The sequence below is a fragment of the Anomaloglossus baeobatrachus genome, chromosome 9, assembly GCF_048569485.1.
Source record: "Anomaloglossus baeobatrachus isolate aAnoBae1 chromosome 9, aAnoBae1.hap1, whole genome shotgun sequence".
NCBI lineage: Eukaryota > Metazoa > Chordata > Amphibia > Anura > Aromobatidae > Anomaloglossus > Anomaloglossus baeobatrachus.
In genome coordinates, this window is record NC_134361.1 from 34931536 (window position 1) to 35075714 (window position 144179).

The 144179-nt window shown below is 45.1% G+C and overlaps 1 protein-coding gene across 3 annotated transcripts; it reads right to left on the reverse strand.

Moving 5' to 3' along the window:
• Nucleotides 1-34383: 34383 nt before the first annotated feature.
• MEIS3 (Meis homeobox 3) lies at nt 34384-97656 on the reverse strand. 3 transcript variants are annotated; one of them, XM_075323532.1, is made up of 13 exons: nt 97248-97656; nt 88344-88546; nt 85295-85442; nt 81624-81674; nt 72819-72869; nt 66763-66912; nt 62321-62432; nt 51448-51593; nt 41228-41304; nt 38756-38814; nt 38416-38505; nt 37406-37490; nt 35073-35163 (listed from the first exon to the last, which is right to left on the reverse strand). In XM_075323532.1, exons 1-12 carry the CDS (start codon nt 97257-97259, stop codon nt 37435-37437), a joined length of 1155 nt encoding a protein of 384 aa, XP_075179647.1. In that variant the 5' UTR covers nt 97260-97656; the 3' UTR covers nt 35073-35163; nt 37406-37434. The 3 variants fall into 3 exon arrangements, with proteins under 3 accessions (XP_075179645.1, XP_075179647.1, XP_075179646.1); XM_075323531.1 differs by having other exon boundaries at nt 37406-37493; nt 97248-97655; XM_075323530.1 differs by lacking the exon at nt 37406-37490 and having other exon boundaries at nt 34384-35163; nt 97248-97655.
• Nucleotides 97657-144179: the final 46523 nt, after the last annotated feature.

Here is a 144179-nt window from a genome sequence, read left to right on the forward strand (position 1 = left end):
CCCGCCCACAGCCATGACTCAGTCATGGGTACGGGATTGAAATAGACCAGGTGAGTGCTGCTGAGAGCAGTTCTACTATTCATATGTGAGGCCGTATGGCACATTTTATAAAAATATTTTAGTGTAGGACTGCTTCAAATGAGATTTGCCGTGACGTGGCGAAGCAGCTCAAGAAATTGCAATTTTTTGCCAAAAATCTCAAAAATTTTTAAAATAAGTACAGTTTGGAATGTTTTAGTGCTGTAGTGCACATTTGGTGCTGCTTTTTGTTTTTTCTTCATTGAATTGGTCGGTGGTTGACCTCCACCTTGCTTTGCACCCCAATTTGGGATGTATTCCATCTGTCTGGATTTTGGCGGTTGGTGACTGTTCACATTAAGTCATCAGGCTTTGTCCACAGGCTATTTACTTCATGCAGCATTTGCTTGGACCTGTCCCGCCCACAGCCATGACTCAGTCATGGGTACGGGATTGAAATAGACCAGGTGAGTGCTGCTGAGAGCAGTTCTACTATTCATATGTGAGGCCGTATGGCACATTTTATAAAAATATTTTAGTGTAGGACTGCTTCAAATGAGATTTGCCGTGACGTGGCGAAGCAGCTCAAGAAATTGCAATTTTTTGCCAAAAATCTCAAAAATTTTTAAAATAAGTACAGTTTGGAATGTTTTAGTGCTGTAGTGCACATTTGGTGCTGCTTTTTGTTTTTTCTTCATTGAATTGGTCGGTGGTTGACCTCCACCTTGCTTTGCACCCCAATTTGGGATGTATTCCATCTGTCTGGATTTTGGCGGTTGGTGACTGTTCACATTAAGTCATCAGGCTTTGTCCACAGGCTATTTACTTCATGCAGCATTTGCTTGGACCTGTCCCGCCCACAGCCATGACTCAGTCATGGGTACGGGATTGAAATAGACCAGGTGAGTGCTGCTGAGAGCAGTTCTACTATTCATATGTGAGGCCGTATGGCACATTTTATAAAAATATTTTAGTGTAGGACTGCTTCAAATGAGATTTGCCGTGACGTGGCGAAGCAGCTCAAGAAATTGCAAGTTTTTGCCAAAAATCTCAAAAATTTTTAAAATAAGTACAGTTTGGAATGTTTTAGTGCTGTTGTGCACATTTGGTGCTGCTTTTTGTTTTTTCTTCATTGAATTGGTCGGTGGTTGACCTCCACCTTGCTTTGCACCCCAATTTGGGATGTATTCCATCTGTCTGGATTTTGGCGGTTGGTGACTGTTCACATTAAGTCATCAGGCTTTGTCCACAGGCTATTTACTTCATGCAGCATTTGCTTGGACCTGTCCCGCCCACAGCCATGACTCAGTCATGGGTACGGGATTGAAATAGACCAGGTGAGTGCTGCTGAGAGCAGTTCTACTATTCATATGTGAGGCCGTATGGCACATTTTATAAAAATATTTTAGTGTAGGACTGCTTCAAATGAGATTTGCCGTGACGTGGCGAAGCAGCTCAAGAAATTGCAATTTTTTGCCAAAAATCTCAAAAATTTTTAAAATAAGTACAGTTTGGAATGTTTTAGTGCTGTAGTGCACATTTGGTGCTGCTTTTTGTTTTTTCTTCATTGAATTGGTCGGTGGTTGACCTCCACCTTGCTTTGCACCCCAATTTGGGATGTATTCCATCTGTCTGGATTTTGGCGGTTGGTGACTGTTCACATTAAGTCATCAGGCTTTGTCCACAGGCTATTTACTTCATGCAGCATTTGCTTGGACCTGTCCCGCCCACAGCCATGACTCAGTCATGGGTACGGGATTGAAATAGACCAGGTGAGTGCTGCTGAGAGCAGTTCTACTATTCATATGTGAGGCCGTATGGCACATTTTATAAAAATATTTTAGTGTAGGACTGCTTCAAATGAGATTTGCCGTGACGTGGCGAAGCAGCTCAAGAAATTGCAATTTTTTGCCAAAAATCTCAAAAATTTTTAAAATAAGTACAGTTTGGAATGTTTTAGTGCTGTAGTGCACATTTGGTGCTGCTTTTTGTTTTTTATTGCAGATGCTGTCTTACCGCTCGGGTAATATCTAAAATGTGCATGACCCCCACCTTCCAATAGAGCCCAATAGATTGGCTGCACATAGAATCCAATCATTCATAATTAGCCCATTGCTATTACTGATTGTTGGTGTCCACCATAAAAAAAAATAATTTTAACCAGTTTATCCTATAGGAACCCCAAAATGTAGTAAAAATTCATGGTTGCATAACAATATTTTAAAGAAGCTCAGGTGATCATTACTTCACCCTAAAGTCTGACTCTTCCCATGGACAATAGTTTGAGTCACAGGTTCTCGAAGACTTGGTAGCACAATAGTCCTGGCCAACGTTGGCCAAAGGTAAGGTAGACAATGTGGTACCGGGATAGGAAGCAAAACCAGACCAGTTTGTGTAGTCAGCAATGTTTAGTCTCTTTGGTCACAAGGAGAAGTGATACGAAAGGAGGTCAAGAATCAGGTTGGATCAATGTTAAAAACAAAGAGGTTAGATGTGCCAATAGGACACTGGCTATATTGTAATCCTCTACTGTCACTGCATCATCTTGGTCCTCTTTCAATCTGAGTACCTGCAAAATGAATAGTTGGATCATACAACGTGGTGGGTAGCACAATTTGTTAAGCCCACTTTACACGTTGCAATTAGTTGTACAATCGCATTTGCGATGTGACACGCCCAGGTTGCATACGGGATCTATCAGATTTCACGTTGGTCGTTCATTTGCTGTCACACGTGCGTTAGTAGTCTATGTTAAATTGATCAATGTTATGTGCGATCCTTTAGATCATGTGTTCTGTGACGTATGCATTGGGCACCTTTTTTTTTTTTTATTTATTGACTTGCCAAGCGTGTGTACTGTGTAGGGATGCGTTTTTACTATGTCATCTGCCATTCAGCTCTGCTACATGGCCGCTGACAGCAGACTCAGACAGCCATGTAGCAGAGCTGAATGGCTGATGACAGCAGACACAGACAGAGCCGCACGATCAGAATGAACTCGGGTGAACTTCACCCGACTTCATTGTCATGCTGCGGCTCTGTCTGTGTCGCGCCCTGATTAGCGGTCACCAGTGAAGGACTCACCGGTGACCGCTAATCTCCTAAATTACTGAAGTTAGCAGCCCTCTCTCATACTCACCAATTCCCGATCCCCGGCGCTGCACGGCGTTCACACTGCTCCGGCGGCTTTTACGGTTTTGAAAAAGCCGGCCGCCCATTAAACAATTTCGTATTCCCTGCTTTCCCCGCCCACCGGCGCCTATGATTGGTTACAGTGAGACACGCCCCCACGCTGAGTGACAGGTGTCACACTGCACCCAATCACAGCAGCCGGTGGGCGTGTCTATACTGTGTAGTGAAATAAATAATTAAATAATTAAAAAAAACGGCGTGCGGTTCCCCCCAATTTTAAAACCAGCCAGATAAAGCCATACGGCTGAAGGCTGGTATTCTCAGGATGGGGAGCTCCACGTTATGGGGAGCCCCCCAGCCTAACAATATCAGCCAACAGCCGCCCAGAATTGCCGCATACATTATATGCGACAGTTCTGGGACTGTACCCGGCTCTTCCCGATTTGCCCTGGTGCGTTGGCAAATCAGGGTAATAAGGAGTTATTGGCAGCCCATAGCTGCCAATAAGTCCTAGATTAATCATGTCAGGCGTCTATGAGACACCCTCCATGATTAATCTGTAAATTACAGTAAATAAACACACACACCCGAAAAAATCCTTTATTAGAAATAAAAACACAAACATATACCCTGGTTCACCACTTTAATCAGCCCCAAAAAGCCCTCCTTGTCCGGCGTACTCCAGGATGCTCCAGCGTCGCTTCCAGCGCTGCTGCATGGAGGTGACCGGAGCTGCAGCAGACACAGCCGCTCCGGTCACCTCCACGCAGGTAATGAAGAAGCTAAAGAAGCTAATGAAGACAGCCGCGCGATCAGCTGCTGTCACTGAGGTTACCCGCTGTCACTGGATCCAGCGGTGGCCGCGGGTAACCTCAGTGACAGCTCAGCTGATCGCGCTACTCACCTCAGTTGCTGCGTGGAGGTGATAGGAGCAGCGGTGAGTAGCGCGATCAGCTGAGCTGTCACTGAGGTTACCCGCGGCCACCGCTGGATCCAGTGACAGCGGGTAACCTCAGTGACAGCAGCTGATCGCACGGCTGTCTTCATTACCTGTGTGGAAGTGGCCGGAGCGGCTGTGTCTGCTGCAGCTCCGGTCACCTCCATGCAGCAGCGCTGGATGCGACGCTGGAGCATCCTGGAGTATGCCGGACAAGGAGGGCTTTTTGGGGCTGATTAAAGTGGTGAACCAGGGTATATGTTTGTGTTTTTATTTCTAATAAAGGATTTTTTCGGGTGTGTGTGTTTATTTACTGTAATTTACAGATTAATCATGGAGGGTGTCTCATAGACGCCTGACATGATTAATCTAGGACTTATTGGCAGCTATGGGCTGCCAATAACTCCTTATTACCCCGATTTGCCAACGCACCAGGGCAAATCGGGAAGAGCCGGGTACAGTCCCAGAACTGTCGCATATAATGTATGCGGCAATTCTGGGCGGCTGTTGGCTGATATTGTTAGGCTGGGGGGCTCCCCATAACGTGGAGCTCCCCATCCTGAGAATACCAGCCTTCAGCCGTATGGCTTTATCTGGCTGGTTTTAAAATTGGGGGGAACCGCACGCCGTTTTTTTTAATTATTTAATTATTTATTTCACTACACAGTATAGACACGCCCACCGGCTGCTGTGATTGGGTGCAGTGTGACACCTGTCACTCAGCGTGGGGGCATGTCTCACTGTAACCAATCATAGGCGCCGGTGGGCGGGGAAAGCAGGGAATACGAAATTGTTTAATGGGCGGCCGGCTTTTTCAAAACAGTAAAAGCCGCCGGAGCAGTGTGAACGCCGTGCAGCGCCGGGGATCGGGGATTGGTGAGTATGAGAGAGGGCTGCTAACTTCAGTAATTTAGGAGATTAGCGGTCACCGGTGAGTCCTTCACTGGTGACCGCTAATCAGGGCGCGACACAAACAGAGCCGCAGCATGACAATGAAGTCGGGTGAAGTTCACCCGAGTTCATTCTGACAGTGCGGCTCTGTCTGTGTCTGCTGTCATCTGCCATTCAGCTCTGCTATATGGCTGTCTGAGTCTGCTGTTAGCGGCCATGTAGCAGAGCTGAATGGCAGATGACATAGTAAAAACGCATCCCTACACAGTACACACGCTTGGCAAGTCAATAAATAAAAAAAAAAAAAAGGTGCCCAATGCATACGTCACAGAACACATGATCTAAAGGATCGCACATAACATTGATCAATTTAACATAGACTACTAACGCACGTGTGACAGCAAATGAACGACCAACGTGAAATCTCATAAGATCCCGTATGCAACCTGGGCGTGTCACATCGCAAATGCGATTGTACAACTAATTGCAACGTGTAAAGTGGGCTTAACAAATTGTGCTACCCACCACGTTGTATGATCCAACTATTCATTTTGCAGGTACTCAGATTGAAAGAGGACCAAGATGATGCAGTGACAGTAGAGGATTACAATATAGCCAGTGTCCTATTGGCACATCTAACCTCTTTGTTTTTAACATTGATCCAACCTGATTCTTGACCTCCTTTCGTATCACTTCTCCTTGTGACCAAAGAGACTAAACATTGCTGACTACACAAACTGGTCTGGTTTTGCTTCCTATCCCGGTACCACATTGTCTACCTTACCTTTGGCCAACGTTGGCCAGGACTATTGCGCTACCAAGTCTTCGAGAACCTGTGACTCAAACTATTGTCCATGGGAAGAGTCAGACTTTAGGGTGAAGTAATGATCACCTGAGCTTCTTTAAAATATTGTTATGCAACCATGAATTTTTACTACATTTTGGGGTTCCTATAGGATAAACTGGTTAAAATTATTTTTTTTTATGGTGGACACCAACAATCAGTAATAGCTGGCTGGCTAGTATGGCTTTATCTGGCTGGCTTTAAAATTGGGGGGAACCGCACGCCGTTTTTTTTAATTATTTAATTATTTATTTCACTACACAGTATAGACACGCCCACCGGCTGCTGTGATTGGGTGCAGTGTGACACCTGTCACTCAGCGTGGGGGCGTGTCTCACTGCAACCAATCATAGGCGCCGGTGGGCGGGTAAAGCAGGGAATACGAGATTGTTTAATGGGCGGCCGGCTTTTTCAAAACAGTAAAAGCCGCCGGAGCAGTGTGAACGCCGTGCAGCGCCGGGGATCGGGGATCGGTGAGTATATGAGAGAGGGGGATAGACTGACATGGACAGAGAGTGAGGGACAGAGATAGTGACCGACTGACAGAGATTAGTGACTGACAGACATTGTGAGGCGCTTCAGAACGCAGCTTTTCAGCTGCGCTCTGAAGCGGACCTTTTTTAAGCTGCGGTGCAGAGCGCACACCTGCGCACATAGCATCAGACATCAAAATCGTATGAGGGATGTCACACGTTACAATTGACTAGGTTCGTGCAACAAAACGCTCAATTCTAGAGAATGATACGATGTGTTTGCGATCAACGGTTTTGCGTTCAATCCTGATCGCAAGTAGATGTCACACGCAGATACCTCACAAACGATGCCGGATGTGCGTCACTTACAACTTGACCCCAACGACGGATTGTGAGATATATTGAAGCGTGTGTAGCGGGCTTTAGTCTTTGTCTTTATTTGTTCTTGACATTCCTTGACGATTTCTTCAGTTCTACCAATACCATTGCATTCCAAGCTCCCATTATGCATCCATACTGCCATAGAGATGATTCTACAGATTATCTTCCCTTTGTACAAATTAATTCTCCTCGAAGAGGAAGAAAGCTGGATGTCTAGGTGTCACCTACTGGAGAAGAACTTATTTACCCTTTTCCCGGGAAGCCCTGTGTGGTCTTTCAGTTTCTCATTAGTTTGGTGATGTTCCTATAAATCCCCATACACAAAAAGTCTAAAATCAGACAACTTCTACCCTATTGTGCACCGATGATGGGAAAAATCCTAAAACAGTTGTCTGAAGATGAGTCTTTTGCTTTAAAAATGACTCTGGTTTGGCTAAAGTCATGCGGCAAGGATTTGTCCAAGGTCCAAAATTGTTTTGTAGGGTAGCCACTGCCAATGGGTGGCACTAGAAAGGAGGAGGAGACCTGCTTTTTTCCCAGGGAGCATTACCTGTCCTATAAGCCGTCTTATACCAGCTTGGTGGTCTCCTCAAGGAGAAATAGTATCTCCAAAACTTACCCTTATGTACTTAAGGGGGCTTTACACGCTACGACATCGCTAATACGAACTCGTTGGGGTCACGGAATTGGTGATGCACATCCAGCCGCATTAGCGATGCCGTTGCGTGTGACACCGATGAGCGATTTTGCATCGTTGCAAAAACGTGCAAAATCGCTCATCGGTGACATGGGGGTCCATTCTCCAAAATCGTTGCTGCAGCAGTAACGAGGTTGTTCCTCGTTCCTGCGGCAGCACACATCGCTCCGTGTGACGCCGCAGGAACGAGGAAGCTCTGCTTACCTGCCTCCCGGCCGCTATGCGGAAGGAAGGAGGTGGGCGGGATGTTACGTCCCGCTCAGCTCCGCCCCTCCACTGCTATTGGGCGGCCGCTCAGTGACGTCGCTGTGACGCCGCACGGACCGCCCCCCCTTAGAAAGGAGGTGGTTCGCCGGTCACAGCGACGTCACCGGGCAGGTAAGTATGTGTGACGGGTCTGGGCGATGTTGTGCGGCACGGGCAGCGATTTGCCCATGTCGCACAACAGATGGGGGCGGGTACCCACGCTGGCGATATCGGGACCGATATCGCAGCGTGTAAAGCCCGCTTAAGTCTCATAGTCTCAGGAGTCGGCGGATAGAACAGGTAAATGTGTTTGTTTCCTATGCAATTGATTTCTTATTTTTATTTCGTATCTAGTTACCAAATGAAATTTTCCGTATATTTAATGGATTAGTATACCATTAAGGATTTTAAAGGGTGTACAATTATCGGGTCTTTATGTGACTGAGCTTGTGAGTGCAGCCTCTTGGGAATAAGGAGTTTAAATTCAGGGATCTTTAAAGGACTAAAGGATTTACTCTGCGAGAGATTGATGGCAGGGAAAGGATTAAGTGTAAAGAGTCTGGGTGTGAAGGGGTTAATAAGTGAGTCTTACTGGAGTTATGTTAAGAGAGTCTTGAGTTAAGGGTCTTGAGTTAATTCCCACCATTGTCCAACAGGTCACAGTATCAGAAGATAATCACGGTGACGTGTTGTCAAATCGCCAATGAACACTATCGGTCTAGTATAAGCTTATACCTTCCTCGTTTCCACAAGTCCTTGCCGGTATCTCCAAAATAAGATTGTTCAGCCCAGACGGTCACTTTGATTGATGGATATTGGTCGAGAAGGACAAGTAACTGTAAATAATCAATTTTGTGTCTGGAACACTCTGTTCTGTACAACACTTCACAACAAGTGACAAATTAGGTGGAAGTCGATGGGTCGGAGCTTTACTTGTGCATATAACTGACTGTAGACGTCCAAGAGTGACATGCTCAACCTATCTGTTCACGTCCTCCTGTCACACGGCCATAAAGATGAAGATGGACCTTCTGGAAGTTTGGCTTCACTCAAGTTTAGACACTTTTAATCACACAGTTGCTTTTGCAGTGTAGGAATGGATTATAGCATCTCATACACTATAGTCTAATATCTGCTAAACCAACAGTCTAATGTATATGTGGGCTTCCCGACTCTACCCCAACAGATGATGTTGCGGAGAGAAAAGAATCCGGATTTGTTGGACTTCCGATGGCTGTTCTTTTTTTTGTTCTCTGGGTGATAAGCCACCACTAGAGGAGTCTGGCAGTGGTTCTGTCATAGAGAACACAGGAGCAACATCTATGGTTTATGAGGGGTCTTTAGTATTTAGTGAATGAATGCCAGACCTGGAAGAACCACCCCACCCAAAAAGACTGGTAACTACCATTGCCTAGAGCCCTAACGACTGCCTTAGACACTGATTTTGTGAAAGTGAATAATATGTCTCATCTAGTGAGGTGGATATTCAAAGCCCTTGGTCCAGATGAGCAGATGGAGTTCAGCACAGACTGATGACGTTGATGTGGAGAGGTGAGCTAGTTGGAGCAATGGAGGCTGTAGAAGCTGGTGGTTGACGGAATGGAGGCTATAGTTGCTGAAAATTCATCAAAGAAGATTGATGGACAGAGTTGGGGAAATGGTACATAGATTCCTGGGGCGCCAAATGCTAGCCTCAGCATTGTCTCTCATTTCAAGTCTCAGTTAACACTCAAAGATCACGTTATCTTGACTCCGGTCTCCTCTCTCTTCCTCCACAAGTCACCCACTGCATGCGACCTTAACAAGCTACAGACTATCCATCCCTCTGTATCGCACACTAGATCTTCACTAACATTTTAGATGAAACTGTCTCTTTCTCTATCAGCTAACCCCTCCCATTGTGGGCTAGTGCCAACACTTAACTATTTCTTACCCTATAGTCTGGCAGCTACATATATGAGTGCTATGCAATATACACTATAACATACAGTATTTCTTGGCTCTGCATTATACAGGAACACATCACCATGCAATTCACATATTACAATATTCACAAAAGATGCAGGACACAATTCACATTACTCTACATGACAATACAACAACACGATTGGTGTCTTCAGGGAAAGGGATGCGACAACATTCAGTCCATCTCCCTACAGTGTCATCACCACCTCCTTAAACCCTACATTGACGATAATTGTAGATTGGGAGTCTTACATCCGCTAAGTGTTGTACAATAACCCCAAGGTCAACTTGGAATGCATTCAACTGGGTAGATTCCAGTTTTCTGATATTTTTTTGGTCTCCCCACACTGAATGAAAAAATCTTTAGGTAAGAATTTAATCGGAAGGATTTTTGTGGGGGAAAAAACTATTAAAAACAATGTCAATTAGTACAGAAATTCTTTTTGATGTTCCTGGTTGGGTAACAAAAACACTAAATTAATGTCCAAGTGGTAGGTGTAGGGTCGATATTGACTCGATGACCATGTCCAAGCTTCTTCTTGTCTGTAGATGCAAGGACAATCTCAAAAAGTTGCATATGTGTCCAGGTGTGGATGGACAGACAGAAGTACATATCGCTGACAGCCATGTGTGGAAGAAGGATCTCTAGCTGCCTCGGGAGAGTGGGAGTCATCAGACTTATCCTGTCTCCCCATAATGTAACCCTGACCCTTTCTTTGGAGGCATTCATCACCGAGTCTGCTGCCTCTGATCTGACACCAGGAATGAGGAGCCTGCACATCCCACCACATTCCAGCCGCCAAACATCCCAGACCTTCTCCAGAAATGAGACTACTGGGAAATGTAGGATGGTTAACCTATTTATTGCTTGATGAGATGATAAATAACTGGTAACAGAAAGGGTTTGAGGTTTCTATTATCTGTGAATTTTGCTTCTGGATGCGAAGGTCTTTCAAGAGTTAAACCCTGAACTTCATAGTAGGGCCCTGGTCGGAACGTGATGAGCTATATTTAAAGGAGGAGGGGGTAAAATTTGACTATGAACCATTGTACCGCTGTGGATACAGTCTAGGAGGTGCTGTTCCTGCACCAGTTCATGTCATGGTCATGTATTCCTTGCTGACATCTTCTTGTCTGCAGATTACTTATGACTTTCGAAGACGTTTTGAAGAAGTTTCGAAGAAGCGCCTTCTAGCGGTGGATGCCTATTTTTTATAAATTGAGGTTATACAAGGGGGTTTATGACTTTACATCAGAAAATTAAAACTTTAACCATGGGACATTTAAGGACTTTTCAGACCTTGAATGTCCAATGGTCAAAGTTTTATTTTTCTGATCTGAAGTCATAAACCCCCTTGTATAACCTTAATGTATAAAAACTAGGCAGTCACCACTAGAAGGCGCTTCGGAGTTTATTGCATACTGTTACCTAGTTCAGTGGTGCACAACCTGCGGTCCACGGGTCACAAACAGGGGCTTTGCCATTTTATGTGGCCCCTATCCATCCCTGACTCCTTTACGTTCAGGAACCCTCCTAAACTATGGGGATAGCTGCACTCATTGTACAGTCATCATGATTCTTTTTTTTGGAATACTAAATAGGGGAGTAGTGGACCCACTATTTCTACAATGTTGGAAGTTCCAAAAATGGAACCCCCATTTTACTATATTATGTCATATATAGTACTGTTGACATATACCACTGATCAGTATACTCCTTCAGATTTGATGTGGCCTCTGGGAGTGGTACAATCACAAAATTTGGCACTTGGACCAAAAAAGGTTGTGCACCTCTGGTTTAAAGTAGAATTGGACTTTAAAAATATATATTTTTATATGTCATGGAAACTTGTCAGACGTTTTGATCAATTGAGGTCTGGGTGCTGAGAGCCCCTAAAAAGGAGTAGCAGCAGCAATCACCTAAGCCACTGGCGGATGCAGACAGAAAAATGCCCCTGTGCAAGAACAATATATGGGACCTTTGTAGCCCAAGAGCTCATCACAATGCAAAATAGCGCCTTCTTTGGGGGTAGAAGTGGCCCTTACCTCTTGAGCTCCCGTAAGGCCACCAATGATATGTCCGCCCCTGAACTGAGCCCTGCACTCCAAGACTGATGACTTTCTCCATAGACTCTCTATTCAGCCTGTCTTCAGTCTTGGAGGAAAGCAATGTGCTATACTCATGGGGTGAGCACTGTATTAGTGAGTCCACTGGACCGAAGGTACCGTTGACTTGCCTTGGGAGCGAACTGGACTGACCGCCAAGTCTTCACTATTGCCACTGGAGGTGGTAGTAGGTACACACGCTGGTAAGCGGCCAGCAGAGGGCAGCCTCAGGGAATCTGTGGTACCTTGGCATCTGGGGCCATGGATACAGTACAGTCTCTGATTAAAGCAACAGCAGCAGGCAGAGTCATGCATTCATCCAGTTTGGATGGATATGGCAGCAGCGACCGGTGTGGAAATTGCAGTAGCGAGTATCGTGATAGCCAGCCAGCATGGATGATCGTAGCAGCAGCAGCTTAGGATAGCACTGAAACATAGACATGAGTCAGCAACAGAATGTAGCACAAAACAGCATCAGCGACAGAACTAAAAGGACCTAAAAACTAGCAATGTAACTAACTCGTTGCCCAGGCACCTGCCTTAAGGGGAAGGTACCTTAAATACCTGAAACCTCTCAGCTGACCGGTCTGTTTGTTACACACTACTTTGCTGAGTGCTTCTGATCCTTCGTTTTAGTGATCGGTGGAAGCCTCAGGACCAGTGATCAAAACTTTTGACACATCTCTCTATAATATATCAAAAGTTTTATATAAAAGTTCACTTATACTTTCCAGAGTATGCGATGAGCTCTAAAGCTCCCTCTAGTGGTGACTTTGATTTCTATAAAAATAAATTAAAGGTGTGTCCATAAAGATTATTATTATTTTTTTTTTTTTAAACCAGTGTAAACCTTTCACAATGTTTTGACTGGTTTAATAAATACATAAAATAATAAATAAAATACTCATAAAAAATACTCCAAACTAATAATAATAATAATAATAAAAAATTAATACTCACTCTTACAGTCTCTTGTCGTCACCCAGGAATTGCACATGATGAAGCAGATCGGACTTCAGCTTGCCCAGTTACAAGATCCCATGTCTATAACCATCTCTGGACATGAACCTTCCATGCTACTCGATGGGATAGACGATGACATCTCTTATTGAGGTGATGGCTCTCCAAGCACCTTTATTTCTTAAGGCCCCGTTACACGCAGCGACGTATCTAATGATATATCGCCGGGGTCACGGATTCCGTGACGCACATCCGGCATCGTTAGCGACATCGTTGCGTGTGACAGCAAGGAACGACCGTTAACGATGGAAAATACTCACCAAATCGTCCATCGTTGACACGTCGTTCCTTTTTAAAAAATCATTTATTGTTGCAGGACGCAGGATGTTTGTCGTTCCCGAGACAGCAGACATCGCTACGTGTGACACCCCGGGAACGACGAACTGCAGCTTACCTGCGGCCGCCGGCAATGAGGAAGGAAGGAGGTGGGCGGGATGTTACGTCCCGCTCATCTCCGACCCCCGCTTCTATTGGACGGGCGCTTAGTGACGCCACTGTGAAAGGAGGCGGTTCGCCGGCAACAGCGATGTCGCTAGGCAGGTAAGTCCGTGTGACGGCTCCTAACGATATTGTGCGCCACAGGCAACGATTTGCCCGTGATGCACAAACGACGGGGGCGGGTGCTTTCACCAGCGACATCATTAGCGATATCGCTGCGTGTAACACCCCCTTTACTCGCTCCTGAACAGATCTCTAATTTCCAGGGCTACCTGAACTCTAATACAATTATAAACACAAGCCTAAAGTAAAATAAACCATTATCCGAGCCGTTAGCTCTGGCTGCAGCGCTCACATAGAAATCACAATTATGTAAATAAACGGTGCTCAAAAATACTCTGATCTCATCTACGGCTATGGAAGTTAACCAAACTGTATAAGTCTATGTTCACACCATGCAATTTTTTTTCTGTGTTTCTTTATGCAAATTAAAATCTGTAGCATCAGCTAAAGCTATGAAAATTCTGAAATCTCATGCACACGCTTGCACTTTTTTCCTGACCGAATGGGAAAACTGCAGCGTTTTTTTCCCTCTTCGGCGTGTCGATTCTTTCTGTGTTTTTACAGTATTTTTTCACCCATCGAAAGTGATCAAAAAGTGAAAAAAATGCTGTAAAAAAATGCAAACGAGCGTTTTTGCTGCATTTTTTGCTTTTTTTGGGTGAATAAAACTATATTTTTAAACATGCACTGTAGATAAATGACACATATAATCCGCACTAAAAAAAGCAACAAAACCTGTAAGCAGCTTCTTTACTGCCAAGAGAGCAGCACAAAATGCAGCGTGTGAACACGGCCTAAAGATCAATGCACCCAGAATCTCATCGACAATTTTATTGCAACTTTTTGGTGAGATTATAAGGCTGTATGAGCATGTGTGCATTTTTCATGCGTTTCCACAGCGTTTTAAACTGCAGCGTAAACGCATGCATTCTGCGTCCCCAGCAAAGGCTATGAGAATTTTGCAAATTCCATGCGCACGTTGCGTTTTAGAACGCAGCGTTTTGGATGCTGACATTTTTTGCCAAAACGCTGTGTTCTAAAAAGCAACATGTCACTTCTTTTGTGTGTTTTGGATGCTTTTCCCACTGTCTATGGTAGAGCATCCATAACGCATGAATTCTGTATCCATTCTGCAATCCAAAACGCAGCTTTTCGGCTGCGTTTTGAAACGCACAGGCAGTGTCATTGTCAAGCCAGAACACAACGTGCGCACATACCCTAATGATCACGCCTCTGATTTTTGCCCTGAAATCACCGTTTTCTAATAATTGCCCATTTCCATATGGACCAAAGGAATCGAGTCAATAGGTGAAATGTAAGAAAATGCTACATGGGAGCGTGCACTTTTACAGCTAATTATATTTTTTGCCATATAATAATAATAATAATTTTATTCACTTATATAGCGCTATTAATTCCACAGCGCTTTACATACATCAGGAACACTGTCCCCATTGGGGCTCACAATCTAGAGTCCCTATCTGTATGTCTTTGGAGTGTGGGAGGAAACCGGAGACCCCGGAGGAAACCCACGCAAATACAGGGAGAACACACAAACTCCTTGCAGATGATGTCCTTGGTGGGATTTGAACCCAGGACCCCAGCGCTGCAAGACTGCAGTGCTAACCACTGAGCCACCACAAGACTGCAGTGCTAACCACTGAGCCACCACAAGACGGCAGTGCTAACCACTGAGCCACCGCAGGACTGCAGTGCTAACCACTGAGCCACCACAAGATGGCAGTGCTAACCACTGAGCCACCACAAGACTGCAGTGCTAACCACTGAGCCACCACAAGACTGCAGTGCTAACGAATGAACCACCACAAGACCGTAGTGCTAACCACTGAGCCACTGTGCCGCCCCATTGCAGCCAATATTAGCAAAAACATTGAAATCACATTGCAGCAATTTTTCTCGGTATTTTTTCCCATCTGTGTTTGCTTCTTCTTCCCAAAATAGGTAAAAAACTTTTATTCAACATTTTGATTCCATAATTTGTCCTAATTCTGTATGTAATGTGTAAATAAATATTTACAGATCGCAGTCTTTACTGGTTTCCAGCACCACTCCAGTCCTTTTCTGGCTTGTGCAACCTGTGAACCATGACAAGTAAACTTTTCTTAGCATGTCTTACAAATATGAATGTTAGAAGTGAAGCTGGTGGGTGTAAACTCTTCCAGAGATTCGGTGCAGCACAAGAGAAGTCTGAGAGGTTGTGAGTAGATCTGATCATGGACGATACGGAGTCCAATCGCAAATGAAATGATCGATTTTTTTGCAGGAATTGCAAAGGGCTCGTTCTAACAAGCAATTTTTTTTTCCAGGCAGATCATCGGTCCACATGGGAAAATTGGCCATGACTATAATGGGTTTGTGTGCTTTCTGTGGCCTAATTCTAGACTCATACAATGCTCATTTTAATATAAGGTATTATACAGCAATTTGTATGAGTTTTCAAAGTAAGTACACCAGTCTGGTCAGGTCTAAAGGCGACGTCTCACTAAGCGACATCGCTAGCGACATCGCTGCTGAGTCACGTTTTTTGTGACGCAACAGCGATCTTGCTAGCGATGTCGCTGGCCCCTGCTGTGAGGTCGCCGGTCGTTGCTGAATGTCCTGGACCATTTTTTAGTCGTTGCTCTCCCGCTGTGAAGCACACATCGCTGTGTGTGACAGCGAGAGAGCAACAATCTGAATGTGCAAGGAGCCGGCTTCTGCGGACGCTGGTAACCAAGGTACACATCGGGTAACCAAGGAAAGCGCTTTGCTTGGTTACCCGATATTTACCTTGGTTACCAGCGTCCGCAGCTTCTCGAAGCCAGCTCCCTGATCCCTACACACGTAGCCAAGGTACACATCGGGTAACTATAAGCAAAGCGCTTTGCTTAGTAACCCGATGTGTACCATGGTTACGAAGCACAGCATCATTACACGGGTCGCTGGTGACTGATCTCTGATCGCTGTGGAGATCTGCCTGGTTGACAGCTCGCCAGCGACCATGTAGCGACGCTCCAGCCATCCCTGTCAAGTCAGATCGCTGGTGAGATCACTGGAGCGTCGCTTAGTGACGGTACCTTAAGACATCCACTTAATAAAGTATGAAGTTTGTGAAATTTCATGACTGACCCTTTTTGATAGCTAAGCTATCATACCGCCTTTGCCAATTAGATGGTTGGTCTGTCCTGCTGAAGTGACCAGGCAGGGAGGCCTCTGGCTGTGTAGTCGTGGCAGCACTATGGTGCAGGCCCATCCCTGTCTTCATCACTTCTTTAGAGTTAAAACAGTGTGTGTCAGTGTCTTCGTTCTCCATTACACAAAAAGACTTCAGGCAGGAGTTGAATGCAATAAAAGAGAACATTTATTCAGCACAGTCCAATAATCCGAACAGCAGACAGTAAAGAAACAGGCAGTTGTAGACTTTCAGTGGAGCTGGGGACACCCTGACCAAACGCCACCTCGGGTGGGGATATGCCCTCCGTACTCTACTTCCTTCGGGCACCCACTATTCAGCCAAGCATACACCGGACCCACACCGGCAGAATAGGCTCTGAGGTTGCGTCCACCTCCTTATCTCCGGTGTCCCGTGCTGTTTCGCTCACACTCTGCCCAAGTGCACACACTGCTGTCCCGGATCTCACAGCTTGACAGACACTCCGGTAAAAAACCACTCCGGTCAGCGGATCACGGCAATATTAGTGGAGCTGGGGACACTCTGACCAAACGTCACCTCGGGTGGGGATATGCCCTCCGTACTCTACTTCCTTCGGGCACCCACTATTCAGCCAAGCATACACCGGACCCACACCGGCAGAATAGGCTCTGAGGTTACGTCCACCTCCTCCTCTCCGGTGTCCCTTGATGTTCCGCTCACACTATCGCACTTGCCGCTGCAGATGCTCGCACTCCGCTGACCCGGATCTCTCTCCCCCACACACATTCAGACCTCGCCTAGATATCCGGCCGACTCCTCCTCCCCGGTGGCAACAGCCGTCCCACCCGGCCACTAGGGGGTGCCCTTACACATCACATAAAAACATAAAATTCAACACTTTTAATAATCACAATGCCGGGTAACTATGTTAAACTAGTAGGGGGTAGGCCCACCCACTACATGCCTCCCCTCTTAAAATCCGAGCCTCCCGGCAAGGCTCTTAAACACATAAAAACATAAACACATAAAAACCTTTCGGTTCAGTCCTCAACAGCGGCACCAGTTCAGCGGCGCTCCCGGTCTTGAGGGGCGCTTGATGGCGCAACAGCGCTCCCGGTCTCTGGATAGCGCCCGGAGGCTCAACAGCGCTCCCGGTCTTAGATGTGTGCCCGGAGGCTTCAATAGCGCTCCCGGTCTTTGCTGAAGGGCAACAGGCCCGTAAAACTTTTCAACAAAAGCAACTTTCTGCCGGTTTACAACAATTCCGGTCTTCACGGGTGCTGGAGCGAACAGCTTACTCTGGGGGCCAGGCTCTCTTCCATTCTTCCGCTTGAGCCTGGATATAGGCCCCCAGAGTTTGTCCTGGCTGGCGGCGGATCCGCCTGAAAGACACCGGAGCGTAGCACGGCTCCTCCGGCACAGCTGCTGCAGCACCTCTTGGTGGTGATGGCGTCTCTGCCCGGGACGGTGGTGGTGCGGCGTTAAGCTGCGGGGTGTCCCAAGGGAAAACAGCAACCCCCGGACGGCTTGGCATGGGCGGGGTAGCATAGGTCGCCTTCACTTCCGTAATGGTGCTCCCGGTTTGAGCGTCCCATGAGGTCTTCCAAGAGACCTTGTCCGGTCTTGTAGAGCCTCCCGGTCCAATGGGGAGATCCGCTATCGCGGCCTCGTTAGCAGGGGCGAACCGGGGTCGGCCTCGGCCAAGGCTGATGAGGGCCATAGTCGTCGCCAACTCCGCAGGTTGCCCAAAGTTCTCCATCTCGGTTCTCAACGGAATCGCTGGTAATGGCGGTGGTGTCGACGCTGAGACTGGAGGAAGTGGAGGCGGGTCTTCGTTTCCCGCTCTTGAACAAACTCCACCCCCAGCCTTGCGCATCATCTCGACTCCTCCGCTGAGGTACTTCTTTTTCCTTTTCTTCGTCTTTAATGCCCTGGAGCTGGCGCCTCCCCTCTTTGGGCGGAGTACTCTGTCCTTTTTCTTCGGCGCCGGCCAGCCCCAGGCTCTTCTTTCGGCGCCAATTTTCCGCGCCTTTTCTTCCTCACAGATAACGGCCTCCTTGCCGCCATCTTGTGCCCGGTCCAACGCCTTGGGCACTTCTTCCTCCCACCATGGGACTGGAAATCTGTTCCCATAATCCGCATTCCGTACTTCAGGCACTACTTGGTCTTCAGTCTCCTGGTTCTCCGGCAAGGGACTTGGATCCTGCCGACTACGCCACATGAAGTGACCAGGCAGGGAGGCCTCTGGCTGTGTAGTCGTGGCAGCACTATGGTGCAGGCCCATCCCTGTCTTCATCACTTCTTTAGAGTTAAAACAGTGTGTGTCAGTGTCTTCGTTCTCCATTACACAAAAAGACTTCAGGCAGGAGTTGAATGCAATAAAAGAGAACATTTATTCAGCACAGTCCAATAATCCGAACAGCAGACAGTAAAGAAACAGGCAGTTGTAGACTTTCAGTGGAGCTGGGGACACCCTGACCAAACGCCACCTCGGGTGGGGATATGCCCTCCGTACTCTACTTCCTTCGGGCACCCACTATTCAGCCAAGCATACACCGGACCCACACCGGCAGAATAGGCTCTGAGGTTGCGTCCACCTCCTTATCTCCGGTGTCCCGTGCTGTTTCGCTCACACTCTGCCCAAGTGCACACACTGCTGTCCCGGATCTCACAGCTTGACAGACACTCCGGTAAAAAACCACTCCGGTCAGCGGATCACGGCAATATTAGTGGAGCTGGGGACACTCTGACCAAACGTCACCTCGGGTGGGGATATGCCCTCCGTACTCTACTTCCTTCGGGCACCCACTATTCAGCCAAGCATACACCGGACCCACACCGGCAGAATAGGCTCTGAGGTTACGTCCACCTCCTCCTCTCCGGTGTCCCTTGATGTTCCGCTCACACTATCGCACTTGCCGCTGCAGATGCTCGCACTCCGCTGACCCGGATCTCTCTCCCCCACACACATTCAGACCTCGCCTAGATATCCGGCCGACTCCTCCTCCCCGGTGGCAACAGCCGTCCCACCCGGCCACTAGGGGGTGCCCTTACACATCACATAAAAACATAAAATTCAACACTTTTAATAATCACAATGCCGGGTAACTATGTTAAACTAGTAGGGGGTAGGCCCACCCACTACACTGCTCAAATCGGTGGGTTCTTCCGTAATATGTTTGGGGTCTGATAAGCCTTATGCGCCAACACTGTACTTGGACGTAGAAAAAAAACATTAAAAAAAACTAGGACTAATTTGCCTTTAGGTCCATTTTTCCTACAATAACTCCTGTGACCTTATATATTTAGAAATTGCCCTAAGAGTGAAGTAAATCCCATAAAAATGACCGACGTGCCCCACTTTTACTAACAGACCAGTATATCATTAGCCATGTTTCTATATGGCCCCTCCATCCTACAATGTGGGTGTATACGGGGGGTGACAATGGGGGTACGCGTGGGGATTTACCGCTAATCCTCAGATCTTACCTGATGAGGATATAATCACTTCTCCGCTGCTCGCTAAATTCTCACCCTTCCCCAGTAATCACTGCTTTTCCCAGTCATAACAAAACACCCCTTACTCCTGGCCCTGTCTCTGGTAATTACCGGCTGCAAAGGCTTCTACCATACAGGCGCCTGGCAGTGTTTATACTGACCATATCCTGCTGGCTAAACTGACCCCCCATCACAGCGCGACATACACAAATACATCCCACACTGGCGAAATATGTATTATGGGGATGTGTTAATTCACATCATGTTAAAAATATATGTACATCTGTATGACCGAGCAAACGCATTATGGCTGATGCCATGTAAATGCTAGGCAGAAACGAGAATGTGATCATTACAGCCCATTGCATCTAAAAATAATCCCCACATTTTTGTTTATTGCCCCTGTACTGTGACATCACTGTGTGTATTACCCCTGTACTGTGACATCACTGTGTGTATTACCCCTGTACTGTGACATCACTGTGTGTATTATCCCTGTACTGTGACATCACTGTGTGTATTATCCCTGTACTGTGACATCACTGTGTGTACTATCCCTGTACTGTGACATCACTGTGTGTATTACCCCTGTACTGTGACATCACTGTGTGTATTACCCCTGTACTGTGACATCACTGTGTGTATTATCCCTGTACTGTGACATCACTGTGTATTATCCCTGTACTGTGACATCACTGTGTGTATTACCCCCGTACTGTGACATCACTGTGTGTATTATCCCTGTACTGTGACATCACTGTGTGTATTATCCCTGTACTGTGACATCACTGTGTGTATTATCCCTGTACTGTGACATCACTGTGTGTATTTTCCCTGTACTGTGACATCACTGTGTGTATTACCCCCGTACTGTGACATCACTGTGTGTATTATCCCTGTACTGTGACATCACTGTGTGTATTTTCCCTGTACTGTGACATCACTGTGTGTATTACCCCCGTACTGTGACATCACTGTGTGCATTACCCCTGTACTGTGACATCACTGTGTGTATTGTCCCTGTACTGTGACATCACTGTGTGTATTACCCCTGTACTGTGACATCACTGTGTGTATTACCCCTGCACTGTGACATCACTGTGTGTATTATCCCTGTACTGTGACATCACTGTGTGTATTACCCCTGTACTGGGACATCACTGTGTGTATTACCCCTGTACTGTGACATCACTGTGTGTATTACCCCTGCACTGTGACATCACTGTGTGTATTACCCCTGTACTGTGACATCACTGTGTGTATTATCCCTGTACTGTGACATCACTGTGTGTATTATCCCTGTACTGTGACATCACTGTGTGTATTTTCCCTGTACTGTGACATCACTGTGTGTATTATCCCTGTACTGGGACATCACTGTGTGCATTACCCCTGTACTGTGACATCACTGTGTGTATTGTCCCTGTACTGTGACATCACTGTGTGTATTACCCCTGTACTGTGACATCACTGTGTGTATTACCCCTGCACTGTGACATCACTGTGTGTATTATCCCTGTACTGTGACATCACTGTGTGTATTACCCCTGTACTGGGACATCACTGTGTGTATTACCCCTGTACTGTGACATCACTGTGTGTATTACCCCTGCACTGTGACATCACTGTGTGTATTATCCCTGTACTGTGACATCACTGTGTGTATTATCCCTGTACTGTGACATCACTGTGTGTATTACCCCTGCACTGTGACATCACTGTGTGTATTATCCCTGTACTGTGACATCACTGTGTGTATTATCCCTGTACTGGGACATCACTGTGTGTATTACCCCTGTACTGTGACATCACTGTGTGTATTGTCCCTGTACTGTGACATCACTGTGTGTATTACCCCTGTACTGTGACATCACTGTGTGTATTAAACAATAGGATAAAGAGTTGCACACCAGTCACAATGTATAGGGGAATAATGAAAAGCATAACTGCTATATAAATACTAGACTGAAAAGTACAATGGACTATCTGAAATAAGTGAAAAACATGAAAATGGTATCTGCATAACTGCTATGAAAAATAGAAATGAGAGATATTTAGCCATTGTATTGATCAATGCAAAGGAGCCCCAAAACCAAACGCCATTGATCAATACAATGGCTAAATATCTCTCATTTGTATTATTCCCCTATACATTGTGACTGGTGTGCAACTCTTTATCCTATTGTTTAGTTGTATATTTTTGAGTCCTGCACCCTGTTCACACCATTGGTGTTCCAGACATACATTCTTTAGTTAATCACTGTGTGTATTGTCCCTGTACTGTGACATCACTGTGTGTATTACCCCTGTACTGTGACATCACTGTGTGCATTATCCCTTTACTGTGACATCACTGTGTGTATTATCCCTGTACTGTGACATCACTGTGTGTATTATCTCTGTACTGTGACATAACTGTGTGTATTATCCCTGTACTGTGACATCACTGTGTATTATCCCTGTACTGTGACATCACTGTGTGTATTACCCCTGTACTGTAACATCACTGTGTGTATTATCCCTGTACTGTGACATCACTGTGTGTATTATCCCTGTACTGTGACATCACTGTGTGTATTATCCCTGTACTGTAACATCACTGTGTATTCCCCTGTACTGTGACATCGCTGTGTGTATTATCCCTGTACTGTGACATCACTGTGTGTATTACCCCTGTACTGTGACATCACTGTGTATTATCCCTGTGCTGTGACATCACTGTGTGTATTATCCCCATACTGTTACATCACTGTGTGTATTATCCCTGTACTGTAACATCACTGTGTGTATTATCCCTGTACTGTTACATCACTGTGTGTATTATCCCTGTACTGTAACATCACTGTGTGTATTATCCCTGTACTGTGACATCACTGTGTGTATTATCCCTGTACTGTAACATCACTGTGTATTCCCCTGTACTGTGACATCACTGTGTGTATTATCCCTGTACTGTGACATCACTGTGTGTATTACCCCTGTACTGTGACATCACTGTGTATTATCCCTGTACTGTGACATCACTGTGTGTATTATCCCCATACTGTTACATCACTGTGTGTATTATCCCTGTACTGTAACATCACTGTGTGTATTATCCCTGTACTGTTACATCACTGTGTGTATTATCCCTGTACTGTAACATCACTGTGTGTATTATCCCTGTACTGTGACATCACTGTGTGTATTATCCCTGTACTGTAACATCACTGTGTATTCCCCTGTACTGTGACATCACTGTGTGTATTATCCCTGTACTGTGACATCACTGTGTGTATTACCCCTGTACTGTGACATCACTGTGTATTATCCCTGTGCTGTGACATCACTGTGTGTATTATCCCCATACTGTTACATCACTGTGTGTATTATCCCTGTACTGTAACATCACTGTGTGTATTATCCCTGTACTGTTACATCACTGTGTGTATTATCCCTGTACTGTAACATCACTGTGTGTATTATCCCTGTACTGTGACATCACTGTGTGTATTATCCCTGTACTGTAACATCACTGTGTATTCCCCTGTACTGTGACATCACTGTGTGTATTATCCCTGTACTGTGACATCACTGTGTGTATTACCCCTGTACTGTGACATCACTGTGTATTATCCCTGTACTGTGACATCACTGTGTGTATTATCCCCATACTGTTACATCACTGTGTGTATTATCCCTGTACTGTAACATCACTGTGTGTATTATCCCTGTACTGTAACATCACTGTGTGTATTATCCCTGTACTGTAACATCACTGTGTGTATTAACTCTTAAAGTTAAAATTCTGATTCTAAATTCATATAAAATGTAGTCCCGAGAATGGTTCCTTTCTACAGTGCAGCCACCGCTGGGGAGAATGTGGGGATGTATGCCGCTCTTCTGAAGAAAGCCTGGCTTGCAGTTGTGGTGGGTATGATGAACTCTTCCCTGTCATCCCTCTTCTGTGCAGTTGACCCAGCACATCTGCTCCTTTCTTCCTCTCAGATATATTTAGACTCAGGTTCTGCTCTGCCGGGTCTTTCTGACCGTTTTATCTTCCCTCTCTGTCTGGCATCTGTCCCAGAAATATCAGTTTATTATGAATGCTACAGCCCTGTGTGTGTATACCAAATATCCCAGCGAGGACCATGTAATAAGATGCACTCAGAGATGTCTGCACTCCGAACAGTCAAAGCCACAGGTCAGATTGTGGTTGAGGATGTGAAGTATGGATCCCAGGGTCGGTCATTGGAAATACTTCCCTTTCCTCCAATTGCTCCATCATCCCTGATGTGTCTAAGGCCATACCAGTTACCTGAATGTTTCATTCTCGGACTCACCACTAAAAGAAGCTTTTAGTCTATTAGCAGCTTTGTCTTCAGAATTAAGGTTGTGCCCACAACATCATTTTCAGGCGGATTCTGCTCCGAAAACCACCTGAAAAAGCATTAACCAAACGCTCAACAGATTGAACATAAGTATCTCCATTGTTAAAACCAGAGGTTTCCCTCCGTTCTCTATAAAGACACATCTGCAGGTGTTCCCCTTCGCACACTATAAAGACACATCTGCAGGTGTTCCCCTCCACTCTCTATAAAGACACATCTGCAGGTTTTCCCCTCCGCATGCTATAAAGACACATCTGCAGGTTTTTCCCCTCCGCTCTCTATAAAGACACATCTGCAGGTTTTTCCCCTCCGCTCTCAATAAAGACACATCTGCAGGTTTTTCCCTCCGCTTTCTATACAGACACATCTGCAGGTTTTCCCCTCCACTCTCTATAAAGACACATCTGCAGGTTTTCCCCTCCGCTCTCTATAAAGACACATATGCAGGTTTTCCCCCTCCGCTCTCTGTAAAGACACATCTGCAGGTTTTTCCCTCCACTCTCTATAAAGACACATCTGCAGGTTTTTCCCCTCCACTCTCTATAAAGACACATCTACAGGTTTTTTCCTCCACTCTCTATACAGTATAGACACATCTGCAGGTTTTCCCCTCCGCACACTATAAAGACACATCTGCAGGTTTTTCCCCTCCGCTCTCTATGAAGACACATCTACAGGTTTTCCCCCTCCGCTCGCTATAAAGAAACATTTGCAGGTTTTTCCTCTCTGCTCTCTATTAAGACACATCTGCAGGTTTTTCCCCTCCGCTCGCTATAAAGACACATATGCAAGTTTTTCTCACTATCTGACATGAAATCAGAATAAACCTTTCCCGTTTTAGGTCAATTTGGAACCAAAATTATTTATATTTACCAAATGCCAGAATAACGAGAGAGATGTTTTAAGACATTTGTATCACTTTCTGGAAAGTCAAACGTTTACATACACAAAGAGTACTATGCCTTTAAACAATATGGGACAGCCCATATGATGATGTCATGTCTTTGGAAGCTCCTGATAGGTTTATTGGCAACATCTGAGTTAATTAGAGACACACCTGTGGATGTTTTTTAATGTACACCTGATACACACTGCTTCTTTGTGTAGCATCATGGGAAAGTCAAAAGAAATCAGCCAAGATCTCAGGAAGAAAATTGTGGACTTGCACAAGTCTGGTTCATCCTTGGGTGCAATTTCCAGATACCAGAAGGTGCGTGATTCATCTGTACAAACAATTATACGCAGGTACTCACAAGATGGGAATGTCCATCCATCATACCAATCAGGAAGGAGACGGTTTCTGTTTACCAGAGAAGAACATACGTTAGTTAGACATGTGCATATCAACCCAAGAACAAGAGCAAAAGACCTTGTGAAGATGCTGGCGGAAGCTGGTAAGACTGTGTCATTATCCACAGTGAAACGAGTACTGTATCAACAGGAGCTGAAAGGCCACTCTGCCAGGAAGAAGCCATTAATTACTCCAAAAGAAACAGAAAAAGAACAGAATGCACACAGGAACAAAGACCTTAATTTTTGGAGACGTGTCCTGTGGTCTGACAAAACTAAAATTGAACTGTTTGGCCAAAATGACCATTGTTATGTTTGGAGGAAAAAGTGAGAAGCTTTGAAGCCTAAGAACACCATCCCAACTGTGCAACACAGGTGTGCAGCATCATGTTGTGGCGTTGTTTGGCTGCAGGAGGGACTGGTGCACTTCACAAAATGAGGAAAGAAGATTATGTGGTAATAACATCTCAAGACATCAGCCAGAAACTTAAAGCTTGGGCGGAAATGGGTCTTAGAAATGGACAATGACCTTAGGCATACTGCCAAACTGGTAAAATAAAATTGGCTTAAGGAGAGCAAAGACAATGTTTTGGAGTGGCCATCACCAAGCCCTGATCTCAATCTTATAGAAAATTTATGGGCAAAGCTGAAAAGGCTAATGCGAGCGGCGACCTACAAACATGGCTCAGCTACACCAGTTCTGTCAGGAGGAATGGGCCCAAATTCCTACCAACTATTGAGACAAGCTTGTGGAAGGATGTCCAAAATTTTTCACCCGTCATACAGTGTAAGGGCAATGGTACCAAACACTAATGAAATGGAGGGAAACTTCTGAATTTGCAGAAAGTGATACAAATGCCTTAAAACATTCTCTCCCTCATTATTCTGGCATTTGGCAAATAGAAATAATTTTGGTTCTTAATTGACCTAAAACGGGAAAGGTTTATTCTGATTACATGTCAGATAGTGAGAAAAACCTGCAGATGTGTCTTTATAGAGAGCGGAGAGAAAAACCTGCAGAGCTGTCTGTATAGAGAGCGGAGGGGAAAACCTGCAGATGTGTCTTTATAGAGAGTGGAGGGAAAAACCTGCAGATGTGTCTTTATAGAGAGAGGAGGGAAAAACCTGCAGATGTGTCTTTATAGAGAGTGGAGGGAAAAACCTGCAGATGTGTCTTTATAGAGAGTGGAGGGAAAAACCTGCAGAGGTGTATGTATAGAGGGTGGAGGGAAAAACCTGCAGAGGTGTCTGTATAGTGAGCGGAGGGAAAAACCTGCAGATGTGTCTTTATAGAGAGTGGAGGGAAAAACCTGCAGAGGTGTCTGTATAGAGAGCGGAGGGAAAAACCTGCAGATGTGTCTTTATAGAGAGTGTATGTAAACTTCTGCTTTCAACTGTATGTAAAATGAGCTGCTGTGCACATGTTCATTCTTCTAAGTGTCTTTTATCTGTTGCAGGTTTTCCAAGACGCCAAGTAGTTATTAGAAGTGACCTGATAATGCTTCAGACGTTTTCTGCTCTTAAGATGCTTTATACTTTATAATAGAAGTCAATAAGGAAGATCAGAAGGTGCCAAGGCATCTTTTTAAGCCTTTTTGCTTAAAGCACGGTGGCTCAGTGGTTAGTACTGTATGGTGGCTCAGTGGTTAGTACTACAGTCTTGCAGAGCTGGAGTCCTGGTTTCAAATCCCACCAAGGACAACATCTGAAAGGAGTTTGTAGGTTCTCACCGTGTTTGCGTGGTTCTCTGATTTCCTTTCACACTCCAAGGACCATTCCGATAGGGACCTTAGATTTTGAGCCCCAATGGGGACAGCGATGATCACGAATGTAAAGCGATGTGGAATTAATAGTGCTATATAAGTGAAGAATAAATAAAAAGTACCACGCGAGCAGTTTTTTATTTCACCACTGGAGTGTTATCACTAATGTCTATTTTCTCCCCCTATTAAAATACCAGCTGCCGTCTTCTGCTCTTCCCAGCACCGCTCCAGCCCCGTTTCACCATCTTGTGACCGCAACTCCTGACTGATCAGAAGTTACAGGTATCTGTCACAAGCTATCAATATGAGTCTATGAGAGCATCATTCTGGCTCTTATAGACCTACATTGACACGTGATTTCCTGGTCTACCCAGCCAAGACTGGAGAAATTCTGCTAGTCATAACTAGCAGAAGACGACCGGAGCAGCGCAACTGCAGACAACGGTGGCTGATAAGTATTATACTTAAGGGCAGGTATGATGCTCGACACTATGTGGAGTACTGTGATGCTAGTCACTAAGTAGTGCTAGATACTACTTGTGTGCAGTATGAAAGGAGAAGTAGTCAAACAAACTGGGATCAGGAACCAGGAGGACACTACAAGACACAGGGAGCAGGCAGAGATGAGATCAAGATACAAACCGAGGGTCAAGATTCCAGGAGAGTACGTATAAGATACAGGGAGCAGGAGGAGCTGAGATCAGGAGAAGGTCTGAGGTCAGAAGCCAGGAGGTAACGACGTAGTCAGGGGGGCGGGCAGAGAAGAGTCAACTACAGTCCAGGGTCGAGAAGCCAAGATCAGATAACTGTACACAAACGGGAGCCAAGAGCACTTACTGCAGAACCAGGAAATACGACTGGCGACGTTCTAGGGGAGCATGAACCCTAATGAAGCAGAGCAATCACTCGGAACGAGGAGCATCTGGGAAAGCCCCTCTCACAACCAAGTGCTGAGAAACAACCCGTCCACAGGAGCTCAAGACAAATTGCAGAGCACCTAAACCTGCAAAACGCTCTGCGCGACGGAACAGGCAAGTATCAGCACTGCAGGACAGCATGGCAGAACATAACAGAGCACAAGATGCTCCGCATATCAGAACCATGACAGTAGGAAACATGCATTAGTGATACCACTCCGGTGGTGAAATAAAATAAAAAAAATGACATAGTGGTGGTTTAAAAAGTTGTTGGTGATTTCATCAAAACATTCAGAAAACACCAGTAAAAAAGATGCTCCAAAAATGATGGAAAAATGCTGAAAAAAGTCCAGCAGTCAAAAACTTTGAAAAAGCGCGTAAGAAACAACAACAAAAAAAAGTTAAAAAAGCCACTTCTGAAAAAAAACACTTGAGTCAGTAGAGGAGACCCCATGAGATAATTCTTTCATGACCTAGAGTGAGAGCTATCTGCCACTAATTGACATATCTACTTTACGTTTACTCTACAATAAGGCCAGGGCTAGATCAGTGTCTGAAGGCTCAGCAGCTAAAAGGTGCTCAGGTGCATCCTCCATAACCATAGATCAGTGCCTGAAGGCTCCGCAGCTAAAGGTGCTCAGATGCATCCTCCATAACCATAGTTCAGTGCCTGACGGCTCCTCAGCTAAAGGTGCTCAGATGCATCCTCCATAACCATAGATCAGTGCCTGAAGTCTCAGCCGCTAAAGGTGCTCAGATAAATCCTCCATAACCATAGATCAGTGCCTGAAGTCTCAGCCGCTAAAGGTGCTCATATACATCCTCCATAACCATATATCAGTGCCTGAAGTCTCAGCCGCTAAAGGTGCTCAGATGCATCCTCCATAACCATAGATCAGTGCCTGAAGGCTCAGCAGCTAAAAAGGTGCTCAGATGCATCCTCCATAACCATAGATCAGTGCCTGAAGGTTCAGCAGCTAAAAGGTGCTCAGATGCATCCTCCATAACCATTGATCAGTGCCTGAAGGCTCCGCAGCTAAAAGGTGCTCAGATGCATCCTCCATAACCATTGATCAGTGCCTGAAGGCTCCGCAGCTAAAGGTGCTCAGATGCATCCTCCATAACTAATCTGTAGATTGCATTAATTTGTGAACTAAAATACTTTAGTTTTGGTTCTTCCTTACTATAGGTTTTTCTACACAAAAAGGGTCATGTAGACAGGTACAGCCATGATTGCAATGTGGACTCTGCAACACTGGCCACCTCTCCATTGAAACCAATGAAAACTGATATGTGTGCTCGAATTGAAATTGATGGCACACTTATTACAGGTCGGATTAATGAGTTATAAAGTTTTGGGGGAAAAAATACCCTTTAGAATTACGAGAAAGTAACCGGTATGTCCTGCTCTTCCTCCATTTTCACGTACTTCTGAAGACTGATGCAAATTGGTGTTTATTATGCTAATTACTGCTAATTACTATCTACCATGATGGTCAAAGGCAACATGATTCCCCTTATGTGATAATGCCTGCTATGAATTTGGCAGGAATTGGTATGGTCTCTTTCAGGGACTCAACATATTGAGTGTATTGTCTGTCCTGGTCCAGGGTATGGAGAGTTCCCATATATAGAGGAGCTCTACGGCATAGGCATGGCAGCCTAAATATTCAATGTCTATAATGAGAGTATAATTCCTCAGCATTGTTTTATAAGGCACCTCTATATTTTTGTTTTTGGGTCTTTTTGGAAGTCGTTTTTTGTATATAGTGGTAAATAGTAGAGATGAGCTAATCGAGTCACAGGACCCTGGTCCATCAGACATCTCAGTTGTCCTTGGCCACCAGACAGGAGCTGTGGTGGAATTCCTGGAGCCTCTTTGGATTTGAAGGTCCAGCATGAAGCCATTGTTGCGGCGTGGTTCAGACGTCGTGTTGTGCCAGGCTGGCTATTCCCAGATGTTTGCAGGATTCCTGCCTGGTGGCTCTGGACGACTGAGGAGGCCACTGGACCTAGGTGCTATAAATTGACTCACTCATCTCTAGTATGTAGAGTTCTGGTGGAAGGTATGCTTTGGTGGCAGTCTAGACAAATACTGGTGCACATGGTCTCCCTAAACTTCACAATTCTTTCATGGTCTTCTAGCTCGAGAACATCTGCCACATTTTTGGAGAGGGCTTGTGAGCACCTTTTTGTGGCACTTGGGTGAAATAAGCACAATCTTGGGTTCTCAAAAACCTGGCATGGGATGGTAATGATGGCTGGTGGCCTCCAAGATTTCAAAAATATGATGGATTAAGAAAGTTGTACTCTCTATACCTGAAAAGTTGGTAGGCGACCCCTTGGAGTGCAGGGTACAATGAGTGTTCACTATAGTCCCAATCAGTATATAGGATGTGAGAACATCACTCTCCTGGATCCATTTTCTCTTTATAACACAAGGACTAGTTCGGCAGAATCTACGCTCTCTACGCCTGATTTAGGACTACAAAAACTTGGTGAGAGGAATAAGAAAAAACCTCTTGTCCCTAGTTCCACAGGAAGACAAGTCATGCAAGTCCCTCCAGACCAAACAGGAGATTGATTCATCAAAACACTAATGTTGTAAGGCCACCCATAATTAGTGGCTGCAGACTGACCTCGAGGTCAGCAAAGTGGGAGGAACTAGACGGGCTGTCACCATCCATGTCCCTGCGGGCAAATAAGATTACATTGTTGGTACTGTCATTGGCAGGTGCAAAAGATGAAGAGGGGCAGAGGGTGAGGAGCAGGCCGGCTGTCAAGACTATGGTGGTCACATCCTTGTTTCATAGAGATAGCTTTGGAAGATGGAGGGGGTTGGAAGAAATATTTCTGTATCCCAGTTTTGATTTGTTTTTTTGTACAGTAGGGAACGTACATCAATAGTAACAAGAACAGAAAAAGGGAAAACTGCACCAAAAAAAAAGATGGAACAACTCCACACATAAAAGCCTCTTCTCAACCTTGTGTTCAACATTATAAGATGCCAATTAATCGCTCATCCATAAGAAATGAGGAACAACCATGGTGTGGTTAAACCATGTCATATTCATTGACATCTATTACCAACCTCAATGTTTTATATAAATATGGTGCCAATCGTTTTTCGGCCACATGTGCCTCTACGAGCAACAAGTCATGCCACCGCTTCGCCCTAGATCTCTTGGCCTGCATCTTGGCTACTTTGGGGAGATGGCATCTAAGACACTCATCCTCAACTTTATGAGCATGGAGAAACTTCAGAATAATGTTTACACTCCAGAAGAACCCTACTCTGTGGAATAATAGATCTGACAAAAATATATCCAACATTCGCAAAGATTTTTTTTCCCACCATTTCTTAGACACTACACCAATTGAAAACCCCCAGGAATAATCTAATGGCTATCTGTTGGGTGTCATGTTGGGAAGCAGGTAAGCAGGTATATAGGTGACCAGATCAGGAAATATGGAAACCAAGGGAGAACTTCAATCAAAGGAAATGTAATGTGCTTGAAGCGCTGCCAAAGTTTTTTCTAAATAGGGACCCAAAGGACCAAATCTTAAGAAATGTGTACCATAGTCAAATATATGGCTGCTACTTTGCTTTATTGGACAAGGTGACCAAAACCATGTTCTCCACATCCAAGTAATGGGGCACTGTCAGTGGAAAGTTGGCAGCAGTTATAAAGGGGGCTTTACACGCTACGATATCGTTAATGTTTGGTCGTCGGGGTCAAGTTGTTAGTGACGCACATCCAGCGTCATTAACGATATTGCAGCGTGTGACAGTGGGCAGCAACCTTAAGCGACCTCAAAAATGGTGAAAATCGTTAACCATTGAGAGGTCGTCCCAAACTCAAAAATCGGTAAGGGTTGTTTATCCAGGTGGTTCATCGCTCATGCGGCAGCACACATCGCTATGTGTGTGGAGCGAGGAACGTCTCCTTATCTGCCGCCGGCCACAATGCGGAAGGAAGGAGGTGGGCGGGATGTTACGTCCTGCTCATCTCCGCCCCTCCGCTTTGATTGGCCGGCCGCTTAGTGACGTTGCGGTGACGTCGTTGTGATGCCGAACGTCCCTCCCCCTTGAAGGAGGGATTGTTCGGCAGTCACAGCGACGACGCCAACCAGGTAAGTATGTGTGACGCTGCCGTAGCGATAATGTTCGCTACGGCAGCGATCACAAACAAATCGCATGCACGACGGGGGCGGGTACTTACACGCTCGCTATCGCTACAAATTGCTAGCGATATCGCTACCGTGTAAAGCCCCCTTAAGAGTTAACACATACCGGCTTGGCTCTATCCACTCAATCTAGCAGCTCTCAGGGAGACCCTAGCGTTCACCCTTTAAACTCTGTACATGGATCTGGACATACACAGGAGCCTCTGGGTTGAGTCCACAAAGTGGTTGCTGGCTGGTGGAGCAGTCTGGAAGAGGATGGTCAGAAGGCCAGGTCAATTCAAAGTTGTCAGGATAGGAACAAAGTCATCAGGAAGTAGAATAGTCAAAACAAGAGCGGAGGTTGGTAACGATAAACAAACCAGATGAGCAAGAGTGAACCAGGATAAGTAGAACTGATAATTGGCACTCGAAGCAGAGATCTAGGGGATTAAATAGTGAAAGGCAGTAAATTGTGACCAAAGCTTGGAGTTAACAAGACAACAAGATGAGTATTTGACCCATCTAATACCTTCCTGGACAGTACCACAAGTCCCAGATTGCTAAACAGAAGCAGAAGAAGCAGAACAGCCCAGGAATGGACGTTACAAGTGCACCAAGAAATTTAACCAATGAGATTTTTATGAACCTCCTTGCCAGGACATTATTTAGAAGGGTCAGGAATAAGGAGGAGGTCATCTATTTTCCCATGGTTCTACAAGGATTCCTGAATGGAGACACAAGATTCCGCATCTGGCTCAATGAAGACCACCAAAAATCAGCCAGGCCGTCTGAGCAAAAGCCAAATGTCGGAGACTGATCTAAATCTATAGGATCTCTCGCTTGATTAAACCTTGAACAGTCTTCTCATATACCTTATAGACATTTCAGATGGTGACATTGCATGCTCAGGTCTTATAAGAGTCGCTACTATTGGCAACAGGGTTGACTTTGCAGAAACTGTCCTGTGTTTTTGGAAACAATCCTGGCTAATTTAGGCATATCTTGAACCAGAAAGGGGTGGGATGTACCTACACCCCACTCAAAGTGTGGGTGGATTCCTGAAGGCAGGACTTAAAGGGAACTTATCACCAGATTTGGTGACTATAAGCTGTGGCCACCACCAGTGGGCTCTTATATACAGCATTCTAACATGCTGTATATAAGAGCCCAGGCTGCTGTGTAGAACAGAAAAATCTCTTTATAATACTCACCTAAACCGGTCGCTGTGGTGGATGTGGCTCAAATGGGCGTCTTCGTTGCCGGCGCCTCCTTTTTTGGCCATCTTCATCCTCCTTCTGAAGCCTGTGTGCATGATGCATCCTACGTCATACACACTCGCTGGTCCCGCGCAGGCGCACTACAATACTTTGATCTGCCCTACTCAGGGCAGATCAAAGTGCGCCTGCGCAGGACCTCAATGTCGGCGAGTGTGGATGACGTAGGACTCATCATGCACCCTGGTTTCAGAAGCAGGACGGCAAAGATGGCCGAAAGAGGAGGCGCCGATACCGGAGAACGGAGACACCCATCTGACCAGTCTGCACCGCACCGACCGTTTAGGTACGTATTATAAAGTGTTTTTTTACGTTCTACACAGCGGCCTGGGCTTTTATATACAGCATGTTAGAATGCTGTATATAACAGCCCACTGGTGGTGGTCGCAGCTTATAGGCCCCAAAACTGGTGACAGGTTCTCTTTAATTGTCCCAGTTTTACCAATATTGCTAAGTGTACAAAGGTGGTTTCTCTTATGTTCAATATGGAGGGGTATTGGCATTTGGTTGTTGCCTATAAAACCCGATACGACCTGAAGTTGCCCTTTAAATAACCAGTGAAGTCTGGATTTGGAGACTAAAATAAATAAAAAAAAAATCCACTGAAAGCATTCCTCTACAGACCCTGCAGTTTATGAGTGCTATAAATATTTATACAATTATATATACATCCACAGTGGAATTTTTTTTTTTCAAGTTCTTTTTCTTTATCATAAAAAAACAAGTAAAACAATACACGTATCAACCCAAATAATTATAATATTAATTAAAAAATGTACAAGTTTAACTTAGTCCCTGCTGCAAGTGATGGCGTAGAAAAAAAAAACAAAAACAAAGAAACAAAAAAAGAAAAAAGTTTCAATGATCGCGAGCTTTAGTTCACATCTGTCCGTAGACTCAAGTTTCATGTTGGTCCATCCAAGGAATAGGGAAATTGTGGGGCAGGAGGGTGTGCGTGAAAAAAAAAAAAAGAAAACCCAGAACTATGAGTGTTATCCTCACACCCGAGTGTCAGCTCTTCAGTCCACTCTGCGACATATTTAGGAAGACGGTAGAAAGAGTTTTGTTTTTCTTTCCTTTTGCTTTTCTGTGGCAGTCACTCCTCGGCTGGAGGTGATTTATTTTTTTTCCTCCTTCTGACGGGGCAACAAGCCCAACTAGAACTGAGGATTTGTTCAAAGGCTTTTGTTATTTTGGAAGCTGGAGGAAAAAGATAAAAAAAAAGTAATGACCCTGACACCCGGTATGGCTGAATGTTAGTGAGCGTGAATGTCTATGTTTTGACCGTTCAGAAGTGCGTCTGCCGGGCTCTGCGCTGACACCAAGTGGTGAGGAGAGGTGCCGGTGGGCAGGATCATGGAGGCGTGATGTGGGTGCCCGGGGAGGTAGGAGTGTAAAGACGGTCCGTGACGGAGGCCGGCAGGGTGCGGGGGCATTGCGGGCGTGTAACCGGCCGGGGGGAATCCCATGGTCATAGAGCTTGGGGCCGCACTGTAATCCCCTGGGATCCCTTGGAAGCCTGGAGGCAGAAAGGAACAAAAAAAAAATGTTAGCTTTTCAGCCATATTTGCGGAAATACCATCACTGTAAGTAGTCCAATATATCTATTCCCCTCCCAGGCTAGAGGTTTTACATTCATTCAAAAAGTTCAGAAATGTTTGGAAGTTTTTGAAACTTTTTCTTGATTTTTGATGGCTAAGGAGAAATTATGTACATTCAAAATGTTCTTTCCAAATTCTTAAAGCGAAAAAGGGTCCATGGGAAAGTACCAAGATTGGTCCCAGGTTATAAAAAAAAAAAAATTCCAACTAAGTGATCTTTAGCCCATAGCAACAAATCCGAGACTACTTTTTAAAGAGGACTTATCAGTGGATTTTTTTTTATTTAAACTGAGGCCTTCCTTTAATTGTCACCGATCCACTGATTCTGGAACAGTTTTTCTTTTTCTTCTGTGCCCCTCCGTTCAAAAGTTATGCCCTTCAGTAATAATGGTACAAACCTTCCTGTTAAGTAACTGGGCGTGTACCATAGAACTTCTCTGTTTTTCGATTGGCCAGCATCAGAGGATAAAAAAGAAACGCCCACAGAGAAGCTCTGTAGCACACGCCCAGATTGTTTAATGGAAAATTTGCACCATTACCAACGGGTATAACTTTGGAACAGAGGGGCTCAGAAGAAAAAGAAAAGCTGTTCCGGAATCAGTGGAGCAGTGGTAATTGGAGGAAGTACTTAGTTTATATTAAAAAAAATGTGAAAAATCCTCTTTAAATCCTAGTGTTAAGATAAAAGTTGCCTCTAATTACAGGTCACAAGGCCACTGTTGATGGGACATTCTTTGATATGCGCGGTACAATGTGTTTTCATTCACATCATGCAGTCACACAGCTCGGCCTGGGTCGGGTCATGCATTGCCTCGCACAAAAAGGAATGAATGGTGCCAATGTCAGCCCTGCTGCCCCCTTTTCTAAGCATGTATAAGGATAAGGCTCACACACTCAATTATACGAGTGGCCCATAATGAGGTCATCAATACATTTTTTTTTTTTTTTTTAACGGTATACATGGAGCTACTATGGATTAAATCCCGTTTGGCGGTGCATTGCCTTCTTGGCCGATTCCTGAATGCTGAAGCTAGTACAATGGAGATTTTCCCTGCAGCTGTCGGAGAGGGTTAATGTTATCCCTCATTTATAAAATGAAATACTTCCCGCTGCAGCGTAGTGCGCCCTCCGCTGACCCATGATAAAGCGACGCTCGGAAGCAGAGAAATCTACATACCTGCGCAGTCACTACAATTCGACACGCCGCCACAGACGGACTATTTAGTTTGCTGCCTATCAATTAGCTCCTGCTGGGGTCCTGTGTCCTCATCTTCTGTAGCTAATTCTTCCTCGCAGCCCAACGCCCCCTCCTACTTGCTGCACGGAGACACAGGGAAGACCCCCAGCCCCTTCTCCGCTGCTTCTCCGCTGCTTCTCCAGCTACGGTAAAGTGATCCTTATGCTTCTATGGTGCCATATTTCATTTATGGGGTCTAACCGCCCCTTATTTTTCACACCTGATGACTGCTGGTGACTACAGATGTGGCGGGTCCCGGACATGCCCCAAGCCCTTTACATTACGGTGAACAGGTAGACATTGAAGGGTCTTATCTAACATATAGGGGGCATCCTCTAAAAATAGAGAAAGACGAGAACCAGATAAAATTTACAACTGGTATCCGAAAAAGCTGGGTGAAAACCAATATGGCCTCCTCTTACCAGTCAGTCTGGCGGTTGGGTGACTACTTCTGTACATGGCGGCCATAATAGTGGTCACGAACTTTGTAATATTTGGACTTTCACGACAGAGATTCAAGGCTGTAGGCCGCATATTTATTTCCGCGTCAGATTTATTTTTTCAGATGGAAGAATTTTCTGATGCATGTGAGCCGGGTTGCAGAAACTTCATTCACATGCATGGATTTTGCCCCAAAATTTGCAGTTTTCCAAAAATTAAAAATGTTAAAATTCCTCACAGATAGAAAAAAAAAAAGGTGGTGGTTGCTATTTTCCATAGAAATGGGGTCTCACCTCACCCTCCCGGTTACACGCATGCAGCGGTGGTCATGCATGTGACGTGTTATCATTCACTCATTACATGACAGGGGGTGACGTTCTCACGATGATAAGAGTGGGTTGGGAAATTGTGATTGACAGGCACCCGGCCCACCCCCCCCCTTTCAAGTCAAAAGACAAATATATATATAAATATTTACTTACATCCCTAGTACCAGAAAGATGGCAGAGGGTTACATGTAGTGCCACTGCCCTTCCATACCTACGGCCATGCCTAATCCTCCCATCGCTCCTAGGGGAAGACAGGCAACTAAGACCACAAGAAGTCCACTGTGGTCCCACCAGCGCCCACATGCAGTGTGTCTCCTGGCCTACCCCATGTACAGACTCATCGTCTACTATAACAGTCTTTAGTTTGACCTAAGGGAACTACAACTCCCAGCCCACCCTGATGGGGGCTGTGGTTACACAGCAGCCAGAGAAGCTCAGGTTCATATCTTATGTTCTATATGTTAGCAATCTACATTCTTGTAGTCTGGAAAGACGAAAAAACCCATCCCTGTAAGGCTAGGTTCACACTTCCGTTGTTTTGCATAAGTCACAATCCGTCGCCTTGAGGAATTATGATATCCTGAAAAATATTTTGCAGGAATCCGTTTTTCCCCCATAGACTTCTATTAGCGACGGCCCTGCGTTGCATCCGCCGCGTGACGAATCAGTCGTTTATTGACTGAACGCTGAATGTAACGTTTTTTGGAGAAGCAATAAAACGCACTCCGCAGATGTCCGTCGCCATCCGTCAAGAGCTATAATGGCTATAATGGCTGCCTATGGTGCTGGATTCCGCCGTAATCCGTCACACGACGGAATCCAGTGCTGGATTCCGTCATGCTCTATTGAGCATGCCCAGCATGTTTGGAGCACCCAATGGGCTGTCCCAACCACAAACGGATCACGACGGATCTGTAAAAAAAACGGAAGCACAACGGATGTAACGGACGCGACGGATCAGGTTTTACACAGGATTCCCGTGAACAGAATCCAGTGAAATAACACATCCGTTGCGTCAGTTGATATCTAAAAAATGACGGACCTCACGGATTTAAAACAACGGAAGTGTGACCTTAGCCTAAGAAAACAGCCCTCCTTATGTGCTCCCCACTAACTAGAATGATCCCCATCATTGTACCCAGTTTAATTGGGTCGGTGCTCACCTGGCGGGCGAATTCCCATGTGTTGTTGACCATCCATAACATATCCCCCAATGTTTTGGCCATCTGGACTATAGGGGGCGCCACCTTGACCTGTTTGGACAAAAAGAAGACCAAAGCTCTAATGTAAAATATTTGTGAAGCTTTTTACTCCTCTCGACATTTTTCAGGTAAAGGGCTGAAACGTGGCAGCCGGCAACGATGGCCTGACAGCTTTCTTATAATTAACAGCTCCGGTTTTCGGCGTCTCATTGTAGGTGTAAACGTCAAATTCTGGCGCATTGATTGAAGATGTGCCACGGTTATTAATTGATAATTCCCTTCCCCCCCACATTCTGTTTACCTGTTCGATTTGATTGGTCAATCATCGGCTGAACGATTCGTCTTCTTGCATTTATAAACCTGGATTAAAATCGAGACAAGGGTTTCGTTATCAGACGTAGGCCTAGAGAAAAACTGTCTGTTAATAAAACCTAACGGTGTCCAGAAGTAGAAAAACATGGCGGCTTTCACCCAAAAATAACAACACACCTGTCCATGGATTGAGTTTGATAATGCAGCTCAGATCCATTAAAGTGAAAGTCGGAGCTGAAATACCGGAGACAGCCTGTATACAGGTGTGGTGCTGTTTTTAAGGCCCCCTTCACACGTCCGATTCTCCGGTACGTGCTAGGTTCGTGCCCGTATGTACCGGAGACACGGGCACACGTATACCCATTAAAATCAATGGGTATATCTGCACGCACGTGTTCTGCCAGTGGCCCGTGCCTCCGTGTGGAGCAGACGTGTGCCGTGTGCTCCACACGGATGCATGTCCGTGTCTCTCCGGCAGCACTGGCCCGCACACGTACCACACGGATGCAGTGTGGATGCGGGTGCACGTGACACGCGCCGGAGAAACACACGTGTCATTGTAAAAAATAAAAAAAACACATACTCACCTCCACCATACCTGCAGTCTCTGCCGCGGCTGTCCCCTGCATCCGTCCCCCAGTGAATTTTAACAACGCATCTTCTTCACTGGGGGCCAGAAGCAGCGTCAGCGGGGCGTGGCCTGTGCCGGACGCTGTCATTCAGCACCACAGACAGCTCCGGAAGAAACAGGTAAGGCGGAGCTTTCCGTTCTCCGTGTGTTATTACGTATAACACACGGTGAACAGGAATGTGCCACAAACACGGCACACGGAGAGCAAACTGCCCCTTTAACATGTACGTGAAAAAACGGATCGTTTTTTTCACGGACATGTGAAGGGGGCCTAAAAGAAAGCAGTCATGTCTTTCTAAGCGTGTTCATTTTATCACATCCCCATTACTAAATATTTCTTGAGGTTACAGGGTTCCCCTTTTCTCTAAATTCTTTTAGGGCTTATGAACGTTAAGAGGTGTCCCCCTTTCTCCAAACAATGTGACAAGCAGCTTTGGCATGTACTAGGTGGACGGCTCATAGGTTTCAAGAATAGTCGTCCTCTTCTCCCCCCACCGATAACACTAGATAGTTAGATGCTCTCTGACAGTGCTGTGTACTGGGAACCAATTTTTATGGCCGGCTTAAAGGGGTTGACCAGAGCCCCTCACTTCTGCATTGGAGGTGATCGGTGCCGACGATGTTATGACCCCACATATCTGTTGAGGCTTATGTATGTAAGGATGAGTGCATGATGCCTGCCGATTGATGGCACCCATGTCTTGGGAGTAGTGATGAGCGGATAGAGTCCAGTAGTCGTCAGTATTCTGTGGCCACTGGTTGGGAGCCCTGAGAAATGCCTCCTACCCAACGGTGTCTTTTGATTAGCAGGGCTATGGACTAATGGGTTTTGCCCCGAAAAATGAGCTAGGGATTATTTTCGGGGTAGTGCTTGCTTGCTTGCTATTCTTGCGGAAACACAGTTGGGGGTAAGTTTACCCCCCAAACAAGCAGACCCCCCTTCCTATGAGAGTCATACTTATCAGACCCTGGATGTCTGCATCATTCCCAAGTCCTCCGGGGATCTTTGGTGGGCATTACCAGCAGTTATGCTCCACACGGTCCTCCCCTGCTTCTGGTCGACATTCTCATACATCGCACAACATATCAGATACTACACACAATCAAACATCAGATCGCACACACACTCACCACATCCGGCGGTACCGATTGCTTCCGGCCTGCAAGTAAACCTGGGATGCAGTGCAGTGGAGCGTGAGTAGTGGACCTGCGGTGGAATGCAAAGAGTATGTGCTGTGCAGGTCCTCCATGCGTTCCACTGAATTTCCTCGCACTTCAATGCACTGTCTCCCGGGTTCCTCTGCCGGCCAGGAGCAATCGTTATCACCGGATGCGGTGAGTGTGTGTGCGATCTGATGTGTGTGAGTGTTCCACCGCAGCTCCTTGATGCGTTCCACTGCAGGTCCTCCCATTCGGCATCTGGTGACTATGATTGAGGGGTCTGTCTTCTTCCTTTTTGGGGTGTCTGCTTTCTATAATGAAGCGTCCTGTGTTCATTTCTTAGATGAATGGACACTTCATTATTGAACTGCGACTAGGGCTTATGTTTGGGATAGGCCTTATACTTAAGCTTTACGTTGAAAATTCCTACTAGGGCTTATTTTCGGGGAAACACGGTAGATGCCGCTGTTGCCGACAGGTTCGATGCTTCTCTCAGGGACAAAATACTAACCTGGCCACTGTGGCAGGGTCCTGCCAATTGTTTCACTCATCTCTACCTGGCACATATGTGAGGTCATAACGTCCTCTGCACGAAGTGAACAACCCCTTTAAAACTGGGCTCACCCCTCCAACATGGCAGCTTACTGCGTGTTTCATACAGCGCCTTACCAATTATTGACCTGTAGTATCGTGAGCCCGGTGTCCTGCGCTAGCTGTTTTTTCTGTTCTTCTGAGGGATACGGATGCTTGATAAGGAAAAGAGAAAAAAAAAATATTTAAAGGATTTGGATAAATGATAAAATAAATAATACAAGTAAAATATATCTTTGTACCGTGTTAGCCAGTAGAGATAAAAAAATTGTTTAAAAGAACAGAGAGTCCTCTAGGTATCAACCACTGAGGACTCTCTGTTCTTTTAAACAATTTTTTTAAAATAAATAATAAAAATTCGGTTACCAATTAAAAAAATTAAACTGATTAATGAACAATATATTTTTCACCTAAATGTGACGGAGCTGACATGATTCGGAGACGCTCTTCTGTTGCCCCGACTTTGGGTATAAAGGCCAACGCCCTAATTAGTTTTATTTCTATACCTTTTGTGTGCAAAAAAGGCAAATTTATTAGTTTATTAAAGCAGCGGTCGTCCATTAGACCCGTCCACTGATGAACTGAAGATAATCCGAGAATCTTCTAATAAAACCTAGGACCATCTGGTTTGTTAAGGGTTGAGGTGGGGGAGGATTTGGCCCTTTTTTTTTTTCTTCATGGTATCCTTCCTAGATCTAGGACAGATGGGACTCACACAAGCACAGCTTTCTTTTTATCAGGGACCCAGGAAATGTGCAACTGGCCCCCTGCTTGATTAGGAGGCCTTAAAATGACAAAAAAAAGCTCCATGGACCTGTCAAGGTCGGCAATGATGGATGAGGTTGGGGGTCTTAGGTTGCAGTCAAACACAGACCTTCGCTTGACAGCTTAGTGACAGATGAAGGGCCTAAGTTCAGGCCTAGACAGACGCTTAGGCCAAAAAAAAAAAAAGCTTGGCCGGGAGAACACACTGATCTAAACGGTCGTTAAGGGTTACCGGGCCGAGGCCTTGATAATTCACAGATATTTGTTGTGTAACCAACTTTTGGCTGTGAATCGGCCTCGTTTATTTACATCTCCGGTAAACGATGGGTAACACAACACATTTCTCCCATCGATCCTACATGTGCAGCGAAAACGTGAAAAATGTTTACTTTTTTTATATAATTGACATGAACTATTTCTTTTCCCATAGAGATAGATTGGGAAAATATTTATTTTTTTACAACATTTTTCAATTATTTTTTTACTATATATAGATATAGATATATATATATAGATATATATATATATATATATATATATATATAGATATAGATATATACACCAACATACACATATATAAATTTATTTTTTATTATTCATAAATATATTACATATATATATATATATGCATATATATATATATATATATCATTTTTATGTATATGTAAATATATAATTTATAGATATATATATATATAGATATATATATATATATATATCTATATATATATATATATATGCACAGTATGTATATGTATATATAAATAATAATAATAATAAAGTTTTATTTCTATAGCGCTAACATATTTCGCAGCCCTTTAAAAAAAAAAAAAAAAAAATAATGATATATATAAAATATATTTATATATATATATATATATATAAAAAACTTATATATTTATTTGTTTTTATTATTAATATAAAACTATACATATATATATTATTTTAATATAATTTATATATATATATATATATATATATATATATATATATATATATATATATATATATATATATATATATATTTTATTATTATTTTGGATTTTTCACAATTTTTTCTCAAGGTAACAAAAAAACCCAAAACGGTAGGAATCACACAAACTGGTGCGTATACTCTTGCAATAGAGGTACAGCGGAAGCGAAGTGACCGTAAACTGCACCCATTTTCCCGCAATTTTTCAGCCATTTTCAAGTTAATGGCTACATGAATTATGGAGGTAAGCTGAGGTTTTAAAAATATATATAATTATGGTATAACGGCATCTTGGAGCTTTTTTCGTCAACAGGGAGGATATTCTGGGTCACCGAACCCCTAAACAAATATAATCTACCCTGAAAAAAATAGATATATTGGATATTAGTCATCTTCTGTACACTTCAAAATATCTAAACTAAAGGGCGCTTTACACACAACAACATATCTAACGATATGTCGTCGGGGTCACGGAATTCGTGACGCACATCCGGAGTCATTAGTGACGTCGTTGTTGCGTGTAACACATACGAGCCACTGCTAACTATCAAAAATACTCACCTAATCGTTGATCGTTGACACGTCGTTCATTTTGAAAAGATTGTTGCTCATTCTGGACGCAGGTTGTTCGTCGTTCCTGAGGCAGCACACATCGCTACGTGTGACGCCCCGGGAACGACGAACAACAGTGTACCTGCGTCATCCGGCAACAAGGTGGGCGTGTCATTAATGCGGCTGCTCTCCGCCCCTCCGCTTCTATTGGTCGCTGGCTGTGTGACGTCGCTGTGACGCTGCACGAACCTCCCCCTTAAGAAAGAGATTGTTCGCCGGCCAGAGCGACGTCGTTAGGAAGGTAAGTGCTTGTGACTCCTACTACCGATATTGTGCGCCACGGGCAGCGATTTGCCCGTGATGCACAAACGACGGGACGGGTGCGATCGCTAGCGATGTCGCTGCGTATAAAGCAGCCTTAAGTCTTAATTGGTCCACCAGAGGAACCTCCAGTGAGTCCAGGCTCTGAAAATGGCCACATTAGATAGATGTCAAAACCTTCATTCACCAGGCAGCTCCTGATTCCCCCGTACATGTGGGCTCTCGGCTTATTTGATCCAGACAGGAGAAGGCCCCTGTGCAAGAACAATAAATGGGCCCTTAACTTATCATACTGCCCAAATCCACCTCTTGGTTGGGACCAGATGCGTCTGCACAGGTTACACTAATGATATGTCCACCCCTGAATATTGACTGTTCGTCTGTTTTCAATGGGGAGAGAGGAAAACATTGATGCCAGATTCTTCTGGCAGTGGCTTATTTAGACCAGTCATCCCCCATACACATCAGGGGATCACTAGCATTTCATCAAATGTGTATGAGTGCTTTGACTCGTTACAAGACATAGAGTGACTGACAACCCCGTGTGATGCTGACAACACTTGATGAGGATGGGTCATGTCTTCCATTATATAAGCAGCTGATGGAATGAAAGGGTTGAAAACCGCGCTACCATCGTAAGAAGATTGAAGTCAAATCCTAGGAAGGTGATTTATTTGACAAGTTTCGCAGTGGATGCTGCTTCTTCAGGACACACATATGAAAGAGTATCCACTCCGAAACGCGTGAAATAAATTCTTTAATCAGAATGCGACTTTGATCTTCTTACAATGGCAGCGCAGTTTTTAACCCTTTCATTCCATCATCTAGATTTTTACGGCCTTGGGGTTGCTTCAGCCGTTATCTTGGCATTTCAGCAGTTGCGTCTCACACAACGCCTCCAGGTGAGCAAGTCTTCGTCTGGATCACTTTTCACTAATTTCACAGATAAGACCCTACTGCGCTTGTGTCTCTTTTATATTTAATATATAAGTGGCGCATGAGGCAACCCAATCTGGTGTGATGTTACATACAGCGGCAGGCAACCGGTAGCGCAGCGTATGAGGCGACCCACCCTAGTGTGATGTGACATACAGTGGCGGGCAATCTGTAGCCCAGCGTTTGAGGAAACCCACCCTGGTGATATGTTACATACAGCGTCAGGCAACCGGTAGCCCAGCGTATGAGGCGACCCACTCTGGTGATATGTTACATACAGCGTCAGGCAACCGGTAGCCCAGCGTATGAGGCGACCCACCCTAGTGTGATGTTACATACAGTGGCGGGCAATCTGTAACGTATGAGGCGACCCACTCTGGTGTGATGTTACATACAGCGGCAGGCAACCGGTAGCCCAGCGTATGAGGCGACCCACCCTGGTATTATGTTACATACAGCGGCGGGCAACCGGTAACCCAGCGTATGAGGTGACCCACCCTGGCCTGATGTTACATACAGCGGCGGGCAACCGGTAGCCCAGCATATGAGGCGAGCCACACTGGTATTATGTTACATATAGTGGCGGGCAACCGGTAGCCCAGCGTATGAGGCGACCCACCCTGGTATTATGTTACATACAGCGGCGGGCAACCGGTAGCCCAGCGTATGAGGCGACCAACTCTGGTGTGATGTTACATACAGCAGCAGGAACCGGTAGCCCAGCGTATGAGGCGACCCATCCTGGTGTGATGTTACATACAGCGGCAGGCAACCGGTAGTCCAGCGTATGAGGCGACCCATTCTGGTGTGATGTTACATACAGCAGCAGGAACCAGTAGCCCAGCGTATGAGGCGACCCATCCTGGTGTGATGTTACATACAGCGGCAGGCAACCGGTAGTCCAGCGTATGAGGCGAACCACCCTGGTGTGATGTTACATACAGCAGCAGGAACCAGTAGCCCAGCGTATGAGGCGACCCATCCTGGTGTGATGTTACATACAGCGGCAGGCAACCGGTAGTCCAGCGTATGAGGCGAACCACCCTGGTGTGATGTTACATACAGTGGCGGGCAACCGGTAGCCCAGCGTATGAGGCGACCCACTCTGGTGTGATGTTACATACAGCGGCAGGCAACCGGTAGCCCAGCGTATGAGGCGACCCATCCTGGTGTGATGTTACATACAGCGGCAGGCAACCGGTAGTCCAGCGTATGAGGCGACCCACTCTGGTGTGATGTTACATACAGCAGCAGGAACCAGTAGCCCAGCATATGAGGCGAACCACCCTGGTGTGATGTTACATACAGCGGCAGGCAACCGGTAGTCCAGCGTATGAGGCGACCCACTCTGGTGTGATGTTACATACAGCAGCAGGAACCGGTAGCCCAGCGTATGAGGCGACCCATCCTGGTGTGATGTTACATACAGTGGCGGGCAACCGGTAGCCCAGCGTATGAGGCGACCCACTCTGGTGTGATGTTACATACAGCGGCGGGCAACCGGTAGCCCAGAACATAACACATTGGCGTTAAACAGTCTTGATGTAGGTGACATATTGCAAGTTTTTGGATGCCGAAATAATAACCTTATTATAACCGCTTTACACAGGCATCATCAGCCCCGAAATTAAGCCACCATTTCTATGCGTTTTGACAATTTTTGAAGAGCAGCCAATGAAAACATGTATAAAAGCTGAGCGATGCCCGATCCGGAGATATTCAGCAGCTGACTCGCCGTCTCTCCCCGGTGCCTGCCTGCCGCTAAGCAGGTTCAGGGTAATTACCTAGAATTGATTACCCGTTTACCAGCTTCTAATAGGTTTATAGCTTCGTCAATTAGTAACTAATTGGTCAGCGTTCATTAACTCTGCTTTGTTTAACTAGGCAAGGACAGGCCCTGTTCTGACTAATTGTTTCTGTGCACTCCGCTAGCTGAGATTGTGCCCGGGGCCGACTTCATGGGTAGTTACAGCGGAGATTCGGAGCTTTTATGCTGCACTTTAGTAATTTTTAATTGGGTCTGCATTGTTAATATCTCCTATGAAGGAGCCGGGAGGGGAGGTCTTGCTTGAAAAATCAATCACACAGCGGCGGATCGCAAACAGGGAGAGAGGATGTAAACAAGTCGTCTTACACAATTTTGCAAAATAGATAAAAATATATATATATTTTTTTTATTGTAAAAAAACATTGATTGATGGATGCCATGTCTGATGAAATATATGACATTGAAGAGCTTGTGTTTTTGTTTTTTTTTTCTGTTCCCACGGTTTACAAAAAAAATAATAATCCTATATTTTTATATATATATATATATATTATTTATATATATATTTTATATATATATAATTTTTATATATGTATTATCTATATATATATCTATATATATAATTGCCTTACTCTGTCTGTCTGTCTGTCTGTCTGTCTGTCTTGCTCCAAAATTGTGTCCTTACGGTGACACAAAGCTGATTGGCCGCTGCCCTCGCCATGGCCCCGCCCCCCCGCACGGATTGGCTGCTCGCCCAGGCTGCGCCCCCACACGTATTGGCCGGCCGCTCGCCCAGGCTCCGCCCCCCCACAGATTGGCCTCTCGCCCCGGCACCCTGCAGGCATTGGCAACTCGGCCACGCCCCGCCCCCCTCACGCAATGCACGCTAGCTCTGGCCCCGCCCCCCCACGCATTCCCCGAACGGACACGGTCACGGAGCCACGACTCACAGGTGAGTACTGTACCCCCGGGAGCCCACATCAGCGTACGCCGCAAACCCAGCCGACACATACCCTCGCATTGCTGGGGCTGGCCGGCGTATGCTGGTGTGGGCTCCCGTGCGAGCGGGGGACGAGATACGCTGGTAACCATGCTAGCATAGTTACCAGCGCATCAAGGTCCTGCAGCGGCGTAACATACACACACACACGCACGCACATAACAGCACACACACATCAGATCACACTCACTCTCACACACACCTCACACACACATCACATCGCATCCACATACTCACAACATCCTGGGATATCGCTTGATTCTCGGCGGCGATACTGTGCTGTGAGCTTCCAGGACCTGCCGGAGGATCACATGGCCAGAAGCATGTGGTATCTCCGGATGTTGTGAGTGTGAGCGCGTATGTGTAATATCGTCAATGTGTGTGTGCGTGAGTGTATGCGATCGGATGTGTGTGAGTGTATGCGATCGGGTGTGTGTGAGTGTATGCGATCGGGTGTGTGTGACTGTATGCGATCGGGTGTGTGTGGGTGTGTGTGAGTGTATGCGATCGGATCTGTGAGTGTCGGCAGAGGAGCACGGCGTGCTGGAGGAGGCTGGGAGGAGAGAGGCTGATCCTGGGGAAGGCTGAGGCTGGGGTAGGCTGGGAGGAGAGAGGCTGATGCTGGGGACCGAAAAGGCTGATGCTGGGAGGAGAGAGGCTGATGCTGGGGGAGGCTGAGGCTGGGAGGAGAGAGGCTGATGCTGGGAGGAGAGAGGCTGATGCTGGGGGAGGCTGAGGCTGGGGTAGGCTGGGAGGAGAGAGGCTGATGCTGGGAAGAGAGAGGCTGATGCTGGGAGGAGAGAGGCTGATGCTGGGGGAGGCTGAGGCTGGGGGAGGCTGAGGCTGGGGTAGGCTGGGAGGAGAGAGGCTGATGCTGGGGACAGAAAAGGCTGATGCTGGGAGGAGAGAGGCTGATGCTGGGAGAGAGGCTGATGCTGGGGGAGGCTGAGGCTGGGGTAGGCTGGGAGGAGAGAGGCTGATGCTGGGAGGAGAGAGGCTGATGCTGGGAGGAGAGAGGCTGATGCTAGGGACAGAAAAGGCTGATGCTGGGAGGAGAGAGGCTGATGCTGGGGACAGAAAAGGCTGATGCTGGGAGGAGAGAGGCTGATGCTGGGAGGAGAGAGCATGGCGGATGGAGCACGTTTGGGAGTGCGCAGCATGGGGGATGGAGCACGTTTGGGAGTGCGCAGCATGGGAGATGGAGCACGATGGGGGGTGCGCAGCATAGGGGATGGAGCACGATGGGGAGTGCGGAGTATGGCGGATGGAGCACATTTGGGAGTGCGCAGCATGGCGGATGGACCACGTTTGGGAGTGCGCAGCATGGCGGATGGAGCACGTTTGGGAGTGCGCAGCATGGGAGATGGAGCACGATGGGGGGTGCGCAGCATAGGGGATGGAGCACGATGGGGAGTACGCTGCATGGGGGATGGAGCACGATGGGGAGTGCGCTGCATGGGGGATGGAGCACGATGGGGACTGCGCTGCATGGGGGATGGAGCACGATGGGGAGTGCGCTGCATGGGGGATGGAGCACGATGGGGACTGCGCTGCATGGGGGTTGGAGCACGATGGGAAGTGCACACCTCCCCCCAACACACACACACACACGCGCGCGCACTGCACAACACACCACACACACACACTGGGAACCACAAACAACTGCCCTACACAGACACCCACATACACAGACAACGCTGCACACACACAACACCCAACACACAAACACCACGGCACACACAAATATTCGCACATACCGCACAACACACACATTGCACAAAACATACCTCCCCCCAAAACACACCACACACACACAAACCGCGCAACACACACACACAACGCTACAGACACACAGCTCTCCACAAACAACGCAACACACGCAACACACATACAACACCGCTCTCACCCCCCGCCACACCCAGACAACACCCAGAACATGTACAGCGCCCTACACAAACACTTAGTAACTACACACAACAACATATATATATATATATATATATATATATATATAACAAAAATCATACATGAACTACACAATATGTAAATTCTAGAATACCCGATGCGTAGAATCGGGCCACCTTCTAGTATATATATATATATATATATATATAAAAAAAATAATATATATATATATATATATTATTTTTTTATATATATATATATATATATATATATATATATATATATATATATATATCTCTATCTCAATAGGCTGGTAGACCATAGCTGGATATAAAGTATAGTGGGAACCTTTAAAAATGACACAAGGACAAGTTAATCACCTTTAAAGGGAACCTGTCAGGTGCAATATGTACCCAGAGCCACGAGCAGTTCTGGGTGTATATTACTAATCCCTGCCTACCCGTCCCTGTATCTAGTAGTATAGATAAAGAGATCTTTAGAAAACGTATTTCTAAATATCCTTTATGATATGCTAATGAGCGCAGGGACTAGTCACAAGGGCGTTACTTCCTGTGCTCATTCCGCCCTCTTAGCATGTTAGCACTCCCACAGGGGTTTGCTAACATGCTATTCAATGCCAATTGCCTTGTGTCATCAGTAGTGACGCGCGTACCTATGTCTGTCGTCACCGCTTCAGAACACAGGGCTTAGGGCCAGTGCGCATGATCAAAATGCCGGGCACTTCCGGTTATGCGCACTATGAAGCCGGGTATATGTGTCCCAGCTTCAGAGAGGTCTAGTGTGCATTACCAGAATTGTCGAGGCTCCTGATCACGCGCACTGACCCTAAACCCGGCGTTCTGAAGTGGTGACAACGGACAAAGGTACGCACGTCACTACTGATGAAAACTGTGCAATGGGATTGAATAGCATGTTAGCACGCCTGTGTGGGCCAGCCAACTTGCTAAGAGGGCGGCATGAGGGCAGGAACTAACGCCCTTGCAACTAATGCCTGCGCTCACTAGCATATCATAAAGGATCTTTAAAAATACTTTATATAAAGATCTCTTTATCTATGCTACTAGATACCGGGAGTGTTAGGCAGGGATAAGCAATATATACCCAGAACTGCTCGTGGTTCAGGATGCATATTGCACTTGAGATTCCCTTTAGGCTATGTGCGCACGGTGCATTTTTCGGGTACGTTTTTGGTCTAAAAACTGAATGACTTTGCTTCCCCAGCAAATTCTATGAGTTTTCATTTTTGCTGTCCGCACAGTGCAGTTTTGTTTTAGTAATGAAAAAAGGTTTTAACCAGCTGAACTGTATACAGTTTTGTTTTAGGTGCGTTTTTGTGGTAACATGTCAATTCTTTCTGCGTTTTTGCCAGCGTTTTTCACCCATGCAATGCACTGGAAAAAAAAATGCAGCAACAATCGCAGCAAAAACGCATGCGTTTTTTTATGCATTTTTTACCGCAATTTTTTTTGTTAGCGGCCAAAAACGCTGCATCTTTGTGGTCACACAAAAACACAGCGTGCGTACATACATAGCCTTAAAGGGGTTTTGTCATCATCACAAAAGGATAGGATTAAACTAGGTTTGTAAAATCAATTGCAACTTACCGCTTATTAAAAATTCTTAATAAAGACAGGGTTTTTAATTCTATTGTTTATGGCTCATTGCCTAGGTTACCAGCCACTGCTGCAGTCTTATCAGAGGTGGCTACGAGCACGGGGTGCGCTATACAGTTTTCAAGTTCTGCTCTGAAGATGGGCAGATAGATGGATCCGGCCTACTTCAAGGCCATCTATAGAAGCAAAGCAACCTCTACTTGGAACAACTGGAGAACGCACAATTTGGACAGATGGCACAACAATGCTACTGGTCCAAACCAATCAGGAACACACTGCTCCCAAGCAATCAGGAAGGGTAGCGGAGTGCTCCTGATTAAGAACTTGGGACAACTACGTTAAAGTCGTCTACGGTAAGACCACAGCTTTGGTCTGGTAACCCAACTCCCCAAATTCTTCTACCTTATTTCCCTGGAAGTTGGAGAGTATCACCAATGTACTTACCGAAAGGTGCTGGAACAGCCACGCCCTCATTATGTTTGTGGCCACTTTAGGAAAAATGCCCCGTTTCTTGTTCCTCTTTTTGTCCCTGTCTAACTCATCGTCGTCCCCCGTGCTGGGTGAGGCAACGCTGTTGTCTAGACAGTCACCTAAAGGGCAAAAAAAACCCATAAAATGGAGATTATTATAAAGGATATTAAAGTGTTCAATAAATTCTGTAACAAGATTCTAACCACGAGAGCCTGCGATATTCCATAGGCCGATTCGCTAATCTTTTGCCAATGGAAGAAGCAATGATTTCCAGTCTTCAGAATATGCAGCGGCGGTGTATATTTACTTCTCATCATGCTTAAAGTTACATAAAAATAATGGTCGGCTGAGTATGTCAGTATTGGCGGCAGCGTCAACCCAACGTCACCGTGGGCTCAAGAGTTCACAGAAGTCCTCAAACAGGTGAGATGATAGCCAACCACGTAAAATAAGCCTTATATGAGGTTGATGCACAAATCTAATATACATGTAAGATGTGATACGTAAGGAACATGTACAAATACACTGATGAGCAAAAGGGTAACAATGATTTGAACCTTTGACTTTCAGGCTCCATATCTCACCATCCTCTACAGCTTTGAGCGTGAGACAATCTTCATTTTATAGGCAATCATCTTGGCTATCTCATACATAAACTTGACTTGTAGCTATTTAGCATGTGATTAGTTACATAGATTTTGGCCATGCTACTGCATTGTTACTGTTGTGCTCCTGGTGGTGGAAAAATCTTTTTCTTTCTGTATACTATAAATTACAACCTGTTCTCACATTCCCTAATAGCTCAGTGTGTTATTAGGTTAATTCCCAAATGAAAAGGACATTGGTTCTAATCAAGGAGCAGCCATGAAGAAGATTTCCCAAGAAAAGATAAATGGCATCATCCAGCTAATCGATAGTGGTCTCTTGGCCAAGAAAATTGCCAAACGGCATCATGTGAGGCCATGAGAGTTGGAAGAATAGAAAATGAAGTCCGTCCATCCATTCCAAAGCCAAGAGGTAGACGTCCAGGAAACATATAAAAGTCGGCCCATCAGAAGCTCTATCAGTTCTGGAGACAAACCCGGCAGTGGAGGCGGCTCGTCTGCTTCATAATAGTGAGATCATAGACGTCCATTCAAGCACCGAACAGTACACAAGTCTGGAATGGTTGCCCGAAAAAAAGGTGAAGACGCCTCAACTTCAATATCATCAAAGAAGCGTTGGCTTGAGTTTGTAAAAAAGTGCAAAATATGGACAGAAGATTGGAAACAGGTAACTTGTAGCGATGAGACGAAAGTCAATAGACGGCTCTGATGGGGACAAAGGGGTCTGGAAGAAACAAGGAAAAAAATGGGCTAGCAGATCGAGGAATTGAAGGACATGTCAAGTTTGGTGGAGGAAGCCTGATGATATGGGGGTGTTTCACAGCCAAAGGCGTTAGATACTTGACCAGGATCGATGATAGTCTCAATGCTGAGCTATATGTGAGGGTCCTACAAGACGAGTTACTTCATACACTCGAGTACTATGGGTATGAAAAGGACGACATAGTGTTCCAGCAGGACAACGACCCGAAGCATATGCAGAGATTCGAGAAGAAATGGTTCAATGACAATGAAGTAGAGGTGCTGGATTGTCCCCACAGTCCCCAGACCCCAACCCAATCCAACACTTGTGGGTCGAGTTGAAGAAAAAAACTGTATACATCCCCAAGTAAGCGACCAGTATACACCAATATTGGGAACAAGTAGACCTGGGATCAGAATCGGTAGAGACATACTTGAATCGGAACCAAAGCCAAGAAGGATTCAGGCAGTGCTGAAAGCCAAAGGTAGATTTACAAAATACTAACAAAATAATAGAAATTTTAATTTCGATTTTTAGGAGCAAAACAGTAACAATACAGTGACCTGACAAGAATCTGCAGAACTAATCATATGCTACATAGCTGCAAGTGAAATTTATGTATGAGATAGCCAAGATGATTGTCTGTAAAATGAAGGTCGTCTCACACTCAAAGCTGTATTTGAAGGGGAGATTTGGAACCTGAAAGTCAAAAGTTCAGAACGATTGTTACCCTTTTGCTTGTCAGTGTAAATTGTGATTCTAGTTTTTTCATTTACACCAATTAGTTATTTCTAATTAAAAAGTCTTATAAAGTGACTCTAAGGATGGATATATATGTGTCGGGTGATCTCTATTCTTTACAGGACAGTCTTGGATGGTCAGTGATGAGTGGGAAGATGTCTGGATACTTTATTACTTTATTATAAGGCTTCTGCCCATGTTCCTGTCCAGCATACAGAAATCTTCCACCATCAATGTACGGCTAAGTACTAACGTGCGTATAAAAAGCATCCGATTTTCATCCTTAAAAAAATAGCTGATTTTTCATGTGTACAGTCAGTTTTAGACATTAGTAAAAAATGGTGGATCTCCTGATGAAGGAGAGGGGTTATCTCCGAAACGCGTAGAATAAACAACCCTGCATTGCTCTTATTTGGAATTAACTCTTTATTGGCACGGCAGTGCGCATGTTTTTCAACTTTTTATCCTTGTTTTTTTCTTAGTTTTAGACATTAGCAGTTATTAAAATTTACAAGACCAAATATAGATTCCAATTGAAAGAATTGCAATGTATCGGTAAAAATGGACGCTATACGGTTGATCTGATTTTTTTTTGCGCTCCCATAGACTTGAATTGACCAGTTTGATCTGAGAAAGACTAGAGTATGATGCCATTTTTTTGTTCACGAACAGCCCATTGATTAACCTTGGTCTGAGGGTTGTCCATTTTTTTCATAAAGAGCACTCGGACCAGAAATTCGCTCATGTGAAGGTAATTACCATGACCGTTAATGAGCGATGTCCATATTCCAGGAGGAGAGTGTGCATTTGTAGAAATGTGTCCAAAAGAAATTCAACTGAGCTTTTGGACTGGTTCAGTTTTCATCCATTTCTCCCGGAACGGATGACGCTTTCTGGACCGGTGCGCGCTCTCCTTCGGCCCGGCCCTGCGCACACAATCTCTCCTGTCTTCTAAACATAAATCAGAGAGGAGGAGGACAGGGGGGACCATATAACAGCTGCTCAGCTCCTATAACCTGCGGCAAAAGAGAGGCTTAAAAGCTTGCCTGGAGGGGAAGTAAATTATGCATCAGAGCCTGCGTCTGCTCGGCCCCGTGTTACACAGTATTGCTTCCCTCCCCTCACCTCCACGACGCCCCGTTATCCTTTCTGATCCTATATGCAAAATCAGAGCTGGCTGATGAATTTTCATAAAGTTATGAAGACCCGAGAACAAAGGCTTCTTATACAGGGGAGGACGCTCCAACGTGTTCTGGGGTCACATGAGGTAGGGCAGAAGCAGGGGTGCGGGGTGCTCATTAGATCATCTCCCGGGTAGATGACCTGGAGGTCCTCCTGAGTATGTAGGCACATCAGAATTGGGGGGGAAAGGGATGTGCCTCCTATTTTCAGTGGCCACCAGTAATAAAAAATTAAGTCCTGGGGGTCTTTGAACATTTTATTTTTTGCTTTTGTTGGTCAGGGGAATTTTCTGTATTATTCCGAAATAATGTCACCTTATAGCCCTCCATGTCTCCTATTCCGAGTTGGGACAGTAATCTGCTGTAGTAGGCCACATGAGAAACCAAGACACAAGTGGAGGGCCGATCCAATAGGCAAAGCTTAATTCTGCTCAATCAGCGGCGAACTTTGGCTGTGAACAGATCGTGTGGCCAAAAATCATGGGGCGATTCAAAACCTTGTAAACCTCCAGCCTTTCCGAAAGGATGCCGTAGGCCGTTGCCCAGTGGCAAATGTCATTTAAAAAAAAGTATACCGTATCTATGTCTCCTATTCCAGGGTGGGCCAGTAATTTGCTCTAGTAGGCTACATGAGAAACCAAGACCGTAGCAGAGGGCTTAATTCTGCTCAGTCATTAAGATGGGGCTACTGGGCAACTTTGGCTGTGAACGGGGCGACACAAAACCTTGTAAACCTCCAGCCTTTCCGAGAGGGTGCCGTAGGCCGTTGCCCAGTGGCAAATGTCATTTAAAAAAAAGTATACCGTATCTATGTCTCCTATTCCAGGGTGGGCCAGTAATTCGCTCTAGTAGGCTACATGAGAAACCAAGACCGTAGCGGAGGGCTTAATTCTGCTCAGTCATTAAGATGGGGCTACTGGGCAACTTTGGCTGTGAACGGAGCGACACAAAACTTTGTAAGCCTCCAGCCTTTCCTAGAGAGTACCATAGGTTGTGCACATATATACAGTATGAACACCATGGACGAGGTACAACAGGTCATTTTTTTGCTTTTGTTGGTCTGAACAACTTTCCGTTGAGTTCCGAAAGATGCCACCTTATAGCCATCCACTGGCAAATGTCATTTAACAAAAAAAGTATAACTATGTCTCCTATTCCGGGGTGGGCCAGTAATTTGCTCTAGTAAGCCACATGAGAAACCAAGACCGTAGCGGAGGGCTTAATTCTGCTCAGTCAGTAAGCCGGGGCTACCGGGCAACTTTGGCTGTGAACAGACCGTGTGACCTGGGCGACACAAAACGTTGTAAGCCTCCAATCTTTCCAAGAGGATACCATAGGCATGCACGTATATATATGAACACCATGGACGAGGTACAACAGGTAATTTTTTTGCTTTTGTTGGTCTGGGGAACTTTCTGTATTATTCCGAAAGATGCCACCTTATAGCCGTCCAGTGGCAAATGTCATTTAACAAAAAAAGTATAACTATGTCTCCTATTCCAGGGTGGGCCAGTAATTTGCTCTAGTAGGCCACATGACAAACCGGGACCATAGCGGAGGGCCAATCCAATAGGCTTAATCCTGCTCAATCACCGGTCAACTTTGGCTGTGAACAGATCGTGTGGCTAAAAATCACAAAGCTGTGAACGAGGGAGACACAAAACCTTGTAAACCTCCAGCTTTTCCAAAAAGGTACTGTAGGCATACGCGTATATATGAACATCATGGACGAAATACAACAGGTCATTTTGGAGGCGAATGCTTTTTTTGTTTGTCAGGGGAATTTTCTGTATTATTCCGAAATAATGCCACCTTATAGCCCTCCATGTTTCCTATTCCGGGTTGGGCCAGTAATCTGTTCCAGTAGACCACATGAGAAACCAAGACACAAGCAAAGGGCCGATCCAATAGGCAGAGCTTAATTCTGCTCAATTAGCGATCAACTTTGAACTGTGAACAGATCGTGTGGCCAAAAATCATGGGGGCGACACAAAATCTTGTAAACCTCCAACCTTTCCGAGAGCGTGCAGTGGGCATGCACGCATATATGAACACCATGGACAAGGTACAACAGGTAATTTTTTCACTTTTGTTGGTCTGGGGAATTTTCTGTATTATTACGAAAGATGTCACCTTATAGCCGTCCAGTGGCAAATGTCATTTAAAAAAAACTTATAACAATGTCTCCTATTCCGGGGTGGGTCAGTGATTTGTTCTAGTAGGCCACATGAGAAACTGGGACCATGGCGGAGGGCCAATCCAATAGGCTTAATTTTGTTCCATCACCGGTCAACTTTGGCTATGAACAGATCGTGTGGCCAAAAATCACAATGCTGTGAACGGGGCGACACAAAACCTTGTAAACCTCCAGCTTTTCCAAAAATGTACTGTAGGCATACGCGTATATATGAACACCATGGTCGAAATACAACAGGTCATTTTGGAGGCGATTGCTTTTTTTTGTTGGTCTGGGGAATTTTATGTATAATTCCGGTCAGGGGAATTCTGAAATAATGCCACCTTATAGCCGTCCATGTCTGCTATTCCGGGTTGAGCCAGTAATCTGCTCTAGTAGGCCACATGAGAAACCAAGACACAAGCTGAGGGCCGATCCAATAGGCAGAGCTTAAAGGGAACCTGTCACTGGATGTTTATAAATATTCACCTAACGGTTGGTACGGAGCAGACTGGCCGGATGGGCATCTCCATTCTCCGGGTCCACGCCTCCTCTTTCGGCCATCTTTGTCCTCCTTCTGAAGCTAGTGTGGATGACGCGTTCTACGTCATCTACACTAGCCGACATTGAGGTCCTGCACAGGCGCACTTTGATGTGCCCTGAGTAGGGCACATCAAAGTATTGTAGTGCGGCTGCGCGGGACCTCAAACATCTACACTAGCTGACTTTGAGGTCCCACGCAGGCGCACTAGAATACTTTGATCTGCCCTACTCAGGGCAGATCAAAGTGCGCCTGCGCAGGACCTCAATGTCGGCTTGTGTGTATGACGTAAAACGTGTCCTCCACATTAGCTTCAGAAGGGGGACAAAGATCGCCGATGGAGGAGGCGCAAACACGGAGAACGGAGACACCCATCCGACCAGTCTGCTCCGCACCGACCGTTAGGTGAGTATTATAAACATCCGGTGACAGGTTCCTGTTAATTCTGCTCAATCAGTGGTCAACTTTGGCTGTGAACTGATGGTGTGGCCAAAAATTATGGGCGCGACACAAAACCTTGTAAACCTCCAGCCCTTCTGAGAGGGTGCCGTAGGCATGCACGTATATATATATATGAACACCATGAACGAGGTACAACAGGTCATTTTGGAGGCGACTGCTTTTTTTGACAACTTACGTATGTCTGTGCAGCTTCACATACGTAAATTGAAAGAAAAAAGTTATTCTTATTTCTGATTCATCACACGATCCCGAAAAGTTAGATGTGGCCCATCAGAAGGCCTGTCCTATAATGGAAAAAAAATCAGTATAAGGACACACTTTGTTGCATGGCGTCTTATAGATCTGTTCATTGCTTGTGTGTTCCCGCCAAGATGAAAGGTGAACAGATCTCTAACCAGCAGATGATTATCCAGATCTGTGCCCGTCCAGAGATCTGTCAGCATTGCCTATAATCTAATCAGCTCCTATCTTAGGTTTATAGAAAGCCATCCTGCCTCCCACCTCATTGAATAGAGGACTCGAGATAACTCAATCTGTCCTGATCAACAGATAATTGGAACCATTACTACCCTATAATTATATAGTACACAACCCGAGATAATCCGGCGTGTCCGCACGATTATGGGAGTCATTACTGTCCGTCATTACAGAGCGAAGATGAAGACCAGGGGGACAAGGCTTGGGGTCAGCCAGCCCCCCTGTTTTGGTATAAGATGGGTTATAAGTTTCTTTTAATATGGATGTGCCGAGGTCAGAGCGAGAGCGGCGTCTCGTGGAACAGCCAGCGCACGTCTGCTCCACTTGTTTATTTTACACTAATCCAGTTTACATACTGCAAGGAGCGACTGGAAGAGGGAGAGGGTGGTGCTGTTACGGGGAGCGAGTGCAGATCTGGGGGCTGCATGGAGGGCCCCCCCTTAGGATTATTCTGTGATTAACCAACACTCCCTGTGGCTTTATAGCAACCCTCGCTGTGAGTCAATGAAGCAGACACACAGTGCAGCAGCATGAAGAAGAAGAAGGCGGAAGAGGGGGGGGGGGTAGAATTGGGCAATAGAAGGGGGTGGGGGTGCGGAGATTTATGAATGAGATGGAGCACACAGATGGAAGGAGGAAAAAAAAAAATAAAAACTTCTTCAGCAGCTCGATTGAGGCACAGAACTAGCTCTCTGCACAGTTATCTGATGACCTTGAAGTTTGAGAGCGAAAAAGGGGTGGGTGGTGCAACGAGAGACGGGGCCTGCATATAGCACAAGAAGCTAGCCGTGATTTCTGGATATGTCCAATAATGGAGACTGAATTAAATGGACCGTCAGCAGGACCGATGCGGCGACGAGGGGAGCGAGCGCTGATCATTTTCTCACCACGATCCCTCAGGGTCACCCTATACTATAGGGCCTATAGGGTGCACAATCCACCTCTCTGTGGCCCCTCACTCCCAGCACTTCCCAGCAAAGCATTCTGCTCCATCCAGGCCGAGTGCTGGAATCCCGCTCCTAATTACCATATCAGTCATCCTGATCTATAAGGCTATGTGTCCACAGTAAAAGGTCCCTGCGGATTTTTTTGCCTGAAAATCCGCAACTTTCGCGGCAAATCCGCACCCGCGGATTTGCCGCGGATTTACCGCGGATTTACCGCGGATTTGCCGCGGATTTTGATGCGGATTTTATTTTTTTTTTTTTCCCCATTCAAAACAGAAAATCCGCACCAAATCCGCACCAAACAATTGACATGCTGCAGTTTGTTCCGCATCAAAATCCGCGGCAAAATCCGCAGCGGAAAAATCCGCAGCATGGGCACAGCATTTCCAAAATGCCATTGAAATGGCTGGGGAGTAGCTGTGCTGCAGATTTTCGGCAAATCCGCGCTAAATCCGCGTCAAAATCCGCGTCAAATCCGCGATAAATCCTGTAGCGTGGGCACATAGCCTAAGTAAACACTGAAATGCCTTCATGACCAACTCAAAATGCAGCTGGCTTTCCCCAATTGTCCCTGGCGAGGCCTGGTGCCCACCCCCAACTCCAGGATCTCTGGCAGCTCCTTAAGCCCCTCTTCTTCTTACTCTACAAAATGAACAGTTCGTCCTTTTTTCATCCCTCTAATGAACATTGTTCAAGAAGACGTCATGAAATTACGATTCCTAAGATGCTACAATCCGTAGTCCATGAGAACCGAATGGAAAAGTCGGAAATTAGAATTATTTATTATTATTAATTATTATTATTATTATTTTTAATGCCCCTACTGTTTGTTAAAGGCCTAAAAAGGGAGCAGGATCCCGATATAACATTGGCAAAAAATACTCAAGGTATGAAAAAGTCTACACGGCATTTTGTCGTCTTTTTTTTTAATAAAATAATGTTCTATCCGTACAGTGTTTTTTTCATAGGTTTGTATAAACCTTAAAACCCATTACTAAAAATAATACTAATAAAAAATATACCCCAAAAAATTGGTGCGTGTCGCCATTTTCCGAGACCGGTAACTTTTTTATTTACCCGTCGATGCAGCAGTGTGACAGATCGCTATCCGCACGCCGCGGTGTAGTTTGTATTAATACCATTTTGTGGGAAATATAATATTTTGATTGATTTTTATTGCATTTTTTTTAGGAGGAGGGAAAGTGCTGTAATAAAAAATTGGCAATTCTAGGGTTTTGATTTTTCTTTTGCATTATGGCATTTACCGTACTATTTAAATAATTTTATACTGTCACAGATCGGGCTTTGGAGGATGAAAAAGTCCAACAAATCTTTACTTTTTATTTTATTTTTCTTTAATCTTAAAAGGGGATGATTTGAATTTTTAAGTTTTTTGGTTTTTAATATTTTTACTATTTTTTTCATTATTATTACTTTTTTTTTAAGGGTTATGAATCTGAGATTGTTTGATCGCTTGCACTATAATGTAACACTTTATGATATATATGAGAAAACACGTTCTCCTATGAAGCAAAGCCTGTCAAAACGGCCACAATGGGGACCTCAGTAAGTCCTCAACTAAACTGGTAACCTATCAGCACCCCCCGACCATGTCACAAGGGAGCCGATGGGTGCCCAAATAGATGCCCCAGGCAGAAGCACAGCTTACACACTGCTGCCAGTGATAAACAGCAGCATTTCGAGTATTAAGCCCGCTTTACACGCTACAATATATCTTACGATGTGTCGGCGGGGTCACGTCGTAAGTGACGCACATCCGGCATCGTAAGTTACATTGTAGCATGTAACAGCTACGTGCGATTGCGATTGAACGGTAAATCGTTCATCGCATGCATGTCGTTCAATTCCTAAAAATCTACCTGCGTCCTGCGTCTCCCGGCCAGCAATGCGGAAGGAAGGAGGTGGGCGGGATGTTTACGTCCCGCTCATCTCCGCCCCTATTGGCCGGCTGCCGCGTGAAGTCGCTGTGACGCCGAACGTCCCTCCCACTCCAGGAAGTGGATGTTCGCTGCCCACATCGAGGACGTATGGAAGGGTAAGTACGTGTGACGGGGGTTATTCGTTTGTGCGACACGTTCAACAAATTGAACGTGCCGCACATACGATGGGGGCGGGTACGATCGCATACGATATCGTATGCTGGATCGTATGGTGTAAAGCAGGCTTTAAGTAGCAGCTGTCGGAGCTAGCTTCAATCGCTGCTGTTAAGGACAGATGCCGGTTGTAAAGCACAGCCGGTACCTGCCTTGTCTGGAGCTTCCTGCTCATCCCCTTTCCCACTCCATGACAGATATATACATCATGGGTCATGAAGTGGTTGTTGTTAGGCACAGATGCCGGTTGTAAAGCACAGCCGGTAACTGCCTTGTCTGGAGCTTGCTGCTCATACTCTTTCCCACTCCATGACAGATGTATACATCATGGTTCATGAAAGGGTTGCTGTTAGGCACCAATGCCCACTGTAAAGCACACCCGATACCTGCCTTGTCTGGAGCTTTCTGCTCATACCCTTTCCCACTCCATAACAGATATATACATCATGGGACATGAAGGGGTTGCTGTTAGGCACCAATGCCGACTGTAAAGCAAAGCTGGTACCTGCCTTGTCTGGAGCTTCCTGCCCATACCCTTTCCCACTCCATGACAGATATATACATCATGGGTCATGAAGGGCTTTTTGTTAGGGACAGATACCGGCTGTAAAGCACAGCTGGTACCTGCCTTGTCTGGAGCTTCCTGCTCATACCTTTTACCACTCCACGACAGATATATACATCATGGGTCATGAAGGGGTTGCTATTGGTGACAGATTCCGGCTGTAAAGCACAGCCGGTAACTGCCTTGAGTGGAACTTCCTGCTGATACAGTATCCTACTCCATGACAGATATATACATCATGGGTCGGCAGTAATTATAATAGACAGATTGCTGACATGAGTGATATCGCCCTTACCCTGTTCGCTGGAGTTATCCCCGCTCTGTGATGCCAGCCCTCCGCTGGATGGACCCGGCGTTCCTGAGTGGGTAGAACCCGTTTCATCGTGATCCCGGATCCATGAGTTATTCTGCGTAAAAGTCATAAAAGTGCAAAGGTTCAGTAAATGAACGAGTCTCACGGATTAAATTGATTTATTTTATTTTTTTTTTAATGAAGAGCCCAATATAAGTGGCTCGTTTCCGGCAGTACCTGGTATCGGAGAGGGCTCAACGCCAAGCAGAGCCATAAAGGAACTTGCCCGCGTTCTAGGGAGAACTCAATTTTCTATGGTCTCTTTTGTAAAGAGCTTTTAGAAAACTCAACACCGGGGAGATAAGAGTAGGATGAAAGGAAATCTGCTGCTTGGGATGTGAGGGGTCGTTTTCATTTGTACATACACCCCCTCTGGGAGCTGAACTGACCCTTATTGACCCTTTAATCCCACATTCAAAGAGCTGGCTGCCTTTAGGCTCCCCGGTCCGGCTCGCTCGCTCCCTTGCCCTGTGTAGTTAGCCGTTACTTCCAGGTGATCACAGAGTTTTAGGTTCCAGCTGTGAAGATTTGGATATAGAGCGAAGAAGAAAAAAAAGCCCCGACCTTTTACCCCTGTCCTGATTAACCTGAAGGGTATGGGGGGGGCCACAAGGGTTAAAGAGGGAGGCAGGCGGGCGCTGTGACCCCAAGGGATCACAAGGCAGGGAGAGTTTTGTTTAGGGTCTGCAGGAGGCCGGGATTCAGACACAAGATGCAAATGAAATACAGGCGGTCGAGCCTTTACATGCTAATTCCTCCCATTCTCTTCATCTGCGAAAATTAAGAAAATACTCCCGTATTCTTACATGGCGGCAGAAACGCTACCTAAGGATCCGAGGGTCACTCCGCGCATATTTTATGGGTCAGTCCCCCCTAACATTAACACGCGCTAATGACAGTGACATGAATAGGTCAGCGCTTCCGACGGCGAGGTACAAATGTCAACGACGTATTTCCTGGATCGATCCCTACACCGAATCTACTGTTGTATAGAAAGGAAGGTCAGCCGTGATGCACAATATAGCCCCTGGTGTCTGCAAAAAAAATGTCACATTTGCATTTATTTTGCTTGGCGCAATAATGTATCATGAACACCAGGGGCGCTGGTGGGAGCGGGCGTAACGCCCGACTCCATCCAACGGGCAAGATGGCCTCCAGCGTTCTGGTATGAAATCAAAGCAGATTCACAACATCATCAAATGCCACCGCTTAGAGACCCTCACATTTATATTATAATAATGCAGTATCAATATCTAATGAGTGGTAATAAGGGGGCATATAATATTTAAAGGGATGTCACCTGTTATTACTGAGGTATAACCTCTTTATAGCATATTCTTCCAGGTCACAGAAAATCCTAGCTATCATACAGTAAGTGTGCATCAACCCACAAAGCCAGGGGCTAGAAACAGGAGAATAGGTAATTTGCAATGTAATACCCATCACTACCAATAGGTGGTAGTGTAACAACCTAACAAATAAATCATAGCATTGCATCAAAGTGATGTAAGGGATTATGATAAATCAGGAATTAGCATTTACTGTTTTTTTTTTCTTAGTCACCTAATGAACGAGCAAAACATTTGTTCTTCGGGTGAGATGATTTAGGTATTGTTCACATGCTGTATTTTTAAAGGGTTATCATTTGTTCTTCGGGTGAGATGATTTAGAGATTGTTCACATGCTGCATTTTTCAAGGATTATCATTTGTTCTTCGGGTGAGATGATATTTTTTCAAGAATTATCATTTGTTCTTCGGGTGAGATGATTTAGGGATTGTTCACATGCTGTATTTTTAAAGGGTTATCATTTGTTCTTCGGGTGAGATGATTTAGGGATTGTTCACATGCTGCATTTTTCAAGAATTATCATTTGTTCTTCGGGTGAGATGATTTAGGGATTGTTCACATGCTGCATTTTTCAAGGAGTCTCATTTGTTCTTCAGGTGAGATGATTTAGGGATTGTTCACATGCTGCATTTTTCAAGGATTATCATTTGTTCTTCGGGTGAGATGATTTAGGGATTGTTCACATGCTGCATTTTTCAAGGATTATCATTTGTTCTTCGGGTGAGATGACTTTGGGATTGTTCACATGCTGCACTTTTTAAAGATTATATCATTTGTTCTTCGGATGAGATGATTTATGGATTGTTCACATGCTGCATTTTTCAAGGATTATCATTTGTTCTTCGGGTGAGATGAATTAGGGATCGTTCACATGCTGCATTTTTCAAGCATTTTCATTTGTTCTTCGGGTGAGATGATTTAGGGATTGTTCACATGCTGCATTTTTCAAGGATTATCATTTGTTCTTCGGGTGAGATGCCTTTGGGATTGTTCACATGCTGCACTTTTTAAAGATTATCATTTATTCTTCAGGTGAGATGATTTAGGGATTGTTCAAATGCTGCATTTTTCAAGGTTTATCATTTGTTCTTCGGATGAGATGATTTATGGATTGTTCACATGCTGCATTTTTCAAGGATTATCATTTGTTCTTCGGGTGAGGTGATTTAGGGATTGTTCACATGCTGCATTTTTCAAGGATTATCATTCGTTCTTCGGGTGAGATGATTTAGGGATTGTTCACATGCTGCATTTTTCAAGGGTTATCATTTGTTCTTCGGGTGAGATGAATTAGGGATCGTTCACATGCTGCATTTTTCAAGGGTTATCATTTTTTCTTCGGATGAGATGATTTATGGATTGTTCACATGCTGCATTTTTCAAGGATTATCATTTGTTCTTCGGGTGAGATGATTTAGGGATTGTTCACATAATGCATTTTTCAAGGATTATCATTTGTTCTTCGGGTGAGATGATTTAGGGATTGTTCACATACTATATTTTTTAAATATTATCATTTGTTCTTCGGGTGAGATGATTTAAGGATTGTTCACATGCTGCATTTTTCAAGGGTTATCATTTGTTTTGCGGGTGAGATGATTTAGGGATTGTTCACATGCTGCATTTTTCAAGGGTTATCATTTGTTCTTCAGGTGAGCTGATTTAGGGATTGTTCACATGCTGCATTTTTCAAGGGTTATTATTTGTTCTTTGGGTGAGATGATTTAGGGCTTGTTCACATGCTGCGTTTTTTTAAGGATTAAAACCATTGTACCAGCTAAGTGAATCAGATTTCTGAAGTCTCCTGCACACGCTGCTTCTTTTCTTTGCTTTTTTTTCAAATCTGCAGGGTGTCAATTCTTGCAGCGTTTCAAACAAAAAACGCGCGTAAAAAAAACAAAATGGTTTTACGCACCATTTTTCCTACCAACAGTATTTTCCTGCATCAAAAACTAAGCGTGTGCACTTGCCCTTATATTTATTGTTCTCGGCAGCACACTGCCCTGTAGGTGATGTGCTGCCGAGAAAAAGAATATTACACGCACACAATGGATCATATTAACATATGGAGGTCACCTGTCTGTAAAAGCTACTAACCAGCGGTCATTTTATGGCTACTGTTGGACCTGATGGTGCAATTCCGCTTCCGGCAAACCCTTTGCCCCCTATATGAGTAGCAGCGAATCTGATTTAATTCTGCGATGAATGCCGGTGAAGGTGATAAATACGGAAACGTTGAGCGCCCACTAGAGACGGGAGGTATAATGAGCCCTTGCACTGTGCAGACTGTGGTGAGGAAGGGGTTAGTCGAGGATGGCGGGCGGGCGGACGGGGGGTGACAAGCACACAATAGGCCGCTGCTTGGAATTTGGAATTAGTGCACTCAGTGCGAGGCCTCGCTCTGTACCCTGCCTGCTCTGTAGCCTGAAGGAATATTAAAAATGCATCAGTCCAGCTATAGGCAAATGCATCGCCTGCATTAGTTTGTAAAGAAGGAGGCGAGAGAACGCCGGGTGTTATCTAGAGGGAAGCGTAACCCACAATTAACAGTCCTGGGATGTGCCTCATTAAAGATGCAGCGGAGGGGGTCTACACCCCCGCCTTAACATACAGGCGCTAGAACAACAGGGGCGCATATAGTGACATAATAAAGTGACGGGAATACGGATGAGACTATAATCACGTGGCTTTATATTCCGCCCCTGATATATTTCTTCCCAAAACATGATTGGATCCCATTTAGGCTGGGGCCATACGCCGATACGTTGCGAGTTGGCAATTCTTCTACGCAACTTGTCTATTTTAGAGCTGGTATGTTGTTGTAAAAAAAAACAACAAAAAGCAAAATTGCACACGTGTCTAGCATTGAAGTCTATGGCAAGTGAGATTTGGAACCAGAGACCAAGAAAGTTGGAAATGTTTGGCGGTTCTCGCGACAATATACAAAAATTACTGGATATGATACTGTTGTGTAACCCAAGACTAAAAACCCCCGGAATTCCCTGTTTTTTCGTAGACCCCTCAAGATATCCTCACCTGATCCGATAAACTCGTGCAGGATCCTGTGAAATCTTCCAAGTCTGATTTGGAGGAGCCGTCGCGGTCGTCTATCACCAGGTCAATGGGCATCTTGCCTTTCAAACAGGTGATATATCGGTGGCAGAAGTTGTCGCACAGGTCATGAACCTATAAGGAGGCACAAGATGGTTTCAAGAAGTGATAATCAGTCGCAAGTGCTCTCAGGATTTCTTGACAGTCAGGGTTAAACACTATGATCACATTCTTCACCTAATCAGCTAATCCCTCACTTAGCGGCCTTCTGTGGGATCGCACGGGTAGCATTTCACCACTCCAGAAACACTACGGGCAGACAGAGACCGGCTGGGCCAGGAGGAAACACGCCATGATCTGCCCCGGCCTAATATGTCCCATCCCGAGGGGTAAGGTGGGACCAGATAGAAGGTGATGCTTTCAGGTAGACCTGATACAGGTCACGAAACATGATGGCTCACTTCTACATTCACTCTTTTTTAGTTGAGTTTTTGGAGCAGAAACTCTCCATATCCACCTCAAAAACTCAAAACTTTGAATTTCCTCTCCAAAAACTCAGCTAAAAAAACCCCACATCTTAATGCAGGGTTCACATGGGATTTTTAGGAGCGAATCTGTGTCAACATTCTCTTGCAAAACTACTTCAAAAATTCTTCGAAAACTCTTCTTATTCCTTTCTGTGGGATTTTTATGGAAAATAAACTTTTGCAGTGCATATAAGGAGATTTATTTAGCATTTTTTTTCCCCTTAAGTAAAAAAGGAAAAACTCTCACCAAATACTGAGGTAAAAAGCTCACCAAATACTGGGTTAAAAAACTCACCAAATACTGAGGTAAAAAAGATCACAAAATACAGAGGTAAAAAACTCCCCACATACTAAGGTAAAAAACTCACCAAATACTGAGGTAAAAAACTCACCAAATACTGAGGTAAGAAGCTCACCAAATACTGAGGTAAGAAGCTCACCAAATACTGAGGTAAAAAGATCACCAAATACTGAGGTAAAAAAACTCTCCAAATACTGAGGTAAAAAACCATACCAATACCAAGGTAATAAACTCACCAAATACCGAGGTAAAACACTCACTCAATACTGAGGTAAAAAAAGTCACCAAATACTGAGGTAAATAACTCACCAAATACTGAGGTAAAAAGGACACCAAATACTGAGGTAAAAAAGCTCACCAAATACTGAGGTAAAAACTCACCAAATACTGAGGTAAAAACTCACCAAATACTGAGGTAAAAACTCACCAAATACTGAGGTAAAAAGGACACCAAATACTGAGGTAAAAAGGACACCAAATACTGAGGTAAAAAAGGACAGCAAATACTGAGGTAAAAAAGCTCACCAAATACTGAGGTAAAAGCTCACCAATACTGAGGTAAAAACTCACCAAATACTGAGGTAAAAAATCTCACCAAATACTAAAATAAAAAGTTCACCAAATACTGAACGTCTGCGGCTACATTTTAGGCTATAAGCACATACTGTCGTTTTCAGGCAGATTCTGCGATTGCCAATTTTGTACCTTAGCGTTATATTTGCTTTTTCGCCATTGAATTTTATTAGAAGCGGAAAATTTGCAGGTAAAAACGGATGTAATCCACACAGGACTATATCAATATGTATCAAAAATAAAGCAGCTGAAATAAAAATATGTCATATTAAAAAGAGGCAAAAACCACAGCCTCAAAAAAGCGCAAGTGACCTAATTTAACTGACAGGTGCATAAATATCGCAAAAAATATCCAACATGAATACTCCTGGTGGGACCATAGCCTTACAAACCCTTCAAAACAACTTCAAGAAATAAAAAAAACTCATTTTGCTAGTGTCTCCTTGATTGTTTTGTTAACGTTTTTCTTAGAAATGGAGTCTTACGAGCATTTTTTAGCAACTTTTCAGGCATCTTTTGGTGCAGACTTGCTATAAAACATTCCTCAAAATGCTTTGTGCACATACAGTAAAAAAGAAGCTTCTGCTAGAAAAACCTTTGACAGCCTAAAAAACCCGTGTGAACACAATCTAACAGCGTAGCTACACAATAGTGGGTAGCCCTGACACCTCCAACTTTAGAAGCCGATGATGGCGTGAAACTGCTGCTCGGACTACGTCCATATCTAATACAGTCTGACATAGGCTCCGATTCATTATTGTATTTGTACTTGTCTTTGTCCAGTTTTTGGCAATTTTTTTTTTATGTCCTTTAAATGGCTGTCGGCGGTTTCCCCTGACCCCGTCATACACATACACTCTTGTCTAGGCCAAGCGTGCATGAGTTCCCAATAGGGAAAGGGAAGTTAAGGTGCCCATATACATCAGTCTATAAAAAGTTTATAAAAATGGAAGACTTCAACCATAACAAAAGATATAGTGAAGTGAAATATAACAGCAATTGTTTTAACTGAGACATTGTCACCTTTTGGGGGGAAAAAAAGTCTTGAATTTTTATACAATGGTCACTAGTAGACGTCTGTGGGTCACAAGGCCATAACACATATACTAGTCCGTGATCATACACAGGAGACAGGTTTAAGGAACAATCGTTTAAACCATGCCTGGTTGGATCGAACATGTGTGACCATAGTAATGGGTAATATCAACCAATGCGTCCGGGTACAACCATCATTATATCCAATGGCCCTAGAAAACAAAAGTATCGTCCACGTTGGAATCTATTAGCCAAATCCTTCCTTCTCACTTGTTTGATGGAGAGTCGGGATACCGCTTTCCATAGTAGATGGTGATTCAATTCAGGTTCGATAGACATTATTGGACTGGTGAGACATCAGTCTGCCTCAAAACCTCTGGGGTGACCATAGTTTCTGTCTCGGTTTGGCTTGGTTCTGTGGCCAATAAAGAGGCATAAGCCAACTTGGGCTCATCTAGTTGTGGTTCGAAGGACATTATTCCATTGGTGAGATATCAATCTGCTCAAATCCTCTGTGCTGGCCAAGTTTCTGGCTCAGTTCTGTGGCCAATAAAGAGACATAAGCCAATAGGGACTCATCCTGTTCTGGTTCGATGGACATTATCCCATTGGTGAGACATCAGTGCGCCCCAAAACCTCTGGGGTGACCATAGTTTCTGGCTTGATTTGGCTTGGTTCTGTGGCCAATAAAGAGACATAAGCCAACTGGGGCTCATCCAGTTCTGGTTCGATGGACATTATTCCACTGGTGACCCATCAGTCTGCCCCAAAAACTCTAGGGTGACCATAGTTTCTGGCTCGGTTTGGCTTGGTTCTGTGGCCAATAAAAACATATGCCAACTGGGGCTCATCCAGTTCTGGTTCGATGGACATTATTCCATTGGTGAGATATCAGTTGGCCCGAAACCTCTGGACTGGCTACAGTTTCTGGCTCGGTTCTGTAGCCAATAAAGAGGTATAATCCAACTGGGGCTCATCCAGTTCTGGTTTGATGGATATTATTCATTGGTGAGATGTCAGTTTGCCCCAAAACCTTTGGGCTGACCACAGTTTCTGGCTTGGTTTAGCTCGGTTCCGTGGCCAAAAAAAGAGTCATAGGCCAACTGGGGTCTGACTAATCGGCAAAGCCTCAGTCAGTATGTATGGATGGTCTGCCCTCTGAAGACGCTAAGGACTTGAAAATGAGCAAAGCACCCAATGTGGCTTGGTATTGACGAGTTGTCGGTCTGCTATTACTCTTCATAAGTGGTCATTGTCTTTTGGCCATGAAATCGAGCCTGAAATGATAATTTCTCAAACTGTGGAGGAAACTAAGTGAGCAGCAAGAAGAAAACCCTGAAAGCAATTCCAGCGTCTGCAGAATACCCAGGCCATGGCCTCCTAGAATAAACACGGCTTCCTGACTGCAAAAGACCCACTGCGATTTATTAAAGAAGCAGTCAGTTGCCAACAGGTAACCCCGCCGAAAAGGTGAACCTAAAAGGAGGGGGGACTGTCCTTTTCTTTTTAAAGGCACAGCACTTACCTCCCGCGTCTACAACCCCCCAGGCCTGTTTCTTTAATCCTTCTTGATTCCCAGCAGGCCAGCAAAGGGAATCAAAGGGTTAATTACCACATTAACAAGAGGATTATCTGGTTACAAACCACCAGCGCCTCTTGTATCCTTTAATGAGCTCATTAGCTTATCAAACCAGAGGGGCAGTTCTGAAGTAGCGCCTTTCATCTCTCGCCCCCTCCCCTGCTTCTTAAAGTGGTATGTGCCAAAGGTGCTCATCCAAAGGCTGATGGGATTCTCCATACGGGAGGAGGGGAGGAGTGGAGAATGTTTTTTTTTTTTACTGTACAATTAACCTTTTCCTGCCTGCAGGCATGCACAGCACGGCCTGGTGTGTCTCCTCATCTATACATGCACAGCTCATTACTGCACCTTGCATCCATCCGTGTAAAATAGACAGAAAACTACATGCACTGTTTAGCAGTTGACCTAAATATCCAATGGACCTTAATGTGTTTATGTACAACCCTTGCAGTATACACTGAACGAGTGAGGGTTGAGCAGGTGCTATACTGTAGTCTAACCTGCAGAGCTCACAATCTGGAGTGCACATTTTACCGTATTTGATGCCATGGATATGGGTGATATAACCAGAAATATCCAACCAAAGACAATTAGCTCAATGGTAAAAAAGTCACTAAACGCATTGCCGTGCATATCTACCAAAGATGAGCATATTTTTTGGAAATTCGATTTTGCCATCTTCGTCAACTTGGAAAACGGCAAAGCCTCCAATTCCACTGAATGGGTGTATGCAACACTCTGAGGTCCCCTAGGGCTGTTCCAACTTATTCTAAGCTATCAGTAATATCAAAGTGGCCTTCACATATCTGGCTGGGTGTTCACCGTTACTACCTGTACAGTTTATTCAGTGTTTAAAGACGACCAACCAACAGGATTTTCCTATATAAACTAAAGCCAGTGCTATACTGGCGTTATCATGCTGATTCTATACATACCTTTAGTTGTGAAATCGGATGTATACTTTCTGAAATACAGGCAAGTAAAGTTTGTGAAAAGCACTGTTATTTGATTGATAGCAGCTACAGAATATCTAATAGATGGGTAAGGTTTTGCTAGTTATTCCCGCCCCTGTATGCCTGTCTGTCCTTCCTCCCCCTGTCCTTCCTCCCTTCTTCCTCCACCTATAATAACAGGAACGACAGGTAGACAGGGGCGGGAATATCTAGCAAAACCCGACCCACCTATTAGATATTCTGTAGCTGCTATCAATCAAATAACAGTGCATTTCACAAACTTTAGTTGCCTGTATTTCAGAAAGTATACATCCGATCTCACAACTAAAGGTATGTATAGAATCAGCATGATAACGCCAGTATAGAACTGGTTTTAGTTTACATATAAAAATCCTGTTGGTTGGTCCTCTTTAAGGCTTTCTACCCCTATCTCTACAGCTAAGAGCTATGACATCTTATCACTATCCAGTTTCACCACAAAGTGGCTGCTGCATTCCCCGCCTTGGCTTTTATACAGGCTAAGATAGTCCCTACTGATTGCTCTTTACCAGGTGATGTAATAGCTGCAAGGAACTATGAGATTTGATCTAATCTTCTGTTCTGTATAAAACGATGGCGGGCATTGCTTTTTATTTATTTTTTTGCAAATCAAACCACAAATTCTTCCAATTTGCAAAGTCCAGCCAATTTCCTAAAATACGACATTAATTCGATTTGCAAGAAATTTGCAATTTCCAATATCTATCTACACAAACAGTGGAAAGTATTTTAAAGGGGGTGCTTTCAGGTAGAAGTAAAAATGGGTCTTTTTGCACCCGTTTTACAGATGCAACACTCGGCCCTTATAGAGGACCATAGAAGACTATAGTTCTCTAAAGGAGTCCTACATGGGAAGGGTCACATGAATCGTCAGCGCCAAAGTCTTCAAAATCGAGTCAATGTGCCCCTAATCCGATCAGCAATCTTATGTTTTTCACTTTTGGGGTTCTTAAAGGGGCACAAACTGTAAAACAATTATTAAAAGTCACACATAGACAAAAAAATTGCACAAAAACTTGCATTGTGGGACTTACCTTTTCTAATTCTAGTAGGTGAAATCTTAAAACCTGGATTGCCTGGATCATCTAGAAATAAAAAAAATGAATGAGAATTGAAACAGTCTCTACATACAGTCTACATCAGTGGATGCCAAACTGTGGCTCTTCTGCCATTATAGAACTACAACTCCCAGCAAGCTGCACATCACTGATATAGATTAGACTCTATGCATGTATAGGTCAAGAAGCTGTATACTCAAAAGTACAGGTCAAAGAAAGGTGTATACTCAAAAGTATGTAATATAATAACCCTTATTTTTATATAGCACCAACATATTCCGCAACGCCTTACATACATCAGCAACACTGTCCCCATCCGGGCTCACAATTTAAATTCCCCATCTGTCTTTGCAGTGTGGAAGGAAATCCACGTAAACACGGGCAGAACATATAAATTCCTTGCACATATTGTCCTTGGTGGGATTTGAACCCAGAACCCCAGTGCTAACCACTGAGCCACCATGCTGCACATAGTATAGGTCAAAGGAAGGTGTGTAGTCAGAATAGGTCAGGAATGTGTGTACTCAGAAAAATAGGCCAGGAAGGTGTGTACTCAGAAGAATAGGTCAGGAAGGTGTGTACTCAGAAGAATAGGTGAGGGAGGTGCGTAGTCAGAAGAATAGGTCAAGAAGGTGTGTAGTCAGAAGAATAGGTCAAGAAGGTGTGTACTCAGAAGAATAGGTCAGGAAGGTGTGTAGTCAGAAGAATAGGTCAGGAATGTGTGTACTCAGAAGACTAGGTCAGGAAGGTGTGTACTCAGAAGAATAGGTCAGGAAGGTGTGTATTCAGAAGAATAGATCCGGTTAGGTGTGTACTCAGAAGAATAGGTCAGGAAGGAGTATACTCAGAAGAATAGGTCAGGAAGGTGTGTAGTCAGAATAGGTCAGGAAGGTGTGTAGTCAGAAGAATAGGTCAGGAAGGTGTGTAGTCAGAAGAATAGGTCAGGAAGGTGTGTAGTCAGAAGAATAGGTCAGGAAGGTGTGTAGTCAGAAGAATAGGTCAGGAAGGTGTGTACTCAGAAGAATAGGTCAGGAAGGTGTGTACTCAGAAGAATAGGTCAGGAAGGTGTGTACTCAGAGGAATAGGTCAGGAGTGTGTGTACTCAGAAGAATAGGTCAGGAAGGTGTGTAGTCAGAAGAATAGGTCAGGAAGGTGTGTAGTCAGAATAGGTCAGGAATGTGTGTACTCAGAAGAATAGGTCAGGAAGGTGTGTACTCAGAGGAATAGGTCAGGAGTGTGTGTACTCAGAAGAATAGGTCAGGAAGGTGTGTAGTCAGAAGAATAGGTCAGGAAGGTGTGTACTCAGAGGAATAGGTCAGGAGTGTGTGTACTCAGAAGAATAGGTCAGGAAGGTGTGTAGTCAGAAGAATAGGTCAGGAAGGTGTGTAGTCAGAATAGGTCAGGAATGTGTGTACTCAGAAGAATAGGTCAGGAATGTGTGTACTCAGAAGAATAGGTCAGGAAGGTGTGTAGTCCGAATAGGTCAGGAATGTGTGTACTCAGAAGAATAGGTCAGGAATGTGTGTACTCAGAAGAATAGGTCAGGAAGGTGTGTACTTAGAATAGGTCAGAAAGGGTGTACTCAGAAGTATAAGTCAGAGGAATGTGTGTAGTCAGAAGAATAGGTCAGGAAGGTATGTACTCAGAAGAATAGGTCAGGAAGGTGTGTACTCAGAAGAATAGGTCAGGAAGGTGTGTACTCAGAATAGGTCAGAAAGGGTGTACTCAGAAGTATAGGTCAGAGGAAAGTGTGTACTCAGAAGAATAGGTTAGGAAGGTGTGTACTCAGAAGTATAGGTCAGGAAGGTATGTACACAGAAGTATAGGTCAGGAAGGTATGTACTCAGAAGTATAGGTCAGGAAGGTATGTACACAGAAGTATAGGTCAGTTAGATATATTCTCAGAATTATAGGTCAGGAAGGTGTATACTCGGAAGTATTAGTCAGAGGAAGGTGAGCACATTGAAGTATAAGTCAGGAAGGTGTATTCTTAGAAGTATAGGTTAGAGAAAGGAGTATACACGGAAGTATAGGTCAGGAAGGTGTATACACAGGAGTAGAGATGAGTGACCCCAAGGTTCAGTATTCGTACCAAACACAGGCTTTAAAAAAAACAAACAGTTTGGGTGCTTTACCTAAGCAAACCACTCGCGCAAGCATCACTGTGCTCGGGTACCCACGGTGCGCGACCCAGTGCGAGCCGCTTGCAGTGTTTGATCGGCCCACACTGGGGGTAACAACAGCGGGATTGGATCTAGTGTGCACCAAACATAAAACATGGAAAACCTTGCCCACCCTCTCGTAGAAGTGCTCTGTGTATGGCTGGCTGCATGTGGACAGAGACCCGAACTGCCCAATTAGTGACTTCCACTGGGGTTCAGGTCAAGTCCTGGTCACGAAGCGAACTATATCTAAAGTCAGGCTGAACCTGAAATAATAAGAGCGCTGGGAGTCAAATAAGAAAAGAAAATCCCACAAAGAGGTATAACTAACTTGTTCCAAGAGCTTACACTTTCTTTCTGTGGGATGATTATGTATTATTTGAAGTATTTTTCCCATATTTTCATTCAAAGAGGTTTTTCATGTTTGTTCTTCAGGAGCGCACCACTACTTGCCTCCGGGTTGTCGGGGAGCAGTGCGCTCCTGAAGATTGACAGTTTGGGGTAGCGACATTGCTGGACCACAGACCAAAACGTCCCTCTGGAACTGAAGCTGGCTGGATTGTACAGTTCGGCAGGCTTCACAGCAAGCAGTTTGCAAGTGCTCTCCACTGCAGAGGTGGCCGGTAACCTAGGCAACAAGCTGTAAACTGTATTGATCTCTCCATTCTTGAGAATGGAGAGGATTTTTAATAAGAAGAAAATGGCAAAGATACCGTATATACTCGAGTATAACCCAAGTTTTTCGAATGAGGGTCCCACAAAAAATTATTCGCACCTGTCCTCCGTTCCTGCGGTTTCCTCTTACCTGCTTCTTGTGGACCGCAAGCACACCCTCGGTGATCACGACCGATGCAGTGGCCGCCGCTGTTGTTGTCAGTGCTTTACTTCACTTTAATGATTTGCAGCGCCACAAGACATTCAAGTGAAGTAAAGCGCTGACGACAAAAGCAGCGGCCCCTGCACCGGCTGACATCATTGAGGGGTCTATGTGCCCGCGGTCCACAAGAAGCAGGTAAGAGGACACCACGGGAACGGAGGACAGGTGAGAATAATTTTTTGTGTGTGTGTATGTGAACAACGGCATAATAGGGGACAAGAAGGAGACCAGAATGAGGACATTACTAAAGGATGGGCACATTACTACAGGGGACAGTATGGGCACATTACTACAGGGGACAATATGGACACATTACTACAGAGGACAATATGGGCACATTACTACAGAGGACAATATGGGCACATAATTACAGGGGACATTATGGGCACATTACTACAGGGGACAATATGGACACATTACTACAGGGGACAATATGGGCACATTACTACAGGGAATAATATGGGCACATTACTACAGGGGACAATATAGACACATTACTACAGGGGACAATATGGCCACATTACTACAGGGGACAATATGGGCACATTACTACAGGGGACAATATGGGCACATTACTACAGGGAATAATATGGGCACATTACTACAGGGGACAATATGGGCACATTACTACAGGGGACAATATGGGCACATTACTACAGGGAATAATATGGGCATATTACTACAGGGGACAATATAGACACATTACTACAGGGGACAATATGGGCACATTACTACAGGGAATAATATGGGCACATTACTACAGGGGACAATATGGACACATTACTACAGGAAACAACATGAGCACATTACTACAGTAGACAATATGGGCACATTAATACAGGGGACAATATGAGCACATTACTACAGGGGACAATATGGACACATTACTACAGGGAATAATATGGGCACATTACTACAGGGGACAATATGAGCACATTACTACAGTGGACAATATGGGCACATTACTACAGGGGACAATATGGACACATTACTACAGGGGACAATATGGACACATTACTACAGTGGACAGTATGGGCACATTACTACAGGGGACAATATGGACACATTACTACAGGGGACAATATGGGCACATTACTACAGGGGACAATATGGACACATTACTACAGGGGACAATATGGGCACATTACTACAGGGGATAATATGGGCACATTACTACAGTGGACAATATGGGCACATTACTACAGGGGATAATATGGCCACATTACTACAGGGGACAATATGAGCACATTACTACATGGGACAGTATGGGCACATTACTACAGGGGACAGTATGGGCACATTACTACAGGGGACAATATGGACACATTACTACAGAGGACAATATGGGCACATAATTACAGGGGACATTATGGGCACATTACTACAGGGGACAATATGGACACATTACTACAGGGGACAATATGGGCACATTACTACAGGGAATAATATGGGCACATTACTACAGGGGACAATATAGACACATTACTACAGGGGACAATATGGCCACATTACTACAGGGGACAATATGGGCACATTACTACAGGGGACAATATGGGCACATTACTACAGGGAATAATATGGGCACATTACTACAGGGGACAATATGGGCACATTACTACAGGGGACAATATGGGCACATTACTACAGGGAATAATATGGGCATATTACTACAGGGGACAATATAGACACATTACTACAGGGGACAATATGGGCACATTACTACAGGGGACAGTATGGGCATATTACCACAAGGGACAATATGGACACATTACTACAGGAAACAACATGAGCACATTACTACAGGAAACAACATGAGCACATTACTACAGTAGACCATATGGGCACATTAATACAGGGGACAATATGGACACATTACTACAGTGGACAATATGGGCACATTACTAAAGGGGACAATATGGGCACATTACTACAGGGGACAATATGGGCACATTAATACAGGGGACAATATGGACACATTACTACAGTGGACAATATGGGCACATTACTACAGGGGACAATATGGTCACATTACTACAGGGGACAATATGAGCACATTACTACAGTGGACAATATGGGCACATTACTACAGGGGACAATATGGACACATTACTACAGGGGACAATATGAGCACATTACTACAGTGGACAATATGGACACATTACTACAGGGGACAATATGGGCACATTACTACAGGAAACAACATGAGCACATTACTACAGGGGACAATATGAGCACATTACTACAGGGGACAATATGAGCACATTACTACAGTGGACAATATGGGCACATTACTACAGGGGACAATATGGGCACATTACTACAGGAAACAACATGAGCACATTACTACAGTAGACAATATGGGCACATTAATACAGGGGACAATATGGACACATTACTACAGTGGACAATATGGGCACATTACTACAGTGGACAATATGGGCACATTACTACAGGGGACAATATGAGCACATTAATACAGGGGATAATATGAGCACATTACTACAGTGGACAATATGGGCACATTACTACAGGGGACAATATGGACACATTACTACAGGGGACAATATGAGCACATTACTACAGGGGACAATATGAGCACATTACTACAGGGGACAATATGAGCACATTACTACAGGGGACAGTATGGGCACATTACTACAGGGGACAATATGGACACATTACTACAGGGGACAATATGGGCACATTACTACAGGGGACAATATGGGCACATTACTACAGGGGACAATATGGACACATTACTACAGGGGACAATATGAGCACATTACTACAGGGGACAGTATGGGCACATTACTACAGGGGACAATATGGACACATTACTACAGGGGACAATATGGGCACATTACTACAGGGGACAGTATGGGCACATTACTACAGGGGACAATATGAGCACATTACTACAGGGGACAGTATGGCCACATTACTACAGGGGACAATATGAGCACATTACTACAGTGGACAATATGGGCACATTACTACAGGGGACAATATGGGCATATTACCACAAGGGACAATATGGACACATTACTACAGGAAACAACATGAGCACATTACTACAGTAGACAATATGGGCACATTAATACAGGGGACAATATGAGCACATTACTACAGGGGACAATATGGACACATTACTACAGGGAATAATATGGGCACATTACTACAGGGGACAATATGTGCACATTACTACAGGGGACAATATGAGCAAATTACTACAGTGGACAATATGGGCACATTACTACAGGGGACAATATGGACACATTACTACAGGGGACAATATGGACACAATATACTACAGTGGACAATATGGACACATTACTACAGGGGACAATATGGACACATTACTACAGTGGACAGTATGGGCACATTACTACAGGGGACAATATGGACACATTACTACAGGGGACAATATGGACACATTACTACAGGGGACAATATGGGCACATTACTACAGGGGACAGTATGGGCACATTACTACAGTGGACAATATGGGCACATTACTACAGGGGACAATATGGGCACATTACTACAGGGGACAATATGGGCATATTACCACAAGGGACAATATGGACACATTACTACAGGAAACAACATGAGCACATTACTACAGGGGACAATATGGGCACATTAATACAGGGGACAATATGAGCACATTACTACAGGGGACAATATGGACACATTACTACAGGGAATAATATGGGCACATTACTACAGGGAATAATATGGGCACATTACTACAGGGGACAATATGGACACAATATACTACAGTGGACAATATGGACACATTACTACAGGGGACAATATGGACACATTACTACAGTGGACAGTATGGGCACATTACTACAGGGGACAATATGGACACATTACTACAGGGGACAATATGGACACATTACTACAGGGGACAATATGGGCACATTACTACAGGGGACAGTATGGGCACATTACTACAGTGGACAATATGGGCACATTACTACAGGGGACAATATGGGCACATTACTACAGGGGACAATATGGGCATATTACCACAAGGGACAATATGGACACATTACTACAGGAAACAACATGAGCACATTACTACAGGGGACAATATGGGCACATTAATACAGGGGACAATATGAGCACATTACTACAGGGGACAATATGGACACATTACTACAGGGAATAATATGGGCACATTACTACAGGGAATAATATGGGCACATTACTACAGGGGACAATATGGGCACATTACTACAGGGAATAATATGGACACATTACTACAGGGGGACAATATGGACACATTACTACAGGGGACAATATGGGGAACAATATGGGCACATTACTACAGAGGACAATATGGACACATTACTACCAGTAGCTGCTGCATTTCCCACCCTTGGCTTATACTCGAGTCAATAAGTCTTCCCAGTTTTTTTTTAGGTAAAATAAAGGCCCCGTCACACTAAGCAACATCGCTGCTAACTAACAACTTTTGTGACGTTGCTAGCGATGTTGCTGTGTGTGACATCCAGCAACAACCTGGCCCCTGCTGTGAGGTCGTTGGTTGTTGCTGAATGTCCTGGGCCATTTTTTAGTTGTTGCTGTCCCGCTGTGAAGCACAGATTGCTGTGTGTGACAGCGAGACAGCAACAACTAAATGTGCAGTGAGCAGGAGCCGGCTTCTGCAGAGGCTGGTAACCAATGTAAACATTGGGTAACCAAGAAGCCCTGTCTTTGGTTACCCGATATTTACCTTCGATACCAGCCTCCTCCGCTCTCACTGCCTGTGCTGCCGGCTCCTGCTCTGTGCACATGTAGCTAGCTGCAGGACACATCGGGTTAATTAACCTGATGTGTGCTGTAAGTAGGAGAGCAGGGAGCCAGCGCTCAGTGTGCGCTGCTCCCTGCTCTGTGCACATTTAGCTGCAGCATACATCGGGTAATTAACCCGATGTGTGCTGTAGCTAGGAGAGCAAGGAGCCAGCGCTAAGCGGTGTGTGCTGCTCCCTGCTCTCTGCACGTGTAGCTCCGTGCAGTGGTAACCAAGGTAAATATCGGGTTGGTTACCGATATTTACCTTAGTTACCAAGTGCAGCATCTTCCACGCGGCGCTGGGGGCTGGTCACTGGTTGCTGGTGAGATCTGCCTGTGTGACAGCTCACCAGCAACTCGTGTAGCCACGCTCCAGCGATCCCTGCCAGGTCAGGTTGCTGGTGGGATCGCTGGAGCGTCGCAGTGTGACAGCTCACCAGCAACTTCCTAGCAACTTACCAGCGATCCCTATCGTTGTTGGGATCGCTGGTAAGTTGCTTAGTGTGACGGTACCTTTAGGTGCCTCGGCTTATACTTGAGTATATACAGTATTAATTTTAACAAGCCCTTTGCTTTTCGTTGAGTAACATCTTGAGATAAGATAGACTTTGAAGTAAAGGATGTGTCTCGCATTTCCTCCCTCACTCAAAAGACATAGTGATGGAGAGTTTAGATCGTGAGCCCCAATGGGGATAGAGGTAATCAGGCCTGTAAATAAATAAAATCTATTGCTCGCTGTTATCAGCCATTTAAGGTTAGGTTCGGTCATACTGTAATATTATAATAAGTCTTGCATCCTCTGGGGAGACGCGTGCACAGGCATTAGTAGTATCAGCAGCTTTGTACTTGTGGGGGGGGGAGGTGATCCTTTAAAATCCATATTGCGACAGATCAATATGATTAAAAAAAAAAACAACTAATATTCGCCCAACTTACCAGATTGTCCAGCTCCGGGTTGGATGAGAATAGAGGTTTTTCTGTTCTGACCTGGAGACATGAAGGGGAGAACACGTTATAGTCAGATGTCAGGTCGGTGCCAGGCCCACCCTCCCCTCCGGTCTCCCATCAGTCCTATTCCAGATAAACTTTTGCGTTTTAATCTCCAATAATCTATTAAACTGTTGATCTTCCTGCCTGGTGCTTCCCGGGAGAAGCCTCCGCCGCGGCCTCCTGACAGCAGCCTCGCTTTTATGTCCTAAACCTTTTCGGTTTCACCATCCATAAAACATCAGCGCTCAGATAGCGAGATTTTACCCTAATGCCCGACTTCAAAAAAACAGCATCATCTGTAGCGGGTGCAGCCGGTGATTGGGGCTTTTTAAGTGTTTCCCATTGATTTTTTTTTTCCCCAACGCATTTCTTTTTTTTTTTTTTTTATTATTGCATAAAAGGAGATTCACAGATTAACCCTTCGCATCCTCGTTAGAAGCAGGAAGCACGGCCCAGAACGCTGAACACATCACACGCGCCGCCTGCATCAATCTTCTTCTTTTTTTTTTTTACAGTCTCCCAGGCTGTATCGACAGCCAGGCTCATTATTAGTCATTACGCTCACACTTTTAATTATGATGCCGTCGCACATATGCCGACTGCCGGCAGAGGTCCGATAGCGATGGTTCGTCTTATCGTACACATATGTGCCCTTTTTTTTGGGAGGGTTTTGCAGGCATCTACTTTCAGGATCCATTTAAAGACAGAATTTTTCTTGCTATGTCCTTACGTCGTGCTCTTTGGTGAAGCTTTTACAATCTTTCTAAGAAGTTTGAAAAGGCTTTTTTTTTTTATTTATTTTTTTTTATAAACAGCGCCACTCTTGACAAGTGATTAAGGCTGATATTGCAGCACATTTAGGTGCAAAATGAATTTTTTGTATTTTTTTTTTTTTTACCACTCTTGACAAGTGGTTAAGGCTGGTACTGCAGCACATTTAGGTGCAATAAGCATTTTTTTAATGTTATTTATTTTTTTTTTACGAACAGCGCCACTCCCGACAAGTGGTTCAAGTGGTTAAGGCTGGTATTGCAGCATATTTAGGTGCAAAATGCATTTTTTTTATTTTTTTTTACCACTCTTGACAAGTGGTTAATGCTGGTATTGCAGCACATTTAGGTGCAAAAGGCATTTTTTTAATTTATTATTTTTTTTTTACAAACAGCGCCACTCCGGACAAGTGGTTAAGGCTGGTATTGCAGCACATTTAGGTGCAAAATGTATTTTTTTTATTTTTTTTTTTACCACTCTTGACAAGTGGTTAAGGCTGGTATTGCATTACATTTAGGTGCAAAAGGCATTTTTTTTATTTATTTTTTTTTTTTTAAAAAAAACAGCGCCACTCTGGACAAGTGGTTAAGGCTGGTATTGCAGCACATTTAGGTGCAAATGTATTTTTTTTATTTATTTATTTATTTTTTTTACCACTCTTGACAAGTGGTTAAGACTAGTATTGCAGCAAATTTAGGTGCAAAAGGCATTTTTTTATTTATTTATTTTTTTTTACAAACAGCGCCACTTTTGACAAGTGGGTAAGGCTGGTATTGCAGTACATTTAGGTGCAAAATGTATTTTTTTATTTATTATTTTTTTACAAACAGCGCCACTCCGGACAAGTGGTTAAGGCTGGTATTGCAGCACATTTAGGTGCAAAAGGCATTTTTTAATTTCTTTTTTACCAACAGTGGCACTCATGACATGGCACTCATGACAGGTGGTTAAGACTGGTATTGCAGCACATTTAGTTGCAAAAGGAATTTTATTTATTTATTTTTTACAAACAGCGCCACTCTTGACAGGTGGTTGAGGCTAGTATTGCAGCTCATCATCATTTAGGTGACCTGTAATACCAGACGTACTATGGACAAAACTAGACCCTAATAACAACCACTTTTATGACTCAACAGCCTAAGTCTTTATCAGTGGATTGAAAACTACAAGTCCCAGTATGTCATAAAGTAACCTGCCCGCTTTTTTTTTCCGGTATTGAGACCAATTTTCCAAAATATGACCGGCTTATACAGGAAATGCATTCGCAATCTAAAGCTTTCCAACTCTTCGGGAGTTTCACTGCACGTCATGCTGGTACTTTCAGTTCTCCTTGCTGGAACACTACTAGTTGCTGACATACATCTTATATTATCATGACATTCTAAGGCTATATTAATACAATGCATCTTTTCTTGATGCAGCGTTTTTGGCTCTAAAAAACGCACCCGTGGCAAAAATGCATCAAAAAAACGCATGCGTTTTCGATGCGTTTTTACCACATTTTGCCCTATTCATTTTTTGGGGGTGGGGGGCTTTTGCTTAACGAGGTTGGCGTAGTTTTCTTTATCCAGATTTTTGGGATAAGTCACTATTTGTGACTTTCTAAACTGTTGCAACACTTTTGCCCAATTTGGTACCACAGTGGGGTACTAGATATGTGTGTGTGTGTGTGTATATATATATATATATATATATATATATATATATACACACACACACACACACATATATGTATATATATACATTTATGTATACACACACAAATATATATATATATACATATGTATACACACACATATATAAATATATATATATATATATATATTTAGATACGGTACATACACACACACATACCTATATATACTTACAGTATATATATATCCACACACACGTATATACATACACACTGATATATATATATATATATACATACACACACACATATATATAATATATAGCCACATACACACACATATATATATATATATATATAATATATGTGTGTATGTGGCTATATATTATATATATGTGTGTGTGTATATATATATATATATATATCAGTGTGTATGTATATTCGTGTGTGTGTGTGTGTATATATATACTGTAAGTATATATAGGCATGTGTGTGTATGTATCGTGTATATATATATATATATATTCATATGTGTGTGTATACATATGTATATATATATATATTTGTGTGTGTATACATAAATGTATATATATACATACATGTGTGTGTTTGTGCGTCTATATATATGTATATATATGTGTGTGTGGGTGTGTGTATATATATATGTGTGTGTGTGTATACTGTATATGTGTATACATATATGTATGCATATATATACATACATATATACACACACACTTTTCTATGTATATATTTTTTTATTTTTGCGCAGTTGAAGACTGAAAAAGTGACATTTTTGAAGCTTACTTACTCACAAAAAAGGAGCAAAGACAAAAAAAGCATTAAATTTGCACCAAATTCATCAGTTTTGGTTAATTTGGCGCAAACTGTACCAGTGCAAAATGAAAGATGGATCTGGGCCTTTGTATTTTAACTGCATTTAAAGAACCCCCGCCGCTCCAAAAAAAAAAAAAAAAAAAGCGGAGCTTTTTCCAAAATGTGGGGCTCCTCTGAGACCCCCACGTAGATGAAGATGCATGGATCACGCGGGCACCTGGTCTTTGTACGCTGTCAGCGTCCGGGGGCTTCTAAGGGAGCCGTTTTGCTTTGTGTTAATTAAATCCACCTTCCTCGCAGATCGAGCCTCTTGATAAAACCCGCCACATCTAAAAGGAACCGTCGGCGGCTCTCGCCTTCCGCAAATCACACTGACCTGTTTGGCAAATACAGCGATGTCTTCGTTGAATGAATCCGAGGAGCACACGTCCCCCCCTGGGAAGGAGCCGGAATTATCCCGTGGCGAACAAGTAGCCAGCTCACACTTCTCAAACACCAGCGCCAGCAGGGGAAACAGGGGGTGTCTGTGCGGGAGGGGGAGATGTCACAGTTACACGTCAGGTCGTCACGTGGGGTACAGTGATATCACACAATACACGGAGCGCGGCCGGCCACACGCTGCCTCAAGAGCTCGCAATCGCTTCACAACCTCTGATTTTTATCCAAAATTTCTCCCTCATCCCGTACCATAGAAATGCCGCCAACCCAAGACTTCACCATTGCCGATGTCTGGCGCTCCGGCTGCACGAGTACAGATATGTACTTGTATATGCACTGTATATCAGGCCCGGATATGAAGACGTCTGTATTTTTAGCCGCGCGCTCACACGTGTCTGTATATTTATAGGCGGCTGTGGGTGGTATTTTGTTACATACCCGCTCTTTTTCACTACTTTTAATGAGAGAAATCTCCATCTACGAATTGTGACTTTTTAAAATAAATAATTCAGGTTCGTGTTTAGATTGCAAGCTCCTGGAATCAGAAAACTGATATAGGTACAGACATAATACCACATACAGTATATATACACACATATGGAGAGGGGGCTCAGCCACTACAATGGGGCATCGCAGGAGCGAGAGATTATATTGTGCCGACCCCCAGATCATAGGTAAAAGCTGGGGATCTATGGAGCTCAGGACGGTGCAGGACATGTGGAAAATCAGACACACAGGAGCGCGGCACACACGTATATATGTAGTCACATTACACTATGCTCAGCGCCAATATATCTACATAATCCACAAATATGAGCGGCAACGCCAGCAGCAAAAGGGTCATTATACAACCTGTACACAGGAATACAGTCATATATATATATATACATACAGATCATATGAGTATAGAGTGTATATATATATATATATATACACAGGTAGATATGAAATGGATAAACAGAACAATAGATAGACAGGTATATGGAAAGATAAAACAACAGATACATAAACAGATAGATGATGAATATGAGAGAGAGATAGAGGGATAAATATATAGATAGATAGATAAATATGGGATAGATAGATAGAGGGATAGAGAAATAGAGAGATGGATGGATAGATAGATAGATAGAGGGATAGATTGATGGATAGATAGATGGATAGATAGATAGAGGAAGGAAGGATGGATAGATAGATAGATAGATAGATAGATAGATAGATGGTGGAAGGATGGATAGATAGATAGAGGGATAGATAGAGGGATAGATAGAGGGATAAATAGATGGATAGATAGATAGAGGAAGGAAGGATGGATAGATAGATAGATGGTGGAAGGATGGATAGATAGATAGAGGGATAGATAGAGGGATAGATAGATAAAGAGATAGATAGAGGGATAAATAGATGGATAGATAGAGGAAGGAAGGATGGATAGATAGAGGGATAGATAGATAGATGGTGGAAGGATGGATAGATAGATAGAGGGATAGATAGAGGGATAGATAGATAAAGAGATAGATAGAGGGATAAATAGATGGATAGATAGATAGAGGAAGGAAGGATGGATAGATGGATAGATAGATAGATGGCTAGAAAGAGGGATAGATAGATAGATGGATAGAAAGATAGATAGATAGATAGATACAGGGATAAATAGATGGATAGATAGAGAGATAGATAGAGGGATAAATAGATGGATAGATAGATAGAGGAAGGAAGGATGGATAGATAGATAGATGGCTAGAAAGAGGGATAGATAGATGGATAGATAGAGGGATAGATAGATAGATGGAGGAAGGATGGATAGATAGATAGAGGGATAGATTGATGGATAGATTGATGGATAGATAGATGGATAGATAGATAGATAGAGGGATAGATAGAGGGATAGATAGATAGAGAGAGAGATAGAAGGGATAAATAGATGGATAGATAGATAGAGGAAGGAAGGATGGATAGATAGATGGCTAGAAAGAGGGATAGATAGATGGATAGATAGATAGATAGATAGATAGATAGAGGGATAGATAGAGGGATAGATAGATAGATAGATAGAGGGATAGATAGATAGAGGAAGGAAGGATAGATAGATAGATGGCTAGAAAGAGGGATAGATAGATAGATAGATAGATAGATAGAGGGATAGATAGAGGGATAGATAGATAGATAGATAGATAGATAGATAGAGGGATAGATAGATAGATAGAGGGATAGATAGATAGCTAGAGGGATAGATACATAGATGGATAGATAGAGGGATAGATAGATATCTATCTATCTATCTTTCCCATTATTTCTCTATCCATCCATCTATCCCATATCTATGATAGATAAATAGATAGACAGATAGATAGATCGATCCCATATCTATGTAACTTCAACCAATGTGAATATCCAGATGAGATTTCCATGTACAACATACGCTGCTGGAAATTACACCGTAAATGTATATATATATATACACACATCCATACACGTGCACAATGTGGGGATGTAATCAAATCTTTCCACACATATAATTGGACACACATATATACTGTATATACTATATATATAAGTATTATAACCAGTAAATGTTATGACTGGAAAAACAACAACTAATTTGGCACAAATACACTAGAAAGTGACTGTTTCAGTCCCATACATCGCTCTGTATGTCGGGGCCCCACACCGTGGTGTAGATGAGCCCCTTCCTGCTCACTGTCACACTATAGGCCATCCCCAGCAGTAGACTAGGCCTTGGTGAGGTCTGTGGAGCACAGATCTGGCGATCCCACTACATACTCGGGTCCATATTATATGTAGATGTGAGGGCCACTTAGGAGAAGGCATAAATGTAAATTTGTGTAACACATAACTGAACACCATGGACATATCGTTTAAGCAGCTGTGATCCTGTAAGATTTGCAAATGTTATATTACGCCAAGGGGTCAGCAGCACTAATGTGCAGCCAGCAGTGAGCTCATGAGGCGCCAGCCTCGCTTACCCATAAATCTCATCCTTCTCCCTCTTCAGGCTGTCGTTGCTGCCCATCCCGGGGGGCATCGGGACCCGGTGAGGTGCCCCAGCAGTTCCATAGGGTGAGCTTTGGCTTAAGGAGTGATGCTGCATGGCTCTTCCTGTGTGTGCGTCCCCAAATCCTGTTAGGGGGATCCCGTCTAACCCCGGGTAATGCACCATCTCGTCGTACTGCAAGCACAGGACAGGAGAGGTTACTCAGTGCACCCATACACATATATGTCACATGCATAACATGTAGAATGTACAAACGCACCATGTGCATCACATGTAGCATAGCTGAATCTGTCATTTTAGGGTTACTTTTTTTAATATCTCCATAATTAAGTAGTCTTATGGAAATCCACAACTCAGCTCTGCTACATGTGGGATTAAAATATTATCATTACAGCTATACATACAATATACATCATATATGCACATACAATGTGTGAGCTAGGCTTCTATACCATAAATACATGTATAATATCCTCTATAAAATTATTTATATTTTTTATATATATATATATATATATATATATATATATATATATATATATATATATATAAAAAACTATATATATAAATACTGTTTTTTTTTATATATATATATATATATATATATGTAATTTTTTTTCAGCAACTTCTTATTTTTCCACTACTAAAAAACAAAAATTTCATAAATGAATAAGATTCAATTTCCATAATAAAAAAAAAAATCACATAAAAATGCAATTAACATTTTCTTTATAAATATACAATTGCAAAAAAAAACCCTAATTAAAACCTCACGAACTCATCATTTATTACATCTCACCCCCCAAACGTCTGCACCCTAGAATACTTTGCAGTTTTTTTTCTTTAACATAACATTATTTACATAGATTATTACATCCCAAAAAAACCATCCTGTCACGTAAAACAATATTTTTTTGTATTTTTCCTTAGAAACAGACATTTTCTGAAAGGCAGTAACCAAAAACAGCAAAATGAAATAAACCATAACCTTATATTCTACATTACAATTTTAGTTTGGATCTGAGTTTTAATTATTTTGGTGAAGGATCTTTTTTTTTATTATTATTATTTATTATTCTGAATAATTCTACGGAAATTGTCTAAAAATTACACTCATTGTATTAAATTATATTCTTTATTTATTTATTTTTTTTACATAGTTTAATAGTTTTACAAGTGCCAAGTTTGGAGAGGGCAAAGAAAAAAAGCTCCGGTTTTATTCGCCTTTTTGGTTTAGCCTCGCTGTATTATAGTAATTTATGCAAATCATTCGAGGTGCGTACATCAAGCAGAGTACATGATCCTCCCTAACACCACACACAATATATTGTATTATTTTTATTTAGTACTTTTCTTCCCACACTTCTCACACTCAGTTCTTTCCATTCCCAAACAGCAATCAGTCAACTGTAAAGAAACTTTTGTAAAATGCAAATCTCCGTCCAGAAGCTCCCGCTCCCTTCTCTCTCTCCTTACATTTTCCTGCCTTGGCCCTGGAGATTTGGGAAAGTTTGAAGCAGTGTGTGAATGTCTACTGGGCACTTCTACATGGTGCAACCCTACAGGAAGCTAAGAGACTATAATACACAGTCAAGAACTATATAAATTATATATATATATATATATATATATATATATATATATATATATATATATATATATATATCCACACACGATATATAGCTAGATAGATAGATAAAGATAGAGGGATAGATAGAGGGATAGATAGATAGATAGATAGATAGATAGAGGGATAGATAGATACATGATATATTGAGGGATAGATAGATAGATAGATAGATAGAGGGATAGATAGATAGATAGACAGACAGAGGGATAGATAGAGGGATAGATAGAGGGATAGATAGAGGGATAGATATAGGGATAGATAGATAGATAGATAGATAGATAGATAGATAGATAGATAGATAGATAGATATAGGGATACATAGAGGGATAGATATAGGGATAGATATAGGGATAGATAGATAGATAGATAGATAGATAGAGGGATAGATAGATAGATAGATAGAGGGATAGATAGATAGATAGATAGATAGATAGATAGATAGAGGGATAGATAGATAGATAGTTATAGGGATAGATAGAGGGATAGATAGAGGGATGGATGGATGGATGGATGGATAGATAGATAGAGGGATAGATAGATAGATGATAGATAGAGGGATAGATAGATAGATAGATAGATAGAGGGATAGATAGATAGATAGATAGATATAGGGATAGATAGATAGATAGATAGATATAGGGATAGATAGATAGATAGATATATAGATAGAGGGATAGATAGAGGGATGGATGGATAGATAGATAGATAGAGGGATAGATAGATAGAGGGATAGATAGAGGGATAGATAGATAGATAGAGGGATAGATGGATGGATGGATGGATAGATAGATAGAGGGATAGATAGAGGGATAGATAGATAGATAGATAGATAGATAGATAGATAGATAGAGCGATAGATAGATAGATAGATAGATAGAGCGATAGATAGATAGATAGATAGATAGATAGATAGATAGAGGGATAGATAGATAGAGGGATAGATAGATAGATAGATAGATAGGTAGAGGGATAGATAGATAGTTATAGGGATAGATAGAGGGATAGATAGAGGGATGGATGGATGGATGGATAGATAGATAGATAGAGGGATAGATAGATAGATGATAGATAGAGGGATAGATAGATAGATAGATAGATAGAGGGATAGATAGATAGATAGATATAGGGATAGATAGATAGATATATAGATAGAGGGATAGATAGAGGGATGGATGGATAGATAGATAGATAGAGGGATAGATAGATAGAGGGATAGATAGAGGGATAGATAGATAGATAGAGGGATAGATGGATGGATGGATGGATAGATAGATAGAGGGAGAGATAGAGGGATAGATAGATAGATATAGGGATAGATAGATAGATAGATAGATAGATAGATATAGGGATAGATAGATAGATAGATATATAGATAGAGGGATAGATAGAGGGATGGATGGATAGATAGATAGATAGAGGGATAGATAGATAGAGGGATAGATAGAGGGATAGATAGATAGATAGATAGATAGAGGGATAGATGGATGGATGGATGGATAGATAGATAGAGGGATAGATAGAGGGATAGATAGATAGATAGATAGAGGGATAGATAGAGGGATAGATAGATAGATAGATAGATAGATAGATAGATAGAGCGATAGATAGATAGATAGAGCGATAGATAGATAGATAGATAGATAGATAGATAGATAGAGCGATAGATAGATAGATAGATAGATAGATAGATAGATAGATAGATAGATAGATAGATAGATAGAGGGATAGATAGATAGAGGGATAGATAGATAGATAGATAGATAGATAGATAGATAGATAGGTAGAGGGATAGATAGATGGATAGACAGAAGAGCTAGATAATAGATAAATAGAAGAGATGAATAGATAGAAGATATAGATAATAGATGGATTGTTGGATAGAAGAGAAAGATAGAAAAAATATATAACTAGCTAGATAGAAGAGAAAAGATGAGATGATAGATAGATAGAGGGATGACCAGCTAGACATATAGAAGAGAGATAATAGATATATAAAAGAAGAGATAGATAATAGATAGAAGAGATGAATAGATAGATAGATTAAAAGATAGAAGAGATAGAAAAATAGATAGATGGATGGATGGATAAATAGATAGATTATAGAGAGGAATAGATAGATAAATAGATAGATGAAAGATAGATAGATAAAGAGAGATAGGTAATAGAGGGATGAAGAGATAGCTAATAAATAGTTAAATAGAAGAGATAGATAATAGATAAAAGAGATTAATAGATAGATGATAGATTGAAGAAATAGATGGATAGATAATAGATAGACAGATTGATAGAACGATAATGTATGTTTTACACATTGTTACAAAAGTATACACACACGTGACTTTGCATATATAACTACAAGCATCTCATTTTATATATATATATATATATATATATGTATATACTGTTTTCTTTTTACTGTTTACACACACAGATAAATACTTATATGCATCCATAAAAACGTTGGCCGATCATCTGTTAATCTACTTACACAAAGAACAATCTGTTATCAAGTATATCCTATACATGCCAGCCAAAATATATTGAAAAAAAATATATATATATATATATATATATATATATATATATATATATATATATACATATATGGTATGGAAACTATTATGGGGAGCTGAGGCAGTAAACACATTCATCTCTCTAAGTTCACACATTTAATGAGGATGACATTCCAATGTTAACTTGTGCAGAACTAATTAGAGCAATTGTGTTATTTGCATAGTGATCAGTGCGCTTCAGGATTGTGTTGCATATATATATATATATATATATATATATATATATATATATATATATATGTATTTACAAACCACAGGTCATGCTACAAGTATGGGCAGTAAACAGTGAGTATATAAGGACACAGAATTGTGTATAATGTGTATATTATTCAGCCAGGAAATAAGGTTGCAAAACTATATACAATTACATAGGGAGGTATCAATAAATAAATATTAATATATATATATATATATATATATATATATACACATACACACACACACACACACACACACAGTATCAGGCAGCCAGGACTGTTCTCAGGCTGGAGATAAGATCTCTGCGGCTTTATAGAGACAAGAAAAGTTCAGTTGCTTGGAACAGAAAGTTTTCTGAAAGTGAAGGAGTGATGTGGAGCCTGGAGGAGGCTGTGCACGGTGCAGGGAGCTGCCTGCACAATATATATACTCTCACTGTATACTCTACTTGTGTATATCTGCAGACATTGTGCATAATAAATTGGAATATCATCTCCATTTTCTAACAGTATTGAGATTTTATCAGAAATGAGCTGTTATTAGAGATTCTTCCAATGTTTTATAGGTCCAGGCTGGCTGTATCCAGAAGAAGCAGCACAGAAATATCCTATAGAAGTAAACATTAAAAAAGTAGTAAAGTGATACAATCTCCCTGACCTCAGGGCAGATATCCTGTGTATATTCCATGATGTTTCCAGTTTATTATCTGATGTGTCTGTAGTATATTGTGTGTGTATTTTACGTGTCTAGTGTATATTATTTGTTTACAGAAGGGTATATTGTGTATTTTATGTTTCTAGTGGAGAATTATACATCTGGTATATTATATGTACACAGTATATTTTAGTCCACTGTGTGCCTATTACATTACATATGTACTGTACTTTATACTATATCTGTCTAGTCTGTTATATGGTATGTCCAGGAGGTGATATTATATATTGTCTGCTATACGTTTAGTGTTTTATTACATCTAGAATCCATTGTGCTGTTGTTACATATGGGTGTAGTATTAGCCTAGTATATCATAGTATATATCGGTCCAGTATAGTTTAAGTGTTAATTATCTAGTATCCAGAGTATTATGTTACATATAATCTCAGTATATTATAGTATATATTGGTCTTGTACATTTTAAAATATATATTGGTGTATTATATCAAGATTTTGAGTGTTTATTATCTAGCATCCACAATATCATACATATGGGACCAGTATATTATAGTATATATAGTATATTATATATATATTTATTTATATATATAGTATATAGTATATTTTAATATATATTGCTCTATTATCCCATATTATATACTGGTTTATTAGAGTTTGAGTGTTTATTATCCAGTATCCAATGTATTATGTTATATATGGGTCCATTATATTACAGTATATACTGGTCTAGTATATGTTATTACAGTATATACTGGTTTTTTAGAGTTTGAGTGTTTATTATCCAGTATCCAATGTATTACGTTATATATGGGTCTATTATATTACAGTATATACTGGTCTAGTATATGTTATTACAGTATATACTGGTTTATTAGAGATTTTAAGTGTTTACTGTTTTTGTATACAGAGTACTATGTTACATATGAGTCTAGTATATATTATTAATCTATTATATGTTGGTGTAGTATATTATATTGTTAGATTTTGGTCTTGTATAGTTTGAGAGTATATTATATAGTATCCAGTGTATTATCTTACATATGGGTCCATTACATTATAGTATTATGTATTTTTATTATAGTATATAGTGGTTTATAAGAGTTTTGAGTGTTTACTATGTAGTATCCAGTGTATTATGTCACATATAGGTCTTGTATATTATCATATATGTTGTTTTAGTGTGTTTTATTAAAGTATATACTGGTTTATAAGAGTTTGAGTGTTTATTATCTAACATTCAGTATACGATGTTACATATGGGTCCAGTATATTATAGCATATGTTGTGCTAGTGTGTTGTATTATAGTATATAGTGGTTTATTGAAGTTTGAGTGTTTATTATGTAGTGTCACATATAGGTCCAGTATATTTTGGTCTTGTATAGTTTAAGTGTTTATTATGTAGTATCCAGTGTATTGTTACATCTAGCTCCATTATATTATAGTATATGTTGTTCTAGTGTATTTTATTATATTATATACTGATTTATTAGACTATGAGTGCTTAATATCTATGATAGTGTATTATTTAAGGTATGGGTCCAGTATATTATAGTATATTTTAGTCTTGTATAGTTTGAGTGTTTATCATCTAGTATCCTGTGTATTATGTTACATATGGGTCCAGTATACTATAGTACACATTGATCTAGTGTGTTTTATTATAGTATATACTGGTTTATTAGAGTTTGAGTGATTATGTTGTGTCTAGTGTATTATATTACATACGGGTCCATTATATTATAGTAGATTTTGGTTTTGTAGAGTTTGTGTGATTATTATGTAGTATCCAGTGTATTAGTCACATATGGATCCATTATATTCTAGTATATATTGGTCTAGGGCATTTTATAATAGTATATATTGGTCCAGTATAGTTTAAGTGTTTACGTAGTGTTTAGTGTATTAGTCACATATAGGTCCAGTATATTCTAGTATATGTTGTTCTAGTGTGTTTATTCTACTATATTTTGGTTGTGTGTTTTATTATAGTATATTCTGGTTTATTAGCGTTTGAGTGATTATTATGTAGTGTCCAGTGTATTATATTACATATGGATCCATTATATTGTAGTATATGTTGGTTTTGTATAGTTTGAGTGATTATTATGCAGTGTCCAGTGTATTATATTACATATAGGTCCATTATATTGTAGTATATTTTGTTTTTGTATAGTTTGAGTGATTATTATGTAGAGTCCAGTGTATATTACATATGGGTCCAGTATATAATAGTATATGTTGGTTTTGTATAGTTTGAGTGATTATTATATAGTGTCCAGTGTATAATATTACATATAGGTCCTTTATATTCTAGTATATGTTGGTTTTGTATAGTTTGAGTGATTATTATGTATTATCCAGTGTACTATATTACATATAGGTCCATTATATTATACTATATACTCGTTTTGTATAGTTTGAGTGATTATGTAGTGTCCAGTGTATTATGGTACATATGGATCCATTATATTATAGTATATACTGGTTTTGTACAGTTTGAGTGATTATTATGTAGTGTCCAGTGTATTTTTTTACATATAGGTCCATTATATAATAATATATGTTGGTTTTGTATAGTTTGAGTGATTATTATGTAGTGTCCAGTGTATTATATTACATATGGGTCCATTATATTATAGTATATACTGGTTTTGTATAGTTTGAGTGATTATTATGTAGTGTCCAGTGTATTCTATTACATATAGGTCCATTATATTATAGTATATACTGGTTTTGTACAGTTTGAGTGATTATTATGTAGTGTCCAGTGTATTTTTTTACATATAGGTCCATTATATAATAATATATGTTGGTTTTGTATAGTTTGAGTGATTATTATGTAGTGTCCAGTGTATTATATTACATATGGGTCCATTATATTATAGTATATACTGGTTTTGTATAGTTTGAGTGATTATTATGTAGTGTCCAGTGTATTATATTACATATAGGTCCATTATATTGTAGTATATACTGGTTTTGTATAGTTTGAGTGATTATTATGTAGTGTCCAGTGTATTCTATTACATATAGGTCCATTATATTATAGTATATACTGGTTTTGTATAGTTTGAGTGATTATTATGTAGTGTCCAGTGTATTCTTTTACATATGGGTCCATTATATTATAGTATATACTGGTTTTGTATAGTTTGAGTGATTATTATGTAGTGTCCAGTGTATTTTATTACATATAGGTCCATTATATTATAGTATATACTGGTTTTGTATAGTTTGAGTGATTATTATGTAGTGTCCAGTGCATTCTATTACATATAGGTCCATTATATTATATATACTGGTTTTGTACAGTTTGAGTGATTATTATGTAGTGTCCAGTGTATTATATTACATATAGGTCCATTATATTATAGTATATACTGGTTTTGTATAGTTTGAGTGATTATTATGTAGTGTCCAGTGTATTATATTACATATAGGTCCATTATATTATAGTATATACTGGTTTTGTATAGTTTGAGTGATTATTATGTATTAGTCACATATGGGTCCAGTATATTGCAGTATATGTTGGTCTCGTCTTTATGACACATTTAGTGTCCAGTGTGTCTATATGTGACCAGTATATTATTGCACATGGCTGTAATGTGTGTATACAGGAGTGCAGTGTCCCCTATGAAGTGTCATGTGAGTGCCCCCCACCCAGGCTAAATCACTGCCCACCCTGCAGAGCCCCAGGCTGCTCTCTGCCCATGTAGCCGGCCTAGGGGACATGCCAGCCGGCTGCAGCTGCCTGCCCGCCCCGGTCACAATGGTAGAAGAAGGAGGGCACCTACCCTTTGTGCCATTCCGCCCGTGCTCGTCCTTGTGGCTGCAGACAATGGGAGGTGAGGGCGCTAGCAGCGGCAGCTCCTGGCTGGAGGGGAGCACAGGGCTGGGGGACCAGGTGCTGGGAGCTGGAGGGCTGCGGGCTGGAGCATGGAGGGGCGCAGAGCGGAGAGGAGCTGCTCTCACAGCCGCCCGTCCATCAATGTGTCAGGGAGCAGATGAGTGATGAGTCCGGCTGTCTGAGGCTGGAAGAAGCCCCTGCTCCGCTCACACAGCAGACATGCCGGCTTCCTGCAGGAGGATGATGCTGGGCAGCGGCGGCTCTGGCTGTGATGTGTGCTGTGCTGTGTACAGGGGGGTGATGATGATGATGATGATGATGATGATGATGCTCCTCTCTCCCTCCCTCCTTCTTCTCTCTCCAAACCCTGAGCAATGAGCAAACCCGGAAATAGAAGAGCCTTTAACTCCTGCACTGCCTGCCCTGACCAGTCCTCAAGTGCTCTGCCCCCTCCTAGCATCATGCCAGCACAGAGGAGGGCACACACCATCACCCCCTGCACAGAGGAGGGCACACACCATCACCCCCTGCACAGAGGAGGGCACACACCATCACCCCCTGCACAGAGAAGGGCACACACCAGCCACCGACCCCCTGCACAGAGGAGGGCACACACCATCACCCCCTGCACAGAGGAGGGCACACACCATCACCCCCTGCACAGAGGAGGGCACACACCATCACCCCCTGCACAGAGGAGGGCACACACCAGTCACTGACCCCCTGCACAGAGGAGGGCACACACCAGACACTGACCCCCTGCACAGAGGAGGGCACACACCAGACACTGACCCCCTGCACAGAAGAGGACACACACCAGACACTGACCCCCTGCACAGAGGAGGGCACACACCAGACACTGACCCCCTGCACAGAGGAGGGCACACACCAGACACTGACCCCCTGCACAGAGGAGGGCACACACCAGTCACTGACCCCCTGCACAGAGGAGGGCACACAGCATCACCCCCTGCACAGAGGAGGGCACACACCATCACCCCCTGCACAGAGGAGGGCACACACCATCACCCCCTGCACAGAGAAGGGCACACACCAGCCACCGACCCCCTGCACAGAGGAGGGCACACACCAGCCACCGACCCCCTGCACAGAGGAGGGCACACACCAGACACTGACCCCCTGCACAGAGGAGGGCACACACCATCACCCCCTGCACAGAGGAGGGCACACACCATCACCCCCTGCACAGAGGAGGGCACACACCAGTCACTAACCCCCTGCACAGAGGAGGGCACACACCAGACACTGACCCCCTGCACAGAGGAGGGCACACACCATCACCCCCTGCACAGAGGAGGGCACACACCATCACCCCCTGCACAGAGGAGGGCACACACCATCACCCCCTGCACAGAGGAGGGCACACACCAGACACTGACCCCTGCACAGAGGAGGACACACACCAGACACTGACCCCCTGCACAGAGGAGGGCACACACCAGACACTGACCCCCTGCACAGAGGAGGGCACACACCAGACACTGACCCCTGCACAGAGGAGGACACACACCAGACACTGACCCCCTGCACAGAGGAGGGCACACACCAGACACTGACCCCCTGCACAGAGGAGGGCACACACCAGACACTGACCCCCTGCACAGAGGAGGGCACACACCAGACACTGACCCCCTGCACAGAGGAGGACACACACCAGACACTGACCCCCTGCACAGAGGAGGGCACACACCAGTCACTGACCCCCTGCCTAGAGGAGGGCACACACCAGACACTGACCCCTGCACAGAGGAGGACACACACCAGACACTGACCCCCTGCACAGAGGAGGGCACACACCAGACACTGACCCCCTGCACAGAGGAGGGCACACACCAGACACTGACCCCCTGCACAGAGGAGGGCACACACCAGTCACTGACCCCCTGCACAGAGGAGGGCACACACCAGTCACTGACCCCCTGCACAGAGGAGGGCACACACCAGTCACTGACCCCCTGCACAGAGGAGGGCACACACCAGACACTGACCCCCTGCACAGAGGAGGGCACACACCATCACCCCCTGCACAGAGGAGGGCACACACCAGACACTGACCCCCTGCACAGAGGAGGGCACACACCAGTCACTGACCCCCTGCACAGAGGAGGGCACACACCAGTCACTGACCCCCTGCACAGAGGAGGGCACACACCAGTCACTGACCCCCTGCACAGAGGAGGGCACACACCAGTCACTGACCCCCTGCACAGAGGAGGGCACACACCATACACTGACCCCCTGCACAGAGGAGGGCACACACCATCACCCCCTGCACAGAGGAGGACACACACCAGACACTGACCCCCTGCACAGAGGAGGGCACACACCAGTCACTGACCCCCTGCACAGAGGAGGGCACACACCAGTCACTGACCCCCTGCACAGAGGAGGGCACACACCATCACCCCCTGCACAGAGGAGGGCCCACACCAGACACTGACCCCCTGCACAGAGGAGGGCTCACACCAGACACTGACCCCCTGCACAGAGGAGGGCACACACCAGTCACTGACCCCCTGCACAGAGGAGGGCACACACCAGACACTGACCCCCTGCACAGAGGAGGGCACACACCATCACCCCCTGCACAGAGGAGGACACACACCAGACACTGACCCCCTGCACAGAGGAGGGCACACACCAGTCACTGACCCCCTGCACAGAAGAGGGCACACACCAGTCACTGACCCCCTGCCTAGAGGAGGGCCCACACCAGACACTGACCCCCTGCACAGAGGAGGGCACACACCATCACCCCCTGCACAGAGGAGGGCACACACCAGACACTGACCCCCTGCACAGAGGAGGGCACACACCAGACACTGACCCCCTGCACAGAGGAGGGCACACACCAGACACTGACCCCCTGCACAGAGGAGGGCACACACCAGTCACTGACCCCCTGCACAGAGGAGGGCACACACCAGTCACTGACCCCCTGCACAGAGGAGGGCACACACCAGTCACTGACCCCCTGCACAGAGGAGGGCACACACCAGACACTGACCCCCTGCACAGAGGAGGGCACACACCAGACACTGACCCCCTGCACAGAGGAGGGCACACACCATCACCCCCTGCACAGAGGAGGGCACACACCATCACCCCCTGCACAGAGGAGGGCACACACCATCACCCCCTGCACAGAGGAGGGCACACACCAGTCACTGACCCCCTGCACAGAGGAGGGCACACACCAGACACTGACCCCTGCACAGAGGAGGACACACACCAGACACTGACCCCCTGCACAGAGGAGGGCACACACCAGACACTGACCCCCTGCACAGAGGAGGGCACACACCAGACACTGACCCCCTGCACAGAGGAGGGCACACACCAGTCACTGACCCCCTGCACAGAGGAGGGCACACACCAGTCACTGACCCCCTGCACAGAGGAGGGCACACACCAGTCACTGACCCCCTGCACAGAGGAGGGCACACACCAGACACTGACCCCCTGCACAGAGGAGGGCACACACCATACACTGACCCCCTGCACAGAGGAGGGCACACACCAGACACTGACCCCCTGCACAGAGGAGGGCACACACCAGTCACTGACCCCCTGCACAGAGGAGGGCACACACCAGTCACTGACCCCCTGCACAGAGGAGGGCACACACCAGTCACTGACCCCCTGCACAGAGGAGGGCACACACCAGTCACTGACCCCCTGCACAGAGGAGGGCACACACCAGACACTGACCCCCTGCACAGAGGAGGGCACACACCAGACACTGACCCCCTGCACAGAGGAGGGCACACACCAGTCACTGACCCCCTGCACAGAGGAGGGCACACACCAGACACTGACCCCCTGCACAGAAGAGGACACACACCAGACACTGACCCCCTGCACAGAAGAGGGCACACACCAGACACTGACCCCCTGCACAGAGGAGGGCACACACCAGACACTGACCCCCTGCACAGAGGAGGGCACACACCATCACCCCCTGCACAGAAGAGGACACACACCAGACACTGACCCCCTGCACAGAGGAGGGCACACACCAGTCACTGACCCCCTGCACAGAGGAGGGCACACACCAGTCACTGACCCCCTGCACAGAGGAGGGCACACACCAGACACTGACCCCCTGCACAGAGGAGGGCACACACCAGTCACTGACCCCCTGCACAGAGGAGGGCACACACCATCACCCCCTGCACAGAGGAGGGCACACACCAGACACTGACCCCCTGCACAGAAGAGGACACACACCATCACCCCCTGCACAGAGGAGGGCACACACCAGACACTGACCCCCTGCACAGAGGAGGGCACACACCAGACACTGACCCCCTGCACAGAAGAGGACACACACCAGACACTGACCCCCTGCACAGAGGAGGGCACACACCATATACTGACCCCCTGCACAGAGGAGGGCACACACCAGACACTGACCCCCTGCACAGAGGAGGGCACACACCAGACACTGACCCCCTGCACAGAAGAGGACACACACCAGACACTGACCCCCTGCACAGAGGAGGGCACACACCAGACACTGACCCCCTGCACAGAAGAGGACACACACCAGACACTGACCCCCTGCACAGAGGAGGGCACACACCAGACACTGACCCCCTGCACAGAGGAGGGCACACACCAGACACTGACCCCCTGCACAGAAGAGGACACACACCAGACACTGACCCCCTGCACAGAGGAGGGCACACACCAGTCACTGACCCCCTGCACAGAGGAGGTCACACACCAGACACTGACCCCCTGCACAGAAGAGGACACACACCAGACACTGACCCCCTGCACAGAGGAGGGCACACACCAGACACTGACCCCCTGCACAGAGGAGGGCACACACCAGACACTGACCCCCTGCACAGAGGAGGGCACACACCAGACACTGACCCCCTGCACAGAGGAGGGCACACACCAGACACTGACCCCCTGCACAGAGGAGGACACACACCATCACCCCCTGCACAGAAGAGGACACACACCAGACACTGACCCTCTGCACAGAAGAGGACACACACCAGACACTGACCCTCTGCACAGAGGAGGGCACACACCAGACACTGACCCCCTGCACAGAGGAGGGCACACACCAGTCACTGACCCCCTGCACAGAGGAGGGCACACACCAGACACTGACCCCCTGCACAGAGGAGGGCACACACCAGACACTGACCCCCTGCACAGAAGAGGACACACACCAGACACTGACCCCCTGCACAGAAGAGGACACACACCAGACACTGACCCCCTGCACAGAAGAGGACACACACCAGACACTGACCCTCTGCACAGAGGAGGGCACACACCATCACCCCCTGCACAGAGGAGGGCACACACCATCACCCCCTGCACAGAGGAGGGCACACACCAGACACTGACCCCCTGCACAGAGGAGGGCACACACCAGACACTGACCCCCTGCACAGAGGAGGGCTCACACCAGACACTGACCCCCTGCACAGAGGAGGGCACACACCAGTCACTGACCCCCTGCACAGAGGAGGGCACACACCAGACACTGACCCCCTGCACAGAGGAGGGCACACACCATCACCCCCTGCACAGAGGAGGACACACACCAGACACTGACCCCCTGCACAGAGGAGGGCACACACCAGTCACTGACCCCCTGCACAGAAGAGGGCACACACCAGTCACTGACCCCCTGCCTAGAGGAGGGCCCACACCAGACACTGACCCCCTGCACAGAGGAGGGCACACACCATCACCCCCTGCACAGAGGAGGGCACACACCAGACACTGACCCCCTGCACAGAGGAGGGCACACACCAGTCACTGACCCCCTGCACAGAAGAGGGCACACACCAGTCACTGACCCCCTGCACAGAGGAGGGCACACACCAGTCACTGACCCCCTGCACAGAGGAGGGCACACACCAGACACTGACCCCCTGCACAGAGGAGGGCACACACCAGACACTGACCCCCTGCACAGAGGAGGACACACACCAGTCACTGACCTCTGCACAGAGGAGGGCACACACCAGACACTGACCTCTGCACAGAGGAGGGCACACACCAGACACTGACCCCCTGCACAGAGGAGGACACACACCAGTCACTGACCCCCTGCACAGAGGAGGACACACACCAGTCACTGACCCCCTGCACAGAGGAGGGCACACACCAGACACTGACCCCCTGCACAGAAGAGGGCACACACCAGACACTGACCCCCTGCAAAGAGGAGGGCACACACCAGTCACTGACCCACTGCACAGAGGAGGGCACACACCATCACCCCCTGCACAGAGGAGGGCACACACCAGTCACTGACCCCCTGCACAGAGGAGGGCACACACCAGACACTGACCCCCTGCACAGAAGAGGGCACACACCAGACACTGACCCCCTGCAAAGAGGAGGACACACACCAGTCACTGACCCCCTGCACAGAGGAGGGCACACACCAGACACTGACCCCCTGCACAGAGGAGGGCACACACCAGTCACTGAACCCCTGCACAGAGGAGGGCACACACCAGTCACTGACCCCCTGCCTAGAGGAGGGCACACACCAGACACTGACCCCCTGCACAGAGGAGGGCACACACCAGACACTGACCCCCTGCACAGAGGAGGGCACACACCAGACACTGACCTCTGCACAGAGGAGGGCACACACCAGTCACTGACCCCCTGCACAGAGGAGGGCACACACCAGTCACTGACCCCCTGCACAGAGGAGGGCACACACCAGACACTGACCTCTGCACAGAGGAGGGCACACACCAGTCACTGACCCCCTGCACAGAGGAGGGCACACACCAGTCACTGACCCTCTGCACAGAGGAGGGCACACACCAGTCACTGACCCCCTGCACAGAGAAGGGCACACACTAGACACTGACCCCCTGCACAGAGGAGGGCACACACCATACACTGACCCCCTGCACAGAGGAGGACACACACCAGTCACTGACCCCCTGCACAGAGGAGGGCACACACCGACACTGACCCCCTGCACAGAGGAGGGCACACACCATCACCCCCTGCACAGAGGAGGACACACACCAGTCACTGACCCCCTGCACAGAGGAGGGCACACACCAGTCACTGACCCCTGCACAGAGGAGGGCACACACCAGACACTGACCCTCTGCACAGAGGAGGGCACACACCATCACCCCCTGCACAGAGGAGGGCACACACCAGACACTGACCCCCTGCACAGAGGAGGGCACACACCAGTCACTGACCTCTGCACAGAGGAGGGCACACACCAGTCACTGACCCCTGCACAGAGGAGGGCACACACCAGACACTGACCCTCTGCACAGAGGAGGGCACACACCATCACCCCCTGCACAGAGGAGGGCACACACCAGACACTGACCCCCTGCACAGAGGAGGGCACACACCAGTCACTGACCCCCTGCACAGAGGAGGGCACACACCAGTCACTGACCCCCTGCACAGAGGAGGGCACACACCAGTCACTGACCCCCTGCACAGAGGAGGGCACACACCAGACACTGACCCCCTGCACAGAGGAGGGCACACACCAGACACTGACCCCCTGCACAGAGGAGGGCACACACCAGACACTGACCCCCTGCACAGAGGAGGGCACACACCAGACACTGACCCCCTGCACAGAGGAGGGCACACACCAGACACTGACCCCCTGCACAGAGGAGGGCACACACCAGACACTGACCCCCTGCACAGAGGAGGGCACACACCAGACACTGACCCCCTGCACAGAGGAGGGCACACACCAGACACTGACTACTGAAGGATCCAATGAGCAATCTTGGGGCCATAATCTGGAAATAAAAGAACATAATTTCACCATAATCCGTCCACGACCAGGAGCTCCCTGCAAGATTTCAGCCAGAGGAGTGAAAGGAATTATAAAAAGAGTGGTCCAAGAGCCAAGGACCACCTGTCGAGAACTAGAATCAGCAGGTATAATTGTTTCAAAGAAAATAAGCAATGCTCTCAACCTCCATGGCCTGTATGGACGCTCCTGTATGCACGCTCCTGTATGCATGCTCCGGTATGCACGCTCCTGTATGCACGCTCCTGTATGCACGCTCCTGTATGCACGCTCCTGTATGCACGCTCCGGTATGCACGCTCCTGTATGCACGCTCCTGTATGCACGCTCACCACACAAAACTCCATTGCTGAACAGAAAGCATGTTAAAGTGCTTTTAAAGTTTCCTCAACAACATTTAGACAATCCTGTGAAATACTGGTAGATTATAATCTGGTCAGATGACACCAAATCTTTGGATGCCAAAATACACACCATGTTTGTAGGCCAAAAGGCATCATTGCATATCACCCGAAAAACACCATATCAACAGCGAAATTTAGAGGGCTGTACATCATGGTGGGGGGCTGGTTTTAAGCATATTGCATAATTGAGGGAAGGATGAATGGATAAATATACAGAGACATTATTGATAAAAATCTGCTGCCATCTTCTAGGGTAATGATAAAATGAGGGAGGACATTTCAGCAAGACAATGATCCCAAACACACAGCCAAGGAAACTCTCAACTGGTTCCAGAGAAAGATAATAAAGCTGCTAGAATGGCCGAGCCGATCACTGGAAATGAATCCAATAGAAAATTTATGGAAGAAACTAAAGCTCATAGTCCATAGAAGGAGCCGGGACCTGCAGGATGTGAAGAGTGTTTGTGTGGATGAAAGGGCAAAAATCCCACCTGGGTAATGCATGCAACTAGTTTCAGTTTCTCCATACAGAAGGCGTGTTGAACAGTGATGAGCAGACTCGCAGATAAACAGGATCAGCAGGTACAACCGGGTTTTAAAAAAAATCCTATTTCAGGCACGGAATTCATCCTGGTATCTGCCTTGACACTGGTCCCCATATAAGTCTATGAGGACCCCAATCAGGCACTTAAAAATGGTGGTAGAAGTATTAGGGGGATTGGAGCAAGCGCTTTATACTTACCAGTCTCTGTGCAGCTGTAACACAACTTCCAAGGTCCGCTCATTAACCTCATACATATTCACTGCTTCCCCCGCCCACTGGCCGTCCCCATGTTTCTGATTTGGTTGGAATCAGAAGCAACCACATCCTGTGTGACAGCGTGTCTGACTGCTTTCAATCAGAGTCTATGTGTGCATCTCTATTGGTGTAGAAATAAATTGGCGTAGGGTCCCCCCAAATTATGATACCCAGCACAGATAAAGCATACAGGTACAGGCTGCAGCCCCCAGCCTTGTGCTTATCTTGGCTGTGGATCAAAATAAGAGAAACCGCATGCAGCTTTTTTAAAATTATTTAAATAAATAATTTTAAAAAACGGCGTACGGTCTTCCCCAATTTTGATACCTCGCCATGATAAGGCTGACAGTTAGGGGCTGGTATTCTCAGGCTGAGGAGACCCATGCTTATTGATCCCCCAGCCTAAAATTAGCAGCCTGCAGCTGCCCAGGATTGTCACATCCATTTTATGTGATAATCTCAGAACTTTACCTGGCTCATCCCAATTGCCCTGGTGTGGTAGTGTCGCGGGCGGAGGAGGGGACGCTGCGCTCTCCCACTGCTCAGGTCCGGCTGCTGCTGCTTGGTGGTGGCTCGAGCAGCGTTCCTCGCCCGTGAGTGAAAAGGGGAAGGTTTGGGTTATTTAGGGATATTGTCCGTGACCACGGTTGTGGTGAGGTTGTGACACCACCGCTGCTCTGAACGGGGATCCCGGGAGCGGTGACAGGGAGCAGCTTGGATGTTGTTTCTCCCCTCCGTGGGTAGGGGGTTTGGTTGTCCCGGTGCCCGGTGAGGGGTAGGGATGAATGGCAGGCGGGCTACGGGGCCTGGTGAGGTGCAGGGTCGCGGGGGCTGCGCTGTGCCGCACGGCACGGTGGTACTCACTCAGCCAATCATGAACACAAAGTCTCCGGTAAAACAAACGGCTGGATGGACGGGTCCCACAGACGGCTGCGGTGTTTCTCCTCCCGGCAGGTTGATGGTGACTGCCTTTCCCTGCACCTGTGTGTTGTGTATGGCTCCAATGGGTTCCCACCGGTAACCCGCTCCCCAGCTTTGAAGGTTGCTGAAGGAGCCCCTTTTGCCCGTAGGCTCTGGCCCTGGGAACTGTAGCCTTGGCGGTGACTGTGTTTCCCTCTAACGGTTGGACTGTTGCCTTCAATCGGTACTTGGCTGCTGGGAAACCCCGGAGGTTCCCTTCGCTAATGGATTTGACAATTTCAACGGCGACTCCTAGCCTTGTCGGGGTCCGTAAGCCCTGCCGGTTGGTGCTGGCTTCTCTTTGCGTACCGGTCCGGTACCGCCGGGCCACCGCCCGACCACAGTCCTTACGGCTGGCTCCAATAGGCCTCTCCTGCAGACGGTCACCACCGTCTGCCAACCTTGCTGTACCGTCCGGGCCACACACCCGGACGCTGTCAGTCTGCTCAACTACCACTTCTCCTGAACTCCAAAACTCATCTCCCTGTTTTCCCGCCTCCAGGACTGTGAACTCCTCGGTGGGCGGGACCAACCGCCTGGCCCACCCCCTGGTGTGGACATCAGCCCCTGGAGGAAGGCAACAAGGGTTTTTGTTTGACTTAGGTGTGCCTGACCGGAGTGTGGGGTGTGTTGGTGTAGTACCTGTGACGTCCTGGCTTGTCCAGGGCGCCACATTCCCCCTTAGTAAAATGCAGACCGTCCGCGGGCTGCCCGTCCATCACCGGTTTTATTTTCACAACTGAAAAGAGATAAAACGGTAAACATATAACAAGCATATTTAATCTTCCCACATCGGGAGGCACATTCTTAAACGTTACTAACGGTAATGGCTTCCGCTCTCTCCCACCCAAGCAACTGGCCCTGATGCTGCCCCTAAGCAAACGGGCAGAACCCCTTGACCCCAGTCCTGCACAAGTTGCCCGAGCGGGTTCTGTCCTTTTCAGGGGACCCACGTCCATGGGGAACCCCTGAAACCCCCGGAGGATCGCCACCAGTTGCGGTAGCGGCGGGCCTGGGCCATCCCTTTCCTCCAGGCCCATCCTCCAAATCAGCCTCTCCGGAGGCGGTAACGGTAAAGCCATAAAACATATTTTTATTTACAAACCACAAGTTCGTGGTTGCCCTGCCAGTTTTCGGGCTTGTCCGTAGCAGTTTCTACGCATCGGTTGTAAACAGTCCCCACGGGGACAACAGTTGCCGGCAACGACCGGTTCAAATCAGGGTTGGTAATCAGGTGACATCTTCGGTTTATTCTCATCATTCATCAGACTTTCAAAACGGTACTGGTGGTCCCAACGGAGACAACTTGCAACGGGACTCCGCTGCCATTACTCCGACTCTTCGGTGTCGGCTGGGGGAGGGGGCGCGGTAGACACTCGAGCCTCCTGACTGCCCCTCAGCCTTGCATCCAACGCGTACCACCCCCTCTCCCCGTAGTGCCGGGTGTACTGCACTAAGTTTCCCGGCATTAGGTTGCGGCCCGGGTGCTCCTCCGGCAGGTGGGCGTTGACATTTCGCCGGGCTACAAAGACTTCGGCCTCCAGGCCCGGCTCGTATATAAAGCCATAGCCCCGACGGACATCAAACCGCCTCACCTGCCCCTCATAGAGTGGGCCCCGGACACGGAAAGTTGCTTGGCGGAGGCTCTCTTTCTCCCGGACTGTACGGGCCACCAACTCCGCCTTCTTTCTCTCCCTCTCGGCAATCTCTGGGCCCAGCGGTGTCGGTTCCCTGTCCCAATACGGGGCTGCTGCGAGCTCCAGCGCACGGGTCGGGCCCCGCGAGACCTTCTGGACACTGCCCACCACTGGCAATCTGGATGGAAGGTCCCGCGGTGACTTGGCCTGGGGTGCTGCCCTGCAGCGGCAACCCGGCGCAACCTCAGCCGAGGTATGGGGGATGGGCGCAGGGGTCCTCTTCCGCTGGGCCTCCTGCACGGAGCGGCCTGTCGGCTCCGGCTCGGGGGAATTCTCCGCAGATGCCTCCGATTCAGGCTTCGGCACCTTCCATGGAAGCGGTCCCGATCGGTCACGGGCTCTGGCTGCAGGTCGGTCCGCCTGGGCGGATGTGCGGGGTACCGCTACCGGTGCTGGTGGTAGCGGGACTAGTGGCGGGGTAGCAGCAGCCAACGCGGGTAGCGGGGGAGGTAGCAGGGCGAGCAGGTATGGACCGGGTCCCTCAGTCGCGATGACCGACCCACTAGGGGTACAGGGGCATGGGTCACCTACCCTCCCTTCCGAAACTCCCTCTTCCTCGCGTCTCCGTACGGTCGCCACCACCTCCGCCATGTCGGCCTCCCACTCCTCCAAGAGGAGTTGCATTTTGACCTGCAGCCGTTGTTGGAGCTGAGCGGTCCGGACCTCCACCCACGCCGCGGTTCCAGGCGCGGGGGCTATGGTGATGCGGGACGGCATATACATGGCTCCGACGGCCTCCTCCAGGAACCAGCAACAAGATGGCCGCAGGGTCCTGGCGTCCCTGCTTGTATAGCCGTGGGCTACATGCGGCCAGACGCCATCAGTCCCCCTTAGTCTTTTTCCGGCTCCTCCTCTACAGGGGCGGGATTTCGGCTTTCGCGCCTCCACTGCTCGAAGAGATGCTCGAGCGGGGACTTTTCGCGCCCAAGATGGCGGCTTCTCAAATTTTTCGGCCGGACACCTCCGGCGGTCACAAGGCGCACCTCTACCAGACGGCAGAGCGGTAAGATCCTGTTCGTGACGCCAAGTTGTCGCGAGCAGAGGAGGGGACGCTGCGCTCTCCCACTGCTCGGGTCCGGCTGCTGCTGCTGCTCGGTGGTGGCTCGAGCGGTGGGCCGGATTCCGGGGACTCGAGCGGCGTTCCTCGCCCGTGAGTGAAAAGGGGAAGGTTTGGGTGATTTAGGGATATTGTCCGTGACGCCACCCACGGTTGTGGTGAGGTTGTGAAACCACCGCTGCTCTGGACGGGGATCCCGGGAGCGGTGACAGGGAGCAGCTTGGATGTTGTTTCTCCCCTCCGTGGGTAGGGGGTTTGGTTGTCCCGGGGCCCAGTGAGGGGTAAGGATGAATGGCAGGCGGGCTACGGGGCCTGGTGAGGTGCAGGGTCGCGGGGGCAGCGCTGTGCCGCACGGCACGGTGGTACTCACTCAGCCAATCATGAACACAAAGTCTCCGGTAAAACAAACGGCTGGATGGACGGGTCCCACAGACGGCTGCGGTGTTTCTCCTCCCGGCAGGTTGATGGTGACTGCCTTTCCCTGCACCTGTGTGTTGTGTATGGCTCCAATGGGTTCCCACCGGTAACCCGCTCCATAGCTTTGAAGGTTGCTGAAGGAGCCCTTTTGCCCGCAGGCTCTGGCCCTGGGAACTGTAGCCTTGGCGGTGACTGTGTTTCCCTCTAACGGTTGGACTATTGCCTTCAATCGGGACTTGGCTGCTGGGAAACCCCGGAGGTTCCCTTCGCTAACGGATTTGACAATTTCAACGGCGACTCCTAGCCTTGTCGGGGTCTGTAAGCCCTGCCGGTTGGTGCTGGCTTCTCTTTGCGTTCCGGTCCGGTACCGCCGGGCCACCGCCCGTCCACGGTCCTTACGGCTGGCTCCAATAGGCCTCTCCTGCAGACGGTCACCGCCGTCTGCCAACCTTGCTGTACCGTCCGGGCCACACACCCGGACGCTGTCAGTCTGCTCAACTACCACTTCTCCTGAACTCCAAAACTCATCTCCCTGTTTTCCCGCCTCCAGGACTGTGAACTCCTCGGTGGGTGGGACCAACCGCCTGGCCCACCCCCTGGTGTGGATATCAGCCCCTGGAGGAAGGCAACAAGGGTTTTTGTTTGACTTAGGTGTGCCTGACCGGGGTGTGGGGTGTGTTGGTGTAGTACCTGTGACGTCCTGGCTTGTCCAGGGCGCCACAGTAGCAATCAAGGTAATAAGGGGTTAATAACAGCTCACAACTGCTACTAAGCCCTAGATTACTAATGGGAGGTATCTGTGAGAGCCCCCCAATACTAATCTTTAAATGAAAAGAAATAAACAAAAAAAATTATTTGAAGTAAAATACACAAAAACACCCTCTTTCTCCCCTTTATTAACCCCCAAAACACCCAGGTCCGATGTAATCAACACAAAGTGCCACAAGGATTCCAGCTCTACTACAACTGACGTAACAGTGCATGGGCACAGAACGTGACCACCAGCTGTGGGCTTCAGGCAGAGAATGACTTAGCTGCAGTGATGAGCAATGATGTCATTCAGGTTATTTGCTGTCACAGCTGGAGGTTCTCATGGTCCTCCAGCTGTGACCACAGGTAACCTGACCCCATTGAACTGAGTGACCATACCTCGGGTGAAGTCACAGTCCTGCATCTTCTGACAGAAAACCACATTTGTTTTGCCAAGATATGCAGACTTGTTGCTGAAATTTCTACACCATATTCCTGCACCCAATCTACACCTCCTGGCAAATAAACTTATCAAAACACCATGCTGTTTTGATACAATAGTGATGCGATTTTTTTTGCCAGGAAGTGTGGATTGGGTGCAAGAATATGGTGTAAAAATTTCAGCACCAAATCTGTATCTCTTAGCAAACAAATAAACAAAAACGATTTTGACGCTGTTTCAGTGAGGTTTTCTGACAGGAGATGCAAATTTTGTGCTTAGCTCTGGTGCAGACATTGCATGATGTATCTGTCATCTGATGCACTAAGATTTCTTGTCCAATCACTGTGTCTATAATCCTCAAAGTTAACCATTGCATGGTTCTTGTTCAACAGAGCTTCAACAGCACATCATATAAACCCAGTCTGCTTTTAAATCATTGAATTAGAAGACACCTCGCTGATGCAGTATAACTACCTTGTGTCTTGCTGCTGTGCTCAGTCTTACGATGGTGTATGACCTGTGTCATGAAACTTTCTTCCACAACTTCACCTTTTTAGAAACCTTTGACTGTTCCTCTCCCACTTTTAAACCCCCTAAACAAACATTTCTGTTTCAGTTAATGACTGTGATTTACATATGTAAATGGCGATCATTATTACCTGTTTGGAACAATTAGTCAGCTATACACCTGGCTATAATCCTACATAATCCCAGACTTTGTGCAAGTGTACCTAGAAGATAGCATGTTGTTTTAAAGGCAAAGGGCAGTCACCCCGAATATTGATTTGATTCAGATTTCTCTCTGGCTCATTCACTTATGTTTTTTGTTAATAAATAAAAATAAACTATTAACACTACTATTTTTGAAAACATTCTTAACTTTTCGGCTTTTTTCCACACCTGTCTAATACGTTTGCACAGTGTTGTTCCTATATATAATATCATGGCAAATATTCTATCGAGTAGTTTCTTGTTTTTGTTTGTTTCAAGATTGGGCTTCGTTATAGCTTTTACAGATGTTACAGAGATGCCAACCTGGGAGAGCTCTTCACAGGGTGATACGCACGAGGCAGGTCACAGCAAAAATGGGAATGGCTTTTTTTTTTTAAGGGTATGGCGTATCTAAATAACCACTAAATTAAAGGGGTTGTTCACTACTTTTACATTGATGGGCTATCCTTAGGAGAGGTCATCAATGTCTGATCTGCTGTTGTCTGATACTCTGCTCCCCCTGGCGATCAGCTGTTCTCGGTCCCGGTGGCGGAAGCAGACAGCTGGAAATGCTCAGTTTCTGAGCTGCCCTGTCTTCTGATAGTGGCCGTGGCTGGGTACTGCACATCCTCCTCCTATTGATCTGAATGGGAGACGGATGTGCACTACCCGGCTGTGGCCACTATCAAAAAACGGAGTAGCTCCGGAACTGAGTATTTCCTAAGGATAAGGCATCATTGTAAAAGTAGTGGACAACCCCTTTAAAGGAGTTGTTCGCCATGAAAAACCGTCCCCAATCCCCATACATATTTGACATATTTGGCTAACGTCTAACTTTCCAATATCGACAGAGTTGGCCAATAGTGTGATATTTATGCGGGACCCAACAGATGATTGTCAGGGGAGATAAGGATCCGACATGTGTAATTTCCCTCACAAAAAATTAAGCCATCGCTAGAGATGTCTGGCAGCGTCTCTTTTATAGGGGAGCTCGGCAAAGGATATGTAACGCTTTAAGGCCCTTTTCAAACGTTCGTGATAAAACCGCACGTCCGTGTGTGTGTTCATCGTGTGATGTCAGTGTGTTATCTGTTATAGCACAAAGACAGCTGAAACGTTTATACTACCTGTCCCCGTTGCTGCAGTCTCCAGTGCTGCTGCTTCCTCTTTTCCACGGTACAGTGAATATGCATGAGCATAATGAGCGGGCCCGAAAGCAAGTGACTAGTTTGGAGCGACTAGTTGATTATTCATACTCGCTATGCTGTTAGCGAGTACTGTCCGCTACTTGCATATTCGTTCCAAGTAGCGGGCGCAATGTAAGTCAATGGGAAATACTTGCTAAGTAGCGAGTAACCCAAAAGCCGTACTTTTCGTGCGAGTAGCGAATAGTACGGCTTTAGGGTTACTCGCTACTTAGCGGATAGTACTCGCTAACAGCATAGTGAGTACAAATAGTTAACTACTCGCTCAACACTACAAGTGACCAGAGCTCCGAAGACAGGAGGGCTGGAGACAGGTGAGTATAGAAAATTATTTTATTTCAAAGACACGTGTGTTTTCTGGTATGCGTCACACTGATGTCACACGAATCACATCAGTGTGCGATCCATGTGATTCCTGGCTGCTGGAGTAAAAACGGACATGTATTCTTGCGGAACACACGGACATGTGTGTGCTCCACACGGACACACGGCCTTGAGAAAACAGGAATGTATGCGCAGACCCATTGATTTTAATGAGTCTGTGTATGTCCGTGTCTCCGGTACGTATGAAAACGGACGTCCTACGTACTGGAATAACAGACGTGTGAAGAGAGTCCTAAGGAGGAGTCGAGAGGGATAGCTAATGATTTATCTAAAGTGAATGGAGGGCTTAAAAAATATACTAGCATACCACACCAGCGTCCTAAATTTGCTGCAATAGGCTGTGTGCACACGTTGCATTTTTGCTTGCAGATTTTCACAAATTTGCAAGGAAAACCGTATGCCACTTGCGTGTATCTCGCGAGAGTCTCGCATTGCATCACCCGGCATTGCCTGATGCTCTCCGGACAGGAGCGTCTCAGCTGCATAGAAATACATGCAGCTGACCGGCTCCTGTCAGGAGAGTGCGAGTCCGTGCCGGGTGATACAATGCGAGACTCTCGCGAGATACGCGCAAGTGTGACTCCGGCCTAAAAAATGCATTTACATCTGTTGTGGCTCTTAGGTCTCATTTTCCAAAATGGTTATCCACAGAAAATAATGACGCACAATTTCTATTTTTTTTCCACAGCAGATGCAGAAATATAAGCTGAGCTCTGACTGGTTGCAAATGAGATTGCCTATGCAGCCGCCATGTTGAAAAAGATAAATATGAAGTAGGCCCTATAACTCATCATGTGAGGGTTATTATGGCTATCTTCACAGAGGGAGATGAGGTAATTAGGTTACGGAGTGTTTATAACACATACACTTAAGGCCTCATATACAGATAATTGACACTAGGGTGTGAAGTGTCCCAGTTACATGTAAAGTCCTAACACTGTGAGGGGCCAGTCCCTCCACTTCACACCTCCACTCTGTACTGTATTACATAACATTCTGGGGAATGAGTACACTCCCTGTTTACATTATGTAGGCTTTAAAACTAGTATAGGCCGAAACAAAAACCTGAACAGTTGCCTATAGCAACCAATCACATCACTGCTTTCATTTCCCAATCTACAGAGGATGAATGAAAGCTGGATTCTGATTGGTTGCTATGAGCAACACAATCAGCTCTGGTCTCAATTGAGGCCTTAGTCCACTCTCACACATATACTCTATGTAGACTGTGTATGAGTGAATTTTCTGATCTATTTGATGAACGCTGTCCACAGCCTGTGACTCCAGTCACCATAGACTTTTACAAACTTTCAATGCAAATATTTGGAACAATCATTTAACATGGCAGTGCCTGAAAGTAGAGCCAACAAACTATTGCTTTCAGTGGTAGAACTAAGGCTGCTTTCACACATCTGTTTTTTCCTGTGCGGCACAATCCGTTGCTTTGCAGAAAAAACGCAACCGTTTTTTTTTGCTGACGGTTGTGTTTTTTTTTTTGCATAGACTTACATTAGTGCCATATTGTGCCGCATGGGCTTGCGTTCCGTCCGGTTTTTGACGCATGCGGCAGATTTAGCCGATGCGGCGGCCGGATGGAACGTTGCCTGGCACGTTTTTTTGTCCGGCAAAACAAACCACATCGCGCCGCATCTGGCTGATGCGGCGCAATTTGCAATGCATGCCTATGGACGCCGTCCTGCGGCAAAAAAACGCATCCGGCCGCCGCATGCGGTTTTTTCCACTGCGCATGCTCAGTAGCCTGCCGCAAGCGGCAAAAAACGGACGGGCCGCGTGTAAAAAACTTATGCAAAGGATGCGGTTTTGTCACCGCATCCGTTGCATAGGTTTTAGAGCCAGATTGGCCGGGTCTGCTAAAACCGGAGGTGTGAAAGCAGCCTAACCCAATATACATACCTGATCCAATACACTATTTGTATTGGATTAGAAAAAAAAATCGCCGTTCCTTTCAAAAATTGCCACGACTAACCAAGGATCGTGTGTAGGGATGATCGAATACCTCAAATATTCGGCTTTGCGAATATTTGCCGAATAAATCACTGCTATTCGACTATTCTCAAATATTCGATGCACAACGTAATTCTATGGGAAACTATTCGAACTTTCCATAGACTTGCATTGCGCATCGAATATTCGCATAGCGGCGACCTGTTCGTCGAATATTCTCGAAGTCGAATATTTGAGGTATTCAATCATCCCTAATCGTGTGCCATAGTGCAGCTCTTCTCTATTAATTTCAATGGTGCTGAGCTACTAAACCAGACACAACACATGGAGACGTGTGTCGTGGAAGAAGGCAGCCATGTTTTTCTAATCCTGGACAGTCCCTTTAAATAAAGTTGAAGTATTATACCAGCAATGCCATGAGAGATATGATGCTGATTGAGGAAGATAGTAGCCATGTTTTTCCTTTAATATATAAACCAGGCTCTTTATTTGGTGTTTGGTAACATCACTGAGCTGTCATTTTGCAATCTTATTGTGTGATGAAACTTTCTGCAATTTTTTAAAACGTTTTCCTAGGGAGTTTATTACTTATTCCATTTCTGGAATCAAAAAAGTGTCAAAATTTGGTTCTATGGGTATCTGCACAAAATGTTTTCAACTTTTTGCACTTTTCCTTTGGCCAGCCATTTTTCCAAAATAGTGCATAGGGCGTGTTAGAAATGGTCCGGCAAGCCGCTGTCGCTGTATGACAAATTTACTATAATAATTTTCAACAGAAAACGGATGTAACTTCCAACTGAAATCTACGCCACCTCAAAATTGGATTTGCTAGTGTGCCAACAGCCCAAATTTACTGAAAGTCACTTAGCTATGATAAACTGATAATAAATTCAACACACCTCAATCCAGGACGTTATTGGATCAAAACTGGTATATAAAACACAATTCTTCTTAAATTCCCCCCTTCATTTTCAAGACCTCTGTTTAGATCACTGAATACAAACATTCTGGTTTCCATGAGCCCGCTTAAGGGCTAGAACACACGGCGAGTAAAACGGAGCGAGTGGAATGCGATAAAAAAAAATCACATTCCACTCAGACCCATGTTACTCTATGGGGCCGCTCCCATCTGCAATTATTTTCTCAGCTCTAATTGGACCGAGAAAACAGTCCCAGCATGCTGTGGGTGGAATCCAATCCATATTCACTCACACCTATACAAGTCTATGGGTGCGAGTGAAACATCGCACTGCACTCGGATGACACCGGAGTGCAGTGCAGTTTCAATTCAGTTTCATTAAAAATTTGGCACTATCTCTTTCTTTCCCTGGACATTTAACTTTTATGGGGTTTGTGGCCATAAATGAGCTTAAATAGATAGATAAAAGAAATGCAAGCTCCTGTCAGACAAGACAACAAGCTGATTGACAGATTCTCAGTAGAGATGAGCAGACCCAGGGAAGTTCGGTTCGACAGGTACAACCAGACTTTAGATACAGTTCAGTATGGGACCTGACCTGAACCCCACCGGAAATCACTGTAGCACCCACGGAGCAAGGGGTTAAGTTACTCGTCACCGGGCCGGTGATGTCGGGTCTGAGGGATGTCATGGAGTGGTCTTTTTGCCTGGTTTCGTGGCCCCGATGGTGATAATGGAGACTTGATTTCGAGACGCCACCTGCGGTATGCGGCCAGGGAATTAGCCGCCGCTGCTGTCGCTGTCCTCCGGGGCAGATGGTAATAGCAGCTGAGATGTTTCTGGTGGAGCGGGCCCCGGGGAGGATGATGAGGGGAGTAGTAATGGCTGGCGCGAAAGCGCGGTTCGCCGGGAAGGACAGATGGACACAGTCTCTACGGGTTCAAGGTTTTCTTTACTCACAGTCCTTGTTTACCCAGGAGATGCTGGACACCGTCGTGATGGGCCCCAGTCAATCCCACATCCGTTGGAGGGCAGAACTGGTACAGTTGCTGGTGGGTCCTTCCTCCATGCGCTTGGTGTTGGATCCCCATGGCCTGAAGCTTCTTGGGACCCCGGTTCTTGAAAAGTGTTTACTCCCATCGCGTATGCAGGTGCCGCGGGTCCGTTGTGGGGCCTGCTTTGAAACACGACCCCAGACCCTATGTAGCACTATGCTCTGGGAACTGTGGGGGCCGGAGGGACATGCGATCCCCCAGGCCTGCAGATTTTGGTGGGCAACCTGAAGTATGATCCACCCTAGGATTCTGCACCCTGCTCTGCGCCGATCCCGAGGGAGCAATAAAGCTCACCCCTTGGTGACCGTATTGACTCCTGCGTCCCACCATAGCCACTAGTAAAACCCGACTGCTCTCTTCCTCTCCTGCTGGAGAACTCTCTAACTGTTGTGTTGCTCCTAACTCCCCCTGGTGGCTGTTCCTCCCCAGCTTTCCTGTCGCTAGTGGGTGGCTGCCCCCCATGTTTGGTGACTGCCTTAAGACCCAAGCCTAGCCGGTCCCCAGTGGGGAGGCCAAACTGGTTGTGTGTGTGAGATGGGTGTGGTGAACCGGTACCAACCTCCTCTGAATCCACAATGAGTAGTGCACCTTAAGTGAGGTGCAGTGCCCTGTGGCGACTGAAGCCTCAGGGGCACCACATCACTAATTGGACAGTTTGGGTCTACAATGGAAAATAGCAAGGACTAAAACATAGCTTTTAATAAATACATTAAAAAGTACCAAAGTGCTTGTGCATAAATTGTGCAAATAACAAAATAATTAGTGATGCCAAATGGCAATAAATCAGACAAATCTTACCCAGATCTTCTCCATGGGCAAGATTAAACACCGGTCCAGGATTGGTCACTGGCTGTAAGAACCAGGGCAATGCGTCGGGTAATGGAAAAATAAACCCTGTCGTGCCCCGTGATTGGACTTCCGCCCTGACAAGGGCAGCCCCAAATGAGTTGTCTGCCCCACAACCACAAAAAATAAATAAATGTCCTCCCGACACGTTTCCCTCTTAATAAAAAGAGTTCCTCAGGGGAGACAGAGAGGAGGGAGATCAGCCTGCAATGGCAGGAGAGAAAAGAAGATCAACCTGCAGTGGCAGGGATCAACACAGGCTAATGGATCAAAAAGACCTATGTGCCCGGGTAGACGGTGATACTGGACAGTTCGGGTCTACAATCACATGCAGCCAGCCATAAACAGATCACTTCCGGGGGAGCAGGTGGGCGAGGTTTTTCCAATTTTTTGGTTTGGTGCACACTACATCTGATCTCGCTGTTGTTATCCCCAGTGTGAGCCATTCAAGCACTGCAAGTGGCTCACACTGGGCCGAGCCCTGAGCGTACCCAAGCACAGCAATGCTCGCACAAGTGGTCAGCATACGTAAAGCACCCAAACTCTGGGGTTTTTTTTGTAAAGTCTGTGTTTGGTACAAACAACGAACACCAAACTTCGGGTTCGCTCATCTCTAATTCTCAGTTAACTCATTCTGCAGCCTGTAAGCCGCAGGTAAGGAGAGCTTCCTCGTTCCTGCGGTGTCACACATAGCGATGTGTGCTGCTGCAGGAACGACGAACAACATCGTACCAGCAGCTGCAACGATAATTGGGAATGGACCCCCATGTCACCAATTAGCCATTTTGAACGTTTTTGCAACGATTCAAAACCACTCATAGGTGTCACACACAACGACATCGCTAACGCGGCCGGATGTGCGTCACAAATTCCGTGACCCCAACGAGATCGCTTTAGCGATGTCGTAGCGTGTAAAGCGGCCTTTACTGTTTGTGTTCAGGGATGCTATAAGAATTGTAGTGGAAATCTGTGTTTATGGCCATAGCTCCCACCCCTTTGTCCATACAGTCTTTACAATGCCGGTCACCAGTAGCTTCAGGGCAGGATCTAGCCGTCTTCTCTTCTTAACGTGTTTACAACTCTAATTAGACAATAGTGATGATCAGCATTCCCATCATCCTAGTGTTTACGCCTCTCAATATATAAGTGACACCCACTTTGATAGATGTCATAATGGCTGCCTGTAAAAATGACAATGTGACACTGATAAAAGCCACATTTGTCATTCCATTTACAGCTGATTAGAGATATCTATTATTTGATGCACTGCAGACACAAAGAGAAAAGGGCCCCTGTGCAAGAACAATATATTGGTCCTTTGCAGCCCAAGAGCTCATCATAATGCACAATTCCACCTGCTTGGAATTGTAGAGCCCCGTATCCTCTTGAGCTCCTGTGCAGTTGCACCGATGATATGTCCGCCCCTGATTTGATGTTGTCAGCAATATCAGAATGAAATTATCATACAGTCAGGCCTGCTTTTAAATTGTGGGAAACTAGGTATTTGCCTATACCCTAATGCGGGCACTTGAGGATAGAAGGAACCATTGGAGTAACTGTTCACCTCTTCTCTTTCCTAACTTCAACCCTTTGATTACCTAAAGCCACTTTATTCCTTAGGCCACTTTCACATTTTGTTTTTACCTATGTTCAGTGGTACCGTCGGAGCTTCTGTACGATCACCCCAGCAAAACGGGTTTCGGACGTATGCGCCGACGGGCCATTGACTATAATGGAACAGACGGGGTCAGCATGTTCTCTGTCTTGCACCATTTTCAGACCATTGATGAGGAAGAAATGGAACCGGCATGTCTAATTTCGGAGTGCTGACCTTTTTGTTTTCTATGATATACCGTAAGTGTCAGCCAGGAGTGACCCTAAGTTTGGGACAGTAATATGACATAGCAGCCGAGTGGACCATGAACTGAACCATTCTTTTGCAGATTGCTTTCCAAAGTGTGTGGAGAGCTAATGACCACCGGAGAGTTTTCAATTAATACTTTTACTATTCTAGACCAGGGACTTTGAGATTTCGAGAAAAACAGTCTAAAATCACTGCACAGAGCACTACTTTTCTTACAATCCAGGACTCTGTTCCCTATTAAATAAACCCTAATGTTACTACTATAGCCAAAGAGGCCAACTCTCTGTGTGCCATTGCTTGTGTACCGACCCGCGCTCAGCTACAGCCGAGCCGCTCGGATCCGGGCTCGTTGGTGGGTGGCTCGAGCGCCTCCGGACCCGGGGTCACTTCGCTCTGAAAGGGGATGCTGGCGCTTTTGGTGGGGGTTAGGTAGGTGCACAGCCGGAGCCGCGCTTGAGTTCGTGACGCCACCCACGGGATGTGGTGAAGGTGTAGACACCACTGCTGCAGTTACGGGGCACCCGGGGAAGATGGTTATGCAGCAAGATGTTAACCCCTCTGTGGGCAGGGATGATGGCCCCGGGACCCGTTGGGGGTAATAGCTGGGCGGTGCGCGGCCAGATGGCACTGTTGTACTCACTGTTATTGACACACACAAGTCTCTGGTAAACAAAGTTGATGGTGGTCGGTGCCCGCAGCCGGCTTCATCTGGTCCCCCACCCGGTTCGGTGGTCTTTGCCTTTCTCCTGCATCGTGTAGTGTATTTGGGCTGCCTGCGCTTCAGCGACGGGAGTCCGCTCCCCGTCTGTGTGAATGTCGGGAGAGCCCTTTTGCACGCAGACGCTGGCCCGTGGGATCTCTCTGCCTGTGCGGTGGCTTTCTATCCCCCATCGGTGAGCTGTTGTCTTCAGTCGGGACTTGGGTGGGAAAGGACCTATAGTCCAGACCGCAATAAGCCAATTAACTCAGTTGGTTCTGGACCTCGTTTCAGAGTCTGAGTACCCCCCTGTGTGCTCTGGTTTCCGAGTTGGTTCCCCGGGTCGGTACCGGCGGGGCATTACCCTGTCCTGGTCCACCACGGTTCCACCGAGCCGTCTTCCTGGCTCCTACAGGCTACGGCCACCGTATGCCTCCTAGCCAAAGGTGCCCGGGCTCCAACCCTGGCACCTGTCAGACTCCTTCACTCCTCACTCACTACCACTCAACTCTCCTCTGTTTTTCCTGCCTCAGGCCCTCTGAACTCCTCGGTGGGCGTGGCCAACCACCTGGCTCCACCCCTTGGTGTGCCCATCAAGCTCTGAGGTAGGTGACTAGGTTTTTATGGTTGGCTGATGTTACCTTATTGGGGGACAGGTGTAATGTGGGGGTCTACGTGTGACTACCTGGCTAGTCCAGGGCGTCACACTTGTAGAGACTGTCCAAGTACAGGTTGATCCCGCTTCTCTTGGAGGTGTGAATCTAAACTGCAGGATTAAGCTACCTCATACCCTCTGAATCCAGCAGAAGTGACTGACCATCTGATGTGTATGGGGATCTCCTGACTTTCCCCCGAAAGATGATGTGAAGGGAGAGAAATAACTAGTAGTTGGAATTTCAGTGCCCGATCCTTTTGTTTTTAGTGGAGATAAGCCCCTATTTTTTCCCTTCTGGACAATTTAAACATATGAATTCTTAGCTAAGTAGAGTGATCATTTATTAAGCACTCAGTATTTGTCGCATAGCTATCCAAAAATAAGACACTGTCTTGTATTATTTTTTGCCCCGAAAAATCTGCTAGGGCTTATTTTCGGGGTAGGGCTCATTTTTGGAGAAACACAGTTGTGGGTAAGTTTACCAACCCAAAAAAGCAGACCCCCTCTTCCCAGGAGAATCATACCAGACCCTGGACGTCTGTGTGACTTCCAGGTCCTCCTGCGATCTTCGGTGGGCGCTCCCAGCAAGTATGTTCCACGCAGTCTCCCCTTGCTTCTGGCCGACACTCACATATATCAGATTGTACACCCACACTCATACTCCTACACACACATCAGATTGCTCACACAATCACCACATCCAGTGATACTGATTGCTTCCGGCCGGCAGGGGAAGATGGGACACCATGCAGTGGAGCGCGAAGACCTGCGGTGGAACCCAAAGAGGAACTTTGGTGGAATGCGATGTGTTCCAGCGCAGGTCCTTCATACAGTTAGGTCCAGAAATATTTGGACAGTGACACAATTTTGGCGAGTTGGGCTCTGCATGCCACCACATTGGATTTGAAATGAAACCTCTACAACAGAATTCAAGTGCAGATTGTAACGTTTAATTTGAAGGTTTGAACAAAAATATCTGATAGAAATTGTAGGAATTGTACACATTTCTTTACAAACACTCCACATTTTAGGAGGTCAAAAGTAATTGGACAAATAAACCAAACCCAAACAAAATATTTTTATTTTCAATATTTTGTTGCGAATCCTTTGGAGGCAATCACTGCCTTAAGTCTGGAACCCATGGACATCACCAAACGCTGGGTTTCCTCCTTCTTAATGCTTTGCCAGGCCTTTACAGCCGCAGCCTTCAGGTCTTGCTTGTTTGTGGGTCTTTCCGTCTTAAGTCTGGATTTGAGCAAGTGAAATGCATGCTCAATTGGGTTAAGATCTGGTGATTGACTTGGCCATTGCAGAATGTTCCACTTTTTTGCACTCATGAACTCCTGGGTAGCTTTGGCTGTATGCTTGGGGTCATTGTCCATCTGTACTATGAAGCGCCGTCCGATCAACTTTGCGGCATTTGGCTGAATCTGGGCTGAAAGTATATGCCGGTACACTTCAGAATTCATCCGGCTACTCTTGTCTGCTGTTATGTCATCAATAAACACAAGTGACCCAGTGCCATTGAAATCCATGCATGCCCATGCCATCACGTTGCCTCCACCATGTTTTACAGAGGATGTGGTGTGCCTTGGATCGTGTGCCGTTCCCTTTCTTCTCCAAACTTTTTTCTTCCCATCATTCTGGTACAGGTTGATCTTTGTCTCATTTGTCCATAGAATACTTTTCCAGAACTGAGCTGGCTTCATGAGGTGTTTTTCAGCAAATTTAACTCTGGCCTGTCTATTTTTGGAATTGATGAATGGTTTGCATCTAGATGTGAACCCTTTGTATTTACTTTCATGGAGTCTTCTCTTTACTGTTGACTTAGAGACAGATACACCTACTTCACTGAGAGTGTTCTGGACTTCAGTTGATGTTGTGAACGGGTTCTTCTTCACCAAAGAAAGTATGCGGCGATCATCCACCACTGTTGTCATTCGTGGACGCCCAGGACTTTTTGAGTTCCCAAGCTCACCAGTCAATTCCTTTTTTCTCAGAATGTACCCGACTGTTGATTTTGCTACTCCAAGCATGTCTGCTATCTCTCTGATGGATTTTTTCTTTTTTTTCAGCCTCAGGATGTTCTGCTTCACCTCAATTGAGAGTTCCTTAGACCGCATGTTGTCTGGTCACAGCAACAGCTTCCAAATGCAAAACCACACACCTGTAATCAACCCCAGACCTTTTAACTACTTCATTGATTACAGGTTAACGAGGGAGACGCCTTCAGAGTTAATTGCAGCCCTTAGAGTCCCTTGTCCAATTACTTTTGGTCCCTTGAAAAAGAGGAGGCTATGCATTACAGAGCTATGATTCCTAAACCCTTTCTCCGATTTGGATGTGAAAACTCTCATATTGCAGCTGGGAGTGTGCACTTTCAGCCCATATTATATATATAATTGTATTTCTGAACATGTTTTTGTAAACAGCTAAAATAACAAAACTTGTGTCACTGTCCAAATATTTCTGGACCTAACTGTACATTCCACCTCAGGTCCTCAGCATCATATCTTCCCCTGCCGGACGGAAGCAATTGGTATCGCCGGATGTGGTGGTTGTGTGAGCGATCTGATGTGTGATTTTGTGTGCGATCTGATGTGTGTGATCTGATGTGTGTGATCTGATGTGTGTGATCTGATGTGTGTGATCTGATGTGTGTGGGTGTCCAATCTGATGTGTGTGTGATCTGATGTGTGTATGTGAGCGATCTGATGTGTGTGGGTGTTCAAGCCACTGCAGGTCCTCCCGCTCGGCATCTGGTGAGTATGATTGTGGGGTCTTCTCTCTTCTTTCTTCTCTCTTTTGGGGGGTGTCTGCTTTCTATAATGAAGTATCCTTCAGTATTCTTTAACTTTTTTAGCTGCATGGACACTTCATTATTGAACAGCGACTAGGGCTTATTTTCGGGGTAGGGCTTATATATAAGCCTTACACCAAAAATGCTGAAAATTCCTGCTAGGTCTTATTTTTAGGGTAGGTTTTATTTTTGGAAAAACAGGGTAGGAGAAACACAAATACAAAATCAGTAATAGAGCCCGCACTGAAAAATTGTCATATGTAATGCTCTTCTTAATTGGCAAGGGAACCTCGGGGTCCCCTTGGGTCCCAGACCTGGACGTTCATCTGCTGTGTATACCCTTGCATAAAGCAAATGTAATCGGTGCATCGGAAAAGTGGGGATAGTAAGTGCAAAGTCCACACCCAAGTTTTAGAAGGGGGTAGTGCTAGTATCAACCTTAATGAAGGGACCACAAATTTGATTTTTGCAATTAACTCTACAACAGCATTGATTTATTTCTGTGATCCTATACTTGGACTTCTTGTAGTATTGAATTTTGGCATTATCATAATTAAAGGAAATCGTACACTGTTCTGGTTTGTAGCATTGTGTACAGGGGCAACATATACAGGCAGCAGTCTTACTTACTTCTTGGACCATTACCCATGAGTGACAGCACGGGTGCAAGCCTGCTGTCATCAATGTCTATTGGAAACATACGTCACAGGTTCTCCTTCAAGCTGTTCCATGGATCTGTTAATGGTATATTGATGTAATACTAGGATTATTAATGACTTTAAACTCGGGTAATCCTGCCCTCTGGGACTACAACACTTGATTTTTCTCTTCTATGCGAAATACCTTAAAGGTATAAGTGTGACCTATAAAGGAACCCTCTGTGTACTGTACTGTCCTGAATGAGGAACAGTTGTCTTTCCACATAGAAAAGAGTGTATATATATATATATATATATATATATATATATATATATATATATATATATATATATATGGCCGCCCGACCACCGTGCGGAGCTGCCGCCCCACCTCCGTGCGGAGCTGCCGCCCCACTACCGTGCGGAGCTGCCGCCCCACCACCGTGCGGAGCTGCCGCCCGACCACCCCCACCCCACCTACTGTCTTCTCCCCAAAATCCTTTAGAATGTAAGCCTGCAAGGGCAGAGCCCTCTTCCCTCTGTACTAGTCTGTCTATTGTAACTTGTATATGTGTTCAGTATGTAACCCCCTTCTCATGTACAGCACCATGGAACTAATGGTGCTCTATAAATAAATAATAATAATAATAAATAAAATAATAATAACATATATATACATATATATATATATATATATACATACAGTACAGACCAAAAGTTTGGACACATCTTTTCATTCAAAGAGTTTTCTTTATTTTCATGACTCCTAAAATTGTAGATTCACACTGAAGGCATCAAAACTATGAATTAAAACATGTGGAATGAAATACTTAAAAAAGTGTGAAGCAACTGAAAATATGTCTTATATTCTAGGTTCTTCAAAGTAGCCACCTTTTGCTTTAATTACTGCTTTGCACACTCTTGGCAATCTCTTGAGGAGCTTCAAAAGGTAGTCACCGGAAATGGTTTTCCAACAGTCTTGAAGGAGTTCCCAGAGATGCTTAGCACTTGTTGGCCCTTTTGCCTTCACTCTGCGGTCCAGCTCACCCCAAACCATCTGGATTGGGTTCAGGTCTGGTGACTGTGGAGGCGAGGTCATCTGGCGTAGCACCCTATCACTCTATTTCTTAGTCAAATAGCCCTTACACAGCCTGGAGGTGTGTTTGGGGTCATTGTCCTGTTGAAAAATAAATGATGGTCCAACTAAACGCAAACCGGATGGGATAGCACACCGCTGCAAGATGCTGTGGTAGGCATGCTGGTTTAGTATGCCTTCAATTTTGAATAAATCCCCAACAATGTCACCAGCAAAGCACCCCCACACCATCACACTTCCTCCTCCATGCTTCACAGTGGGAACCAGGCATGTAGAGTCCATCCGTTTACCTTTTCTACAAAGACAGGTGGTTGAATCCAAAGATCTCAAATTTGGACTCATCAGACCAAAGCACAGATTTCCACTGCTCTAATGTCCATTCCTTGTGTTCTTTAGCCCAAACAAGTCTCTTCTGCTTGTTGCCTGTCCTTAGCAGTGGTTTCCTAGCAGCTATTTTACCATGAAGGCCTGCTGCACAAAGTCTCCTCTTAACAGTTGCTCTACAGATGAGATGGTGTGTCCAAACGTTTGGTCTGTACTGTATATATATAAATATATATATGAGATGTATATTCACAAATCTCAGCTAGCTGTCAGAATAATTCATACATCATCGGCTAAATTTGCACACTTGTATTCTTAAAAGTTCTATCATTTGGAAATGTCTTTAGATACTAATGCTCCCACCGGTATCAAAACTATACCTAAAAAGGTTATCCACTACTTTTACATTGATGGGCTATCTTTAGGATAGGTTATCAATGTCTGGTTGGCCGGGGTCCAACACCCGGCATTCCCACGAATCAGCTGTTCTCATTCCCGGTGGCAGCAGGTAGACGAGAATGCTTAGTTCCGGAGTTGCCCCATCCTCTGATAGTGGACACCGTACTGCGGGTTACTAGGAGGCAGTTGTGCAGTATCCGGCCATGGCTGGTATCAGTTGACAGAGCATCTCCAAAACTGAGCATTTCCCGCTACCTGCTGTCACCACCGGCACCTAGAATATCTGATCAGCCAGAGTTCCGGGTGTCGGACCCCAGCCGATTAGACATTGATGACCTATCCTAAGGATAGGCAATCAATGTAAAAGTAGTAGAGAACTTTAACTTTTCTAAAGCTCAAAATCAGCGTATAGTGGGAGGGTGCTTGGCTAAGTGATGTCTTTATATCTTTCCAGTGACTTCACCTAAAGGTTTTATTTAATCTGAAGAACCCTTCCTCTCATTGAGGACCTACTGATCGCTACGGGTCGGGTTTGCTGAAATCTATATGCTTTATGTTATCAGAGAAAACCATGGGCGTCCAGATGTCTTTCCTTCGACAGCTCGCTGTGATTTTATATACATTATACCAATTTAGCTGAATGATCAAACATGTAATAAATTATTTTGCCAAGTTGTCCAATGGTAGCGGATCTTTGCAGCAGCTTTCCATTTAAAGTAAGAAAACTAGAGTCCCTGTACTGCAAATCAACATCAAGGTGTCATTTGATGTTTACGTAAAGTTCTACTCTAGAGTTGAGCAAAAATATTCACATGACCTGGGTCGAGCTTCCATGTTGATAATCCCGTGCCACCAGATGAGAGCCATACAATTATCCTACTAACAGTAGCATCTCCTCCGTCTCGTCTAATTTGTGGGTTCTTGCGATATCATGGATGTGTTGTGTTGCCATAGGACCTTCTAGTTAGAAGAGGTGCATGGGATCCCGCAGATAGTTGCTAGGATTGCAGGGCTCCGGTCTGTTGGCCACTGTCTACTGACGTGGCCACTAGATCTGGGCCCTGCAAATCTTTTCGCTCAACTCTATTCTTCATTGATAAAAAAGTAAAAGCCACCATTGAGCAAAATATTGTAACAGCATTTATAGGCTCTATTTATACTTGCAGCCCATCATGCTCTGCCATACCTGAATACTCATTCTTCCCCCTAATTATAGTGATAAAATTACAAAATGAGAAGTCTTAAAGGGGTATTCCAAGAGTTGAAACTTATCCTCTATACAATGGATAACGATTAGGGATGATCGAATACCTCAAATATTCGTCAACACCCATATTCGCCGAAGGTCGCCGCTATTCGACTATTTGCGAATATTCGATGCGGGAAACCCATCGAATATAGCAACTATTCGGGCTTCCCATAAACTTACATTGAGCATCGAATATTCGCATAGCGGCAACCTATTCATCGGATGTTCGCGAAGCCGAATATTGACGAAATATTTGAGATATTCGACCATCCCTAATCATGATCAATCCTAAAGACGGTGCTCTGGGCGCTGAGAACATTAGTGATCAGTACATTATCCCTTATCCTGTACTTTAAATTCTGGGAATACCCTTGTATAAAGGTTCTCCGGTTACAATATATTGATGACCAACCCTAATAAAATAAGTCATCAATATCAAGTCAGTGGCGTCTGATACACAACACCTGTTTGATCAGTTGCTATTAACTCCATTGGTAATCAACTGTAAACAATGAGCAGATATGGTCAATGTGTAGGGGCCACTGCTGAGCACTGCACATTGAACAGAGCTGTGCTGTGCAATATCATGTTACCAGAGGACCCCTTTAAGGTAAATGCTATATAAAAAAAATGGACTATGCAATGAGGAGATAATACATTTAAGAATGCTTGAGGCAGGCCAGTGCCTGGAAAGACGTTGTGAGCTTTCTATGTACAGGGCCGTCAGACAGCGAAATCCGGAGTTCTCCATTCTATGCCAGCTAGGTCAGCAGTGTCAGCCATTAAACTCTGCTACGCTGGATGCTCGCTTCTCTAATGCGCTCCCTTATGCACTTGCTAATCAATGATACAGGTGAAAATGGGCCTTCGGAGGGCTAAGAATCCAATTACTGAGCGAGAGAACGAGGCCTCAATGACTGGATAGAACAACGGCTGCCAAATTCTGTGTCTCTGGCACAAAGAGCTGCCCCATCCTTGAATGACAACTGTTACTATTGATATATTGGCCTGAAATGAGCCATTGCGCATTTGATGGCAGCGATTAGACTGTGTTCATGAACCATGGAGCGGCCTTCCAGTAGAGGTGGTAGAGGAGACCTCAGCACTGGGATAGCCCTGGCTGGTAATACAGTGATAATGAACTGGTGATGTCAAGAGTACAAACTGTGAACAACTCTTTGCCCTCCCCCCTTGGGCAATTAAAACAACTAACTCCTAAAATCCCTATTTAACACCTTCTACTGTGAATTCTGTGATGGTTTTAAGATAAATAATCGTTAATCAGGCCTTTAAAAGGGGAGGTGAGACTCTGGTGACACCAGCCGCTTTCTGGACAGAGGTGACACAAGGGGCATCAGATAAGAGATTTCTCCAAAAGCAACTTGTAAACTTTTTTTTTCTTATGAGATTGAAGCTTGGCTCGCCCACCCTATAGTTTATCTGCAGAGGATCTAGGTGACCTCAATCTACACTTGAGAAATTTAGCGTCAATTAACCCTCAATTGGTTTGGACTATTCCAAAAAGTGGGGCAAAACTGGCCAATTGATGAAAGTCAGGATTCTGGTGTTTTTTGAAGGACCTACCAATGATCTCATGTCTATGTAGACTTCCAGACGTCTTTAGATGTACAAATCAGTTGAGGGAGCATCAGCCATAGTTTTGTTTTCTTTGAAAGCCGTGTCAGGTAGGACCTGTCTTTGTGAAAGACAAAGTATTTTTGTAGTTAACAGGAATATCAGGCAAAACATTCAATCCTGATTTTTGGACTATTTCTTGTGTTAGCATGCCCCATAATGTGATTACTATTCATGCTTTTTAGTTGATGTTTGTTGACTATATGGATGGTGTATAGGGCCATTTACACGCTGAGACATCGCTAACGATATATCGTCGGGGTCACAGTGTTTGTGACGCACATCCGGCGTCGTTAGCGACATCGCAGCGTGTGAAACGTACGAGCGACCTTCAACTATAGCAGAAGAGGTAAAAATCGTTGGTTTTGGAGAGGTCGCTCATTCACCAAAAATCGTTGTCTGCTCAGTAGCGATGTTGTTTGTCGTTCCTGCGGCAGCACACATCGCTATGTGTGACACCGCAGGAACGAGGAACAACTTCGCACCTGCGGCCGCCGGTAATGAAGAAGGAAGGAGGTGGGCGGAATGTTAGTTCTGCTCATCTCCGCACCTCCGCTTCTATTGGGCGGCCGCATAGTGACGTCGCTGTGACGCCGAACGAACCACCCCCTTAGAAAGGAGGCGGTCCGCCAGCAACAGCGACATCGTTAGGCAGGTAAGTCCGTGTGACGGGTGTTAGCGACGTTGTGCGACACGGGCAGCGATTTGCCCGTGTCGCACAACCGACGGGGGCGGGTACGCTTGCTAGCGATATCGGTACCGATATCGCAGCGTGAAAAGTACCCTTATGTCCAAAATGCACTATTAAAGATTACATAGCTTACCATGTTTGGCAAGTTTACTTGGTGAGAAGCAATTATTGGTGGAAGAACCACTCATTCAAGACTCATTTCCCGTACAGTCTTAAGGTCCCCTAACACATGAGGCTTACCAGTGTCGTTCATTAAAGATTTCCCCTGACCCACTTCTATTTATCGTAGGACGCTGAAACTGCACATGTGTATTGATATAAGTCTCTATAGGTTACATGGCAATTTGCAACTCTGAACTGATAATGGTCTTTCTTTTACAGGTGTTGAAGTGGTGTGATAATGGATCCTATGGTATACAGAGCAGGCTTCAAGTGGAAAGGTGTGAGCAGCCGGGCAACCCAATGAGCGGATACATTATGCATATGAAGATTGTCTTGGATGATTTTTTTCCACGGAGCCCACACTAATCTTGACATTTTGGGCTAGGGGGGGAATGGTTACTCTGCAATTTTCCAAAATGACAGCCTCCACTTGCTGGATGGTGTGTTCATCAAGAGCTTAATGGGAATTGTGCTGGGGTTGAAGCCGTTTCCACCAAAGTTCAACCACATTTGAAATGAGGATGACAGTTCTTGACTACTTCATTTGATGGGGAATCGTCACCATAAACCTCTTTCATCTCATGGAACGTCTTCCTTGGTGTGCGGCCTTTCAAGTAAGGGACCTTGATGACTGCTCGGTATTCCACTGGGTCCATTATCACACCTCACACCAGTTCAGCACCTGTAAAAGAAAGACCATTATAAGTTCAGAGTTGGAAATTGGCATGTAGCCTATAGAGACTTATATCATTACACATGTGGAGTTTCGGCGTCCTACGATAAATAGAAGTGGGTCAGGGGAAAATCTTTAATGACCACCCCTCGTATTTCAGATGAACCAATAACCCATTGACTGTTTTGACTGGTATTCTAATGTGTATGGACCTCCCTGACAGATACTTTCAGAAGAGATAAGGCTCCAGTATGTCTGATTTCTATATTTTGATGATGTTGAAACTTAGCACTCAAGATCAATGTGAATAGTGGTTTTACTGTGAAGAACTTGTAGGACCAGCAGTGTGCGTGCAGAGTGTCCTCAGAAAGTATAGTAGCGTGGTGAGCAGCGTAGCTGGGTATGACATGGTGTCCATTGCTGTTTATGTGGCAATAAACACCACTATTGACATTGATCTTGAGTGCCAAGTTTCTACATCTACTTGAGACGGTTTTCGGCCCTACTTGTGCACCACCCCAGAATTGCCTTGTGTATCAACGATTTCTATATCTGGCAGCTCAGCAGAACAAGCTATGTATGGAAGAGTCAGGCGAGATACCTGCCGGCCAAGCAATGGATGGCCGAAAGCCATGTATAGTGCATTAAAATGGCCATAAATATCAGATAAACTTTTTTGATCTGTTGAACAATTGTTAACTAATGATCGCATGATGCCATATGACACTCTATGCGTTGGATGAAAGACTTTTCTAGGAATGTCCTTTGGACATTTTCAACCATGGACAACTACTTTCGAGATGGTGACAATGTGTTATTGGTAAGCTAAATAGTAGGAGAATGCAGGGAGTAAATACATTTGTTGTTGGCAAATGTCCCTACATATATGGTGATCATACCTACTGGCAATTGTCCTACTTTATTGTACCTGGCCATGAACAAATATTGGCTGAGTGGTCTTCCAATTCAAATCGTCATTTTTGATGGAATCTTTCTTAACCTTATTCTTTAGTGAAGTCTGTTGGTTTATAACGGACTCCCAATATGAAATCGTTTACCGTTTTGTTAGTTTTTTTTATTCTATACTGATCACCAACTCAGGACCTTGGGATCAAGCACCCTTCCACCCCCCTTCTACCTTGGGCAAGGTTCAACAAGTCAAAAAGCATTATGATAGCTATTAATTTTCCTTTCAAGCCTTCCCCTGTTTCACATTTCAAAATCCTATTACTTTCTCCCCCTTCCCCACGCCTCTCCTGCCAATGAGGAACAGGGTCCCGGGGTCCTGCCCTGCCGCACTGATCCTGCATCATAAATTATCCAAACTCGACCCCATAAAACTTTACCGAGCCAAGTGTTTATTTTGTGGTGTAAAACCAAGAGATCTGGGGTCAGAAGGAAGAGAACATTTCAAGAATTCCTCCCTACCAGCCCCTCACACCCAACTTTTTTTTTCCTTGAAAGTCTGAGCTAGAGAATATATATTTATGGCTGGGCAGCTGTAAATTTGAAATCTCTGAGTGACCCCATCTTGCACTCGCCTGCAAAATTAACCCTTACAGGGACTTCTGGTAACAAACCCGAGGTGCACCATATATCAGTCGATGCCATAACATAACACAACACTCTTTGATGGTTTTTATGATGATGGTCCTGTTTTCTTTACTGCATGGATATACATTCAGCCTTTTACATCTCTAATGTGAAATTTCCAAGACTTTTCCCTTCAACTCTTCATTATTATGGTCACTTCCTTTGTACTGTCAGAAGCAAACCAATTAAAACTTGGGTGCACAATTTAGCGTACCATTCACTTCAAAAATATAGAAATGACATGGCTTTAGATTCAATTTGCAAGATGGAGGAGATGATGGAACTCAACAGACTGTTGGCCATTGTTCCTTCACTTTCCAAGCCATGTACGAGTTACTACTCAAATATTTAACACTCAATCACTAATGACATAAGACATAAGGAGATATGGAAATTAATTTGACCTAAAAACTTCTCGAATTTACATATTATGTTCCAAGAACTCCTAATAATCTAGCCTTTCCGAAAGTTGACACAACTCTTGTCTGGTCTTCCTGCTCATGACAAGTATAGCTAGGAAATACATTTTGTAAATTGGGTGCTGGGTCCTAAAAATAGTTTCATTACTTTATTTTTTCTGCAAACTATCTAAACTGAGAACCTCAAAAACCTCTTAATTCTGAAACCAGAACCCCTAGTAGGCTAAATGTTTTCATCCTCAATGTTGCCCTTATTTTTGTCAGGTCAGGTCATTCAGCTGGCAGATGGCTGTCAATATGAAATACATTTTCTCAATACACTCAAGCTGTCATGGGTGTGTCATGAGTGACACAGTCCTGTGGTGTCTGGCTATAACAGGTCATAGCGTTTGGCTGCACAAACTGCTCCCTGACCTATTATTTCTGCTTGGTTTTCATCCCTTTCCCTTTAGGGCCCTGCGGAGTTACTCAGCCTTTCAGCTGCTTTTCATCAGCACTTCCCTTGGTGTCTTTATATACATTCACTTTATACCGTATTACTTGATGCTGTTGACAGCTCTTATACCCGTAACAAGTCTTCAGTGCAAGTAGTTGGCTTGTATATATCTGGAGAAACTTTGTGGTTGTTGCAGTTCCTCTCCCTCAGTCATCTGAAGATAAGTTGTTTGTTCACTTTCTCCCTGTTTGTGCTCCCTGTGTGTTCTTTAGTGCTTACTGGGGTTGACTAAGTACTCATCCCATCCTCTTTTTACCTAGGGCCTACTTCAGGGTCAGCAAGGGCCAGGTAATCAGCTTGACGCAAAAGTGCAAAACCTATCTAGAGCGGTGAGGGAGACCAGAGCCAAGAGGTAGTCTTGGTATGGGGTCACCATCTCCATCCTTCCCCAGATACAAGGTTTCACTTCCCTTTCGCTATTTGCTTGGTACTTCCCCATACCTAGAGGGAAACAAGTCTTGCCTGGCATCAGTACTATGAATCGGAAGGGGTGGTTGGGAGCCCCAAAAACATCAAACTTTTGTCAAATTTTAAGGTGCATGTCTACCGCATCAAAAAGCAAATTTTTCTGTAGGTTGACCATCGTATCTCCAAGTTACGCAACACAGCTCAACTCCAAAGCTAAAGGATCTGGAAACATCAAAAATTGTCTATGAGACCTGGAGCTACCCATTGTAAAAGCATTTCACAATGTTTACTATGCCTCTTCCTCAATATATGAAGATAACATCATTTCCTTTGGTTGACCTCCCCAAATTTGGTCTAACAATAGCTATGATATTGTTAGGTTGTCTTCCCTTTCACATAGTATCAATGGTTTTGAGTGTCAGCCATCCGACAGAAAATATTGACTTTGTATTACTGGTAAGAAACTGGAAATAAGATCTTTATCCAGCCTTCTGTTGATGGGGCCTTTTAACAATGAATGTGTAGTGTCTGCTGTACCCCCTACTGTAGATTATATGGATCATACAGTCATCAGAGGCTACAATAGGCGCAAAAATCTAAAGTGACTATAGGATTTGGATTTTTTTTACATTTATTATTTTTTTTCAGGATAAGGTAACTAATACCAAAATGTAAAGATTTACCAATTTACACAATTTTGGTGTGAGTGAAGGCTGATGATTTTTTTTCCGTGTTCTTGTCTGACACATATCATAAACTTGTACAATTTGTAAATGTGGGTTATGCATAGACCATTGTAAGGGTTTGTCAGAATTTCTAATTTGGAAGATAATTTGGGGAGAAAGTGGCAAAAACTACAACAATTTGAAACAAAACGTTGCCCATTGATATTAATGGAAAACCAACAAAAATGTTAGAGGTTTTCCGTTTTCAGAAGTAGTTTATAGATTGTTGGGTCAAGCTCTGAATCTCTGCTGCTGCTCTATATGTCTGCAGCCAATCAGTGTTTTTAGCACCTTATGCCGTCAACTTGTGCAGAGCCGCTAAGTTCTGTTATTGATTGCCGCGGTCTAGACGTGACGTCACAGACAATAACAGACACAGGTGTCACACGATGTCTGGCTCAAAACTAGCCGAGTGTCAGGACTACATCTATATTTATTCACTTATATAGCACTATTAATTGAATAGCGCTTTACATACATTAGCACTGCCCCCAAGCTCACAATCTAAGGTCCCTATCAATATGTCTTTGGAGTGTGGGAGGGAATCGGTGAACCCAGAGGAAACCCACGCAAACACGGGGAGAACATACAAACTCCTTGCAGATGATGTCCTCGGTAGGATTTGAACCCAGGGCCCCAGCGCTGCAAGACTGTAGTGCCACCATGCCACCCATCTGTTCATGCAACATAATTAGACACTCCACACGATGCTACTTTTGAGTTGCACAGACAGGCTCGGGCCTCGACCAGCTGTGCTCTTGTTACTAACCAGGCTTGCAGGAGTTAATTTCTGCTAGCCTGTAGATTGCTGCTTGAGTCACATGTTGCAGGAGACCTATCACAGTTGCATCCACCCTTTTTAAGATAGTGGAACCTGTTCTTCCATGCTGATGATAGCTTTATTCGATCCCGGTTCTTGTGCTTTATTATTCTGTTTCTGGTGAACATTCGTGTGCTCTTTGGTTTGTTGTGGAAATACTCTTGTTGTCTAAAAATTTTCTCCCTTCCTTTAGTTTCCTCCTGATCACATATTGTTATATTTCTGGGAGTAATTGCTGTGGGTTTGAGTTTTGGTCTCCCCCCATTGTTGTTTATTTGTGTGGGTTTTACCACTCCTTGCCGGCCTTCTCTTGGGTGGAGGGACGGGGGCCATTAGATTAGGGTTGTTAAGCAGCTAGGGCAAGGAAGGTGGCCCAAACATTGTCACCTTCAGAGGTACCATGGAGATCAGGGTCAGCAGGGTTCCTCAAGCCTGAGGGCCAGTTTAGGTTCCTCTGATCCTAGTTCAGGGAGCAGTGGCGAAAATTCAACGATGGACCCAAGAAGTTTGAGTTTAGTTTGTTATAATTTGTTTTGCAGCCGGGTGACAGGGATTTTCTGAAGCTATAAAACCTCTTTAAGCTGGCCATACACTAACTGAGGAGCTATTTCTCAGGGCTGTTTTCCCCTACACATGAACATTCAGTTCGGATGAGCATTCATATGTTTTTAATAACGGGAGAGTGGAAAAAGGTGCTGCCAGACACCTGTGGCCACAGCTCATCTCTTAAAGATCTAAAGGATCGGGTATCTAGATACAAACTGCTCCAAACTTATCTTCCCCAACATCATCTTACATATTAGATGATCAACCAATCCTACCAAATTCGTTTGACTTATAGTTCTGTGTATGGGGAAACAAATCAGAGTGTAATACAAATTGTGTGTCTGTGCCTTACAGACATTTTTGAACTCTCAGACCTCAATGAAGTATCTGGTTGTGGAATGTTATGCTGTTTAGCTCTCAAGTGCCAGGTCTACCAAACATCACTTGTCAGTAAAATTACTCTATGCTTATATGACAGAGAGAGAAGTCTTGATTAGATATGCGTGAGCATGCTCACCACCACTTGATACTCGATCGAGCATCAGGGTGCTCAAGTGCCATGCTTGAGTCCCCACCCCGCATATTTTCCAACTGTTAGCCAATAAACATGCGGTGACTGCCTACCATACATGATAATGCCATAGCCATGTTGGCTTCTGGCATTAATGTGATTGGCAAGCCTCATATGTCTTCCGGTCTTAAATGAGACCCAGGGGTGCAAAGCTCGACATACTGTCCTCTGGAAGCAGTTCAGGGAGAGTTGATCTATGAGGGAGAGCTTAGATTAGAGCAGGTTTATAGCCATGGTTTAATTGCTATTGCAGTATATTATATATTGTACACTTGCACCCTTTAGTGCCTTTCATGTGGCACTAAAGGGTGTTTCTAGCCTTGTTTAACTTAATAAATAAATAATTTTAAAAACAATGACCTGGGGTCCCCTCATTTTTGATAACCAGCCAAGGTACAACAGACAGCTGGGGTCTGGTATTATCAGGCAGGGAAGGTCCATGGATATTGGCCCTTTCCCAGCCTAAAAATATCAGCCCATTGCTGCCTCAGAATTTGCACTTCACATTCGATGCCCCAATTCTGGCCCTTTACCCAGCTCTTTCCGATTGCCCTGGTGCGGTGGCAATCAGGGTAATATTTTTTTCAGGCTTGATGCCGGCTGTGTAGTGTCAGCTGTCTTCAAGCCCAGTGGTTAGGAATGGAGTGACGTTTATCAGACACCCCCAATACTAACCCAGTAATCCACCCAAAAAAAGCACACACAGGAAAAAAAATAGTTTATTTGAATAAAGACTCCCCCACACTATCCCTCGTACACCAATTTATTATCAAAAATGGTCACACTAATATCCTCCTTCGTAGTCCATAATCACCGAATGCAGCTTCGGTAGTAATGATAACTCTCATCAGAGCCGCTGGCTCAACACTGCGCTTAGAGAGACCCGACGACGCTGATGAGCATTGTCGTCACTACAGTTAGGTCCAGAAATATTTGGACAGTGACACAAGTTTTGTTATTTTAGCTGTTTACAAAAACATGCTCAGAAATACAATTATATATATAATATGGGCTGAAAGTGCACACTCCCAGCTGCAATATGAGAGTTTTCACATCCAAATCGGAGAAAGGGTTTAGGAATCATAGCTCTGTAATGCATAGCCTCCTCTTTTTCAAGGGACCAAAAGTAATTGGACAAGGGACTCTAAGGGCTGCAATTAACTCTGAAGGCGTCTCCCTCGTTAACCTGTAATAAATGAAGTAGTTAGAAGTAGTTATAAGGTCTGGGGTTGATTACAGGTGTGTGGTTTTGCATTTGGAAGCTGTTGCTGTGACCAGACAACATGCGGTCTAAGGAACTCTCAATTGAGGTGAAGCAGAACATCCTGAGGCTGAAAAAAAAAGAAAAAATCCATCAGAGAGATAGCAGACATGCTTGGAGTAGCAAAATAAACAGTCGGGTACATTCTGAGAAAAAAGGAATTGACTGGTGAGCTTGGGAACTCAAAAAGGCCTGGGCGTCCACGGATGACAACAGTGGTGGATGATCGCCGCATACTTTCTTTGGTGAAGAAGAACCCGTTCACAACATCAACTGAAGTCCAGAACACTCTCAGTGAAGTAGGTGTATCTGTCTCTAAGTCAACAGTAAAGAGAAGACTCCATGAAAGTAAATACAAAGGGTTCACATCTAGATGCAAACCATTCATCAATTCCAAAAATAGACAGGCCAGAGTTAAATTTGCTGAAAAACACCTCATGAAGCCAGCTCAGTTCTGGAAAAGTATTCTATGGACAGATGAGACAAAGATCAACCTGTACCAGAATGATGGTAAGAAAAAAGTTTGGAGAAGAAAGGGAACGGCACATGATCCAAGGCACACCACATCCTCTGTAAAACATGGTGGAGGCAACGTGATGGCATGGGCATGCATGGCTTTCAATGGCACTGGGTCACTTGTGTTTATTGATGACATAACAGCAGACAAGAGTAGCCGGATGAATTCTGAAGTGTACCGGGATATACTTTCAGCCCAGATTCAGCCAAATGCCGCAAAGTTGATCGGACGGCGCTTCATAGTACAGATGAACAATGACCCCAAGCATACAGCCAAAGCTACCCAGGAGTTCATGAGTGCAAAAAAGTGGAACATTCTGCAATGGCCAAGTCAATCACCAGATCTTAACTCAATTGAGCATGCATTTCACTTGCTCAAATCCAGACTTAAGACGGAAAGACCCACAAACAAGCAAGACCTGAAGGCTGCAGCTGTAAAGGCCTGGCAAAGCATTAAGAAGGAGGAAACCCAGCGTTTGGTGATGTCCATGGGTTCCAGACTTAAGGCAGTGATTGCCTCGAAAGGATTCGCAACAAAATATTGAAAATAAAAATATTTTGTTTGGGTTTGGTTTATTTGTCCAATTACTTTTGACCTCCTAAAATGTGGAGTGTTTGTAAAGAAATGTGTACAATTCCTACAATTTCTATCAGATATTTTTGTTCAAACCTTAAAATTAAACGTTACAATCTGCACTTGAAATCTGTTGTAGAGGTTTCATTTCAAATCCAATGTGGTGGCATGCAGAGCCCAACTCGCGAAAATTGTGTCACTGTCCAAATATTTCTGGACCTAACTGTATCCGGTCCATGTGAGTAGCTGTACTTTACTATTACTCACAGTCGTCGGAGCTGCATTCAGGGAACGTGGGCTACGAAGGAGGCGCTTCGTGGGAACATTTTTGATAATACATTAGTGAATGAGGGATATTGTGGGGGAGTCTTTATTTAAATAAACTTTTTTGTGGGTGTGATTTTTTTTTTAATTACTGTGTTAATAATGGGGATGTCTGATAGATTCCTCCCCATTACTAACAGAAGGGCTTGATGCCAGCTCAGATTACACAGCTGACATAACCCCAAAAAATATCACCCCGATTGTGAAACGCAACAGGGCAGTCAGGAAGAGCCGAAGTGCAGCGTCAGAATTGGAGCATCCAATGCAATGCGCCAATTCTGGAGCTGCTGCGGGCGGCTATTTTTAGGCTGGGAGGGACCAAATAACCATGGACCTTCCCAGCCTGTTAATATCAGCCTGCAGCTGTTTGCTTTACCTTATCTGGTTATCAAAAATAGGGGGGATCCCACACCATTGTTAAATTATTTATTTATTTATTTAGTTTCCAGCAACAACCTGGGAGTCAGAGATGGGTCTAGACATCTTCACCATGCTGTTCTCATTACATTTGAGGGCTGTTTCTATAGTTTTCAGCCATCCTGTTAGGGTCTATTTTCCCATTGACTTCCATTATTCTCGGTACTCGAGTTGAGCCCGTCTGAGCACCGGAGCATATTAGTGTTCGATCGTTACTAGTCTTGATGTCTCCCCTTGCCTGGGGACAACCTCTGCACTGCCTATAGCTTATACCACCGGTTTCTCCACATCACTCCATTACGTGTCCTTTTGCTTTTGTAGCTCACCCATATCTGAGCTGTACAAATAAATAAGGCTTAGCAAGGCCCTGGACTCACTTTGCACAGAGAATTTCAATTACTGGGACACTTCTCTTATCTATGGCCCCTGGTGGCTCACACACTTGTTTCCTCAGTGTTAATTCCTGGGGTATATCAGTGTTTTTGTTTTAGCTTATTTTTTTGGTTTCCCCAGATTTGTCCTGTTTGTACAAGGTATTAGCCGAGGTCAGCCCAGGGTCAAGTAAGATCCTGCACCTTCATCCCATATCCCTTTTTAGATGAGCATCCAGATCTTATCTGTGCCGAGGAGCAGGCGCTAGGACAACTCTGCTGTTTTCCACCTCCTCGGCCTCCCCAGGAGGCATACACTGATGGCAGATAAGGCCACACATGGTCACATTACTCTCCATTTGTCTTGCTCTCTGCAGCATTTGATGTATCAGTCACATACAGGTGACACTGAATGACACAATAGATAGAAATGTGTTTTCTCTAATTACTTGTTGTTTTCAGGCTTCTTTTTCTCTGTAGTCCCTGCTTATGAGGGTGTATAGTGCTTCCAGTGCTAGTGATCTCCGCCGGTAATAGGGATCAAATGTCTATGCTACCTGCCCGAAGAGCAGAGGTCACGCTCTATTCACACAAGAGTCACTTTCCTGCTCATTCACATAAACAAAGCAAAATCATTGACAATATTTCCTGCCCCTCGTTCGGACATCCACATTCAATGGCTGTCATACAAACCTTCATTCATTCATTCAGCCAACAGCTATGGTTCCCAAACTGCCTATATACATACACACTAGATTTGGCAGAGCATGCAAGTATTAAAAAAAAAAGGATTGGGCATGTTGAAATTCAGCATGTCTGATCTGCTTTTATTACTATACAGGCTGATCATTTATGAGCCGAAGATCAAATAGGAATTCAGGCTCAAATAGGAATTTTTACTGTGCGGACTCTGTTTTTTTACTTTCTTCCGGACCACAAATAGATTTCAAATGTCCAGTTTGTCCACATTCTACTCTACATTGACAAAAAAAATGACTGCATAGTAGAGCAGCTGCACGCGACCGTGCAGCTGTGGGAGCTGAGAGCTGGCCGTCAAGTAAATCTGGACTATTCATAGAGAAGGCAGAGATGGTTCATTAATGTCTCTGTCTTCTCAGTTGATCTATACCAGTGTTTCCTAAAGGGAACCTGTCACCAGATTTGGTGACTATAAGCTGCATCAACCACCAGTGGGCTCTTATATACAGTATTCTAACATGCTGTATAAGAGCCCAGGTGTAATGCCTGCCTGGATCCACAGACTCAGATGGGCTGTAAAGGGGAGGCTAGAGGGAAGTCACTCATCAAATAGGACCCCCAGAACCCTGAAACCCTTTAACCCCTATACAGGGATTTGGAATTACACAGGACCCTGGAGATCACTACCTGTGGAAGGCTGCAGTCCGATGAGAGTAGTAGTCAGGCAGGGTCAAACCAGGAATTGCGGAACAAGGACAGAATCGGCAGACAAGGACGTAATCAGAAGACGTAGCAGAGGTCAGATCCGGGTCGGGCAGCAAGGTACAAAAACAGTAGGCAGAAGGGTAGTCAAAAACACGCAGAAGTCAACACAGGAATCACCAACAGAATAGGACATAACAGGAGCCAGGAAAATCAGAACTATATCTGGCAGTAATCATGTGACAGGAGGGGAAATAAGAAGGGTGTGGTGTCTTCCCATTGGCTGTAGCTGAACGCTGGCAACTTCAGCTGGAAGACACATGCCACCCACAGTCAGCCAGCGGTACTGCAGATCCCAAGCTAACCCAGCCCAGTGGGAGTGATCGGAGCCTGCGCCAACTGGTGCCGCTGGCATCGACTTCTCTCCCATCACCAGCACCATCCACGGCAGGAACACGGCGTCGCTTGGCGATCGGAGCAGAAGTCGCTGGAGCAGACTCCGGGGGTGACGTAACACCAGGCCGCTGTGTAGAACATAAAAATTACTTTATAATACTCACCTAAAGCATGGTGCGATGCAGACTGGTTGGATGGGTGTCTCCATTCTCCGGTACCGGAGTCTCCTCTTTCGGCCATCTTTGTCCTCCTTCTTAAGCTGGGTGCATGACGCGTGCTACGTCATCCACACTAGCCGGCATTGAGGTCCTACACAGGCGCACAACAATAGGCAGATCAATGTGCATCTGCACAGGACCTCAAAGCTGGCTAGTGTGGATGACGTAGGACGCGTTATGTACCCAGGCTTCAGAAGAAGGAGGACAAAGATGGCCGAAAGAGAAAGCACCAGTACTGGAGAATGGAGACATCCATCTGACCAGTCTGCACCGCACCGCCCCTTAGGTGAGTATTATAAAGTGATTTTTAATGTTCTACACAGCGGCCTGGGCTCTTATATACAGCAAGTTAGAATGCTGTATATAAGAGCCGAGTGGTGATGGCCGCAGCTTATAGTCACCAAATCTGGTGACAGGTTCCCTTTAAACTCCAGTCCTCGTGACCCTCCAACAGATCATGTTTTAAAGGGAACCTTTCATGTCCCAAGTGCACCCAGAACCAGAAACAGTTCTGGGTGCAAATCTAGAATCCCTGCCTAAAGCGGGCTTTACACAACAACATTGCTAACGAAATGTCGTTGGGGGTCACGGAATTCGTGATGCACATCCGGCCTCGTTAGCGACGTTGTTGCGTGTGAAACGCACGAACGACCGTTAAACGATCAAAATTTCTCACATAATCGTTGACCGGTCGTTCTAATCCCGATTATCGTTGCCGTTGCAGAGTGCAGGTTGTTCGTCGTTCCTGAGGCAGCACACATCGCTATGTGTGACACCGCAGGAACGAGGAACATCACCGTCCCTGCAGCCGCCCACAATGAGGAAGGAAGGAGGTGGGCGGGATGTTACGGCCGCTCATCTCCGCCCTTCCGCTTCTATTGGGCGGCCGCTTAGTGACGCCGCTGTGATCCCGAACGAACCGCCCCCTTAGAAAGGAGGCGGTTTGCCAGCCACAGCGACGTCGCTAGCCAGGTAAGTCCGTATGACGGGTCCGAGCGACGTTGTGCGCCACGGGCAGCGATTTGCCCGTGACGCACAACCGACGGGGGCGGGTGCTTTCACCAGTGACATCGCTAGCGATGTCGCTGTGTGTAAAGCCCGCTTAACTGTCCCAGCATTTAGTAGCATAGATAAAGAAATCTTTAGAAAAGGTATTTCTAAAGATCGTTTATGATATGCTAATATACCCGTTAGCATTGAGCTCCTTTGACGTGGGGTGTGTGCACCTTGGCTTCAAAGACGCTCACTGCCCATGATTGGAAGTCATCCACATTTCCGGTCATGGGCACTACTCCTCTTTGAATCCCGGACATATACATCCAGCTTCTGAGTAGTGCACATGAGCAGAAATGCGGATGACTTCTGATCATGGGCAGTGAGCGTCTTTGAAGCCAAGGTGCACACACCCGATGTCAATGGAGCTCAATAATAATAATAATCATTTTATTCATTTATATAGCGCTATTAATTCCATAGCACTTTACATACATTGGCAATGCTAATGGGTACAC

Excerpts from the sequence above, each read along its gene's own strand:
- MEIS3 (XM_075323530.1), bottom strand. Across the intron at positions 51,594-62,320 it reads GGATAACTCCAGCGAACAGG|GTGACTGTCTAGACAACAGC; the intron begins GTAAGGGCGATA and ends TTTGCCCTTTAG. Across the intron at positions 38,815-41,227 it reads ATACTACAGGTCAATAATTG|GTTTATAAATGCAAGAAGAC; the intron begins GTAAGGCGCTGT and ends ATTTTAATCCAG.